The 144,179-nt window shown below is 38.1% G+C and overlaps 1 pseudogene; it reads right to left on the bottom strand.

The window, feature by feature from the left end:
- Nucleotides 1-7,791: 7,791 nt before the first annotated feature.
- On the bottom strand, nt 7,792-7,942 carry LOC132674145 (U2 spliceosomal RNA; annotated as a pseudogene).
- Between the last annotated feature and the right edge of the window lie 136,237 nt (nt 7,943-144,179).

The raw sequence follows: 144,179 nt of genomic DNA, 5'->3' as shown, positions 1-144,179 counted from the left end.
AGAAATAGGAGAAAGAGGGAAATGTATAATTGAAATCTCTTTGTAGGACTATGTGGATGAGTTTTATTCTTTCTCCATTTCTGTAGTTTCTGAAATTTCTATAGTGAACATATGACAGTTTTATAATTGAAAGTTGTAAAATTGTAGGGAAGAATGTGAATTTGAATGACAAAAAGAGCAAAAAAAAAAAGGCAAAACAAACAAAACAGACCCTAGGAAAAAACATCTGTTTTTATTAGGGAAACTCCAAAGGAGCTAAGTAAGATACAGGACCATACAGTACATATGTTACAATAGACTTAAAATATTAAAACTTTTTAGTTTTCTCTCTCAAAATTACTACCAAACATCTTCTAGTCTAAGAGGCACATTTTAGCCTTCACAGGAAAACATTCTGAAATTAGAATGTTCTAAATTTTTCTTTATTTTATCCAAAAGCTGTTAATAAGCCTTACAATACCCTCTTACAAGAGATGTTCTATAAATCTGAGTTGCCAGATATAGTTCTAAGTTCTTTCTTTGCCCACCTGACGGCCTTCCTTCCTTCTTCCCTCCCTCCTTGCCTTCCTTCCTTCTGTGTAACATAACTGAATATCTACTATGCACTAGATACTGTGCTTAGGGCACGTGATATAGTATAAATGTGACATGGTCCCTTTCCTCAAGTTGCTAATGGTCTAGTGCAGAGCACACATTCTGAGGAAGAGGCTGTTTCAATAAAGTGTGAGGAACACTGTGATGGGGTAGATGGACACAGGGTCCCGTGGGGCACAGAGGAGGGCACCACCCCTGTGACATTTGAGCAGAGACCTGGTATATCCAGGTGAGCGGTAGTGAGGTGAAGAGCATTCTGAGTGAGCAGTGAGACAGAGGTCAAACACACAGAGAGAGAGAGGGGATACGAAATAGAAAGATGGCCAGTGAGTGACAGAGATACAGTGAAGAGAGACACAGAGAGCAAGGGCTGAGGGAACTGGTAGTAGTTCAGTCTGGCTGGGGTATAGATTTGAAGCTAAAGAAACTCAAGAGCTGGGGCCTACAAGGGAGGCAAGGATCAGGTGATGCTTGTGGCCGTAGGCCTTGTGTACGACATTAAGGATTTTGAACTGACCCCTGAAGGATTGAAGTACAGAGTGAAAGTTTTAAGCATGATGTGGTTTCGTCTCAGAGAGATTGCGATGAATCCTATATGAAAAATGAATTACGTCTCTAATTATTATGCATATTCTTCGATTTGTCATTTTTGTGTCGCTTTTATTCCAACCTGGAGGGATCCTGACTCAGTTTTCCAGGTCACCCCAATCATCAGTCTTCTACGTAGAATTAGTCACGTCTTCTTCTGTGTCTCTCATCACTTTACCTGTGCATGGAATATGGCCTATGTCATGGTTGTCTGTCTGCCCTGGTGATGGCACAGTGCTCTATGGGAGAAAGGGCACGGGCTTTGGGCTTGGGCAGAATAGGCTGCAATCCTGCTCCACCATCTACTTCTGATGTGGCCTTGAACAAATTTAATCACACGCAGAAAGTCTCAGTTTCCTCAACAGAATCAATACCGACCTCATATGGGTTTTGCAAGAATTGGATGAAAAATCTATATAAAATGTTTGGTCCACGGTGCCTAGGTGGCTCAGTCAGTTGAGCGTCTGACCCCAGTTCAGGTCATGATCTCTCAGGTCCATGAGTTCAAGTCCCTCATCGGGCTCTGTGCTAACAGCTCAGAGCCTGGAGCCTGCTTCAGATTCTGTCTCCCTCTCCCTTCTCTCTCTCTCTCTCTCTCAAAAATAAATACACATTAAAAAAAATTCTTAAAATGTTTGGCCTGTGCTAGATGCTCAGTGCTCACAGTGTCCTGTTCCTCCTATGATTGACTTATCTCCACAGTGTTTCCACAACATCTGGTAAAATGTTTAGTAAAACATAGTAAGTACTAAAGGCATTGGTTGCTAAATGAATGAAGATAATGTCTAATGGACTAACACCTCCCAAGTCAGAGATTTGTCCTTCATTAATTTTGGACAAACATTTGGATGATTTTATTCAAATCTTTTTAATAGCGGATCCTTTGACATACCTCCCAAATCTATCTTCAGGATCCAAAGACTTATTTCCTCGATGCTGGGGGTCCTACCAGCCCTGCCTGCAGACAGCCCTCGGCAGCAGCCCTCCTCTGAAATTGTCTTGATGCAGAGATCTACCTCACCCGGGGGTTATGCCCCCTCCCAAGGCCAGTCTGTGTCCATGACTAGTCCACCCTGAGGGAAAAGGGTGCTTCCCTCACCCAACTCTAACCCTCTGCCCAGTTTAGAGCTCCCAGGGGCTTGACTGAGGCCTTATTTGAAACTGTGTTACAGCCCGATCTCTCCCTCTACTTCAGTCCTACTTCCTTCCTTCCTCTCCCTTCCAAAGAGCGGATCCCATACCAACTGTTGACGTCTGCTCATCTCAGAGTGTGCTCGATCTCAGTGCAGATATATCTGTGACACCTCTGAAGTCAGATTTTCAAAATCAACCTTTTTCCTTAGGAAAATTCCTTTCAGGAGCCTTTGAATGCCCTCGTGTTATTTTTCGGTGATTGGCTATGTTTATTAAGCCTCCTGTAATGCAGAACTATGTCTATGAATGTTTCATGGTACGCTCCTGGGAAACCGCAGTTTTTCAGTGAATCCCCCTACTTCCCAGTTCCCCAGGGACAAATAAAACTTTCCTAGCCAGAGTTGGAGGTAAGCAGACTCCAAGGGAACAGTTTCCTCCTATATTTTAAAATCGTATAATTTATAACATGAAATTAAAAACAACATAAATTAGTAATTCAATCCCAGCATTCCAATTTAATGAACTGGAGTTTTCATTGCATTATTGTTTTGTTCCACTGGACCAATCTTTTGGTGTATGAATAGAAAGTTCTTCTTTATTAATAAATAAGTATATAAAAAAATTAAAGGTGCCCTTTGTGCAATTATGTTGATGTCTCAAAGGAGTGTAAATTCAATAATTTAAAATATTATTTTCTTAGCATATTCACAACTACAGTAGATAAGAAAGTGAAATTTGTGTCTTTTTAGTTTAAACTCTTTTTAAGTGCAGTGCAGCAAAGCAATTGCTCCCTAGTGGCACGTGAGAAGCACTTACCGGGAAAATTGTTATTGGATTACGGTTCTGGCAGCACAAAATGTGAAAAAAGGACATCTCTGACATCCAAAAAGTGGTCAAGGATCAGAGATGTGTAACACCTACATACGATTCAAGGTCAATGCAAGACTTCTTGTCTACCTAAAACAAAAGTGACACCTGGGATCTTAGCTACAGTTCACTCATTACTATTTCACAGTACTTTATTGACTGTAATTTGGGATGCACAACAGATGCAAAAATCCTATTACAAACATTTTAAAATTCTGCAGACCTGGTAAAGACATTTCCATAAATGCTCATCCTTATTTAGACATCATGGTCTCTTTAAGAGATTTTATTTGCCCCTGAAGAATGTAGGTCTACACATGGAAAGTCACTGCCCTCTGCAAGACTGATATTTTCTAGATTAGTTTCTTAACCTTCTTTTGCTTGAACAGCCACTCCTCTCATGGTTTATGGCTTTCCTGTTTGCTCTCACCAGCTCTTGTTCATACTTTGGCTTTTCCCCATTCAGACCACTTCAGCTTGTTGTATGCATCTTCAGACTACTTCCACACAGACAGTAAACTCTGTGAGGGTAAGAATCCTATGTGTTTTATTGCCAACTACACCCTTGGCATGTAGCCTAGTTTTTTACCTACAGCAAGTACAGAATGCCCATCTGCTGAATGGATGAATACATAGGTGAATATCAGGTTTCTACCTTCATTTTTCAGGTTGACGGATGTTTCTCACTTCTAACACTATATATGCAGGCTAATACACTCACAACATAATCTTTTAATCTCATAATCTATAGACCCCCCCCCCCCCCCACGTAACCTCTTTGAGGTAGTTCTGTCATGAATTAGAACTAAAATTGTATGATATGATGAACTTTATATCTGTTCAATATTCAAAAACAATATGAATGTTTCAGACAAGGATGAAAGAGAACTTCCATATGTAGAATATGAGAGAGTAGATATTCTAAGCAATTATCCAGCTATAAAAATTCTATATAAACATATGCTAAGTTTTTAAAATGTTTAATGGAGTTAAGCAAGAAGGTAGAGGAAATCCTCAGGGACAAAATATAAGTGAATCCAGAGCAGTAAGGGCTTTGAAACCCCCAAATAAAAACAAGGTAAACCAAAGTAACTTGAAAGGGGGATTCTTTGGATATGTGAAACTCAGCCTTGATGAATCTGAGACAGGAGGCAAATCCTAGGCCAACATTACATGAAGCCAAGACCACAAAGGTCTTCACCCATAGGGAACTGGGTGAAGGAGCATAAACTTGTTTTACTGGGAAGCAGCAGAGAAACTTCTATCTGGGGAGAGGGAAAAGTTTCTCCTGTTAATTCATAAGCCAGCCCTTGCTCAAGGTTGTAGCACATATATTCACATTACCTATCTTACCAAAAACAAAAAATTCAGATCCAAAAATTATGTTAAAAGATATTCTGATTTATAAGTTCCAAATTGGTAGTAACTATCCTCTATAGAGGAAAGCTCCTTGAAACTAAGTCTCATGTCATTTCCCAGATAAAAATTCTATCACACATAAAACTAGACAAAAGTACAAAATGAAATAGAGAAATCAATCTGAATATACTGGTAGCCACAATACAGTGAAATGAATAAGAAACTTCAATTAGAAGACAAATGTTGGGAATAAAAGGCAAATATTGGATGATGGAATTTTTTAAAAATCCAAATATATGCAATTTACAAGAAAAATATCTAAAATATGACTAAAAATGCTTAAAGTACAAGGATAAAAAAGAAAAAAAATACAAAAAAGAATTAGTATATTGCAATAATAAAATAATTCAAATAATTCAAAATAGGTTTCAATATCAAGAGCATTACTAGGTATTAAAATGATCATTTGGTAATTTGAAAAGATTTAATATACCTGGAAGATATCAGGTTTTAAATGTGTTTATTATTATTCACACAGTCTAAGAAAAAAAATAGAGAGAACTACATAAAGAAAATGATAAATATGCTTTCATTGGGGGATATTTTAATAGAAGTTTTTCAATAATTGCTAGAATGAGCAGACAAAAATGAATGAGAATATAAATTTGAAAACTACATATTGCAAACTAAAATACTTGTATAAAACAACATCTAACAATTGAATTTGAAAATTGATCACCCACTAGACCGTAAAGCAAGTCTCAACAAAATTCGAAATATTTCTAAATAAATGAATCAAGGCATAAGTCATAATAGAAATTAGAAAATACTTAGTACAGAATAATAATAAAAATACTAAACATAATGGATATCAAAACTTGAGAAATGCAGCTAATGTGGTCATTAGAGGAAAAATTGTAGCTTTAGAATACTAACAATCAGAAAAATAGAAAGTTTCAAAATTAATGAGCTATATACCTAAGTTTTGGATTTAGAGAAAAGTACAAAACAAAACCTAAGAGAATTGAATAAAGGAAAGACGGTAGATAAAAGCAGAAAATGATGAAATAGAAAACAAACATAGAGAAATTCAACAAAATCTAAGATTTGTGGTTCAAAAGATTAATAAAATTTATAAAAGTCAGACAAGATTGACCAGATAATTGTAAAACTTTTTAATATTTTAAAATTTAGGGAGTCATTACAACAAAAGCTATACAGATTTAAAAGAATAAAAGATTAATATGAACCACTTTCTGCCAATAAATTTGAAAATATCCACAAAAGGGATATATTCCTAGGAGGATACAACCAAATTTGAATCAAGGAAAAGAAAAACAAAAGGGAAAACATATATAGTTCTTTAACTATTCAAGAAATTAAAACATATTAAAAATTTCCCACCCAAATAATGTAAAGCCCAAGTAGTTTTACAAAGTAGTATACTGAACATTCAAAGAACACGTTATTTCTGTACATAAAATCTGGCAGAGAAAGAAGAAAGAACACGTCCCAAATAATTTTATGAGACTTTTAGTGTAAACTGAAAACCAACACTATACAAGAACTTTGTGAGAGGCAAATCGCTACCCTCTGTCATCCATCACTTGAGCATAGATGTAAAAATTTCCAAACAAAACGAACAAATGGAATCCCATCATGTATAAAAAAGTATATCAAGAGTCTCTTATGGGTTTGCCTCCCTCTCTGTTTGAAACTACTTCTTCCCCTTCCCTTCCCCCATGGTCTTCTGTTAAGTTTCTCAAGTTTCACATATGAGTGAAAACATATATCTATCTTTCTCTGACTTATTTCACTTAGCATAATACCCTCCAGTTCCATCCATCCTGCAAATGGCAGGATTTCATTCTTTCTCATTGCCAAGTAGTATTTCATTCATCCCCCAAACCAAGAGCACACTGTATACACTGAATATTAGCTAACTTGATAATAAATTATATTGTAATTATATAATTATATTTATATAATTATAATTACATATTTATATAATATAATTATATATTTATTTAATATATAATTATAACATACGATATAATATAATTATGTAATCATAATATAATCAAATTATATTAAAATTCAATAATAACAAAATTTAAAAAGTATATCAAATCTATTATAGGTTTATTACAGAAATACTAGTGTGACTCAAATGAGAAATTCCATCAATGCATATTTTATCATATTTAGCAGCTTAAAGGGGGAAAAACATAAATCTTCTAAAGATGCAGAAGCATTTGATAATATTCAAATTTTATTCATGAAAAAGTTCTTAGTATAAAAATGAATGACTTTTCTTAAACTGATAAAGGGTATCTGCAAAAATAAAATCTTTTTACAATCATGGTACTTAATGGTAAAACTTTAAAATATTTTCTTTAAAATAAGTTACCTGACGGGGCGCCTGGGTGGCGCAGTCGGTTAAGCGTCCGACTTCAGCCAGGTCACGATCTCGCGGTCCGTGAGTTCGAGCCCCGCGTCGGGCTCTGGGCTGATGGCCCAGAGCCTGGAGCCTGTTTCCGATTCTGTGTCTCCCTCTCTCTGCCCCTCCCCCGTTCATGCTCTGTCTGTCTCTCTCTGTCCCAAAAAAAAAAAAAAAAAAAAAAAAAAAAAAAAAAGTTACCTGACAATATGCCAGCCATCAATACTTCTGTTCATCACTATATTTGATTCTCTTGCCAGTCCAATAAGGCAAAAAAAATTATATAAGAATTAGAAAGAAGAAATAAAATTAATATATGCTGAGAACATAGCTATACACAAAGATCTACAAAGAATATTCCCAGGAAGCTACTGACAAATTATTATTATTAAGAAGAAGATTTACTAAAATGTCACATAAAAAAGAACTAGTTACATTTCTATATTCCAGTAATAATTAAAAATATAAAAAATTAAAAGGATTTTATTTATAATAACAGTAGTAAAAAATATAAGGGATCCAGTAATCTGACAGAAGTCATATAAGAACTTTATGGGACAAAATTTTATATTTATTCAAAGGATATTAATGAAGACCAAGAAAAAATTTAGAGGAATACTATATTCAAGGATAGAAAAACTCAATTTTATAAAGATGTCAGTCCTTCCCAATTTTATCCATAGACTTAGTGTAACACCAACTAAATTTCCAAGTTTTTTCCCCTATGTATTGTAATGAATATGTAATTCTGAAATTTATATGGAACATAAGAGAATAAAAACAGTCCAAGATGTTCCTAACAAAGTTGGGAGTGGTCAGCACTATTCTATGTCAAGACTAATTAGACCTAGAGTAATAAAGATATTATAGTATTGGTCAGAAATAGAAAAATAGCCAAGTAGAGTCAACTGATAAGAACAGATACTACACTTGATCTTAGCCAAAAGGCCGAGAAGCGATAGCCAAGTAGATTCAATAGAGAGTCAAGATATAAACCCAACCATAAATGAGATTTGATGTATAAAAAACTGGTGATTAATGCAGGAGAGAAGCATGGGCAATTTAGTAAGTTAATATGGCACTAATGGTTATAGATACACAACAATCCAACCTCACAACATACACAATTCTTGGTGGCCTGACAGCTTAAATGTGGAAAGCAAAAAGCTTTTGAAAGGAAGTTTAGAGGAACATTTTTATGATTGGGGGATAGGAAAACCTTTTTTAAACTAGGTTGTCAAAGAACAGATTATAAAATTAAATGTTGATAAAATTCCCTTCATTAAAATTTATAACCTTTAATTAAAACTTAGCATAAAGAAAACAAAAAGGCAAGTTACAAAATGGGAGAAGGGATTTGCAGTATTCAGATGTCCAAGGAACAATATCCAGAATATAAAAAGAACAAATCAAGAAAAAAGATAAATAACTCAACATTCAAATGGCCAAAAGATTTGATTTGTGTTATAATAAAAAGAAACATGCATAGCCCTAAGATGTTCAATTTGTTACTCATCACATAAATGAAAATTAAAGCCATTATATGCCATCATTTGCTATCAAATGGTTATTAAACAGAGATTTTAAATGATATAAAAACCTGACAACATTAAATATCTTCAAGGGCATAAACAAGAACTTGTATACACTGCTAGTAAAACCACTTTAAAAACCACTTTAAAAAATAATTTAACATTATTTTGGAAAGCAATTCAACTCCTGGGCAGTGGTTCTCAAAGTGTGATCTAAGAAAATTTTCAGCATGTTTGCAAAGTCCCCTCATTTCAAACTGCGTATTTGTGTGAGACCCGATGTTTTTCAAATACTTCAACCAAAACTACAAACCCAATAGACTGAATGAAGAGAGCAGATATGAAAATTTGGTTGTTTTCCTTTAAGCCAGACATTGAAAAATTTGTAAAAATAAAGAGAATATCACTTTTTTCATTAATTTATTTTCATTTTTTAAAAATAGTTGTTTTTGTAAAAATGTTATTGGCATGAACTCGTAATGGGACTACTGTTATTTTAATTTTATTTTTTTATTGAAGCATAATTGAGATACATTATATTAGTTTCAGGATTACAGCATAATGATTCGCTATTTGTATACATTGCAAAATGAACAACACATTAAGTTTATTTACCATCTGTCACCATACAAAGTTACATTTTTTTCCTTGTGATGAGCGCTTTTAAGATTTACTTTATTAGCAACTTTTAAGTTAGCAATACAATATTATTGGCCATAGTTCCCATGCTGTTCATCACATCCAGATGACTTATTTATTTTGTTACTGGAAATTTGTACCCATTGCTCTTTTTCACTACTTTTGCCCAGCCCTCAAGATCCTCCCCTCTGGCGACCACCCATCTGTTCCCTGTATCTATGAGATTTATTTTGTTTTTGTTTATTTTTTAGATTCTGGATATAAGTGAGAATTTATACAGTATTTGGCTTTATCTGAGTTATTTCACTTAGCAAAATAGTCTCAAGATCCATCCAGTTGTTGCAAATGGCAAGATTTCATTCTTTTTTTATAGCTAAATAGTATTCCATTATATATATGTATATATATATATATGTGTGTGTGTGTGTGTATGTATTATATAAACATATAAATATAAACATATAAATATAAACATAAATATAAACATATAAACACACACACACACATATATCTCACATCTTCTTTATCCATCCCTCCATTGATGGTCATTTAGATAGTTTCCATGTTTTGGTTATGTAAATAATGATGCAGTGAACATAGGGGAGCATGTATCTTTTCCAATTAGTGTCAATTTTCTTGGAATTAATACCAGTTGTGGAATTACTAGGTCATATAATATTTCTATTTTTAAGATTTTGAGGATCTTCCATACTGTTTTCCATAGTGGCTGTACTAATTTATATTCCCACCAACAGTGCACGAAGGTTCCTTTCTCTCCACACCTTTGCTAACACTTGTTATGTTTTCGTCTTTTTGATAATTGCCATTCTGAGAAGTTGAGGTGATATGTCATTGTGGTTTTTAATTTTTATTTTAGAAAAAGAGAGAGAGCATGTGCAAGCAGGGGAGAAGGGCAGAGGGAGAGAGAGAGAGAGAGAGAGAGAGAGAGAGAGAGAGAGAGAGAGAATCTTAAGCAGGCTCCATGCTCAGCATGGAGCCTGATGTGGGGCTCAATCCCATGACCCTGGGACCATGAGCTGAGATGAAATCAAGAGTCTGACACTCAACCCACTGAACCACCCAGGTGCCCCTCATTTTGGTTTTGATTTGCATTTCCCTGATGACTAGTGATGTTGAGCATCTTGTCACGTGCTTGTTGGCCATCTGTATGTCTTCTTTGGAAAAACTGTTTATTCATATCCTCTGCCAATTGTTAAAGTTGGATTGTTTTTGTTGTCATTGTTATTGAATTATATGAGTTCTTTATATATTTTACATATTAACCTCTTCTCATGTATATGATTTGCAAATACTTTCTCATTCAACAGGTTGTCTTTTTATTTTGTTGATGCTTTCCTTAGCTATACAGACACATTTTAATTTGATGGAGTCCCATGTGTTATTTTTGCTTTTGTTGCCATTGTTTCTGGAGTCAGATTCAAAAAGATATCTCTAAGACAAATGTCAAGGAACTTACCACCTATATTTACTTCTATGAGTATTATGGTTTCTGGTCTTCCAGTCAAGTCTTTAATTTATCTTGAGTTAATTTTTGATGGTACACGAAAGTGGTTCAGTTTCTATTTTTTTGCAGCTAGCTGCCTAGTTTTTCCAGCACCAATGTATTAAAGAGACTGTCCTTTCCTCAGTATATATTCTTGCTTCCTTTGTTGTAGTTAACTGTCCATATATGGGTGGGTATTTCTAGGCTCTCTGTTTGCTTCACTGACCTATGTATCTGTTTTGATTACTATAGCTTTGTATAGTATGATTACCATACTGTTTTGATTACTATAGCTTTGTAATGTAGTTTGAAGTCAGGGAGTAGGTCCTCCAGCACATAAATAGAAGCTCTTAGGAGTCCTCAACAGTTTTCAAGAGTGAAAAGGAGTCATGAGACCAGAATATTTATAAACTGTTGCACTAAAAACTTTTTCAAGTATAAATTAGTAGACATGCACAAAGATGATCATAGTCACTTGTTTGCAATAGAAAATAAAACACAAACAAAAACATTCAACAAACTTGTAATGCCCATTGACAAATCAACACAAAATTATAAAATTATAATATACTTACCCAGTGGAATACTATATATTCTGAAATAATATGCTATGCATCTAGCATATGTATCTATATCTATATCTGTATCCATCTATCTATGTAGACATCAACATGGGAAAGGCTTCAGAAACATGTTAAATGAGAAAAGCAAATCATACACATAGTATGAATTACTGGACTTAAACAACATGTATGACAAAGCCATGAAGAGAAAGAGGGAAATACAGAACATAAAATGTAGGATAGTGATTATCTCCAGGGAAACAGGAGCATGTGTTCTATTCATCCAGCTATGTGGTAGGTTACATGCACATTGGTTTTATTTTTATTTTTTAAGCCTTGCCCAAATACTACAAATATTCTTCTGTTTGTAATGTTTAATTATAACATTTTTTAATTAAAAAGTCATTTGAATGAAGAAGGGGAAAAGGAGGAGAAAAGAAGGGAGGATGAAGGACCAAGGAAGGAAGGCAGTATTTCCGGATCTTTAATGAGAGTTAAACAAATCTATTAAATGTACTTCCTCGGATGTTAACCAGCTTTCCTATGCTGAGAGGAGATAATCCATTGGGAAAGATACCACCTGTTCAGCCCTACACATTCTAAAATGCTATTAAAACACCTATTTTATGACACTTGAGAGGCTCAGTGGGTTAAGCGTCAGACTCTTGATTTCAGTTCAGGTCATGATCTCATAGCTCATGAGTTTGAACCTCATGGCTGGCTCCACACTGACTGTGGAGCCTGCTTGGGATTCTCTCTCTTCCCCTCTCTCTGCTCCTTCCCTGCACGTGCACTCACTCACTCCCTCTCTCTCTCTCTCAAATAAATAAATAAACTTAAAAAAAACCCACCTATTTAAAACTCTTTCAGATAAAAAGACACGTTTGTGATGAAAGTGACATGGAGCAGATTTCTCTGTAGGATTGGTCCAATCCCATATACAATTTAAAGAGCTGTACAAGTGACCAGGATCAGAGGAGACAGTCTCAAAAAACGTTGAGAATGTTGGCTTGCAACCATGGTGTTCCTTCCTCAGGACAATCTACTGCTTGCCACCTGCCATTCACTCAGTTCCTTAGGGAGAGCAACACATCAGCCCTTCACACCGAGCCCAGTGACCTTGCTGCCATCTCCTGGAAATACAGCAATGGGTGATGATGCCGTGAAAGGGGGATGTGGGACAGAGACGAGCACAGAGCCCGCTGCAGGACTTTTCATTATTTCCTAATTGGAACAAGTGCAATTTACACCACTCTTTACATGGCTGTTTTGTACTCTTATAATTATAGAGTTAGCAACTTTGGCACCCTTTTTTCCACTTTTTAATTGTGTGGCTGAATATGATTGGAAAAACAAAGACGTACACCTAGGGAAAGGGAAATGGAAAAATAAGGAGGAAAAAGTTTTTTAAAAACGGCATTACTTAGACTCCTGCTTGAGCCAGCAACTGCTCCAACAGTGACTCCAGGGACTGGCAGTGCTTCAGACAAACACCTCCTGTTACAATGTCATTGTTTTGTATATTAGGAATCAAAGATTTAGTGAAATGCTAGGCCCCTTCAGAGTTTGTGAAATATCAGCAGTGTCGACCCACTCTCTCTAATCTGCTTTTTCGAATACCCAACATGCCCGTAGCACAGCGATTTATTGAAAATTTAATGTGGCAGAATAACCACACTGAAAATGAATTGTGCCTTATGGGTTTACCATGAATTATCGGGAATCCTTTTTCCAACACTTTTTCAAAGAGGACGGCGAAGGCTTTAGATTTTGGTGATTTTAGCCCCTCTTTCCTGAGGGGAGAGTTGACAGGTCTGTGGTTTGGAAAAGTTAGACTCTCTGAGGGTCGGTCTGAAAAGATAAAGAGGAGAAGAGGAGTGCTCAGCCACAGAGATTCCAACACGCTCAAGATCTGTAGACTGAAGATGGGACAGGAACACTAAGGGTGGAGGCTTTGGGAATCATGTGGAAATCTCTAGGGACAGGTTGTGGAAAAGAAAAGGTGGATGCCATGAGGAAAGGGTTTGCTAGGCTGGCCTAGCAAGTAGTATGGATTGGCATGGATGTTATACGTCTCAACGGTGACTGTGGTGGACTGAAAACAAGAGGATAAAATACTCGTCCACAATTTCTTAAATTCTTGGATGGCATAAGTTCCAGGATTCTTACACAATTCAAGGACAACATAGAAGGACCCCAGAAAATTAACCGAGGTTGAATTTCTCACCAACTCTATTAAGTGAACAAGGTAGGTAAAGGAAGAGAAGCCAGAGTCAGATTTAATCTGATTTTAGAAATCATATTTCACAGACCAAATATGTCACACAGAGTCTAAGCAAGCTGGGAGTCAGGTAGGTTGGGCTTGTTCCTTATCGTAGAGCACAGAACATTAGAGTCAAATGGATAAGATTATGGCCTTGGAGGCAGACAGCTTGGTCCTGCTTTTGCCCCTTAGCTACTCAATCTGAACAAATCAGTTTCTTCATCTGTAAAAAGAGGAGTCTATAAATATGGGCTACCATTAATAGGGTTATTGGGAATATTGCATGTAATAGCTACATAAAATGCTCATCCTAATGCTTCACATATTAGTGAATGCTCAATAAATATTAGCTTTCATTTTTAATTATTGTTCTGAAATTCAGTTCTTCTAACTGATGAAAGGAGGGCTATTTAAGTGGCCATATTCCTGCCTGGGCTTCTGGAAAGCCTTATACATTTGAAGAATCAAGTTGCAAAAAAAGAAAGTGTCAAAGAAAACTTCCAAAAATATTTTCATGGCTACCATTTACTAAGCATCTAAAGTGGGCCAGATCTCTGCTCATTTCTTTCACCCATATGATCCCACCAATTCTTCTAGCAACCCTGAAAGATAAATTAGGCAAATTAGGAAATTGAAGGCTTAAACAAGCTAAGTTTCTGCTGTGTCCACAGTGAGAAAATGTTTAAACCTGGTTCGAAGCATGCTTACTTTGTGCTCTGAGAATTTTAGAAGAATTATCATCTTAAATTCTTCTTTCCCGATTATAATGTTTCATTGATAGTAGTTACCAAATACGGAGTAACTTCAATGTGCTTGGGTTTAGACTGGGAATTTAACTTATATTTTACCATTTGCATATCATGATAGCCACATGTGATAGATACTGGATCTCTACTGTACAAAGGAAATAAAATTAAGACTCACAGAGATACAGTGTAATGTAAGAGTTGTAGCTGAAACTGAGATCTGCCTTAATTCAGATGTTGTTCTCCCCCACTCCCATTATAATTCCCTGTCTTATAGGACCCATGTATTCCACTCTTAGATATCTATCTAAGAGAAATGAAAATATACATACAGCCAGACTTTGACATTACTCACAATCTTAAGAGCAACATTCCTCACATTACTCAAAAACTAGAAACCATCTAAATGTTCATCAGCTGGTGAAGGAATACACAAAAGCTGGTGTATCTGTACAATGGACTACCACGTGGCCATAAAAAGGAACAAACTACTGACACACACTCTGACAGGGACAACCTCAAAAGCATTATGCAAAGTGAAAGAAGCCAACACTGGAAGCCACATTCTTTATGATTCCATTTATAACAAGTGTCTAGAAAAGGCAAATAGATAGAGATAGAAATTGCATTATGGTTGTTTGGGGCAGGGGTTGGGAATGGGGATTAATAGTAAACAGGCATGTAAGATCTCATTGGGGTGATGAAAAAGTTCTCAGACAGATTTATGCTAATGATTATACAATTTGGTTAACTGAAAAAAATGTTAATTTAACACTTGAAACAGGTGAATTATATGATATGTAAATATGCCTCACTGAAGTTGTTAAAAAAAAAAGCATTGTGAAAAACACAGTATTTAATAACCCTTAAAATACTTTGCACTTTGGTTCATTGTGTGTTTTGTCTTGTTATTCTAGTCTGTTAAGGTCTTAAATATGGTGCAATATTATTTTTAATGCGTTATGAGTCATTTCAACTAATAAATTAAAATGCTTTTGAAGTTATATGTGTTCCTATTATAATAATTCTTGTCTACTTTATTAAAAATAACTTTATTAATAATGTCTTGTGTTGCAATAATTCTAGGCTACTTCTATTCATTGTCACTTGTAGAAAATATCATTCTCAAAAAAGGAGAACAATATTCTAAAGATGTAGTCTAAAGAAGATACTGAGGACCTTCTCCTCATGTCTAACTATGTTCTACTCCACTATCAGGTTGTTGATAATTTTCAAAGACCTCACTGACAATGAAGGGGAAAACTACAACTTTCTGTTCCCAACCCCACACTTGTGCCTTATCCTAAAATTTCTTCTTATTATCTTGATCCACATTTTATTAATGAGGAAAGGAGAGACAGGAGAGTGGAGAGGAGAGAGCAAGCAAAGAATAAACAAAAATTTAGAAAGAAGATTTTGTGTCTTTGTTGGGGGGTGCATGTTTCTTCTAATCCTAATATTGCCTTTGGTATTGCAAAAAAACCTATTCACAGATCTTCAGCTCATTTGCTTAACTGTATAGTAATTGTAATATTCCATAGGAATTCTGTAAAATCTGCTGGTGATAGCTTAGGATGGCCCTTCAACACGGACAACCAGGCTTTGTCAGGAAGAGAAGAGAGCCCATAGTAGCTGTGTGGAGGAGGAAAGAAGGGAACAACATTGCACGTAAGTTGTATTTTTCTTTATTATTGCAAGATTTTGGATATCCTTTCAAGCAAATAGATTAGAACTTTTGTTTTCACAGTTCCCCAATCGGGAAGTAGGAACAGGGCTGGTAATTCAGGCTTTATGTACCAATATTGTTAGTATCTGTTCTGACCAGGCAGGGCCTCTACAGTTTGCTAAATATTTTGAACATAATGTCTAATATAAGCATCCCAGAGATATTAGTCCTGAAGTTTTATGAGGTGGCCTGGTCTTCATTTTATCTCTATAGCAAATGCCTAGTACACATGGTATGCACTCCACAAATGTGTGTAAAAAATTGAATGAATGACCTAGGGAGTCTGAAGAATGCTCCATGAGAAAGTGGATACACAATTCAAGGTCGCAGGGATGACCTTCTGCAGAGGCCCATTGTTGTTATGCCATAAACAGTCATGAGAGTATTTTAACTTATGGAGATAGAAATTTAGCTACTGCTTCTGAAGCAAAAGTCACAGATTGAGACAGACCTTTCTTATCCCACCAGAAAGTGACGGTGTGCTATGCGCACCCTGTGGTCAGATTGTTCAGTTTGAAAGCATGAAAACTCTGCCTTGGTTTCTTTTCTCTGAAAGACGTGATTCAGTCACTGATCAACTGGAGTTAAAGTTCAGGGAACAAGAGAATAAAATTTAATTTACCTTTGGACAAAATATTATACTTACAGTTCAAATTCTTTATCTGTAGTAAGTGTAAAAGGAGCTAAAAGAATCCTATTTCAACAGCTGACTAGAATAAAGTCATGTTTCCTTTTGCTTCTTCCAGCAAGTTCCCTCCATTCTTTCTGTTCCAGAAATAGTGGAGAAAATAAAGTGTAGCAAGCAAAGGTACAGATTTGTGTGTCTCTGGTAGGTATGCTTATGCATGTGTGTGTGTGTGACTGTGTGTGCATCAGGAAGGGTAAGGAACTACCAAAGTTGGAAAGAGATTCTTGATATTAGTCCAAAAAGAAGCATAAATTAAATTCCATACCAACTAAGACATTAACATCCTTAGGACCAACTGGGTAAAATTAAAGCTGGAACTCAATAGATATTAAATAACAATAATAAAATAATTGGAGGCTTTAGATTTTAATGAGGGGTCATTAGTTGCTCTTTCTATCAATATAATGGGCTATAAAGATGAGCTCTTGCCCAGTTATAGTTATTAAGGACCACTTTTTTTTCTAAAAATACAATGCCTGAAGACACTCAATTGAGACTCCAATTTGGTTCATGACATCCTGACACCTTGGTTGAGAAAGCCAACAGGGAGATTCTGCATTTTGTCTTTTAAGAACTGACCCTGACCTGGCCTAACCAGGTCACATCTCAAAGATTTATCTCCATATCACTTTTATATAAACCTCAAAGAAAACATACCTGGATGTATGCCACTTTTTTTTTTTTTTTTTTGTCTTGATATTTAACATGTAGTGAGTGGACAAAAGATTCTGGTTGGAGAAGCAGGGGACATACAAGTAGAAGTTTAAGTCACAAACTAGCATTTTAGGGCAAGACACATGACTTCTACATTGGTTGAAACACATCTGGAGAAGCACAAGAACAGACTAAAGTGTTTTCGGGAGGGTGAGAACAACGGTAAGAGGTTTGGCAAACATGTTATACCAAAAAAAAAAAAAGAAAGAAAGAAAGAAAAAAAGAAAGAAAGAAAGAAAGAAAGAAAGAAAGAAAGAAAGAAAGAAACTAAAGTGCAGGTCATGAACTCAGAAGCATATAAGAGCCAAGCAAATAATACATATGAGCAAAGCAAGCCAGGTAGAAAGAACAATTTTTACCTCCTTAAAGAATTATTTCCACTCCTGTTTTTCTGAACATGCAGACTTCTCAGTCCTTCTTTTTCCATCCATCCTTTGAGAGTGAAATGGGTCCAAGAAATAGTTTTTGTCTCAAGAAAAATATAAGTGTAAGTGGGATATGAATCATGGAGAGGGCCTAGAGCAGAGGAGACTGCCCATGCAATGGAGCAGTGGCTACTTGGCTGATGGATGCTACCCAGAGATACAGGTAATGTACTTTAGAGAGTATCATTATCAAGAGAAGATTTTTAAATATTAGCTATACTTGAATTAAAAAGAAAAGCCCTTCTGTGAAGGCCAATATTGTTCAGGCAAAGTAAATCCCATCTGTGGGACAAATTTCACCCCGGGCATCCTTGACATCTTTGAAAAATGGACTATAAAAAACAAAATTCAGAGCTAGAGACATGAAAGAAGGCCTACCAAAATAGAGTAGACTTATTCTGGATCACTCTAGAAGAGAGGGGTAGCCCCAGTGGGTGGAAGTTACCAAAAGGAGTATTTCAGGAATGGAACTGACTTTGTAGACCGTTTTTCTTCTTTCAGGAAGAAGAATGGTCTACAAAGTCAGTTCCATGAGTGAAACGGGTTGGCTCAGGAAGTGACGAGCATCCTTTGATGGTTAATTTTATGTATCAACTTGACTGGGTGAAGAGATGCCCAGATAGCTTGTATATCATTATTCCTGGGCGTGTCTATGAGGTTGTCTCTGGAAAAGATTAGCATTTCGATCAGTAGTAAATAAAGAAGATCAGCCTCACCAATGTGGATGGGCATCATCCAATCCTTTCAGGGCCTGAATGAATGAATAAATGAATAAAACAAAAAGGAGGAGGAAGGGCAAAATGTTCTCTCTGTTTGAGCAGAGACGTCCATCTTATCCTGTTCCCCAACATCAACCTCCTGGTTCTTGGTTTTTCTGACTCACACAAGGGGTTACACCATTGGCCTCGGCTTGTCAAGCCTTTGGAATTTGAACATAACTAGATCATGTGGTTTTCTGATTCTCCAGCTTGCAGAGAGTAGATTATCGGATTTCTCCACCTCTGTAATTGTGTAAACGAATTCCTATAATAAATATTTCTCTCTCTCTCTCTGTGTATATATATTCATATTATATACTCATATATATATTCATATATCAAATATATTCAATATATATATTCATATATATATTGTATTGATTCTGTGTCTCCGGAGAGCCCTGAACAATACACACTCAATTGTTGTCCTCAAGTGTGATGACCCTCAGAGATACTGCTGAAGAAACTTTTTCTTGGTTCCCCTCTGAGAGCTCTAAGATCCCTTTTAACCAGGAAAGTCAGTGACTCTAGCCCTGACTCTGCAGTAAAACAAGAGAAACCACGTAGCACATATCAAGTTCAGTTCCTTAAAATTTAAAATGTATTGACTCAACATTGACTTCGTTTGGGTGATAATCATATCTTTGCCAGTTCTGAAGTGAGACTGCCTGAATCTGAAAGGGGCTTTATCATTATTGACTTTGTAACCTTGAGCAAGTTACTTAAGTTCTGTGGAAGCAAATTTACCAATCTGCAAAATGGGTTTGGTAAGAGTACCCGTTTCACACTGTGGTTGGGTAGATTAAATGATTCATATACAATGCTTAACATAATGCCTATAATACAGTAATTGCTTGATAAATCTGGAGAAGCCCATGGACAGATTAAAGTGTTTCTGAGAAGGTGAGAACAAAAAGAAGGAGTCTGGCAAACGTGAGTCCTGAGAGAAGTGAAGTACCAGCAGTGGTAGTCATGAGACGTTTTGTGGTGGTGAGAGATGTATGTTATAAATTTAGGTAATAGAGACCATGACTGTCTTCTTCATGGTACTTCTAGTGCTTTACAGTTTTTAAATAAAGGGAGGGCCAACAGAGTTTCTTTCTAAACCTGAGTTTGGGGGAGAGTACATGGAAAATAATCATGGTGTGCTCAGGTTTCAGAATATGTAAACACTTGTGTTTGCCTGATTTGAACTACAATTTAGCAGATTCTTCACATTCCTAATAATCTGACAGTGTTAAAAACCCTTATTTTTGTGGATATCAATAAAGCATATTGTCCTGTGAAGTCTAGTTGAAAAATGTAGACATCCCCTTCAGACCTGATGAGTGTAATCCAGTTGGGCCCATTCACTCAGAATAAATGGGACTCAAGAATGCATCTTCATAAAATCACAAATCACAGGGATGATACTAAAAATTTGTAAAGCCTAGGAGGGCCCATCAACCAATCAAAATGGGCACCCAGCCTATCAGAAAAGATGTCATCCATGAACGACCAGTAGAGATAAACCAATGGGTACTAGCTGAGTATCAGCCCTGCACATCAGATGCCTCACCCTTTGGGTCATCCGCTCATAAAAAGCTATAATCTTAACTGTTAGGTTCTCAAATGTCAAAGCTCTCTTGTTTAGTCATACATACTTATGTGATTATAGAGTTCTACAGTAATACTTTAAAAATAATATCCCATGAATACACTACCACTATTATATTTTTATCTGAGCTGGTTATAGGGCTGAACTGATACCCTGACCAAATGGCTGTTCCAAGATCTGGAAATGTAGACTGTGTTTTGCTTATGGCACGCTCACAACCCTGTCCTGGGTTTCTCCATGTTCAGTCCAAGAGACATTCATTTCGAAGAGCAGAGTCTTTTATTTTCCCTCAGCAAGTCCAGAGTGTCCTGTACCTTTTTAAGTACTTTGTTAGGACTTAAATCAACACTCTAATTACAGGCAAGAGGAAAGAACATTAGAAACCAATGCCAAGACTGAATGGAGAAAGCTGCTTCTTCTCATGAGCAGAGTTATATAAACTGCTCAGATCTGCTGCCTTCACTAATGTTGAGGCACTTAAGGCAAATGAGAGCATCACTCCTCCCTCTGTCCCCAGCATTTAGTTTATCACTATTTTTAAACATTTTGCAAAACTATTAGGATATTTATGGGTAACATAAAGAGGAAGAGATCTGTGGTACCAGGAGAGCAGAGCCGGACAATTCTCGTGAGCAAATGATTGATTTGGGGTCATTAAAGAAATTGAGATGTTGTCAACATACGCTCTTTGTTTACCAAAACCTTCACCAACTGGGCTCAAGATCCTTGTTGCAGACAGGACTAGACATCAGAATTAAAGGGCATTTAACATTCTCTACTTTCATGTATTTGAAAATAAAGTTAGGTTTTAGAAAATTGAACCATTGCTAACCAGAGTTTTCTGAAACTTGATCCTCAGACTACGTACATCAGAATTCCCTGATTGTTAAAAATGCAGATTCAAAATTCTCAACTGAGATCTGTTGATCTACCAGTGACTGTATCTTATACATTTTTGTATCCTTATCTCCTGGCATATTATTTAACCTATGGAAAGTGCTCAATAAGTTTGTTGAATAACATGGCTTATTAATTAACGCTATCTTGGGATTGATGAGTTGGATGCGATTAAATTAACCAGAGATTTCCTTTTATCTTCTTTCCCACTGATCTTCAGTTGGCAGAACTAAAATAGTTGGAAAAATACAAGTCAAAACATTTTCCACGGTTCCCTTTAGGCTTCCAAATTTCCATCAAGTCAGTAATCTTTAAGAGTTGAAGTTAGTCTTGGAGCAGTTCTATGTTGGCTAAAACTCAAAAGAACCTAAATGGTCTAGAGTTAAAGCTTAAAGCTCAGACAAATAAGAAACTGTTCAGTATCTGATGAAGAGTGGGGGTGAGGGGATTGAGTCTGTGGAGGAAATGCAGAAGTAAAATTGTGAGATGAGGAGGAAAGCAACCAACAAGTGTGCCTGTCACAGCCCTCAGCTGTCCTGGGTAACCAGCTAGGGCTGACATGATCTGGAATGAGTAGATGGCATCTACATGGCATGGTTCAGGTGTCAAAAACCCCTCAGAAACTCCAAAGCTTCTCTGCCACTAGCCTTTCTTACTTAAGCATGAAGAATCAGAATATTATCAGAATATCTAGCCAGAGATTTCTATCCATGGTCCCACAAAACTGGAGCTTACTACATGAAATGCTGGGTGAAATCCAAGTTTTGAGTGCATGCTATCCTCAGAATCTTTACTACTCCAATGGCCAGGTTAACCCACCCCTAAGGGCCCGCAAGTGATGCTTGCTGTATGTGTGGACAAACAGAGGTTGGTTTGCTCAGTTAAGAAGCACAAGAGGGGTATGAGAAGAAAGTTGTTAAGGGAGTAAAGTGAGGGTGCATCAAGAAACATAAAACACAAATGAGCCTGTAGTTGTTTTCATGAAGGCTACTTTACAATTTCACATTTTATACAAGCGCTTCTTACAAATGGCATTGCTGACACCCTAGGGAGGTGGCACACAGCACTGGACCCTAATTAAGCAAACCAATACCTGTTTGAGAAAGAAGGAAGGAAGGGAGGAAGGAAGGAAGGAAGGAAGGAAGGAAGGAAGGAAGGAAGGAAGGAAGGAAAGAAAGGAAAGGAAGGGAGAAAGAGAGAGAGATGGGGGAAGGAGGGAGGAAGGGAGGGAGGGGGAGAAAAGAAAGAAAGAGAGAGACAGAGATAGAAAGAGAGAGAGGGAGGGAGGGAGGGAGGGAGGGAGAGAGGGAGGGAAGAGGAGGGAAGGGAAGAAAGGGGAATTTTTAGCTCTTGGGTGGTGTTGACAACAAATCCCACTAAAGACAACAGAGGACTAAAAAGAAACCAATCATGTGTTATCTGGAAAAAAGATTATTTAATAATAGGTCCCTTCCCCTGTGGAGCTGCCTGTGCTGGTTTTTCTCTTGCTGCATTTCCTTTCTCTTGCAGAGCTCCACAGTTTGACTCCTACAGGTCATTATATACATGAAGAGAGCCAAGAAACTTTGACATTTGCTGTGGGCGATAATGTATTTGAAGGGATTGGAACACACCCTTGGTGGGTCCTATCCCCCACACATGCACAGAATAGCACGCCAAATACAAAAAGACCCAAGGCGGGTCATGTTTGGGAGCATTGACTTAAAAGCTCTTCAGTTTTTTGAAACAGAAAAGCCAAAATTTATCTGTTTTCGCTCTGTGTCCCATCTGATCAAAGTCCAAGAACATGAACTGGATCATAAAATAAGTAACACACACCAGCACCAGGGGATGAGAGGGCAAGAGAGAACAGTATCGGGAAACATGTGCTCTGATATGGCCACAGAACCATTTTCCAGTCCCTAATTCTGCTCCTTCCCTCCACTCACTGCAGGGCAGCAGGTAGGAGGTTGTCCCTGCACCCCTGAAGTCTTCCATACAGCACAGGAGCATTTTTATTTCCTCCTCAGCATCCCCCTGGTCCGGCCTGGACCTGCCTTCAGTCTCAGCGAACCCACCGTGCCCTGCTGTTCTTTCTACCTTCACCTTGTACTACATATATCTCTTGTGTAAGGAGAGCCTGATCTAGATGGTTTCAAACTAGGTTTGAAGAGGAAGAAGTAGGACCTTGTCTATTTGAATAGATGCTGCCATCATCTGAAGTCTCATATGAAGACTCTTCTTTCAGTAGGGCTCCTAATAACTCCTCTCCCAAAGCCTTCTTTCTCCTTTTAAGTATTCATTACACTGACCTATTTTGACTGCAGTACATATGATAAGTGGACTATAAAAGATTTAGCTGCTGTTTGGGAACCATTTAAGTTCATTAGAAAATCTGGAATTGAACTTCTGTTTATTTTTCCCTTAAAACTCTTACTGAATGGGCTAGCACCCTGCCTTATGAGAAAATAACATACATTTTTAAAACTGAAGTTCTTGGAAGCTAATTTCTATTGAACCAGGAGTTACACAAACAACTGAAGGTAACATTTATTGAGTACCTACCACATGCTAGGTGCTTTCGTTGTCTCTTCACTGAAACTTTTTTATTTTAATTTTTTTTAACCGTTTATTTATTTTTGAGACAGAGAGAGACAGAACATGAATGGGGGAGGGTCAGAGAGAGGGAGACACAGAATCCGAAACAGGCTCCAGGCTCTGAGCGGTCAGCACAGAGCCCGACGCGGGGCTTGAACTCACGGACCGCGAGATCATGACCTGAGCCGAAGTCGGCCGCTTAACCAACTGAGCCACCCAGGCACCCCTTCACTGAAACTGTTGGGGAGGTATTATTCCCTCCTTATGAACAAGAAGACTGAGGCTTGGAGTGAGTGGTAAGCAGAGTTATAATTATTCAGGCACAGGCCCATGTCATTCATGCTGCCACAATTTGGGCATCTAGGGAAGGGTGAATCTATTATCCAGAGTCTTTCTAACCCCACGGTTTGTACCCTTAACCCCCACACTCCAATGACTTATTTAAAAATTTATTTTATTAAATTTTTTAAAAGTTTATTTATTTATTTAGAGAGAGAATACAAGTGGGAGAGGGGCAGAGAGAGAGGGAGACACAGAATCTGAAGCAAGATCCAGGGTCTGAGCTATCAGCGTGGAGCCTGATGCAGGGCTCGAACCCATGAACTGTGAGATCATGACCTGAACCGAAACCAAGAGTTGGATACTTAACTGACCAAGACACCCGGGCACCCCTCCAATGACTCCTTATATAAGCTCCGTTAGTGGATTCCCATCATACGACAAAGTTCCTTTGGGATTTGGCCTCCACCTTCCTCTCAAGCTTCACTGTGCATCATTCATCAGATGCAAACCCATGCCAAACTACACAGTTTTCTGAACAGGAAAGGGTGCTTTGTAGCCCCATAGCTTTGAGCAGGCATTCTTTCACCCAAACAACTTTTCTCCATATATACCCAGAAAATTCCTTGTCTTTGATGAGTCAGCTCATGTGCTTCTCACCCTGTCAAGATCTACCCTGACCTCTTAACTACCTGCCAATTCAATCATTCCGTTATTGTATCTCTATATCCACCTTTGTACCTGTATCATTCTTGAGATTATGACTCTTCCAGGTCCTCTTGCCAGTAATAGCATCCCCAAGGCTCGGTACAGTATGAAGCATAGTAAGATCTCAATAAAATTTGTTGAATGAGTATATGATTCTATATCACAGAGCCCAAAGAACTTTAATCAACCTTTACTATTCAAGGAGGGTATTATATCATCCTTCATAAATGTTGATTACTTCACTTATTTTTTTAATTTTTCCCACCCCTGTTTGTTTTTATTTTGTCAATTCTGTCATCAGCCAGCAATCCCAGTTAATGCTGACCTCATTATTTTTGTTTCTGTGGCCTGAGTACACTTTCTGCCATGATTCTATCATACTCTGGGCTCCCCTTTCAGCCTCCCTGACATCTGCCATTTCAGTTCCTCATCCTTCCTTTCCTGGCAGATGTGAACTCCCAACACTGGTGTGGCAACAATTTAAATTCTCTCCCTAACTCCCTAGTTTAACAGTGCCAGCAAAAACCAATCCAACAGAAAGAAAGGAGGGGGGAAGATTGTTCATGCAGATGATTTGCAGCAAGAGATATAAGAAAAGCCACTCCCAGATGGAAACAAGTGTTCCCAGCTTTGGGTCCATCACCTCCTGGCCCCAGGTTAACAGAGACTCTTGGTGAGCAATCGGGTTCTCTAGCCCCAAAGTGCAGCAGGGTATCACAGTCCATCTCATCTCCTTCCCGGCAGATAAAAAATTCTTTTGCCTCTAATTAAAAAGATTAATAAAGGAATAGGACACATCAGGTTCACATCAATCATTGCCCATGTGGTTCTTATTACTGTAATTAAAAGTTATCTTCCCCAAATTTCGGGACGAAAGCTCCATGATCTACAATTGAAAACACATTGGAAGTTTTCCATTTTCTAACTCCATTCATTTTACTTCTTAAGAAAAAAGTGGCAAAGCAATATTCTTATGGCTGATAGGTTTAGAGGTGTCCCTAACAGCAATCTGTCAGCAAAAACACACTTTCTCAAAAAATTTCTTGAAACACCCTCAGAAAGGTGCATTTCCCTTTTGTATTCAAAATGAATGATTGCTTATTTGTATAATTCCTATGCTTGCCTTTTCTTCCTGTTCAGCTATCAGTGCCCTTGAAAATTCTCATATGAAAGGCACTTTTAATGACAAGTTAAAAATTTACTAAAGTCTCCACTATCATGCTTGGGCTAGAACAAGACAAACTTAATGCTTGAAAATCTATATCTCCCAGAAGGCATCAGCTTTCCCCAAAGGACACACAGCACCAACATGCACTGGCCCCTGGGTCCATGTGGAAATGTGTGTGATTCCTTTTACACAATCTGAAGGAGTGGAGTCAACCCTGGGTCAATATCTGGGGAATTAGAACTTCAGTTTCAGTGCGATTGAATTTTATTAAGAACCAGTCTGGTCATCCAGACACAGTGGGTTTATGAGTTTGTTACAGCTAGGGTGGAAATGGCCAGAGACATAGAAGGTGATTCAGAGTCCATTGTCTGCATGGGTATGAGGTCTTCAGGCATAAATGCTGCTTCTAGAAGGCCAGGAGAATCATCAGATGCTTGGCTTTTGCTATACCACTACATATTCCCACCTACAGTTCTTCCTGGCATTCTTCCTGTCCCCGACTCTCCTGTATCCTGGTTGCTAGAAGCCTTCACTGGTTGAAATGCAGTAGCACTGCCTTTTCTCAAGGCTCCCAGCCTTCCGACCCAGGGCTCTATCTTCTCTCTGCTTCTCTTATCTGTGTCAAAGCAGGGGGCTTGTAACATTCTTTGCACATCTCACATCTGCACAGTTCAAAGCAGGAGCCTGCAGCCTCAGTGTTTTTTCTTATCTATCAAGCCTTTCCTGTGCAAACAAGGGCCTCAGCAGCTTCATCTACATGGCTCCCTAGCAGCTCAACCGAGCACACTTTGGGACAGGGCTGACCACCTCTATATTCTAGTTTCTTACTTCCATGAAAAGTGTATACAACTTTAACTTGCAGACAATCTCCTATTTCAAAACCTTCTTGTTTTTAGCTTATGGATACTTAACCCCACGAGAGTCCATTGCATTGCACCAAAGCCCTTGTCTGCAAGAACTTAAGGACCTATTCTAAGACATTCAAATCTGTGTAGAGCCACACTCCAGATTGAAGTATTTTCTTTCCTAAAATCTTGTGGTCTGTATTATTCCCAACATTCACATGGCACTAAACACAGTGCCCCTTGTATCTCAGCTTTTTTTTTTTTTTTTTTTTTTTTTTTTTCAATTCTTTCTCACCTAGACTACGAGTTTCTAGAGGATGGGAAATCTGTCTTTTCTCTTTTTGGTTCCCAGAACCTCTCATAATGTTCTCACATTGCAAGTGCTCAAAGAATGTTCATAAGGATGATACCTTTTAAAGATTCCCACGGTGGGTAAAGTCAGACTGTCACAGAGTTAGGCCCAGCAGGTAGAAAGTGTGCACATGGATATGCTTGTAGTTATGGATAATTAATGCCCTTCTGCCATGCCTGCCTGTGTCAGAGGCTGTCATCTCGGCCCCCCTCGGATTTCTCAAAAGCTGATCATCTGTGCTCTGAGCCTTTCTTGCCTGTGCCATTGTACTCAGGCAATGGGGCAAAGGATGGGGTCAGAATTTCTTTGCCAGAGAAAGCACTTCCATTTACCTAAATGGAGTAGGAAAAACTGCAGTGCAGACAGCGCAAACAGCTGCACTTCCAGGACCTTAAAGGACCAAACTAAAAGTGTGCATGAAGGCAATCAACCTCCACAGCTTTCTAAGCAAGTGTCTGAGGGTGGAGCCTTTCCTGGGTGCTTGTCTCTCTGCAAAACACACAGGATATGGCCCAAACCTCAGGCTGGAGAGCCAAACAATCGGGATGGATGAGAACATCTTTTCCTAGAACTGGGGGTTCCTAGTTGAGGTCCAGAGCTATACGAAAGGACTTACCCACATATTGAATGCAGAGGCAGAGGCCAAATATGCAGAAAGAGACAAAAAACACACAAGAGACTCTATAGTGTCAAAAAACATGGAAGAGACTCAATAGTGCAAAATATCGAAAATGTTCAAAGTGCATTCTCAGAAACAGTCAGTTTGTGTTAACTTGTCACCCACTGATACCTCTATAGTTTTTTACCGAGGAACTTGCTTATATTGAAAGTTAAATTATCCAAGAGAGAGCCATACATTTCAAATATTGTAGATCTGCAAACATTTTCAATGAAATCAAATGAAAACATATCATTTGAGACCACAGATGTTTTCCACATTTTCCTTTGTTCCTCTTGGATACTTTTCTAACTTATGTTTGGTTTCATCACTTTTTAAGACCAGAAAACATTATCAGTGGGACAGCTAGAGCACCAGCCCAACAGAACACTCAGAAACAAGCAACAGAAGCACATTGTTTGGGCTGCAGATCCTTTTTTTACTTTTCCATATGTTGGTCTACATGGAGCTAGTGATAAGGCAGAGTGTCTGTCACCCCGACAGCTAGTCTGGAGGTTCTTGTAGGGAAAAAAATACAGCACAACACATTGGTTGGAAATGGAAATGGACGTTTGGATGAAATGTTTTGTAGGTAAGGGGCTTGCTTTCCAACTAGTCTGCAAAATCCTTGAGACGGAGCCATGTACCTATCATCCATAATGCATGGTTTATTTTTAGTACGCATTTACATACAAAGTTGATGCTAAGTCCTCGATGAACACTTCTTTCCAAAAAAAAAGTTTACTGGCTGTTGCAGAGATACAATCTCCTTTTAAACGGCATCCGTCGTGCTTTGCCTTGGTGGCTGGCCATGCATTTTAAAGACAGCTTCTTCTACCCTGCTTGAAAAAGGAGTCCCACCCTCACAAACCAAGAGCAACCTAACAATGCTTCATCCTGTCATGTCTGGCCAAAGCTACACTTCTTTTTATCCCTTTCACTCTTTGATCATCAGATAAGTGACATCTACAGCTATGTGTAACTTTCAATGTTATATATTAAAAGCAGATACATATTGAAGACAGATACATACTGAAGACATGCCATAATTCAAGATTCATAGATGGTAATACAGACGGAAGAAGCAAAAGAGATGGGAACTTTAAATGAAACCTGTAAGAAATCCCTCCTCCCTAAGTAATAGTGATAGTAAATGAGGAGATGGGTAATTATTGGCCTATTGTCACACCCTACTACATGATGAAATGAGTTTAGTTCTAAAGTAGTCCTAGGTAGTAAAACAGGCCCAGATATTTTACTCCAATTTGCACAAGACCTATAAAATCTGGGCTTACGATGGACCGAAGCAAAAGATGCCTAGTGGATCCACATCAGAAATTCAACACTAAGCCAAAACTACTCATGGAGAGTTCAGAGAATTCTGGGCCAGCTTCAGTACACACAGTCCCTAGGGGGGCGAGAGCGTTCTACCTGGAAGACTTCCCATGCCTGCTCTGATCTCCTTGAGACTGGTTTTCCAGAGCTGAGCCAGAAGACACCAGCCTCCAGGGTTTGAGAAAAATAGGGAGAAATGTTTCCTATAATCATACTTTGTCTTGGCCATTGAAAATAACCTCTGAGTGGTGGAGCCAGTGTTTAGAGAAATGGATGGGACGGGCTGCCTATGGTTTAGTACTTGAAGAAATGTTAAAAAATCTATGTGGTGAGTAAGCTAAGTATTCAGATGTTTGAGGTAGCTTTTCTAAACTTTACAATAGCCCAGAATTTGGTCTTAAGTTAGAACAAGAAAGCCACATAGGAACAATATTTCTTTTAAATTACTCCATGCTATGAGATTACATGGGAAGCAGATGAAGGTGGAATAATAGAGTTCAAAATATTGTATTTCAAGAACGAGAAATAGTGTTTAGCAGGCTGTTTGAACATTTTGAGAATGTCTAAAAGCCAGAAAACAAGAGCCTAGCCTAAGGATTAAACATGAGGGGAAGATTATTTGTTCAGACCCCTATTTCATGTTGCACAAAGAAATAATAAACAAGGGTGCTGGGTTTGCTACATAGAATACATTCTGCTGTATGAATATAGATGCAAATATGGGTGGTAATCATCAGTGTTTATCATTTTACCAACATGATATAGTCTGTAGCTTGGGGGGGGGAGGCAAACTGCCTTAGAAAAATGGGCCTCTCCAGCTTCTCCATTCTTTCCGAGAGGAACCAGGGGACCAAAGCTGGCCTTTTCCTTGAGCTTTCTAGTCAGAGCATCAATAACCGAGTGTCCAATAGTGAAGGGCCCCCAAAGCAAACTCATCATGGCCTGGGCAATGGAGACCTCATAATTGTGGTGATGCTGTTTTGAGGGAGAATTGCTGTGTGCCCACGTTTCATATCCAGCTGATATGCTGTGACTCACTCATTTGCACTGGCCAGGGACAATAGTCAGCTCCTGGAATGGAAGCATTTCATTTCATTCATTGAAATGAGGCCTTCAGGAACTAGAAATTCTACTGGTTTCATCGCTTCCTGGCTGGTAATGGTGGCTGGATAGTATGGAAGGTAGAGTAATGCCAAAGAAACTAGAGACTGGTCTACTACTGTTTTTCCCCTCTTGCTCTTCTCTCTTCTTTTATAATTCCCGAACGAAGGTTTTTCTTATGGTTTAAACAAACCATAACTCTAACCACTGCTATTTATTGAGCACTATATCATGCATCAACAAACTTAAACAGTATAGAGACCCTGTATAGTATTTTACAAATAAACAGCAGCAGATAGGGGCTGGTGTAATTTGCCTGAGGTCACACAGCTAATAAATGAAACCCATGCCTTCATAAATCAAAAGCTGTTGATCAGTATGGTATAGATTTTCATGAGCCCTACTGATGTTAGCTCCCAAATTCTTGACTCTCAAATTTATTGTCTCATTCCTACTTCTGCTTATCTATCCTCACAGCCCCTTTTACCTGTATACCATGTTTATCTTCTAATTCTGTTCAATGAGTCTTTAAATTTGTTTTGCTTTCAGAATCATTCTCAGAGTCTTGGTTACACAATATCATGTGACACTTCTAAGAGAAACTGACAGAAGAGTGGGCAGAGGGAGGTTGACTTTCCAACCTAGATGCTCATCTATAATTTTGCATTATAAATTAGAATTGTTGTCCTCAAAGTGGCACCCCTAATTCTGTTCCAGGCTCCCGAAGACCTGGAAAGTGGTAGATAATGGTAGAGGGACATACATGATGATGATGATGATGATGACTCTGAAGTTGAAAGTCAACAAAAAATGAAAAAGTTTGTAAAAGATAAGACTGAGATGGAGGTCGGAAAGCGTTGCAACTCTGAGAATAAAGAGAAGAGGAAATGAGTTAGAACAAGAGAAATAAAAAACAGAAAATGCCCATATTGAAGATCAACAACAGTGAAAAGAATAAAGTGAGGTCAACTCATTACTTCTTCAAAAAGCATGCCCTGAGCACCTACTATCTTCTACAATAGGAATACAATGGTAAACAGCAGATAAACTCCCTGTCCTCCAGTGGAGTCCATAGTTTTAGGGGAAAGATAGATATGGACCCCATACTATAAAGTCTAAAGAGTGTCTTAAAGCTCTGCAAAGCACTTTAGAATCTGGAAACTGAAGGGCTAGAAGTTGTTTAGGCAAAGATTAGGGAGATAAATGATAAAAAGCACTGCATGAAAAATGCCCCCAAAAGATCTTAACAACGCCCTTTATCTCCTTATGTTCAGGCTAGCCTAGTTCATCGAGAAGTTCATTGAGTTTCTACTGTATTCAATTGTTCAACTTAATAACTATCTTCTGCAGAGGACTCTGGAGTTTGTTTAGGGATCACAACCTATAATAACTTAGAAAAGAAGATGATGGTGTGTCTGTGTATTTTTTTCTTCTGTCATTGAAATGTCTGGCATATTTGGGTGGGCAATAAGCAAACACAGATGTGAATGAAGCAAAATAACAGAAGGAAGTAATGATGGGAAACTGAAAGTGAAAAGGCCATGCAGCAGATTTCACAAACGATTTGAACACCAAAGGTCAGAGCATATCAACCCTACAGTTATGCTCCCACACAAATATCACATTACAGGAAATATATGCTGGAGACAAATAAAAAAGGTGCACAAGAGGGTAACCGAGATCAAAAAGTCTTGGTATGCAGCTGGGTTAGTGACTGAGCTCTATGGAAGAAAAAGCTGAATGTAGGACATCAAGTGGTGTTCCTCATCCAGAGCCTTAGAAGACCTACGGTTACATGGATGGAAGAAAAAAAAAGAAGAAGAAGAAGATAAATGGAAGACCAAAACTCAACAAACTACAGAGGCACTGGAACCCATGTTGCTACACGTGGAGCAATTTGGGAAGTGATTACTAGAGTCAGCAGGAGACACTGTATGTGTGCATTCGCTGAGCGAGAGCACTGGACTGGTGCAAAGAACTGGACGTGCATGGCCACAATGAGCACCAATGGTGCGGGGGGGCACAGCTCGTTTGCCTTGACTCCTGTGGAATGCCTTTTTCTGTTTTGGAGAGTGAAGTAGAGGATGTGTACGGGGCTGTTAGCGACATCACTGACTCTTCAGGGCTGATGCGATGGGTCACTAGTGGACAAATAGGTATGAAAGCTGGAAAGTGAAATGGGGCACAGAAAGTGAACCAGGGCAGTTCTTACAAGATCCACAAGAATTTTATCGAGAAACCAACAGAAATATCTGGTGACTTCGCACAAAAAGAAGAATTTTGCTATGGTATGGCTAAGAGAACTGCATCAAAGTCCCAGAAGCTCCTGCTCATTTACCAACTGACCCTGTTACTTCCCTTCTGCTTGTTTTCTGTCCTACTTCTTGGACAATGGTTAGGTAGCACTTTCCAGCCACTGTCTACTAGGGAATCCCCCTTCAAATGTTCTCCCCGGACCACAGGACTAGGTGCTTCAGCATCACTGCTCTGGATGATACTCTTTAACATAAAACACTGCCTTGCCATTCATTCCTTCCTTCACTCACCAAATATGATTCATGGGCTATCTGCATGCCACACACTGTGTTTAGAGCTGGTCATAAAATAATAAGTGATAATAACAAGCAGAAACTGTTTCGGTGAACACTGATTCAGGAGTGACACAATTCTGAAAAAGAAGACACCCACCCCCCCATTCCAGTACCATGGGCTTTCTGATTATCTCAAGGTCCATTTAATGACTCCAAACAAAAGCATTTTCTGGTTTTAAACATGTGCTCAAACCTGACTGCCCCTTAATGGAGGCAGTAAGTGAGGTCCTAAATGAATGGTGTAAGGTGTTCTAAACCTGCACGCAGCTTAAGTAGAGGTCAGTTCTTACACAGCCTTGGTGACTGTTTTTAACTACGCCAAGCTGGCTGGTTACCATAATTTTGGTCCTGATAGATGGATACAGGATAAACCCCAGGGCCAGAAGTCTGAACAGAGAATATAACTAAAAAACGTAGAGAAAAAAAGCACCATTAATGTGTGTCACGCAATTAATAAAAAAAAATGCTGTGATTTATTTCTCATGCTGAAGAAATATTTACCTTCTAGTTTTGTATTCGTAATGCTGCCTTCCTTTTTTGAAGATGCTCTCCCTAACCGTATATGCCATAGGCTCCACAAAACATGGACCTGCCCCTGGTGGACACATGTGGATTCTTCTTTCTCAGTTCTGCTGCTGTCTAGCCATGAAAATAGGGCTCGTCACTTAATTTACCTATTTATTGTTGCTGGTGTTGTCATTTTATCTCATGTGTCTTTAAAGCATGCACAAGAATACTTTCAAGACATAGTAGTGGTGAGTTTTAAAGAAGGTTATCTGTGGCAAAGTATATGGCAACTTAAAAATACTATATTATTTAAGGCATTATTTAAAGCACCACTAGGCCCTCCTTCAGTTTGGAGTTGCATTTGAAGCTTTGGCCTCAAAAGCCACCTGCCGGGCTTACATTATTGTTAGACTCTGGAATTCCTATTTATGTATGTATGTATGTATGTATGTATGTATGTATGTAGTAAAGCCCCACCTCACTATCCAATCCCAAATTTCTTCAAGTAGACATTGAATTATTTAATGCTTTCTAGATCTCAATGGACCTAGCTGTATATGTAACTGCCTAATAAATATTTGTGGATTTGTCAAATTGGCTTGAATTCTAAGATTTTGTGCCCTAATTACCCATCCATCCATCCATCCATCCATCCATTTGTCCATCCATCCATTTAATATATATCTAATAAGAGCCTCACTTGTGCTGTTGCTGAAGCCCAGAATGTGAACAGATAAAAGCCAGGCTGCTCTGGTTGACGTAGGCTGTGGACCGGCAGCCTAGCCTGACTGGCTCCTCTTGGCGGCATTTGAGGATGTGTGCAGATCGCTATCTCCAGAAGGTCACTCTGCCAGGTACAATGCAATGTGCTGCAGATAGAATAATTAATGCTATACAGTGCCTCCCGCCAAAAGCTGACATTGTCATGGGGAAGACCATGAGGTAGAAAGACAGATCAGAATAAACTTGCCTGAAGGAGTTAAGGGAAGCTACACAGAGACATCTTTTGAGGTAGGCCTTGAATGCCAGAAAAGTCTAGCAGGCATAAAAAGCGGGAGAGCGCTCCTAAGACAGGTGTCAGCATCCACAAAGGCACAGAGATCTGCGAACATATGCACTATAGAAGAGGGGGGTCTTCTATGGCTTTGATGCGGCACACATAGAGATGGAACAGAGACAGTGAGACATGCTGTAGACCTAAACTGGCTTCTTAATCCTGAATCTTGTTCTTTATTCTGGACGCAGTGAGCAGCCTCTGAAGGCTTTAAACGGAGTGACATGATCAGCCTTGCATTCAAAAACAACACAGAAACAGTCCATTGATTCTGAGCACCCCAAACTGGAATCCTATACCCTCATTCCAAAATGATTCGCCGCTTGGTATATAATGATTGCGTATTTCTTCAGGATGATTTATAGAAGCCACTATCACAGATTCATCCCCTCTGATATTAATTGAATTTAACCTGAAATGGGAAGCTTCAACAGTGTTGAGGAGAAAGAAAATATATTTGAAATAGAACTCCCTTATTTTAAAAGTCTTCAAGAAGTGAGAAATATGGGACTATAACATTTGCTCTCTTTCTCTAACTGTGCATTTCTTCTAAACAATTTTCTGAGATTTCTCCATTGATTAAAGTTAGGACTTCACTGTGGGAACCCTTGAGTTTAGCCAAACATAGATTACTCTTTGGATAATACTGTGCACAGTAAAATGGAATATGCCTACTTTTGTGTATCTAAAAATGATTAAGAAGTCTGTCCTGAATGTGAAAACCAGAATAAAATGATACACATTAGGTGCAAAGCAAAGAAGTAAAGTACCACCCGGAAGGCAAAAAATATGGGTTTCAACATGGGCATATCTGTAGGTCTATCAAAAATATGATAAGGCAGAAAAAAACTGCTTCTTGCATTAAGATCCACATCTCTGAATTCTCCAGAAGGCAGGCACCAGTCAGGTGTTTGGAGGTGGAGTACTTCCCCCCGCAGGTCCTCTGGGTAGAAAGAGGTCCCAAAAGGGCAGAAATGTTAATTATTAACCTCAACGTGGAGCCCTGCATTAAGAGTTCATATTTGTAAATGCTTTTGATGCTCAGATAAGCTGTTTTCTGTACCGGCACCCTCTCAGTAACTCCAAACTTTTTTCTTTCTTTCTTTCTTTCTTTTTTTTTCAGTGGAGACCTGGGGTGGGGATGGTGGGGGTTGTGTTTGGGGAGAAAGAGAATTAGAGCCCCTCCACACCTGGGAAAATGCTAATTCCTGTTTTTAAGAAAATAGGCTAAGAAAAAGCTCAAGGGAGTCTAGGACATCAAAGAACTCTTCTAAAACAACTTTTTGACGATTTAAATGAAAATGAGGCAGACATATATGGATTAAATTTTCCCCTTAAAGCAGCCTGAGGTTTAAAGATTAAGGGGGAGAGAGATGGACGTAAAATGTATTGGGGGGGTTATTATCAGAGCTTCAACGAACCTAAAACCGAGCGCATTAACCATGAGGTGCCCGTGCGCACTCCGACAGGCACGTCCGCGCACGCGCGTGCGCGCACGCACATGCGCCGCGCGCACACGTGTGCCACGTGCCGTGAAACAGTCCCCGCACAGCTGATGATTTATGCATCTTGCCAGGAGAGAAGTCGGCCACGCCAGCCTTGAAAGCACTTTAGTTTAGTTGTTTTCACTCATGAAGGACATGTTGTCCTGTAATTATTCTGTCATTTCGTAAAAGGTGAAATCCTTAACAGGTTTGTGCTTTATGTGTTGCAGTGAGTGTTCTTGTCAGAGCACGCCTAACCGAGTCAGAATCCCCATCCCACATCTCTCTCGTGAGAAACAAAGAGGAAGCGGACATTTGAAAAAATGTGTTAAAGAATCTAGGAGAAAGAATATTAGGGAGGACGTAGATAAGATACAGAAACATCGTAAACAACATTCCTGTTTCCTCTCTGGGCTCTCAAAACACCTACAAAATGCTTTCTGTCATTAACTTTTTTTTTTTTTTTTCTTTTTCTCTCTCTGTCAACAAACAAGTATAATTTTGTATCTGTATGTGATAACAGAATAGGGTAGGGTAAAAATAGCTAATGTTTAACTCTGAGACAAAATGAAAAGCATACAACTCCAACCAATGTAAATGTTAAAGTTATGTTTTAATACAGAGGAGAAAGGAGATGTTGGCATTGATCAGGTTAGTTATTTGTTCTCTGTACTCCTGATAAAAATTGCAAGGTTAGTGAATTTAAAAAAAAAGTGTTAGCACCTCAAATAAGAATTTTACTGTCTCAAAAATCAAATGCAATAGGAATGCAACTTATTTTTTTTTTTTCCACATCAAAATTAATCTTTCAGTTTGAAAGGTCTAGCACTTCAAAATGTTACAGGGCATTTCCGGGCCAAGTCAGAATGAACAGTTAGCAGGCTTATCATCAACTTTAGAACGATGTTCTAATTTCATGAATTGTAAAAAGTCTTGTCTTCTCTAACTCCACAGGAAAATAAGATCAATAGGTGAGATGTCTGTGCACTATACGGTTTTGTATGCTTTGGAAAACTCTGTATATGATATTTGCAGTTACTTTCTGGCAAATTCTCAAGGGTAGTTCTCTGGAGGGTCTTAAGCTGTGATCATTAAAAACAGCTACCAACTCATTTAGACCCAGTTCATAGCAACACAACCACTGATCATTCCGTCAACTACCTGCCCTCTGCCAGGGGACTTTAATAATCCAACTTTTCTTTTGTCCTCTAACCTCCACGCTATTGCTCAGAAATCTCTGTTAACTTGAACTTTTGAAAACATAATCCAAAACAATGATGGAAATTAAAGCTGAGATTCAGCCAGTGTGCAATGGCTCACAGATACAGGGTTGTTTATGTCTGGAGTCCTTTCTGATTATTTTTGGCACCAACTGTGTTGGTCACTGTTCTTTCCAAACTGGTTGTTGCATGTTTTGAAGGTTATCCTTGAATGGATGCACAGTGTCTGAAATTCCCCACGTTAATGTTGCTACATCTCAATGAACATGCCATTGACTTGTTTCAGGCCCTTGTCATATCTTGCCAAGAATGTTGCCAAAGGCCGTGATAATGGCATGAGATCAACTGTGTTCACCATAGGATACAGGCATGTTGATATAGATCTAGATAGGAAAGGATGCTTATAGGGCTCTATTAGGTTTGGTTTAGTACTTTCAAAAAACAATAAAGATTCAAGGAAGATAGAAACAAAGAAGAGAGTTTTGGTTCATGAAAGATGGATTAATGTCATAGGAAAGAGATGATTATGAAGATGACAGCATTTCTGCAGTCATTGTCCTATTGGCCAGCCTCACAGACTTTTGTCTGAATCTCAGGTGGATCTAAGGTGAAAAACAAAAGTTAATTTCACCTCAATTTCAACAGCCCATTGGAAGGGTAGCCCTTGGCAACATTGATTTCAACACCTTCTGCAGCCAGGGGAAGAATGTCCTTAGTAGGGACCTCAGTTCCATCAGTGACCTTGGTGTAGTTGCCAGTGGGCGGCCGCAGAAACAACAGCCTTTGCCTCTTGACTGTGCATTAGCAACCAAACAGCTCCTTTGGACATTGACAACCACAGGGAACATGACCACAGAAAGCCAGTGTTCTCATGCATCCATTCACTGATCCCAACCAATATTTATGAGTTCCTGCTATATTCCAAGAACTAAGGGTTATGGAAAAAGCAGTAAAAATAACACATGTGCTTTTCTGATCATTAAGTAGAGTGAGATATGTGTTTTCTATCCCAACTGAGTACATACACATGCATATGTACACACACATCCATGTATTCTGAAACAAAGTTTCATGAAAGGATGCTGACCCTTGCCATGCAGTGTGCTCTACTATTTTCTATATTCAACTGAAATTTTCTATTATATTGTATTCTATATGCTTTCATTTAAAAAAAAATGCTGGTTAGTCCTACCAAATTGATTTATGGACCAATAATGTATTCTGACTCACAGTATGAAAAATACTTTTCTAATTGGAATTATAACTGTTATGCAAGCATTTAATGTGTCCTAGGCACTGTTCTAAGTACTTTCCATATACTAACTTATTTATTCCTTGTAACCTGACTGCATTCACTTAGCTAGTGAGTGGAGGAGGCAGAACTTAGTTACAGGCAGTCTTGCTCCAGGTCCTACACACTTAAACAGGGAAGAAGGAAATTGTGAATATCTCAAAATAACCAAAGGGACTTGGCCTTGTAGGAGACACCTTTAAGGACTCTCAGATCTATTTAGGGGAAAAAAAAATTAGTGGGAGGGGTCTGTGAATAGTCAGGAAAATAACGCTTTGTGATTGTTACTGCAAACCTAGTTTTACCCTCAGGCTTTTAGGACCTGGAAGATACAAGTGGTACTTCACTCCATCTCTGCTTCTGCTAGAGTTGAATGTTTTCAATGCAAGTCTGATGTTGCATCTTCTGACTTTAGAACTTTTAGTGCACATCCAGGGCCCGCTTAATAAAATCACTTGCCTTAGTATGGAATGTGCTTTTCTTCTACCCTGCCACTGGCTGACAAACTGGAGGTCGGCCACAGTCCCCTCGCCATCCCCCTTTCCCTCCCCGCCCCCCACAACCAGGCTTTAGTATTTGACAATCACCAGATATACCCTGGCCTCTCCTGCCTCTCTACTTGTATACACGCTCTTAATCTTTGCATATCCTTTTCCTCCTGTCCTGCCTAGAATTCCCTTCTCAACTTCATGCATTGTGAAATTAGTTTTTTGATCAGAAGCACTGTTGTGTGGAATACCACGACAGTGGGTCAAGCATTCTATACATCCATAGATGGTAGTTTTGACGGAACCATTGTGTACAGGGAAAGTAATTCCATTCTCAGGATAAGTGTCCACTCCAGTAAGAACAAAGCATTGTCTGTCCCATGATAAAATCAGTCCAATGCAATCAACCAGGTATCTAGCTAAACACTCTAGGGAATGTTGCCATATCAGGGACTCTGTGCTGGCCTCTGATGCTGGCATATTGGGCATTCAGCAATACCTGACACCAGGTAAGTGTCATTGTCAATGATAATGACAATGTCAATACCTGACATTGGTGTTGGTAAGTGGAAGTCTATGTTGCTGAGCTCTCCATCCCTTCCACCATGGCCACATGGTCCATGAGCCTCTTGGGCAATAACAGGGGTGGCTGGGGAAAGAAGCTGCTGATATCCATAGGAGAGCTCATCCTAGCCTCTTGATTACTGAAAACCTCCTCTTCTAAAGTAACCCATTGGTGATCATTCACATGAGACACAAATATCTTCACTTTTTTTTTTTTGCTCATTCAGAGAAGTTTATCCACATACCTCTTCTCCAAATTTCCTTGTTGCCACTTTTCCAATCATGTTCCTTCCAAGTCCCTAACCATCCAGGCAACCCATTGGCTACCACCTGTGAATCTACACAAACTCCTACCTCTTCTCATTTACTGTCTAGTGCATCTGGGTGTCCTGCTTGAAGTTCTGTTCTCTGGTAGGATTTCCCCTTACTACTATCCCTCAAGGATGTCCCAGAAAGGGGAGTATGTCTGTTGCAGCTGTCCACTTTTGGATGGTGCATCAATTATCGTGCAGAAACATCCGCAAACTAAGCTTGAGTTTTCTCTTCCTCAGTCACTTGTCATACAAAATACACATACATATATGTTTGTGTATAAATTTGTGTGTCATCTTCAATCTGATTTGCAAATAAATTGATGCAAAATAAAACAAAAGTCATTTTGGTCAAGATGGATCATATGAGGTAGCTAAGCTAAAGCTAGTGCATAAATTAAAAATTGTGTATCATCAAAACCCTTAAATTTCAAAAAGTATAATAAGAATAGTATAATTTATCAGTAAGTGCCACGTAACTAATTTTCCTCTACCATTGGACTAGATGGCTTCCTTGGTTGAGCATCAGATAATATAGTCAGCTCACCAGACAAGTAGCTAGAGACCATTGCTACAAGCCTTACATGCTATCACTTTAAACACCAGAGAAACAACAGTAGAGCAAATGCTTACCACATGAGAGGTATGTGAGAACTGAGACCTTAAGACAGAATCGAAAACTCACACTTCTCCTTTCGTACTTAAATAAAGAAATAAGAAGCCAACCAGCCAGTCAACCCAGGGTAGGGTTGATCTTCAAAGTTGATATTAAACGCTACGATAACAAAAACAATGGTTTATTGGACACCTATTCTCCTCTAGAAACCCACTAAGTTCTGGGGATATATAGCTGTACATCTCTTGTCATTGTTGATATTCTACACTAAAGACAAAACACATATCTTCTCTCTTAAGGGGCCTGCATTCTGAGAGAGATAAAAGATAATTACCAACAGTGTTTACTGAAATTCATAGAAACAGAACTCTCTCTCTCTCTTTCTCTTTCTTGCCACTTAAAAGTTACAGAAAAATCTATGGTTATTATTATAACTATTAAACAGGCCATTGTGACTTAAACAGATCACTTAACCAATGTCCCCAAACTAGTATAAGGTAAAGGTGGGATTTCTGTTTGGGTCTAAATCTCATATTCTCAGCCACCAAATGAAGCTCTTACAGCAAGACTGCAAATGAATAGTTCAATTCCTCCTCAGTGAGAACTTTATGAGTTGACCCCTTTACCTTAGTTATCCACCCACAGCTTATGTGATATAAACAGTAAAAAGTGCTGCATTCAAATTCCAACTTCTGCATTGCCAGACTGTGTGATCTTGGCAAATTCATTTAACCTTGTTCATCCTCATTTGGTTACATAGTAAGTAGCTTATATTGTTGGCAAGTCTTAGACATTCAAGTGTTTTGTAATTTGAAAAGTTGAATCCAAATGTAAAACACTGTCTGCATTTCTTTTGTAATGTCACAAGAGGCTAAATGGAAGTTAAAAATAGTAAGTAACAATTTTGAAAATAAACCTCTGTATAAGTATTTTACCCGAGTTATCATCTGCATTACAAAACACAAAAGCAAAAGGAATCAACATAAAATTCAAGAAAATCGTTAATTCCTAAAAGAATTTGATGGGAGAGTTAAAAGATCTCTATCTGAAAGGCAAGACAGTTAGTACCTATACAGACCCACTGAGTGGTGTTAGCCATGTCATTTAATTTCTTCAAGCCTCAATTTCCTCCTTTATAAAACTATGGGCTTGTGCTAAATAATCTTCAAGTGCCCTTACAGGCCTCATATTTTAACAGTTGAGACCTTGAGGATCCTCTAGCTGTGACCACCTCCTTCCACTTCATTCTGACCAGACTAGAGAATCTTACAAAATCTTTCACCCAATTGATCTGAGTGCATTTCAACCACAGAAACTCTAAAGATAGTATGCCTTTGGTCTGCTTTTCTGAACTGAATGACCTCTCTGCTTTGTAAAGTGTATCTTTCGTTGACTTCAATAGCAACCACTTAATCCCTGGAAATTAATCGAGGGAGTTTGAGTTTGCATTTCCTTGGTGTTATTGGTGTATGGAAAATCTTGTTACTTAAATCTCACTGTTGTGTGTTACATGGTAATTTTTAAGAGATCATCATAGCAATCTCCTATTTCTGTTAAGTCTCTCTGAAAATCCAAATGGGTTTATTTCTTAAATTGCTAATAACCTTACCCAGTCAGACAAATTATCAAGTATATGGACTACAGTTGAACACAAACTCATTTCATTTGATGAAGGCAAGAAAAATATAAAGATTTCCATTTTGAGAGTAAAACTGCCAGGGTGAATTACTTGGAATGCAGTTCAACGTGATGAAATGCCATAAATTACACTGAAAATTTCTTTGTGTAGGTATTCAGCTCTGTATGCTTTTATTGATAAAACAGCAATCCTTCCCCCCCTCCCCCTTTTTACAAGGAGTAACAATTACATTTCCCTGGAAAAGAATTTGACTTTTATTAGCTGACTACAGCACTAGTACAAAAACTCTTATTGTCTTGCACTAATTTTAGCAGAAAAAATATCCCCCCCCAATAAGGTCAGCCTGGTACCCTCCGCATAATGTCACCTGCCTTGTGTGCTTTTGGTCTCTCCTGTAAGAGCAGTTCAAGAGAGCAAGTCAGCGCCCTTAACTTAAAAGCAGGAACCAAGGTGAAGGAAAAGTATTCTCAGATACAACGTAACAAATGTACTGCTTCATCAAGATGCTTTTTCAAACAAAAGTCTGGCAGAGCTCAGGAATCAGAACAGAAGGTAATACAGAGTTCTACCAGGCTGCACTTGTAGCTCTTGAAGTATGCTGGATGATTCCCCACACACTTTTCCCCAACTGGGCATGCGTTTTGGCAGTCAGTCTTCTGCTTAGATTCTGCCATTTGATTTTCAAGAACTTGCTAGAATATACAAAAGTTTAAAAAAAAAAGCAAGGTTTTTACATTCCATATCTTTGAGCAGAGTTTTCAATAGCGACCAGCTGCATTCCAAAGAGACCTGTTTGAAAGCTTGGACCAAACCTCTGCAAGTCGGAGAGGAAAGGGCCTCATTCCCTGTGCATTAGTCACTCTGTAAAAGATTAATCCTAATAAGCTACTTTCTACAGGCAGGCACACCCAGGCTTTGCATTACATACCTATGATTTCTCAATATTTAGGCCAAAGTGTGTACACTCAGATGCTGATAGATATCGTCTTTCCAGAAACCATTAACCACAGTATTAACTGTAATAACTTAGTGAGGTTACGGAATGAGGCCAAGCAGGGGGTTGTTTCGAGTTGCCGGGGAAGTGCTTGCTCAACGCAGTGTAAAAGAACACACGGATGGAACTTATGTTTCTAAAAACACAGCCTGAAGAAAACCTAGTCCAGTATCTCTTTGTTTCATCGCTTCCACACCGCCATCCCTTCCTCTGTGTCTTTGCTAGGTCAGTTTTCAGCAGGTAGTGCTGCTTGCTTAATTGATTTCATCAGTTAATGGCAGCCACCGTGATGGAGTTGGGAGTTTTATACTCCAGAAATCAGCATGGAGACAGAACTTCCCGATACCTTTGCCAGACCCTGGGAGGACAACCACACACAGGGCTGCTAAGCTGACCTGAGCCATTGCTGCAGTTCCCTACCTTTGCGCCATGACACCGCCCCACACTGGCCCGCTGCTGGGGAGCTGGTGGACAGGCCTGTGGCTGTGACTACATTGCTAGGAGTTCAGGGTTGATGCCTAGCCATCCTTATTCCAGTGCAATTCTTAAATTAAATTTCATTTATATTCCATGACTGCTTTGCCTTACGAAAAGGGTTTTCTTAATCTTATTTTTCTCACCTATCTCTTGGGACTTTCATGACTACTGAGATTGAGAAGACAAAAAGGTAAAGAAACCGAAAGAGATTAAAAAAAATCGAGATAAAACAAAGAGGGATGTGAAGCAGAGAGAAGCATAAAGCTAGTGGAGGATTAGATAGGAAATTGAGCTTAATGAATTTAAGAATAAATGTTAATTTTACTGAGCCGTGTGTGTGTGTGTGTGTGTGTGTGTGTGTGTGTGTGTGTGTACACGACTCTATGTATGTCACAATGCTCGGTGATGCGTATTTATCAAGCAGATTGTGACGCAGTCTCTCACCTTCAAAGGCTTACCTTTCAGTGGGGGAAACAGGTCAATAATATTTGCTAACATTATTTTTTGTCATTTGTGCCAAGTTTTTTTTTTTTTTTTTTTTTTTTAATTTTTTTTTCAACGTTTTTTATTTATTTTTGGGACAGAGAGAGACAGAGCATGAACGGGGGAGGGGCAGAGAGAGAGGGAGACACAGAATCAGAAACAGGCTCCAGGCTCCGAGCCATCAGCCCAGAGCCTGACGCGGGGCTCGAACTCACGGACCGCGAGATCGTGACCTGGCTGAAGTCGGACGCTTAACCGACTGCGCCACCCAGGCGCCCCTTGTGCCAAGTTTTAAGCAAAACACACGGTAGGCTGTATCACTTTCGATCCTCCGTATACTATACGATTAGGTACTGTTAATATTCTCATTGTGTAGATTAGGAATCTAAGGCTCAGAAAAATTAAGAAACCTTGCCTAAAATTATACAACTGATAAAGAGGCAATCTGGGAATCAAGCACAGATCTCCTAAACTCAGGGATCATGTTCTCTAGCATTATGATATAGTGGCTCACCAAGGATACAATGAAGAATAATAGAAGCAGACTGGAATAAAGGCTAAAAAAGAGCTAGGAAAGAGCTGTTTGAGAGAACAAAGGAAGAAATACTTAATTTTAAATGGCTTCATTAGAAAGGTACTGTTGATCTGTGACTGTGTCAGTGGCTTCAAGATCTGTGACTGAATGTCAGTTTAAGGTGTTTGGGTATTGTTTCAGGACCTGAGGTGCCCTCTCCCCTTTCCGATTCAGGGTAAAAACTTCAGGCTCTGTGACCATAATACCCAGCACACTTTCTTTTGTGGAAAGTAGCAGAGCAATAGATGTGTACTTGCACCTGAGGTGAACAGCCTGTAAAATCAAAGAACAGAAACCAACAGAATGTGGCGTTGGGACCACAAGAATTTGCAGAGGCAGCAGGAGCAGCCAGTTTCTGTGCACACAGCCTTCCTTTCTCCGTGAGAATGTAAATTCTATGAGGTCTGGGATGTTCCTTACCCTGCACGTTGCCACCATGTCAGCCACTAACATGGTGCCCTGCGAATGTAACCAGATAAGTTAATGAGTTTAAGCAACGTTAGCATGGGCCTCATCACGGGTTCTACCAGGTAACATTACCCTATCTTTGCTCACCACTCCATCTTACATCTCTGACCTTCCTGCTGAGTTTATGTTTCTTTGATTGGAAATATGTTCTCCAGTAGTCAGCATTTCACTGAGATTCTACTTGTGATAAACTCAGGTTTTTTATAGACAATATTCTACTTTACCCCCATTCTTGAATAATAGTTAATTAATCATATATGTAACAGACTGGTTCTATATTTCATGTTTGACTGCTGGTCCTTTTCGAGTCTCATCACTTGCCCATCTCCTTCTGCCACTCATCTGGGAAAACTGATAATAAGAAAGCCTGGGGGACGGGGCGCCTGGGTGGCTCAGTCAGTTGAGCGTCCAACTTTGACTCAGGTCACGATCTCACAGTTTGTGGGCTTGGGCCCCTGGTCAGGTTCTGTGGTGACAGCTCAGAGCCTAGAGCCTACTTCGGATTCTGTGTCTCCCTCTCTCTCTCTCTGCCCCTCCCTCACTTGCACTCTGTCTCTCTCTGTCTCTCAAAAATGAATAAACATTATTATTTTTTTTAAAGAAAACCTGAGTGAAGGGTTCCTGGGTTGCTCAATCGGTTAAGCGTCCAACTTCACTTAGCTCAGGTCATGACCTCGCAGTTTGTGAGTTCAAGCCCCACATCAGGCTCTGTGCTGACAGCTCAGGGCCTGGAGCCTGCTTCAGGATTCTGTGTCTCCCTCTCTTGTTGCCCCTTCCCCAAACATGCTCTGTCTCTCTCTCTCTCAAAAAAGAATAAACATTAAAAAAAAATTTTTTTAAAAGAAACCCTGGGTGCTCCCTCTTTCAGAGTTAATAGGAAATTCAAATCATACAAAAATGGTCCACATGAGAAATTCTTATCCCCTATACAGCTCCTAACTTCACCATCAACCTCAAGCCATTTGCCCCTCTCTGCTGTCAAACCATACATCGGACCTACTTGGGAACCTGCTCTGTTCTCCCCAGAAAGCTTCATCGTGAATGTGAAAAACCTTTCCATATCCTCATCCACACAGATGTGTGGCATTATTAGTTTCGACATCTGAACCATGTTTTGGGCAAGGGTGGATCCATTCTGTCTTTGAGGGGTGACCACAGCAATTGATACAGTGAGCAAGGTATCTAGGCAGTGACTTCGTGTCTTGCTTTGCCTCACTAAATGACACTGCTGCCTGCTGACTGGTATGTTCCTTTAGCTGTGTTGGTACCTCCTGGAAAGTTTGTGCCTAGAACTGTGCTTCTTCATACTGCATTTGCTGAGTCCCAGTAAACCCAAGTGGAAAGCTTTGATAATTGGCATTTAAGGACAGGGTCTTAAGGATTGAGGCCCTCTTTAAAGGGGACCTGGGTTGTGTGCCCATCTGTATGTCTCAAGATTGAACGTTTTTTCTTGATTCCAGCCATGGAATCAAGCCATAAGCTGTGACTGATGCTAGTACAATGGCAACAACTCTTACTTTGTGACCCGTGGTTTTGACTCTGGTATTGGTTCTCATCCTGCAGAGCTCTCAGGAGAAAGACAGATACCCTGTACACCATATAGATCCATTGGGTGGTCAGTCATACGGAGGCAGAACACTTACCATATGGCATGCTGATGTCCATGCACCTACAAGCAGATTTCTCACTGGGACCCAACAAAATGCCTTTGCTGCTGCTGCTAACTATGCCTCTGTCACCTAAAAAATATCTTGGTACTCAGGATTATAGGGCAAATGACCACAGCAGGCCTGTGGCACAGCTAAGTCATTAATTCAACCATTGCTATGAGGTAGGACCTTAACCCTGATGATACTAACATGAAACTCAAAGAGGAAGAAGTATAAATATAAGCAAGGTGGAGAGGACCTCCTTTAATTAAGTAACTGCAAAAGTAAGCAAGCAAACAAACAAACAAACAAAACCCTGAATTTTAAAAACCCTGAATATAGGGTAAGAGAAACAAAAAATGAACACAAGGTCCATAAATTGACCCCATTGGAAACCCAAATTTACTAAGATAAATTACACTACAAAACAGACACCATTGATTGGTTTTTGTGCCTCTATAACATAGGTTCTGATTTTAACATCCACTGAGATATATCAATGGGGAAACTTCATGGCCTTAATCAATATTGGGGCTCAAATTACAGTTATACTTGGACATTCCACTAAATTCAAACAGATATCACCTGTAATCTTAGGGGAGTTGTTGAACTTAATGTAAAGCACAGAGATATAAAATGCATCTTAACCACTGGAACTATTGTCTTGCTTAAATTTCCCATAGCCATATTACCCAATGGCCTAAAATACCCCATAATGGGCACAAATAATCTGCCCCAATGATAGGTAAATTAAAATTAAATTCTTTGGGACGTACAATTGACTTAGGAAAAAGATCTGACAGACATTTTCACCTCCCTGTCCAAAGTTAGAATAGTCAATATGCCCGTTATAAAGTAAAATGAGGCTTTTAAGGATTGAACCCTATTTTAGAAAGGGCAATTATCTCTACTGTTACTTTATTTCAAAATCCAAACTGGTCTGTTTTTAACCTGGAAGGAATGAATGGCATCTCATGATGGATTACTACAACCATAACACTGTGGTCCTCATATACAAAAAGTTTAAACCATGAAAACTCTGGATCATGCAAGGAAATCCTCACCTCAGCCCCTGACTGTGTAACCATCACAAGAGGGTCTCCATTCCATATGCTCTCAAGCTATTTTCAGAACTGCTTTGGAATCTGTTCTCTCCATAAAGCCTCATTCTGTGATTAATGAAACTTTTCATATCTTATTAGTGTGTGTGGCACCATCAGTCATGATATTTGAGCTGAATTTTGACTGGAGACTGCATCCTTATCTGCAGGGTGATCACACAGCATGGTTTCAGTTGATGACTATGTGGGTTCAACATACTGACATCACTCTTTTGATTGCTAGTATTGTCATTAATAACGTTGCTGACAGTATATTTTTATTCTTTCAAAAGTGTTCTTTCTTTTCTTTGGATACTTTTAGAAACTTTTTAAAAATTTGAGGTTCTGGAGTTTCAGTATGATATGTCTAGGTGCAGATTTCAGATTATGTGTACTGCTTGAATCTGATAATTCATGATTATATAAATTTGGAACAAGTCATATAAATTTGGAACAATTTCTCAATTATCATTTCAATATTGTCTCTTCTCCATTCTTCCTGTTCTCTTCTTTTTTGGCTTCTTCAGAATATGTATTTGACTTTTTTTTTTTTAATTTGATCCTCTATGTCTCTTAAACTTTCTTCCATTGTATCCTTCTCTTTATCTTTCTATGCTATATCATAAGAATATTTCCAGAGATCTGTCTTCTTGTTTCCTAATTCTCTCTTTAGCTAGATCTAATCTTATGTTTAAATAGATCATTAGTTTTATATGGCTGTATTTAAAAATTTTACATGTTCTATTTCCACTATTTCAATAGTTGACTAGTCTTTTTTATAGTATCATATTCCTATATCATGGTCTCATTGTCTTTCAAAGTAGTTATTTTAAAAGTAATTCTTTTAGAATATTTAAACTTATGTGAGAGGAGGTGTGAGTTGATTTTGAATAAAGGTTTATCTGTGAGAATTATATTCAGACTCTTAGGGGGTGTCTATCCCTTCATTCTGTGTGTGTGTGTGTGTGTGTGTGTGTGTGTGTGTGTGTTTGCTTGTACACATCATCCCAGCTTGGGCCCATGATATGTAATTTCTTAGTTTAAGGGGGTTCTTGCTCATACTGATTGGAAATTATACCTGCCTAGAGGAAAGCACAAGATTATAAAGATTATAAATTCTCAAGTATGCAATTCCCTCCCCGCTACTTAGAGCTCATGTTTATACAGAAAAGCATCCTTTTTTCCTACATAAGTGGGCAGTTTTCTTAAATTTATGCTTTTGTTTCAGATTTAGAAATAGGGTCTCAGTTGCTACTCTCTCCCTTACTATGGCTTCTATACCTTGCCTCTTATTCCTTGGTTCCTGAACCTGGTAACCTCTTCCTACAAGCACTGAAGTATCAGTGCCTACTCATGGCACTGCTTGTCAACCAATTTCCTATATATTTTTGAACCATGGGGTTTTCCCTGATATTCCTGTGATCTGGCCTATGCATTTAAAAGGATGTATGTTATATATCTGTTTCTCTAAAATTTCTAGGTGTTTCACTGCTGGGAGAGTTTTCAAGCTATCTGGTTTGTCATTGCTTAGAAATGGAAGTCATCAAAAAACATTCCTTTCTTCCATTCTCTAGTATGTACCTGGTGTACTTTGAAACTGGAAGGCACTAGAATGTGGAACATGTCAAATTTCACAGGTGTAGGTGTCTGGATGCTTTTGGAGTAAAGGAGTGGTATTTCTACACATTATCCTAGACTCTTTACGGAACAAGTTTCTCTGATGCAAGATGGAAAGTAGCTATGTTGTGTTGGTATATGTGCATACTTATCATAAATGCATATTTATTTGTGTACTTCAATGGATACATATATAGCCATAGATATTTTACTTTGGAAATCACTGCTTGTCAGCTTCTGATTCTGTCTTACCCAGCTGTGTTTCTTAATTACTTCTCCTGAGGGGTGACACTCACCAGAGTTCCCAAAGCCATCAATATTTTTTTTTCTCACAACCCACGTGCAGTGGAATCTAATCACCTCAGCCCTAACCACTGTGCTCTTACATTCTGTGTGCTACTAATTATACCAAAGGCCCAGTGCACCTGCAATGACCATTGAGCTCCTGAGTCTTATCCTCATGTGCCCAAAGTTCCTTGACTCAGATTTTGTTTCATTTCATTTTCTTTTCTGCCACTGTCTTGAAAATTCCTATTCTGGGAAACCCTATGTCTGAATCTGATTCTGTTCCACTTTATTCTGGCAAGCGTCTTGCCTTGAGAACAAAATACCTGCCCTCAGTTGCTGTTATGATGATGGAGGTACTACAACCATCATCATCATCAAACCTCTTGAAGGATTCTTCCAAGTATAGTTCACCTTGGATTCTCTACCCACTTTAGTTTCTAATTGACCTGAAGCCATGGGGTCTTCTCTTGGGAAACAGAGTATGTAATGTTTTCTAAGTTTCTAAGTTGTCTAGCCATGTTCCTTGGACACCACATCTTGCAAATCTTTTCCCTATTCATGAGAGGTATCATTAATCTTTATAACCAAGTTTCCAGAGAAGTTATCCAGTGCTTGTATAAAGCAAATAAAAATGTAATCCCTGAGAGTGATTAAATATATATTTATACATATTCTTTTCATTTTATAAACAGAACATATAAACAGAAGATGCACTGCCAAAGTATTCATCTGGGCTAATAATTTTGATATTTATTTGCAGGTTTGCCTTCGCTATCAATCCTCAAAGTAGAAATAAGACCTCTTTCTCTCTGAATTTTTATTTTTATAAGATGATTGTGCCTTCAATGGCTGCTCTTATTATGAGCATTCAATTCTTATTCTCCCAACAACTTAAAGTCATGATACAAACTGTACCATAAAAACTGGCCACTTGAAACGTAGAACCTCAATGCAGATATTTTCAATATTTTAGTAATGAAACAAAACTCTTATTTTAGTTCTCAATGAATGTGGGGGAGAAAGAGAACTCATAAAATTAGTGGGTGAGGGAATAGAACCAATTAGAACAAGAACATGGTGCCAACAAGGGTTTTCAGAGAATGAGGGATGAGCTTTGAGAGAACACAGGGACGAGGACAAAATGGCAAGGAAATGCAGAAGGAGCTATTCAAAGAAAGAGAAGAAACAGTCTACAGAGAAGGCCGGAAAAGATTGGGAGACGTTTTCAATTACCAAGACAAAGGAACCAGACAAACACTTCTCAAAGGGTAGAAAAGAACAAAGACCCTACTGCAGAGAAAGAGTGGTTCCCCCCATTTTTTTTCCAGGGTGGGGGGTGGTGTTTGGAGGTAGAATTTGGTGGAGTCTTCTGGCAGACATTTATTCAACTGAATCTTGTAAAATTTATTTCTGGAATTTAGAATTGGAAAGTTGGATGTAACAGAATATTTAAGTAAAAAAAAAAAACTATGTAAAATATACCAATAGCAAAAATATGAAGTCTTATATAACTTTTAAAACATTAATCTTATTTTTCCCCAGGAAATGATTATAATTCCATCCATAACCATACGAAAGATTAATTTGAAATTTAAAAAACCTTCACATGCTCAAATTATTCTTAATAATCAGGAGGTAGAATGTGTTTTGTGGGAGTCAGAATTAAAAATAAAGTATATAAAAGGATGCCATGAAGTAAAAAAGCAGCTGAGGTCTATTTTTTTTTAAGTCTTAATATCTACTAAGCAGCCCACATAAAAGAACCATGTATCTTAACATATTTGTCATATTCAAACATAGTAGTCATATTCAATGCATTTTAAAATACCACCATATATATACTTCATAAATGTAATTCAGAAAAACTTTGCTAATTTTCACTTCCCTAATCTGCAAACCCCCAGTTCTCACAAAGAACCCCCCAGTCTCCCCTCACTTCTCAGCAAAGATTTAATAGCTGAGAGCTCTATCGTGTTCTCATATTACTGAGACTTCATTATTTTTATATGCCACACGACGGGACACTTACTAATATACTATTAAGTATTATCATAAATAATTAAAATGCAACTACACTTGACAAAATGAAAGAACAGAGTGTATTCTGTGTTGCAGTCAACTTGCGTGTGTGTTGGCCAGAGCGAGCTAAGCACATATTTTAAAAATAGAAAATCAATTACTAAGAGCTGCCTCCATTGGACTGCAATGGGCCTACCTCTCATTAGTGTGAGTTAGTGAGGTCTCGTTCTGGCTCCTACCTGTCAATTAAATCACAGAGTCATTATAGCATTATCACTGTTAAACTGAAAAAAATTAAAGTACCAATAAAACTTTGTCTTTGTGCCAGCATTTTCCACATGGCCGTTGCTTTCCATTCCTTGTTGATTTGGTATGTACAGGTCTTTTGCCGTTCCTCCCTTGCCTCTCACACTCCGAGGCAAGAATTTACTGTCCTATTAATTGGTCAACATAGATTTAGAAGCACACACCATGTGGTCAGCACGACACGGACAATGCTCAGGATATAGAAGTGTAAGTAATAGTCTGCCTTCAAGGAGTTTACAATACAATTTTGGAAATAAGATTAGCATATTAAAAAAAAAAAAAAGAAAAAGAGTGGCCTGTATCAGAACATGTACAATTAAGTTTTAAACTGTGTGGTCTTCACCACTGGAGCTACATGTTAGAGGACACTGAATCCAGAAAAACTTCCCTGATTCTATGAGCCTGGATTAAGTGTTGGTAATTTGTTCTCTGTTAACAGCCTGCATTTGCTGTGTCAGAAGTTGCCCATTTACGTGGCAATAATGGAATCCATGTAACGTCATGTAACATCTCTCACCAGCCCACAAGCGCCTTGAGGACAGAGGCTGGATCTTGTTTGCAGCATTGTTTCTGCCCACAGGAAGTTGTGGGGAGCACAGGGCCAGATGGAATTGGAGACATAGGTGCGGCTGCCCGCAGGACCGCTAGGGGCCTTGCTGCTGTTTGGCCTACAGCCCCCAGTAACTGGGAAGCCAGCTAAGGCTTTGCAGCCGCCAAAATGGCACGAGCGAATTCAGGTTTTGAAAAGAGTCCTCCATCCACAGTGTATGGAAGAGGGGATACAAATGAACGCGGGGAGCTCAGATAATTTGAAATAAACATTTAGTTAAGTAAGGAGGGGCGGCCAAAATTAACATGTGTTTGTGGTGTGATTTACCCAAATTTGGGTAATAGCCAGGTTTTCTTGGCCAGTAACGTGGAAGTGCGGTTATTGCTCTGTTATTATAAATCAGCTCATTATTTCTGAAGGTAAACAACTTACATTACATTACTATCACTTTCGATAATCTTTGATAGTCTGGAATACGTGGTGTGTTAGAAGTTGGTTATGGATATTGAAGTAAATTCAAGGTGATCCAGAAACAGTCTCAGCACGTTTTACTTGATCTCCTAGCAGGTGGCTTGCTGAGATCCTCCAAATGGAATATTTTGTCTTCTAAGTCTACCATTAGTTGCTAATCTTACTGGGTGTGCAGTCCAAATGGCCACATCTTAAGTAAAAGTTTGCTGTCCCCTTTGTTGGGGAATATGAAAATTTCCAGTCAATGTGCAAGAAAAGAAAATTAGCGTGAGCCTTTAAAACTCCCTTGGTAAACTGGGATTACTTTGGGTTTCCAGATGTGGCTCTGGTCTGGGAGTAGAGTTCGGGGGTGGGGAGCATGAAGTTTTCACAGGCTGTAGCTAATTCCACCTGATCCAAAGGACAATTGTTTTCTCCTCATGTTACTCTCCTTCCTTTAAGCCTTTCAATAGCTCTCCATTGCTCTTTGGATCACTTCCAAAGCTTTAATAGGGTCTGCCAAGCCCTGCATGGACCGGCTGCCTCCTACTAACCATGCCAGCTTCATTTCACACCTTTCCCTCCAGGTGTTCAGGTACACAGGTCTTCAAGCTCCTTCAATGGGCCCTTCTTCCTTCCACAAAGGACGCGTGATCTCTTTCCATACGCTGCCTGGAAAGTTCTCTACCCCATTCCAATCCCCACCTCCAACTTTCGCTGTATAATTGATTCCCAAAGTTTCTTTAAATCTTTGCTCATTGGTTACTTTTTCAGGCAAGGCTCCTCTGACGTCCTCCTCCCACTCCCTCCACCTCAGACTAGGCAAAACTGGCTCATTTTATGCCCGCAAAACACTTCACATTGTTTGCAGCACTTACACTTGTATTTTTAATTCATTTGTATCATGATTTGATGGATGCCTCCCTGTCATCAAACCGTGAGCTCTGTGAGGATAGTAGGCATGTCAGTATTTGTACAACATCATATCCATGGAGGTTAACACAGTCCCCGACACAGACTAGAAGCTCAATAAATAAATATTTTTGAGTAAACAACTAAGTGATTGAGTACCTAATTCTAATAATATGTTCCTGTACTTTTTCTCCTTCTCTGTGATCTCATAACCATCTGCTGGAACTTGGGTTTTCTCTGTATCTCACCTTGGGTCACCCACTCTATATGTGCAATGGTACCTGCTCCCATTGTCTTAGACAGTGGACATGAGAGCATGGTACCCACCCCGGCAGAGGCTTACTTCCAGGAAGTCCAGTATAAATCCACAGCAGGAACATTAAGGTCCCCCATTGTGTTCACTTGCAGCTGAGAAGAGACAATAAAACAAAAATGTAAAAGGGCCAAGAGGCCTTAAAGAGATCTGTATGTACTAGACCTTTTGGCTTATCCTCTGCCATTTAAAAGGGGTGCTCTGGACATTATGAGCCTATATATTTTATTTTTCTAGATAAGGTAAGATTTAAAGAGAGTTGGCCTCAAGTAAAAAAATAGGAACTGCATTAAAAACCATGGATAATTAGACTATCATAAATTCACTTAAAAGTTCATCTTTCAGGCTCTACCAGTGGGATTTCTAGAAACATAAATAGCCTGCTGCACATCCCTTGTAACTTTGAAGAAACACGATTTGTTTCCCTCCTTTCCTGTAGTGCATATATGGTAATCCTACCATCCCCATAAAGAGAAATTACTGAAGGGCAATTATAACCTGTGCCTAATTTTGTATTCCTTTAATTTCATTCTTGCTATTCTTTGCATGGAAGCGACTATTGTGGCAGGGGAGACAGAAGGATGTGGGGCAGACGGTCACTGGGAAATAGAGAAAGGCAAGAGGTCATGATGAAGTAGGAACAGTGTAAGTCACGATTTGTCTCACTGTTGGTTCTGTGGGCCAGAGTTCCCGCAATTTGCTCTGGCTTCTGGTTGTCACAGGCACAGCCCTGGAAGGCGCAACCGAGGGGTCCCTGTGGGAATGGACAGGGATTGACTCCAGCAGCATCAGCTGTAGGAATGCACACATGCTCTCAGGGGTGGAAGCAGGAAAGCCAGCCAGGGGCCTTCTGGGAGACTTGTTTTTAGACCTCTTTAAAGTTGCAGTAAAACGGCAGAAAGTAGTTTTGAATCCTCTTTTGAACAATTTTATTGTCTGCTCCCTTTGCCACAAGGGGGGTAATGTTGATAAACTGCTAAATAATCAACTTTTGTATATTTCATTTGAAAACTTTAAAATTTTAAATACTCACTTTATGGGCTTGGTAAAGCATGACAGGGACTCAGTGCAGGCCTCCCCGCACTCTTCTGGTGGGTGGATTAGAGATGCTTGGTTTAATAGCACGCTAAGGGATTGCCACTGGCCCGAATCCCACCCCCAGTCCATGACTCACTGATTGGAGAGGGTTACTATGTCTGGGAAGCAAGTTTCACATATTTCCAGGGAAGAGGCTAGGCCCAAGATAGAAGTGGAATCTAGTCTTCCAGCGTTGATTGGGGGAATACATCATATTTATTGGGAAAGAACCACATAGATGGAAGCGGATCCCAGATTGGGGTGGGAGGAACCCAACAACATCACTATTTAATGCTTTGGAATATTCATGTATATTTTGAAGAGAGGGATCGGGTCTTATTCATCTTTGTATCTCCGAGGTTTTGTGCAGTGCTTGGCATGTAGTAGGTGTTCAATAAATATGTGAATGAAAAGCAAACTGAGTAAGCCTAAAATACAATTGGCTTCTATATTAGTTTCCTAGGATTACTGTGAGGAATTGTCAGAAAGTATGTGACTCGAACAACAGAAATTTATTGCCTCACCATTCTGGAGGCTAGAAGTCTGAAATCAAGGTGTCCGCAGTTTTCACGCTCTCTCTGAAGGCAAGAGGTAAGATCTGTTCCAAGCGTCTCCTCTGGCTTCCTGGTAGTTCCCTGATTTGTGACAGCGTAATACCAATTTTTACATGGCGTCTTCCCAGTGTACATGTCAGTTTCCAAGTTTCTCCTTTTGACAATGACCCCAGCCATATTAGATGAGATGTCCACCCTATGCCAGTATGACTTCATCTTAATTTAGCGAATTACATCAGCAATGACTCTGTTTCCAAACAAGATCACATTCTAACATATTGGAGGGTGGAATTTCAACATTTGAATTTGGGGGGTGGTGACACAATTCAACCCACTACATTTCATTGTGCAATGACTACACTTGAATTTGAATTTATCATTCAAATATTCAAAGAGCACTGGTTGGTTAGGTGCTTTCCTGGATGTCAAGAGATGTGTGTTATGGACTCAACTCAGTCATCAACCACTGTGTTAACACAAACAAGAATTTCATTTGGGTTAATAATGAGGCTGGGATATAAGATCTTTCAGGTGCTTTTTAGCTCAAACACTCTATGATTTTCTTAGCCATCTATTTGAAACACATCTCTTTTGTTTGTTTGTTTTTTGTTTTGTTTCGTTTTTTAGAGAGAGAGAAAGAGAGAGAGAGAGAGAGAGAGGCACGCTCCCAAGCAGGCTCCACATCCTGCATGGAGCCCAATGTGGGGCTCGATCCCATGACTCTGGGTTCATTACCTGAGCTGAAATCAAGAGTTGGACGCTCAACTTACCACCCAGGTGCCCTGAAACATACCTCTTATATGGCTTTTTCTTAGTTCTTTTTACATATTGCTGAACATTTATTATTTTTTAAAATTTTAATGTTTATTTTTGAAGGAGAGAGAGACAGAGCACAAGTGGGGCAGGGGCAGAGAGAGAGGGAGACACAGAATCTGAGGCAGGTTCCAGGCTCTGAGCCATCAGCACAGAGCCTGATGTGGGGCTCAAACCCATAAACTGTGAGATCATGACCTAAGCCAAAGTCAGACACTTAACCGACTGAGCCACCCAGGCACCCCTATTGCTGCACATTTAAATTGAACTTTCAGAATTCTATTGCAATTGAGTCCAGCAACGTTTCTCTAAAGAATCCAAGAGTTTGGTCCTCCTGTTTCAAAGAACCCAATGTCCAGAGTTCATGAAGTCAGGGACCATATCTGTTTCTCTTACTTCTGAATTATAATAGCTAACATACGGCCTGGCATTCAATAATAGTAAATACTCAATAAATATGTGTTGGATAAACATTGAATGAATGAATGTACTTATTGCAAAATTATTTCCATAAAATTTGGTAGTCATGTTCATATATGTTGAAACCTTTCTTCCTCATTGTTCATATTTACCTATAACTACCAATCCCAGTGTATCTTAGAACTTAAAAATCTCATGTTGAGTGTCCAGAAATCAATGGCTGTCTAGAGATAAAATCATTTCAAGGTATCTAAGGGATTATATGAAATATTTGGAGCATTTTGAAGAAATTAAGATATGAGAAATAGTCATTGTATGAAAAACAGCAGGAAATGGCATTTGTAAATATCCTACAGTGCAATCTGGCAGAGGAAATCAGCACCTCTCCATGGACTTTTCTTAATAAATCTTACAGTCTATATTTCTGTATATATTTTAGGTTATTTTAGGTGATGGGAGACCCAGGTATATATGAAAGACAGAGCATAGTAGGAAGCTGAGAATATAGGAAGCATTAGTTTCTGCGTTACCTCGATGTTTGCGTACAATGGATCACATATGGTACTCAACGGGGGGTACATGGAAAGAGTCAAGAAGAGTTTACTCTGTGCATAGTAAAAACTATAAGAATTTTGTTGAGTTATTATTATCTAAATCCCCAAAAGAGTTGGTCTCTTATACCATTTTCAGGGCTTTAACACTATTTCTTTATTTTCAAGGCCTCAGATTTAAACTCGTCCGAGAAACATGGAAGAAGCATTATTTCCGAAGTCGCTGTGTGGCTAAGCCAAGAGTCCTCTGTACTACCCAGTCAATCCCACCAACAACAAGATTTACAAAGGAGGACATAACCTGCTAAGAGCAATAAATAGCAAAATTTATGATGTAACTAAATTCTAAAAACATTTTAATAATTGGAGGGAGAATTTTAAGTTAGAGGAATCGACTAAGGAGTACTTCATTCCTCCATTTCCACCTAACTCAAGCAACCCCCTGCTAGTCAAACTACAACACGCCATTAACCTGGAATGGGGAAACTATTTCAAAAATCATACAGGGTACAGAGGTGCCTTCGTCTTCCTGAACAGTAAATGGAACAGGACTCTTCCAATGACAACGCTAGAAAATTATATCTAGTTTAATTTTTCTCCGACATCCTGGTTTCATTTATGAGACTGTTCAGTTCTCCAGGGCTGCAGTCAAAACCAGGAAAGCCTTTCTGCCAAAGAAGAAAAGGTTTCCATTTGACAGAAATACTGTTCAGAGTGATTGATTTAAAAGTGCTGAACTCATATTCAGAGTCTGAAATCCAGGAACCGCCAGCTGGGCTGGGATTCAGAATTACAAGGATGGAGTGAGTTTCTGAGTTGTGATGCATTAAGCAGTGGGGGCAATTGCTTTCCTCACCTATCTCACAAGGGATGGAGGAAGGGAAACCTTTAAGAATTAAGAAAGAAATCTTAGAACTGTTGAGTTACTGTGTCTTGCTCTGCTAGAGGCAGAATCACGGTTTGCATTTAGTAGGCAAACTTTGGTAAGGAATTTAATACATCTTTGGGTAACTATGAATTGTCTGAAAGGAGAGTTGGAGAAGACAACATAAATAATAGAGGAAAACCAGATAACTAGTTTTACTAAAGCTGGACTTTAGTAAATATGTGGGTGTTGGAGAGCATAATGGACCTGTTTAAAACAAGCAAAGCATTTCCAGGGTGTGAACTAAAAGGAGTTGGTCTACTGGAAAAAATATCTTTTGAAAATCTGCAAGAAATAGTAAGCACGAACAATGGCGCTAGGGGATTAAGACATATAACGTTAACTTACTCTTTTAATTTGTGTACTGTGGTTTTTAACAGATGGATTTATCAGTGGTTTGCTGTTTCTTCTTCTTTTTTCCCTAACGCATGCTGAGCTATTTCCTTGCATGCCATTTTAAAATAAAAATATTTTTAAAGGGGACACCATGTTAAGGAAGATGTATAAATAAGACAAGTGCTAATTACAGTGTCTAAAAAGAATGCCTTTGCCCTGTAAATCGTGGCACAACTGCTTACACAGAGAATGAGGGAGCTCCATGCTGGGGCTGCACTTTCTTTCCATCAAGTCACGGAGCATAAATCTGGGCAATAAATGATCAGAGGGTACTGTACTGTGTAACTTGTACAATGTTCATAAAAGAAATTAATGAACAAATAAATATTCTCTGATGGACGAGCTGGCAAAAATATATCTCACAAAAATGCCTTCCCCTCTGGTTGGGGGAGAAAGGCATGGAAGTGACATCTCTTTGAACAGTGTGCCTGGTCTCAAAGAGATTAATGCTCAGAAAGTAATCTTAATGGCAGCATCTGAGAGCCCAGACATAGGCCAAACCCCTGTGGCTGTCAGTAGGGGATCTGCCTGTGGCAAGGAGGCAGGATCAAGCTATTCTCGCACCTTCTGCTCACCAAACCACCAACCTACGTGGAATTCTCAGAGACCTAAATATTGATTTGCAACCACACAGAAAAGTTTGTGTGTCTTCATTCTTGAGTAGAAGGAACCCTACAAGCTTGGAAATCTGCAAATAAACAAACAACTTTTCTTGAACAAGTACTCAAAGAATTATAATGTCAATTTCTGTCCTCTGAGTTTTGGTTGGATAGTATAGAAGTGCTCTGAGTCAGTTTCGCTGAGCTGCCTGAACAGTGACTACCACCAAAAATGCCACTCTCATGATCACCATTGCTTGGGCAGGCACACATGATGGCTCCATATTGCCTGTGACAGTGAGCCTAAATTCTGTGGTGTGGCCTTTAAGGTCCTGATCAATAGGGCTCTGTTTCCTGTTCACGAACATGGGCCACGACTTCCAAAGAGAAGTATTCTACTTTTTCCTTGCTTTCTGTGTCACCACTGGCTTCTCCTACCCTCATTCTTGGTTTCTTGCCCAAAGTTTCGTGCATATCACTTCTTCCTTGGCCTTATATTCACCTGCCTCTCCAAGAATGCATTCCCAGCCCACTCTGCAAGGCACACATTAGGCCCCCATTTCTCTGAGAAACTTTCTCAATGGCTCCATCGCATGACTTCTCTATTCTTTAAATTTTTGGTTTTAGAACTTGATAGCACACTGAATAAATTTTCTTGTAATTGCTTCACATCTGTTCATATTACCTTCCAAAGTAGGCCTAAGCCTTTTGAGGTCAGAGACACTTTTATACAAGGCCGTGGCATTTCATATGAATATTGAAAGTGGTCGACTGGAAATAGTGCAACTGAAAATATTGACACTCCTCACTTGATGCACAAAACTCAAAATAGTTTAAAAATGAATTTATGATTTAGAAAATTGCCAAGAATTTTTATAATTTCAAAGCTTTATGCTTTCGCCCTTTATGCTTTTTGCCCCTCTCTTCAGCTGCTAAACAGAAATACTCTCCTTCTGTTAGTGTCATTTGAGCCATGCTTCTGTTGATCCAAACTAAAATTTTAACTATTCTGTGGTTATCTTAATTTTGATATAATTATAATTTTTAAATTACATTCTATTAAAAGTGAATCCAATCATTTGTCAGCATTAATGCTTAATAATTTGTACTAAAGACTGTGTGCCAAATAACCTAAATGGAAATTAGATTGTTAAGAAAATACTAAGAAAGCCAAATTGCCACCACGATATGCTGTGAATCATTTAGGACAAAGTCCCCTGTGAAATTCTAGAGGTAGTATGGTACCTCCCCCCACCCCCAAATCAACATTAAAGCAAATACATTTTAGAATTCTCAAAAACTGTGAAATAATATAGTCAAATATGATTTAAAATGAAATAAAAGAGGGGCGCCTGGGTGGCTCAGTCGGTTGAGCGTCTGACTTCCACTCAGGTCATGGTCTCCCGGTTCGTGAGTTCGAGCCCCGCATCTGGCTCTGTGCTGATGGCTCAGAGACTGGAGCCTGCTTCTGATTCTGTGTCTCCCTCTCTCTGCCCCTCCCCTACTCATGCTCTGTCTCAGAAATAAATAAACATTAAAATGAAATAAAAGAGATAAAAATCTCTCCTGATAGTATGGCTTTAAGACCAATACCCCCAAATCTGTGCCAAAACTATAATGTCCATAGATGTTTGAATAAATCCTGGCATGCAACCCCCCCCGCTTTATATTTATTACATTAATTATGAAAATTCTGAATTCTGAAGACTTACATGCCTTTGTTTTGTTATATTGTTCCGTAAAGCATAAGACTGCCACATAAAATATAGGATGTCCAGTTAAATTTGAGTTTCAGATAAACAACAAAGGAAATACTGATACAAGTTTCCTCTTAATATTGCATAAGACCTGCTTATAATTAAAAAATACAATTCATTGCTTATCTGAACTTCAACTTTAACTGGGTATCCTCTATTTTAGAAACTAGCTAGATGATCTGTAGTTAAAACCCAATGATTATGTGTATGTGTGCGTGCACATGTGTAGAAAACTAGTTTGAAAGAGACTTAACGATGAGTCATCAGGTACAACTTCTTATCTAAAACAGGAGTCTAGTTTACAATGGCCTTCTCAGATTATTTCTGATTTAATACATTGATGGATTTTATTCCACTTTGGGACAGCTCTAATGATTAGAATTTTAAAATTACCATATCTTCCTAAAATTTTCTGTCATAACAATAGAAAATAAGTCTACTCACTATTTCAGAGGATATCTCCGGAATATTTAAAGACAGCTATATTGTTCCATTCTCTGACTCCTACTCCTATCTCCTCTGTGCTTTGTTTTCTTTAGGCTGAGAAAATTACCATTTCCTTAAGTCATCTTTCATAATGACTTTAGTTTTCAAAGCCTTTACTATTTCTAGTAATTATTCTCAAATATCATTATGATTTGACATTGTAGAACCTTTGAAGAATATTACTGGATAAGAATCTCTCTTTCTCTCTCTCTCTCTTTCTCTCTCTTCCTCTCCCTCTCTCTGTCCCTTTTCCTTTCCCTCTCCTCTCCACTACCACCAGTGACCTGGGTACATAGTAGATACACATCAATCATCTTTCCTAAGACCTTCATGACACTTCCATCTAGAATCACTCTATATTTTGTCTGTGTCCAAGTGCATTTTGTGCTTTTCCTTGGACACTAATTCCTATATTGAACAAATGTGTATTGAATACCTACTATAAGCCAGCTGCTATTCTAGTTTTATGAGACTAGTAAGAAATAAAGACAAAGGGCCTGCTTTCATGGAGTTTACATTCAAGTGGCAAAAAGCAAGAAATAACCCCCAAATTATATAGTTTATGTGATGATAAATAATCTGAACACAAATAAAGCAGGATAAAGGGGATGGAGGTAGTGGTGAGTAAGTAGAGCTATTCTACAGAAGACGGTCAAGGAAGGCCACTTTGATCAAGTCCCATTTTGCAGAAGCCATGCAGATATCTAGGGTAATAACATTCAGATTAAAAAAAAAAATCACAAAGATAGCAACCTGAGTTGGGAGTATGCTTAGTGTGAGTGGCAAGAAAGCCAGTATACCTAGAATGGAGAGAGCAAGGTGGGGAGGAAGAGAGAGAAGGAGGAGGGGTCCTGGGATTGCATTCAGGTTATTTCTGAGCAAGTGATACTTGGAATACCAAACAATAAACTCTTAGGGAGAGGACTATCGGGGGAATGTGGGCAATACTATTTGAATATGAGAGTGATACGCCCGGGGCACTTCCCTCTCTGTGGATTACAGCTCTGATTGATAGGAGAAAGAGACAGGAATTGTTTTTCTTTCCCTCACTGTCCTACTTGCTTTCCTCCTAACGATGAAAGCTTGAATGATTACAGTGGGCTTCCTTCAGCTAAGGGAGATGTCCTTTGGTTGAAACCGTATCAGCAGGTGCATCTTCTGGCTGGAGCAGCCAAGGGAATTCTTACTTCAGTGTTACTGGCAATCTTTGTTTCAAGAGTACTCAGAATTCTGCCTAACACATAGTAAGGGAGAAACAAATGTTTCCTAAACTAGGCTGTCAAACCACTCAATCTGTGTTTCTTTACCTCTGTTCATTAGGTTGATAAAAGTCTCATCAATTTGATAAGACTGGCCCTATTTCACTTGATTCATTTGTTGACCACTCTTCTCCCGGGTGTAACACTTTCCCAGAGACTCTTCCAAATTTTTAATTCAAATTGCATCAAGTGGTCTTCATGAATGGCCACGAGTGATGCTTTCTTTAATCTAATTCCGTTCTTGCGCCCGGTTATCACTGCACGTGACACTGCTATTTATAGATACCCCCACTATGTTCATTTGTTCTGGTGACTTCTGCCCATTTCCATAAGGTACACATTGACTTCAGAAACGAATAGTATTTTGACCCCATCTGGTATTTATTACATGCTTGCTTGCAAAATTCAAAGTTCCGAATGCCTATACCAGGTAACTGCCCTTGTCCCATTGGTGATCTTCCTTTTCTCTCCTCAAGATACCTATCAATTCCTCTCAATTCCAATCCCCTTAATCTCTGAACTGGAAGTCTCCAGAATACCCTGTAACTTTCCACTGTTGCCCCATCTACTCTTAATTAGTGAAACTTTTAAATTTCTCCCTTCTACAGGATTCCATTTCTTCTTTGTATATTGTTGGAATGCAGTAAATAAAGATTGAGTGACTAGTTTCTATGTGTCATACTGCCTTGCTTTATTTAAAATTTTGTCAAGCACCACTTCCTGGCAGACATCTATTTTGATGAACTATCTCTCCAAAACTATCATCATTAACACACTTACTCTTATGTGGCAAGTATGCTTAAAGTTACAGAGAGATGGGATGGGGTAGAGAGATGAGAGAGTTAATTATCAGAAAATGCTCCATTAAGTGAGGCCAATGAATGTCCCATTTAAATTTGAATTCACATTGTGAGTCACAAAATCTGCACTTCCTAAAAGGTTCCTGGTCTGTCCCACACGACAGATGTTCGGCAGATACATTTTAAAAAGCTACCAATGTCTATAATCCACAAAGCTCTTTCCCTTTTGGTAACATTAGTAAAAGAAAAACACATTTATTCTCCTTGCTAAGCTTAAAACAACAACAGGCGAAGCGGGCTAAGGTTTCTTCCTGCCCTGTCCTGACTGTCTTTCTCTTTCAGCCACATTATAGTCTTACTCATGCTCTGAATCAAAATTAGGATGAACAGACAGTTACCTTCGAGTACAAACGAAGAGGGCTAAGTTGAGACTTGGGGAGGGGTGCTCACAATTGTCCCCCAGTGGCCAGTTCTTTCATTTTTGGAGACACGGTCTTCGTATGTATTTATTCTTCTGCCCCATATGGATGTTCGCGAAAACCATTCTGTGGTTCTCCTCCTTTCTGTGTTTCTCCCTGAATTCTACTATGGCAGTCTGGGCACGTATCCAACATCAGTAAATGAAAATCTCTTCATGCAGCCCAGCTTCAGCATTGCATACCAGCAGTTAAATGCTGTCTTTCCTGTCCCACATCCAAACGTTAGCATATACAATATCAATAAGCTATTCCTTTCATCTTCCCAACACTGTAGAGGTGTTTATATTTGTGTGGGACATTTAAGCAATTCTAGCCAATGGGCTTGTACATGAGGCTAGGCCCCAGGCAGGGAGCAGCCTCAATTGGAAACAGGAACTGAAAGTGTTCTTGGTGAAACCTGGCCTCTGCCTGAATGTAGCTGTCTCACTCAATGCCTGACCTTCTTTAAAGAGGTCACCCTCAGAATTATGGGGCAGTTTGATAAGCTGGAATATACTAATTTATTGGCCATTAAAAAAAGAGGAAACTTTATTTGGATTACTCTGCTTTCTTGAAAACTTTTTTTTTCATAATTAAAAACATCTGGAAGGCATTTTAATATATCATAAACAAGAGGAAATCCAAAGCACGTGACTTCGAAGAAAATGATGCAAATAGAACTCCTTGCCAAAATTTACTGTAATCTGTTTTTCTTTTTTCCGGGGTGGGAGTTTGGAGGTGGGGGATTCAAGAAAGGAGGGCAAATGAGAATAACATTGAAAATTCTACAGAGAAAACAGTTATTTCAAAATTAGTGTACTGCTATTTTTGGCCAGCGTTAGAAGACATTACACATTGGCAGAGCCTCTGAAATATATTTGGTTTCTTTTTAAAAATTAGTCATTTTACTGGTAAATTTCTTTCTGAAATGGATAAATAATTAAATAAACACAAACTAAATTAGGAGGTTAAAATAAGAAGGAGAACCAGAGAGGAGACATCTTCTAGGGTGAACTTGGGTAAAGAACAAGCTATTTGCTCAGTATTTTATTCTTCCTTTTTATATCCATCTTTTATTTGGATAACAGCAACATAAGGGTACATGTAGGTCTACTACAGATCACCTCAAACTGATGCCTGCCTATGATATTTCAAATGTTTTCCAGCTTGTCTTTCATCAGATAGGGCATAAGCTACCTCATGATATAAATGATGTGTTTTGAGGACTTTCCTCCTGTGTTGACCCTGGAGGTAAATGAGAAATAATCACCCATCGCCAGAATTGAATTCTCTTAGTATTGTGGCTAACACCACACACACACGCGCGCGCACACACACACACACACACACACACCCCTACCCCTCCGTAAAACAGACCTAAAAATATCAGTGTGGCCAGTGTTTACCTTATTTGGCTTCCAATTCTTGGATGTATGCTTAATAATTTCATGAAATAACAATATACTTGGTGCAGAGTCTATTTTTAAATATATAGTTTATAGAAACTCATTGAACTGCTGTAAGTCTATAATTACACAAAGTATGTGAAACAATCAGTTGTATTTTATAAGATGTAGGAACCTCTATTTTCCTGGACAAATTCCAGACTCGGTACCATGGAAAAGCATGAACTAAAGGAAGACAAACCTATCTTGAGATTGTGGCTTGGTACTTCATAGCAGTGACTTCTCTGAATTTCAAATTCCTCACCTCTAAAACAGAAAGTTGTTATCTATTTTTTCCTAAGAAATAAATGAGATAATACTTATATGTAAAGAATCTGGCACAGTTTCTGGCAGTGAGAGCTCTAATTATTATTATTGGTATTAATTTATCATTATCCAAAATACCCCATAAAAAATAGTTGGTGGCAAGACATTTTGCCAATTTGTTTACAATGCTCCTTCTATTTTGGGGAGGGGGGCTGTGATTCTGCTACGCAGTTCAGTTGATTGAGTGATTAACTCACTCCATTACATTTTTCCACCTGGGTTTGGGCTCTGGCCTCTAGGCCCTAGGGCAGACACATTCAAACCCTTAGATGTGGTCCTGATATTCCAGGAGCTCTAGGTCTATGTAGGGAAACAATTAGCTACAAAACACCCATTCATCTAGTGCCAGGCATTGTGAGAGATGGTACAGATAAGAATGAGTGAGACAAGCTTCCAGCTTGGCCAGAGGAGCTCAGGGCTGGATTTGCCTCTCCAAACCCAGGTAGAGATATAAACAGCTGGCCAGCTGAGGAAAAGGTCATCAGTATTCACTATGAAATTTGAGGGGTGGGTCAGAGGTCAAGGTATACTTTGATGCAACATGGGAGACTGAAATAAAGCCCATAAAAATGGGTACTTGGGGTCCTGTTTATAAATATCTGTAAGAAAAAGACTTATTTATCAGTCAGCCACGGAGCCTATAAACTCATTAAGAAGTTTACATTTTCCAAATTGTGGGAGATGGCTATATGGATAGGGATTAGAGGTGGGGGGCAAGATATTCAAAGAGGATGGACACTGAAACCAGAAAGACAGGGCTCAATGTTCCAACTCTGTAATTATCCAACATGAGGCATTGAGCAAGTTACATAGCCTTTCTTCCCTTTGACTTCCTCACCTGCAATATAGGAATAAGATATATTCAGGGTCATTGTGAGGATTAGTGTTAATTTATGTTAAGAATTTAGCAGATGGGTAGCACTCAATAAATGGTGTCTATTATTATTGGCTATTATTATTAATCATCATTAAGAAGGCCAAAGGACTTATTTAATTTATAATCATTTTCCTTGCAATGAAAATACAATTCATATTACTTATAGATTTACATGTTTTTCCTATATTGATAGTATGAACATTAGCTAGTGTTTGGTCATTGGCCATGGTTCTACTATAACTAAAAAAGTACCTTTCCTACCATGATATGTGTTGGAAGTTTCAATTACTTACTATTTTCCAAGAAATTTGTTAAAGTAAATGTAGAGTGTAGCTATTTTAAAGATGACAGCCAACATCTTATAAAATTTATGTTAAACTAAAAAAAAATAATTTAAAACTCATATCTGAAGTAGATGATAATGGATTATATTTACCATTCTTCTAACTCCTCTGTCTTTAACAGAAACACAAAGCAACAGTGTGAATACTAAACTACAGATTAGGTAAGCGAGAGACTTTTATTACAAAGGAAATTACAAGGCTAATTTGCATTGACTGGTTTAAACAACAGTCTACCAACCAAACTAATCTGGGAAAATATTACCCAGAGACAGAAATGGAAGGGACTAGGCTAAGATAATGCTCTTTCTTTTTAAATTCATATTTCAGAATCATGATATCTTGAAATAGGTTGTCAGATGGGTTAATGGGCCTTACTATTTCATTTTAACACTAAATACAAAAAAAATGTTTATGGAATCTACACTTTGAAACAAGCTTCCATAAGCCATAATCCAATAATTGTTAGCTACACAAGAGGCATAAAAAACATTAAAACTTTCCATGGGGGAGGTATGTTTAGTAGACTAGAGCTTTCATCATAAATATTGCTATGGGGCTGTAATATAACAAAAATTAAAACAATGAACTGCAGGTAATATATTAATATTATAAAATCATAGGCTGTATTGAGAGAAGGATATAGGTAAGCCAAATAATATGTACTAGTATATATGGAGAGAATATTAATAGCTGGTTCACCAATTCTGGTTAGGCCTGGCAAGTTATCTATTACCTTCAACAGTTTCAGAAATTCCTTTTTGTCATTTTGGATCTTGGCCTATGGTGATATTCTTTAGATGGCAATATCTACTCATATGGTTTACCAATTTGTATTGTCAACTAGTCTGTGTACACACATTTTGAAGAGCTATTTCGCTTTTGCTAGTGGAGCCACTTCCAGATCAGAGAGGAAAACAAAGGGGAAACCTCACCGTCTACTGTTAAGAAATAAACAAACAAAACAAAAGCAAACAAACAAAACCTAAACTCCAGAATTAGAGCAAGGTAAATGTATTTAGAACAAGATAAATATGCTCAATGATCATTAACTAGAACCTTATGAACTTAAGGATGTCAGCCATCAACTAATAGATAAGTAAGGGTAAAAAATTTTTAGAGATGTTATTCACACTGCCTATGTTAAAGTATTACTGCTGTAGGAGGTCATCAGTAAATTTTAAAACAGTGCCCGATTACTCTTCCTCTGTGCTCAGTTACTGATGCTATCTGCCAAGCTATAGTCAAACTCTGTAAATAAATAAACCAATAAAACCCTTGGGGGGAAAGTCCTTAATCTACAACACAGTGATTTTGTAGCTTGAAAAAAAAAGACTTTGCAAAATAAACTTTTGCGAGATAATACTAGGAGTGGTATTCATCCTTCTACTTATAGTGTTGAAACAACACAGGCAGTGGGGTTCATTAATTTAACAGAATAATGTTGAGCCAAACTGGGTACTGGTGTTATTCTGGAGAATAAAACAGACTGGGTCTCTGTCGCCACAGAGCTTAGAGTCCAGTATAATATTTCCTTAAAGTCCTTAATATCCTTCCTTTCACCTCCAAGGAAGATGGTATGAACCAAGCCATCATCCAAACATATCAGCTCTGCCTAGAATTTAAAGGGTGTGCGTGGTAAGAAATAATGTTGGAGAGGTAAGAAATCTGCAGTCTTGGGCATAAATCCATCTTAGTGGTAGCCCTCAATTTCCAAATGAGTAATATTACTAATGAGATCAATTTCTAATTTCTTCCTGCATTATAATTTTGTAAAAAATGAGAAAGTATGAGATAATTTTTGAGAGAAAATATGTTACATAAGTCCTAGGTGTGCTCAGTCATAACAATGTATTCAAAACATTTTGGTTATATGCTATTAGAGTTAAGAAAAAGCTCACCATGGTCATGCCCACTTAAAAAAATAGAATGTAGTATATTCACTTAATAAAAGGTGAAGAATGTTAATGATAATGTGATTACAAAAGTAAAATGCTCAGAGGTTGGGTCCTCAGATAATGGAAAAAGATAATTTCTAATGAAAAAGCGAGCATTGGGATGAACCTTGACATATAGGTAAGATTTAGGTGTGTGGAAATGGCAAAGGGGGAATTCAGGAGGAACAAAATAGGCACAGAGTCAACAAGTCTCCCTCATTTGGTCAGTTAGACAATTTCATCATCCAGGGCTTCCCAAATACTTAAGATCTAGGCACAAACTAGGAGTCAGAATCCTGAGATGTGACAGGCTGGAGAGGGACTGAGGGCCAGATTGTGGCTGAGCTTGACTGAAAATTAATGACTCAACTTTGGTATGCAAAGAACATCACTGGCAAATTTTAACTATGATCACAGCTGTTCCTTCATAAGATTAACTTAGCAGCATTTTGCTAAGTTGGTTAGAGATAAGGGAGAAAAGTCTGGCAAGAAATTGGTCAGGAGACATAAAAAATAATAAAGTCTGGAGTGACCTAAGCATTAGAGGACTTGATAGTTGAATGGCTTCAGGGTATGAGGAAAAGAAACGAGGAAAAGAATATACTCCAACATTACCCCCAAGTGTCAAGCTTGGGTGACTGAGAGAGTGGTATGACAATAATGAGTGGTGTGCCAGAAAATGTTCTCAGAAAGAGAGAGTGAGAGAGAAAGAGAGGAAGAAAGAAAGAAAAATGGAAGGAAGGAAGGAAGAAGGAAGAGAGAGAAGAGGAAAATAAAACGAATCTGCAATTTGTAGCATTTGCCATTCTGTGGTGTAAATGCTCCCACCATGGCCAACATGGAGTTGAGAACAGGTGCACACAGTGAGTCCTCATAAGCTGGTAAGAGCCAGCTCTAGCATGTGACTTCCAGTGATGGATACCGAGTAAAGAGGAGGAGACCCGAGAAGGGAGCTAGGAGTTTTGGCTTTGGACACGCTGAATTTAAAGTGATATTTGCAGGACTATTTAAATGGCAATTTCAGCAAGCATTGGAAATGCTGGATTATAGTCCCTTTGGATAAGTCAGGTGGAAATATCTATCGATCTATATCTATTTGTAGATATCTCTATTTTTTATAACTATACCATTTAAATATATAAATATGAATATGTAAACATATGACATATACATATTTACTATGTAATACATATTAATTTAAATTATATATGAATATATGATATATATTTAAGGGTTGTCTGCACAGAAACAGCATTAAAGGTAAATAAGGTTATCTAGGTATAGAATTCAAAGTGAGAAAAAGAGATAATGATAGAATCTTCAAAAATAATCGTATTGGGAAGCAAGAGAAGGCAGAAGAATAGTCAGGGGAGGTAGGAGGCAAGTCAGAAGAGTGTTTCATACTAGAAACCAAGAAAAATCATTTTAAGAGGGCTTGGCTAAAGTGCCAACGGTGGTGGCAAGGGCAAAGGTAAGTAAATGAAAATACAAATCTTTGCGATGGGTCTCTTTAGGCCCCTGGGACTACGGAGGAGGTAGTTTCAGCAGAGTTGTGGGTGGGGAGAGAGTTTTAGCAGTGTATGTCTTCTCATTTTTCCCAACATATTTGGCAGTCAAAGGAATGAGAAAAGATGAAAAGGTAGGATATTTTCTTTTTTTGTTTTTTGAGCTATTATTATTTCAGTGGAAATTTAGCTGCAACGTAAGGAGAAAAACAAACTCTCCTAAGTCTCACTAGTAGCAAAAATGGCTTTAGTCCAAAGGTAAAAGCTTTCAAGCCCCATTGGGGCTGACCCTGGGGCTGCCCATTATTTGCTACGAGCCTCGCTTAGACCACTTGGGAGAAGAAAGATTCTCGCGGACAGCTGTGACCAAGCAAACAGGAGCAATGGAATGAGCAACATGAATCCCATGAAGAGGAAGAATATGTATGACAAAGCATTTGCTCTGTGAAAAATATGGAGGCGGAGAAAACAAGGGAGGCAATGCCAAGAACAAATATCTGAAAAAGTACATGCTTCTAGAATGACTTGTGTTGTTCAGCCAATTTAAAGCTTAACATAATAGAACTGTCCTCCGAACCCACAATTCTTTCCCAAGTTGCTCCTCAAGTTGTTTTCCTCTTGCCTGGAACAGATGATTTCCTCATTTCCACATTTCTAGACTCTAAAATGTGAGGTCTAGCCATCTCACTTCCTCCTTAATGTCCTAACTTGCATTATTTTCGAGTTGCCCAGATAGCCTACATTGTGTTCTCTATAGGACACATAATAAAGAACAATATCTGTCATCAATCATGAACAGTACGTGTGTGTTGACACAACTATTCCTAGTCTTGTGTTATATTCTGATTATTTCATGTAGGTAACTGGTTCCTTACATTTGAGGACTTATAAACCTTGTCTTTTCCTTTGATAACCCTCTTTTCCCTATATGATGCATAATTATAGGCTGATTAAAAATGGTAGCTGATGCTTGTTGAATTGGATTGCGATTTGTTTAAAAAACATATTTTCATTGAAATATGTATGGGTACTACTACATGGAAGCGGTTGTGTAGCTGAAGATAAACTATAGTATATCTTTGTTTAAAAACACTTTGTTTTTAAAAGTAGGTTCTAGAGAAAAGGAATGGTTCCTCTAAAATGAATTTGGAAACAGCTGGAAGATAAAAGTAATTTATCAATATCATCAGTTTCAACTATAACAGGGATAAGACTTTTTGAAATAAATTAATTGACCCTCCCCCTATTCAGCCAGAGACATCCATTATCTCAGGCAGGATTTGGATTATTAAAGCAGGAATACAAAGAGGAACACAGTCATTGTTCAAAGAAGGTTGCTGTTTATTTTTTATCAGTGTGTAGTGAAACAAAGGTCTTGTGAATCAGGATTTGTGGCAAAAGAAAGGAGTTTCTAAATTTCAAGAGGTACCCACATATACAAATTAAACCATGGCGGTATGAAAATATGCTTCAGTATAGAAAGGAAAAAGAATTTAATGTAGGGAAAGCTCAGTTTCCACCAAAAGAAAGCAAAAGTTGTAGTCCTGACAGTGGCTCTGAAAAGAATTTGAGGGAAGGAGGCAGGAATCAAAGTTCAGTGTCCTGGATTTCCCCTCAGGAAGATGCAAGAGAAAAGACAGAAGGTTTGAAAAACTTCTCAGTACTTGATGTTTCAGGCAAGTGTAGCTCAGGAAAATTACAGACCTCTGGAGAAAATACCTCAGTTCAGCATGATGATAGCCACAGGATGCCACCTAAGATGTTTCTAGGATGTCATTTAGAAATTGCTGACCTGGAAGTATTCAATCAGAGGGAAGTTCTGAGAAGAACTTTCACAGGACGGTTCATATCAACATCAGGCTAACCTCTATAGAGGAGAAAGGGCTGTCTGACCTACTGAAACAGAAGGTGGGAGTGAGGAGGAGATCTAGAAGTCGCCTTATGAATCTAAGAGGCACAAGAAGATAGCTGAACTGAGAAACAATGGACTTACAAAAAGACCACCAGAATGAGATTAGGAGCAGTTGAAAGGAAGCTGACCAGAGATTCTGCAGAATCAGTAAGAGCCGAGGTAGGGCTGAAAGAGCAGTGAAAGCTGAGCTGGATATTTTTTTTTTTTTTTGAAATTGACCAGCCATAAATGTCAATGGCATTATGCCAACAACCCCCCCACCCCCCTCCCAAAGCAGTATTAACAATTCAGTGGGCACTAGTGCTACATGCTTGGTGACTAAAAAGACCTGAATGGCTTTGTCACATAACAGACCAGCAAAGATGTGAAGGACAGCATGCAGGCTTCCTTCTTCTTTGAAAGGAGGGAGGACACAGAAGCTTTTCTATGAACCCAGACACCATTTTGAGGAACAGAGAAGGAATGAGAGAAATATCATTAAGAAGAATCTACACTTTGAATTAACCCAATATTTATCCGAAAGACTGGTGCAAGTCTGGAATTCCTTTAATTACCAAGTTTAAGTTTGTATTCTCTAATATGCAATGGGAGGGAAGGCTTGAACATTTAGATTAGTCATGGCAAATGAATAGCAACATTTCTTTCTTGCACATTTTGAACCACAGACTATACATTTTGATATGCAAACTAATAGGAGAGTAACAACAATGTTGGAAAATGTGGTTTGGGGGAAACCATTTTTAAATTGCCGTCATATTTTTGGCCATTTCTAATCTTAAGTGAAAAGGAGAGAAAGAAAATAATCAAAGAGAAGGCAATTTTTCCTTTGTACAAGAAGGTAGAGAGACTAAGAAGTGAGATCTGAATACCAATAGTAAAGCAAGGCAAAATCTCATAACCCAGGATTCAAGCTATTAAGGCTAATGCCACTGCTAGGAACCTGAGCACAATCCATATTTTCAACATCTGAAGAATCAAAAATGAAATGAAAAATTTTGCTTTCTAAAACAAAGTAGGATTAAATAAAGTTGATTAGGGTAAAGTTTATTGACAAAGGCAAAATATCTATAAAGTTGTGTTCATTTAAATATTGCTCTAAAAGTGCGTCCCTTTAATAGACTGTGAAGGTGTTACAATTTAGTGATGTATTTATATTATTTATTTTAGCAAATGTTTTGTTTTATAGGAAAAAGCTTAATTGAGAATAAAACATATGTAAGTTTATGACTGTACAGTATCTTGTAGAATGGGCTTATTTTCACATGTAAGACATCACCAAACACCTGTGGGCAGTTACCCAGACAGGAGATGTTGATAATCTTGATTATTGTACAAATTGAAGAAACTTTGTCAATTTGAGGGGTTTTTTTTAATATAAAAATAAAATCTTCCCGAAACTATCTTTTTCTTTTTTAATGTTTATTTGTTTTTGACAGAGAGAGAGAGAGAGACAGAGACAGAGACAGAGTGTGAGGGGAGGAGGGGCAGAGGGAGAGGCAGACACAGAATCTGAAGCAAGCTGCAGGCTCTCAGCTGTCAGCACAGAGCCCGATGCGGGGCTCTAACTCATGACCTGTGAGATCATGGCCTGAGCTGAAGTTGGATGCTTAACCGACTGAGCCACCCAGGGTTTCCTGAAACTATCTTTTCCTGACTGAAACTTTCAGTTTATTAAAAACAAAATTTGGGGGTACCTGGGTGGCTCAGTCAGTTGAGCGACCAGCTCTTGGTTTTGGCTTAAGTCATGATCTTGTGATTCATGAGTTCAAGCCCTGAGTCAGGCTCTGTGCTGATGGCACAGGGCCGGCTTGCAGTTCTCTCTCTCCCCCTCTATGCCCTTCCCGACCCCAGATAAATAAATAAACTTAAGAAAATAAAAACAAAATTTTGGTACAGTTACTGGAAAATGTATATTTTTTATTGCATAGTGCCTTTCAATGCTGTTGAAAAAGTCATTCATATTTATTGTCATATTATTCTCCTTAAGAAAAAAATTTCCATTTCATAGCTCTATAGGTATCAAGTAATGCCACAATTTTTTAAATTTTAATAAGATAAATATTAAAATAACTTGGTAAGTGCATCCTCTTTAAAATATTCTCCCTCCCTATCTACATTGTGCCCCCACTCCAAAAAAAAAAAAAAACTATGAAGAATTTTGAAGATTAAACTTCTCCACAGTTGGGCCTATGGTGAAGAAATGTTATAAAAGTAAACTGGAACATTAAAAGAAGATACGAATGAGTCGCATGGATTTGCAAATATATTCAACTTAACTGGTAATCACAGGAGAATAAGTAAAAACATGATTCAAATTTTTTCCCATTAAATATGATGGACAAGTTTTCTGTTTTGTTTTTATTACTAGTAGTCATTCTTGCCACTGTATAGTAAGAGATGAACTCTCATCCGTGGTTGGTAGAAGCAGAATTTGGTGCAATCTTTCTGTAAAGTACTTTAAAGGTATGTATAGAATGTCTACAAATTGATAGGATTTGAACTATAATCTTCATACATGACAATCTAACCTAAAGATATAGAGGTAAGTCAATGAACCATGTGCATGCATTTTTATCAAATACTTGTTATTAGAAAAAATAGAAATCATCTAAATGTCCAGAGATAAGAAACACATTAAATAAAAAACAGAATTCTTTTTTCTTGCCTCAGTTTGGAGATGGCCATATAGGCTGTTGAGTTCAGTTCTCTACTAGTCAATACCACATTTGACCCAAGGACCATTTCATGCTGGCATTAATCCATTTGCTAATAGTATAGTAGGCTATTGATTAAGAATATGTTTTCAAAGCCTATGTAAAGCAATAGTAAAATTCTCACCATAAAATTTTCTGTTAGTGTATGTGTATTTAGAAGGGAGGGGAAGAAAAATAGTTCAAAATGCTAACAGAGATTATCTCTTAGTGGTGAAATACCATGTGGTTTTATCCTATTTTCTTCTTTAACTTTTTAACTTTTATAAATTTTCTACTGTGAAAATTCACTAGTTTAAAAATCACAAAAAAGTAAAAATTATTAAAACTGAAGATAAAATAAGTCCTGAAAACATCATGTCTGTTATATTTTATAAATAAAATTCAAGTTCCCCAAATTCATCCATTTGTATACAAAATTCTATTAAATATTTCCATAAAAACAGAAATGAAGTACAGAAACTTTCAAAAAATGAGGTTAGATTACTGTCCCAGATCATGAATATTTGGAAAATATTTCATATTTTTATAGGAATCCACAGTTTTCAAAGCAGTTGCATATATATGAATCATGTACCTCTACTCCTCCCTCAATCTCTTTTCATTATAGAATCAGAGAAATTGAGTGGAAAGAAACCCTAGTAACCAGCCAATGGAAATCCTGCTTAGTGCAAAGGAACATATCATAACGCCCCTGAGAGAGACTTTTCAACCGTGTGACTATTTCTAAAGCTCAAGACATCAGAAGGCATTTTCATTTTCTGAATAGTTTCGGTAGTTATAAAGTTATTCTTTTAGTGAATGAAAACAAAAGAATGTAGTGGCTACTTATTCCCTACTTCCTTAAAAAGACATTGACCATTCCCAGCCCTGATCTTCTATTTGTTTTTTTAAAAGTGTGGTCCACAGACTATCTGCATGAAAACCAGAGAACCTCTTTTGAAATATTGGTTTCTGGCCTCCACCTGAGACCTCCTGAGCCAGAATATTGGAACCTAGGATTATTTTTTCACTAACTTCTTAATTGATTCTTGGACACCCTGGGGGGTAGAAGGCTCAGCTGGGAAGGAACGAGCCATTCTTAGTTGTTTGCTTTGGTTTGAAGACTGCAACAGGGGCTTACACATTCAGTCCTCCACTGGCCAACATGACACATGATGTGAGGGCCACTTCATTTCATCACTATTCTCCTTGTTGAGCTATAATTCATTCAACATTCACCATTTATTGTGTCAGGCACTATGTCAGGTTCTGAGAACACAAAGATGAAGTACATGTGGTCTCTGCTGGTGAGGAGCTCATTGCTAGGCACAGTATTTTGTGATCTACATAACTGAGAGCGGTTGACCTTTTCTGTTATCAGAATTTGATTTCTTTTCTTCTGTTACCTTGTTCTGGGAGGTAATACCAATTGGAAAATTCCTCTCATAAGAGTAGATACGAGGATTTATTTTTCTAAGAATTAGGCACTAGTGATTAGAACCAATCCTTGTCCTTCTTTATTTTGGGACTTGATCCCAACTAAGCATCTCCACATCCTTGACCTGGATAACTTGCAGTGTCTTTACACATGTTTGTTTTATTTTCATCCAATGAATATGCGTGTGTGTGTGTGTGTGTGTGTGTGCGTATTCATATACATACACATATATGTTTCTTTACTAAAATGAAGCTCACATAACATAAAATTAACCATTTTAAAGTGAACAATTTAGTGATATTTAGTGCATTCTTAATGTGCAACTATCACCTCTATTAAGTTCCAAAACATTTTCATAACCCCAAAAGGAATCTCCATACCCATTAAGCAGTCACTCCCCATCCATCCTCCACTCTGTGTGTTTTTGATAGTTTCTTTTCCGTTTAATTTTTTACACCTCCTCACTCTTTGCCTATTAAGTCTTTTTAATACTGAGAGATTGTTTCTGGTTACATCAGCATTATTCTGTTCAAGGTTTTATATTATAGGCAGTTGATACGATCTCATTTTTTTTATTTCTCTAATGAACACTTAAATTCCAGACTCATGTTATAGCTATAACATAAATTATTTTAATTATATATGTATTTATTGTGAATGGTTAAATAATATATAAATAAAATAAAAAGCGAGTCTCTCACAAGTCCCCCACATTTACCAGGGCAACTACTAGTAATAATTTACTGTGTAGCATTCCAGATTATTTCTTGATTCAGTTACATTCATATACTCTTCCCCCAAATTATATATTACTTATATTATTATATCAATAATCAGAGTTTTACCACTTGTTCATTAATTTTATATTTAATTTATTTATTCTTCCAAATAATATCTACTTGATATTTTTTAGATGACAAGAATTCTAGGAGATGAGGATACAAGGGTGAATAAATATCCACCTCAGCCTCTTTCAGGTCATTATTTGAAATAAGTATACATCATTCCATTATCTAGATGTGCTATAATTTAACGCGATTAATATAACTATTCTTCTACTAGTGGACAGCAAAAATTCTTTCTACCAACATTTATTGACTATCTACCAGTTACCACAGATTAGTGCAGACTGAGATAGGGAATACATTTGTTTCTTGTTTTTGTAAATACAAATTAAGTAATATTTAGCTTCACTTTTACAATATAAAGATAACCTGTCTTTTTAATTTGAAGTAAAGTTAGGTTTTTGAGGGAGCTGCGGGTAAAGTAGACTCAATGATTCCAACTATGTGCTCAAGAGTATAGGGAATAAATTTATCCAGCCCTAAAAGACTGTACAGCAGAAGAAATAATCAAAATAATGAAAACATTTCTGGCAAGGGTACCAACCATTCAAATGGACACCTGACCAATGAGATATACCATAAAAATTGGATGCCTATCAGCTTTGTCAGTATATACTTTGGTATATACTGTTGGACTATCCAATCCTCAGTTTGATTGGGTCCTTCTGTCCCTCATTTATGTAGTTTTCTTGTTTGTTTTGTGGGAAATGGGCAATATTTGTGCTTTTTCATTTACATATTTGGCTATGTGGAAACCCCAGGGAATGAATCATTCTGGATAGCTGAAAATTTTAATCATTTTTGATGGAAATCTTTCTAAAATGGATTTCACACTTCCCTGCCTTCTTAAACAGAGTGGATGGAATGTAATTAATCTTTTTTTGATGACTTGGTTTTATCATTATGAACATTAATGACTGTGCTGTGCTATCCAGAGATGACATCCTCAACACTGATTGTGGTATACAGGACAGCCTGTGGTCCTCTTAGTCTTTTTGAATATTTGTGTCTAGGTTACATTCTTCCCTTACTGTGAAGCAGCACAGTGTAGGTGCAAAGAGGTGGGCTTAGGAGGAACAAAAGCTGTGTTCAAATCCCAGTTCCTGGTCTGATGGCCAGTTACTCTTTGACCGCTGATTCTTCATCTGTAAAATGCTCATGGTAACGAACCTAATAGACACGTAACAAGGATTAGATAACGGGTCTTATGTATAGTGGAAAATAAACCAATGTTAGTTTCTGTCCCCTATTAGGGTACTTACTAATTAAAAAGCATTCTTCCTGATTATTTTGCAGTTTCCATTCTGCTGCGGGACTGAAAGCTGGATGGTAGAGTTGAAAGTTGTAACATCAATGTTGCGTGCTTACACTAGTTCCTTTTTAAAAAAATTTTTTTAATGTTTATTTTATTATTGAGAGACAGAGAGACAGAGCATGAGCAGGGGAGGGGCAGAGAGAGAGGGAGACACAGAATCTGAAGCAGGCTCCAGGATCTGAGCTGTCAGCACAAAGCCCGACACGGGGCTCGAACTCACGAACTATGAGAACATGACCTGAGCTGAAGTTGGACACTTAACCAACTGAGCCACCCAGGCACCCCTACACTAGTTATTTCTTAACTACTAACTGTGTAAGAACATTTCTGCCTGCATAAAATAGAGTTTTGGAGGGGAAAATGCAAAATTCATGGATTTTGAAATCCATACCTAATGGAGAAAATTTGTCAAATCAGTCTGCATATCCTCTTCTAGGTTATGAACTTGGTCATTTCCAGAAAACTTGTCATTAAAAAAATTAATCAGCTATATTTACTATGGACCTAACATATACTGGTTACATGTCTAGGTTCTGGAGATAAAGCAGAGGAACAAGGAAGGAAGGAAGGAAGGAAAGAAGGAAGGAAGGAAGGAAGGAAGGAAGGAAGGAAGGAAGGGAGGTATCCATGTGTACCCACTATTTTAGTGAGAGAGTAGAAAATAAAACACAGATAATAAAATGTATACTGCCTCATTTTATAAGTCTTCCACAGAAAAAAATATGGAAAGGTGATATATAAAGCCAGGGAGTCAGTGGGGAGATTTAACTTTAACTACAATAATTAATGACAACCCATGGAGATGATGACATCTGAAGAAAGACTTAAAGGAGACAACTATAGATATATTTTGCTGGCAGACTCTGTTAAGAAGAGGGAATAGTAAATACAAAAGGAAGCTAGAAAATACCTGTTGTATTCATGGACTATTACGGCATCCCAGAGATTAGAACAGAATAATTATATCAGATGGTGATGAGAGCTAGGACAAAAATCAAGCACAAAAGGATATTAGGAGTGTCTGGACTAGGGTGATAGGTGGTATTAAGATGCAGCTTTATATAAGGTAAGATGACACAAGTGAGAAAAGACTGAAGTTGGCAAGGAAGCAAGCCATACAGGTTTTTGAGGTAATAGCCTTCCAGGCAGAAGGAATACCAAGTGGAAAGGCCCCTAGGCATTGTGTGTCTGAGTGGTTCAAAGAACAGCAAGGAGACCTGTTAACTAAAAAGAAGCAGCCCACAGGGAAAGTAGTTGGAGATGATGTTAAAGGCATAGCAAAATATAAGATTATACAGTACCTTAGGCCATTATGTGTGTGTGTGTGTGTGTGTGTGTGTGTGTGTGTGTAACTTTCACTATGGGTAAAATGGGGAGCCACTGCATGGTTCTTAGCAGAAGGGTGGCTTTTTTTTGCCACAGCTATTAAAGGGATCATTGTTGTTACTGGATTGAGAATAGACTGTTGGTGGATAACGAAAAGATCAGGGAGAACAATTAAAAAGCAACTGTAATAACCAGGAAAGACATGATGATGGCTTTCATGGTGTTACTTATGAAAAAGATGCAAAGATGTTGTTGTTTTCTGAATATATTAGAAGTATAGTCCATAGCCCACTACCCATGGAATATCAGAGAAAGGAGATAAAAATGAGCAACAGAAAGTATGCAGCTGTGGAAATAAAAAAAATATATGTACTGTTACTTCAGCCTAGAATGAGTAACAGGAACCAGAGTTACCCTTCTATGTGAAACAACTGAAAAATGGGATGGAATACTTAAAATAAAAGCTTTCAAGATATTTCACATCAATAATGAGAAACTGATTCTTGACAGAAAAGAAATAAACAAAATGAATTATACATTTTCCCTGACTTAAAGTCTTGAGAGTTTCCAGGTTGTACCACAGATGGGGGAAACCTAGACAAAGCCTGATAGTTTCCAAGAGTTGAGGAAACAAAACTGGGATTCTAGAGAAGCCAAGGAAGCAAGAGTTTCCAGGGAAGAGTAATAGAGAGGAGAGATCTACATAGAGAGGAAGATCCCTAGATCGCTAGAGGGTCTTCCCCTGTGGTCAGTACTGATTGATACAAATGTGTGAAGAAATTATCTGCAACTGGGAAAAGGAACTTCCAGAAGAAATTAGAGGGAAGAGAGACTAAAGCTCATATGGATACGAATAGTTTCTGTTCTCACCAAGCAGAGTAGAAAAACCTCATAATTCATGGGACATCAGAGAGAATACTCACAAGGATTTTGCCTCAGTATTAGGCCAAAATTAATTCTACACTGAACATTTCTCTGGCTCCACCTAAGAAAGCTTAAAAGCAAGACGCAAAAAGATTGAACTTTTTCCAAGTAACTTTACTGCACTATAGGTCATAACTCAGGAATATTTACAGGGATACAAGAAAATCCAGTACTCAGGAAGGCAAATTTTTCATTGCCTACCATACAATCAAGCATTAGGAGGCATGCTAAGAAGCAGGGAAACACAATTCTTAATTAGGAGAAAAATAAATTAATCAAGAAATGACATAGATAATGCAATTAATAGAACAAAGGCATTAAAACAGTTATTGTAGTCATATTCTATTTGTTCAAGAAGCTTAGGGAGAAATTGAGCTTGTTAACTAGAAAGAAGATTTAAGAAAGATCCAAATAGAATTTATCAGGCAGAAAGTGTAATGCTGGAATGAAAAACAACACTCAATTGGATTAATAGCAGATCAGACATTTTAGAAGAAAAAAATAATGAACTTGAAAATATAGAAACAGAAACTATTCAAAATAAAACTCAGAGAGAAAAGTGACTAAAAAGTAAAATAAATAAATAAATAAATAAATAGCCAAGTTTTAAGGAGACATAGGACTACTTAAAATAATGTAAACTACATGTAATTGGATTACCCAAAGAAGGTGAGGAGGGAAGGCAGGAGGTATAAGACAAAAAAATTGAAAAAATAATTGCTGAAACATTTTCAAGTTTAGTTAAATCTTTAAAACTATAAATCGAAGAAACTCAATGAACCCCAAGCTTAGAAAACTTGAAGGAAACTACACCAACCTTCATAATAAAATGGCTTAAAACTGATGACCTATAGAAAAATTTAAAAGCAGTCAGAGAACAAATGACACATTTTATTCAAAGGAACAAATATAGGAGGATTTATCCAGACTTCTTTCTAGGGAATAAAAATGCAAACCAGAAGACAATGGAGGTACATCTTTAAAGCATTACAGGAAAAAAAAAGTAACCTAAAATTTTATACCCAGATGAAATATCTTTCCAAAATGAAGCAAACGTAAGACTTTAAGACATACAAAAGTAGAAAGAAATTATTAGCTCATCAGCATTATAAGACATGCTAAAGGAAGTTCTTCAAGCAAAAGGAAAATTATACCAGAACGAAATCTGCATCCAGAACTGAAGAAATTCTAAAACAGTAACTATACAGGTACATAAAAATATATTTTCTTATTATTTAAATTCCTTTAAATGATAATTCACGAAAGAAAAAAATTAAAAAATGTATTTTGGGGTCTGTAACATATGTAGAAGTAAAATGTATGAAAATAATAGCACATATGCTGGGTGGGGATAAACTGAAGTATACTGTTAAAAGTTTCTTATGCATGAAGTGGCACAATAGCACTTAAAAATAGAGTGTGATAAGTAAACAATGATTACTATAAACTACTGAAATCACACAAAAAAGAGTTATAGATGATAAGCCAAAATATTCAATTACTAGAACAGAAAGATTTTTTTTTAAATTTTTTTTTTAACGTTTTTATTTATTTTTGAGACAGAGAGAGACAGAGCATGAACAGGGGAGGGTCAGAGAGAGGGAGACACAGAATCTGAAACAGGCCCCAGGCTCTGAGCTGTCAGCACAGAGCCCGACGCGGGGCTCGAACTCACGGACCGCGAGATCATGACCTGAGCCGAAGTCGGCCGCTTAACCGACTGAGCCACCCAGGCGCCCCGAAAAGAAAGATTTTTAAAAAGGGAAATAAACAAATGGAATAATTAGAAATCAGTAAAACGATGGTAGATTTTAACCCAACTACATCAACAATTACATTAATGGTAAATAGTCCAAATGCCTCAATTAAAAGGCAAAGATTTTCAGATTGGATAAAAGAGCAAGACCTTGCTTGTGCCTGCAAAAAATACACTTTACATGTATAGACATAAACAAATTACAAGTAAAGGATGGAAAGAGACATGTGTACTATGCTAATACCAATCAAGAACAAATTTGGAGTGGCCATATTAATGAGACAAAGCAGATTTCAGAGCAAATAATACTACCATGGATAACTAAGTATATTTCATAATGAGATATGGTTGAAATTATCAAGAGGATATAATAGTTTTTTTAGTCTTTATTTAAATTCCAATTAGTTAACATACAGCATAATATTAATTTCAGGTGTACAATTTAGTGATTCAATACTTACAACACCTGGTGCTCATCACAACAAATGCACTCCTTAATCTCCATTACCTATTTAATCCATTCCCCTACCTACCTCCCCTCTGGTAACTATCAGTTTGTTCTTTATAGTTGAGAGTCCATGTTTTGGTTTGCTTCTCTCTTTTTTCTACTATGATTGTTTTGTTTCTTAAAATCCACATATGAGTGAAATTAAATGTCTCTCTGACTGACTTATTTCACTTAGTGTAATACTCTCCAGCTCCATCCACATAGTTGCAAATGGCAAGATTTCATTCTTTTTTACGGCTGAGTAGTATTCCATTATGTGTGTGTGTGTGTGTGTGTGTGTGTGTGTGTGTGTGTATTTATATATATATACTTATAAATATATATATATATATATATATCCATAAACACACACTAACTCTTCTTTATCCATTCATCAGTAGATGTATATAATAATCTTAAATGCTTATGCATTTAACAACAGAACTTCAAAATACATAACACAAAATCCATAGAAGGATGGCAGGAACTAGAGTCAACATGGCAGAGAAACAGGGGGACCTGAAGTTCCCTTGTCCATCAAACACAGCAGTATTGGGGCCAGAATACTTGGAATTCCAGGAATCTGGACTACAGAGTGACAGAAACATCTCCAGGGACCCAAAGGGACAACTTGGCAGGTCATAGGTGCATGATAGCGAACTGGGAGAGATAAAATGGGCAGCATAGGCATGGAGGAGAGGGATCCCTTTTTGTGGAGGGACAAAAGGAAGAGGAAGAGGGGTTATGGAAGTGTAGGATGGTATTTGGACAAGAGAAAAACCATGGACCAGGAAAACATGCTGAAAGAACTAATTTCTAACTCGATCCTTGGTTGCAGAGCTTTTTCTGGACCAGGACTGCCACCCTGTACACACACCTGTGGGGGGAGGGGAGCCAGCCCTGGGCTCAGTAGGGAGGTCAGAGGCACAGTCAGAGAGAGCAATCCCCTCCCTTGAGTGCTGTGGGAAGAAGGTATATAGCTGCTCCAAGGACAAAGACCCTGCAGGTGCCCGCCAGCCAGAGGCCCTTTGTTGGCTGACTGGGCAGATTGGTACTACCCTGGAACTGGGGCATACAGAGTGGTATCCTTTAAGACATCGCGGTTTAAATCTGAGCTAAGTGCCTGGGAGGCACAGGAGACTGAGGAGTGGGACAAGCCAGCCCACTTGTGCCTGTGCAGCACTGTGAGGATGGCCTGAACAGAGTGGTCTGGGACACGTGGTCCGGGGAGGAGAGACTGGGATGTCTCCATTTTTCTCCCCATCACCAACAAGGTGGGTCTTCAGGGAACAGAGAGCGGGCCCACAGTGGAGGTGCGACCACAGACACCAAACCCTGCTCCTCTGTGTCTGGTAACTGCATATTTAATGGAGCAAGATTGACATTGACCAAAATAGATGGCCCCTCCTCCAGACCAGTGAAGCCATCAGTTCCAAGGTACCATCAGATATTGGTCCAGTGGTTTTGTGTTTTCTGATTTGATTCTTGGTCAATTCTTACCATATACACATATGTTATGTGTATATATGTATATATACATATATATATATATATGTATATATATATATATATATTTGTTTTCTTCCTTTTCTTCCTCTCGTTTCTTCCTTTCTCTATTCTGGTTGTTGGTTTGTTTAAGCAGACATTTTTAATCTACTCTTTTTATAACTCTTCTGTATCTCCTTTATTTTCTTCTCTCTCTCTCTCTCTCTCTCTCTCTCTCTCTGGATTAAGCTGTATAGTTTCTCTGATTTTCTGCCTGGTCAATTTTTTTTTCTCTTCTTTTTTCCCCTGCCCCTATCACTTCTCTCTTTGTATGGGATAAGGCTTCTTCCACCACCATCACCCCTGCTTTTAAATTTTTTTCCAGGGTAACTTCAATGAACAACTCAAAGCACACCTAGTAGAAGGTCCAAACCACCATTACAAGTAGGGAGATAAAGCAACCAGAGTCACAACACAAGAGAGAACACAACACACTCCAAAAAAACCTCCTGAAGGGCCAGGCCCTGGAAAGTGTATGACCCCTCATGTTATGGCAGGACACACAGCAAGCCATCAAAACACACAAAGGTCAGAAAACTAGCCAAAATGATGAAACAGAAGAATTCTCCTCAAAAGAATTCCAGGAAGAAACTATAGCAAGAGAATTGTTCAAAATGCATATAAACAATATATCTGATCAAGAAGTTAGAATAATAGTCAGAAGATTAACAGCTGGGCTTGAAAAAAAGTAGAGAAGACAGAAGATAAGCTATTGCTGCAGAGATTCAGGAAGTAAGAAATAGCCACAGTGAATTAAGAAATGTAAATAAGGTGCAAAATAAACTAGATGCAGTGTTGCAAGGATGGAGGAAGCAGAGGGGAGAATGAGTGAAATGGAGGATAAAATTATGGAAAATGATGAAGCCAAGAAAAAGAGAGATAAGAAAATACTAGACCAGAAGGAGAGAATTAGAGAACTAAGTGATTCAATGAGACATAATAATATCTGTATCATAGGAGTTCCAGAAGAAGAAGAGAGAAAGGGACAGGTTTACTTGAACAAATTATAGCTGAGAACTTCCCTAATCTGGGGAAGGAAGCATACATTCAAATCCAGGAGGCACAGAGAACTCCATTTAGATTCAACAAGAATACGTGTTCACCCTGGCATATCACAGTGAAACTGGAAAAATACAAAGATAGAATTCTGAAAGCAGCTAGGGACAAATGGGCCTTGATCTACAAGTGTAGAGACATAAGGGCAGTAGCATACCTGTCCACTGAAACTTAGCAGGCCAGACAGGAGTGGCAGGGAATGTTCAATGTGCTGAATAGGAAAAATATGCACCCAAGAATCCTTTATCCAGCAAGGCTGTCTTTCAGAATAGGAGGAGAGATAAAGGTTTTCCCAGACAAACAAAAACTGAAGGTTTTTAAACCAGGCCTACAAGAGATCCCAAGGGGGACTTTGTGAGTGGAATGTTGCAAAGACTACAAAGGACCAGAAACATCACCACAAGCATGAAACCTACAGATAGCAAAATGACACTAAATCCATATCTTTCATTAATAACTCTGAATGTAAATGGACTACAAACTCCAATCAAAAGACATAGGGTATCAGAATGGACAAAAAAACAAGATCAATCTATATGCTGTCTACAAGAGACTCATTTTAGAACTGAGGACACTTTCAGATTGAAAGTGAGGGGATGGAGAACCATCTATCATGCTACTGGAAGTCAAAAGAAAGCTGGAGTAGCCATACTTATATGAGACAAACTATTTTAAACTAAAGGCTGTAACAGGAGATGAAGAAGGGTATCATATCATAATTCAGGGGTCTATCAATCAAGAAGACCTAACAATTATAAATGTTTATGCACCCAATTTGGAAGAACCCAAATATATAAAACAATCACAAACATAAGCAATCTTATTGGTAAGAATGTGGTAATTGCAGGGGACTTTAATACTCCACTTACAACAATGGACAAACTAGGCAGAAAATCAAAAAATAAACAATGGCCCTGAATGATACACTGGACCAGATGGACTTGACAGATATGTTCAGAACTTTTCATCCTAAAGCAGCAGAATGCACATTCTTCTCAAGTGCACATGGAACATTCTCCAAGACAGATCACATACTGGTCATAAAACAGCCCTCAATATATATAAAAGAATTGAGATCATACCATGCATATTTGCAGATCACAATGCTGTGAAACTTGATATCAACCACAAGGAAAATTTTGGAAAGTCTCCAAATGGATGGAGGTTAAAGAACATCCTGCTAAAGAATGAATGGGTCAACCAGGAAATTAAGGAAGAAATTAAAAAATATATGGAAGCAAGTGAAAATGAAAATATGACAATCCAAACCCTTTGGGATGCAGCAAAGGCAGTCCTAAGAGGAAAATACATTGCATCTAGGTCTACCTCAGGAAACAAGAAAAATCCCAAATACAAAACCTAACAGCACACCTAAAGGAACCAGAAGCAGAACAGCAAAGAAACCCCAAAACCAGCAGAAGAAGAGAAATAATAAAGATCAAAGCAGAAATAAACAATATAGAATCCAAAAAATCAGTAGAACAGATCAATGAATCTAAGGCTGATTTTTTTGAAAAAATAAACAAAATTAATAAACCCCTACCCAGACTTCTCAAAAAGAAGAGAGGACCCAAATAGATAAAATCATGAATGAAAGAGGAGAGATCATAACCAATACCACAGAAATACAAACTATTATTAGAGAATACTATATGCCAACAAACTGGACAATCTGGAAGAAATGGACAGATTCCTAGACACCCACACACTATCAAAACTCAAATGGGAAGAAATACAAAACTTGAACAGACTCAAACAGTGAAGAAATTGAATCAGTTATCAAAAAAATCTCCCAACGAATTAAGAACCCTAGGCCAGATGGTTTTCCAGGGGAATTCTACCAGACACTTAAGACAGAGTTAATACTTATCTTTCTCAAGCTGTTCCAAAAAATAGAACTGCAAGGAAAGCTTCTGATCTCATTCTATGAAGCCAGCATTACCTTGATTCCCAAACCAGAAATAGATCCCACAAAAAAGGAGAATTACAGGCCAATATCCCCAATGAACATGGATACAAAAATTCTCAACAAGATACTAGCAAATCGAATTTAACACTATATTAAAAGAATTTTTCAGGGGCTCCTGGGTGGCTCAGTCGGTTAAGCGTCCGACTTCGGCTCAGGGCATGATCTCACGGTTTGTGAGTTCGAGCCCCACGTTGGGCTCTGTGCTGACAGCTCAGAGCCTGAAGCCTGCTTCGGATTCTGTGTCTCCTTCTCTCTCTGCCCCTCAGATGCTCACGCTCTGTCTCTCTCAGTCTTTCAAAATAAATAAACATTAAAAAATGTTTAAAAATACTTTAAAAAAAAGAATTATTCACCATGATCAAGTGGGAATCATTCCTGGGCTGCAGGGCTGGTTCGATGTTCACTAATCAATCAATGTGATACATCACATTAATAGAAGAAAGGATTAGAACCATATGATCCTGTCAATAGATGCAGAAAAAGCGTTTGACAAAATACATCCTTTCTTAATAATAACCCTCAAGAAAGTTGGGATAGAAGGAACACGCCTTAACATAATAAAAGCCATATTTGAAAAGCTCACAGCTAATATTACCCTCAATGTGGAAAAACTGAGAGCTCTCCCCCTAAGATCAGGAACACAACAGGTATGTCCCACTCTCACCACTGTTGTTTAACATAATGTTGGAAGTCCTAGCCTCAGCAATCAGACAAAATGAAATGCATGGCATCCATATTGGAAAAGAAGAAGTCAAACTTCACCTTTTGCAGATGACATGATACTCTACACAGAAAACCCAAAAGACTCCACCAAAAAACTGCTAGAACTGATACATGAATTCAGCAAAGTCATAGGATACAAAATCAATGTACAGAAATTGGTTGCATTTCTATACACCAATAATTAAGCAACAGAAAGAGAAATCAATAAATTGATCCCATTTACAATTACATCAAGAACCATAAAATACCTAGAAATAAACCTAACTAAAGCTGTAAAATATCTGTATGCTAAAAGCTATAGAAAACTTATGAAAGAAATTGAAGAAGACACAAAAAAATAGAAAAAAAATTCCATGCTCATGGATTGGAAGAATAAATATTGTTAATATGTCAATACCACCCAATACTACACATTTAATGCAATCCAATCAAAACTGGACCAGTGTTCTTCTCAGAGCTAGAACAAACAAACTTAAAATTTGTATGCAATCACAAAAGACCCCAAATAGCCAAAGTAATGTTGAAAAAGAAAACCAAAGTGGGAGGCATCACAATCCCAGACTTTAGCCTCTACTACAAAGCTGTAATCATCAAGACAGTATGGCATTGGCACAAAAACAGACACATGGACCAATGGAATAGAAGAGAGAACCCAGAATTGGATCCACGAATGCATGGCCAACTAATCTTTGACAAAGCAGGAAAGAGTATCCAGTGGAAAAAGGACAGTTTTTTTAGCAAATGGTACTGGGAGAACTGGACAGCAACATGCAAAAGATTGAAACTTGACCATTTTCCTACATCATACACAAAAATAAACTCAAAATGGATGAAAGACCTACATGTGAGACAGGAAACAATCAAAACCCTAATGGAGAAAACAAGCAACAACCTCTTTGACATCAACCACAGCAACTTCTTACTTGACACATCTCTAAAGGCAAGGGAAATAAAAACAAAAATGAACTATTGGGACATCAAGATAAAAAAAGCTTCTGCACTGAAAAGGAAACAATTAACAAAACTAAAAGGCAACCGATGGATTGGGAGAAGATACTTCCAGATGACATATTGGATAAAGGGTTAGTATCCAAAATCTATAAAGAACTTACCAAACTCAGCACACGAAAAACAACCCAATGAAGAAATGGGCAGAAGACATGAATACACAATTTCCCAAAGAAGACATCCAGATGGCCAACAGACACATGAAAAGATGCTCAACATCACTCATCACCAGGGAAATACGAATTAAAACCACAATGAGATACCACCTCATACCTGTCAGAATGGCTAAAATTAACAGCTCAGGAAACAACAGATGTTGGCGAGGATGTGGAGAAATGGGAACTCTCTTGCACTGTTGGTGGGAATGCAAACTGATGCAGCCACTCTGGAAAACAGTATGAAGGTTCCTCAAAAAATTAAAAATAGAATTACCCTACAACCCACAATAGCACTTCTAGGAATTTATCCAAAGGATGCAGGAGTACTGATTCATAAGGGCACATGTACCCCAATGCTTACAGCAGCACTTTCAACAATAGCCAAATTATGAAAAGAGCCCAAATGTCCACTGACTGGTGAATAGATAAAGATTTACATATACAGTCGAATATTACTTGGCAATGAGAAAGAATGAAATATTGTCATTTGCAACAACATGGATGGAACTGGAAGGTATTATGCTAAGTGAAACAAGTCAGTCAGAGAAAGACAGATACATATTTTCACTCATATGTAGAATTTAAGAAGCTTAAAAAAAGACCATGGTGGAAGGGAAGGGGAAAATTAGTTTCAAACAGACACGGAGGCAAACCATAAGAGACTCTTAAATACAGAGAACAAACAGGGTTGATGGAGGGCAGGAGACAGGGGAAAATGGGTGATGGGCATTGAGGAGGGCACTTGTTGGGATGAGCACTAGGTGTTGTATGGAAGCACTGAATCATGGGAATCTACTCCTGAAGCCAAAAGCACATTGTATACACTGTATGCTAGCTATCTTGACAATAAATTATATTTAAAAAAAAACTCCAAGGATAAACAGACAACAACATAATTATAAATTGGGATTTTAACACTCCTCATTCAATAATTGATAAGAAAATAAGAACGCATCAACCATCTAGATCTAGTTGATATTTAAAAAACCCACTCACCCAAGAGAGAAGAATATTTTTTCTAGTCTACATATGGCATATACCAAGATACGTCATGTTTTAGGCAATGAAACAAGTCTCAATAAGCTTGAAAAATTCAAGACATACAAGGAATATTTTCTAACTACAATGTAATTGCAATGTAATGTAAATAGAAGTCAAAAGCAGAAGGATATCTGAGAAATCCCCAAACATTTGAAACCAATTAACAGAATTCAAAAGAACCAATGGGTCAGGTAAGAAATAAAAATGGAAATTAGAAAACGTTTTAAAATCAATGAACATGAAAACAAAACATATCCAAATTTGTGGGATGCAGGGAAAGTCACATTTGAGGGGGAAAATATCACTAAACATCTAGATTAGAAATAAATATATGTCTAAATTAGTAGCCTCAGTTTAATAGATTTTTTTAAAAGGCTAATTAAACCAAAGTAAGCAGAATAAAAGAAATAACATAAAAATCAGAGCAGAAATCAGTAAAAGTTTTTTTTAATAGAGAAAATTGGGGTGACCATATGGCTCAGTTGGTTGTGTCCAACTTTTGATTTTACCTCAGGTCATGGTCCCAGGGTCATGGGATCAATCCCTGTGTGGAGCTCTGTGATGAGTGTGGAGCTTGCTTCAGATTCCCTCTCTCTCTCCTTCTGCTACTCTACCATGCTCATGCTCGCTCTCTCTCTCTCTCTCTCTCTCTCAAAAAAAAAAAAAAAAAAAAAAAAATTAAGTAGAGAAAACCCATGAAGCCAAAATCTGGTTGTTTCAACAGATCATTAAAACTGACGGATCTTTAGGTGATCAGAGAAAAAAGTAGAGGGAGGAGATACAAATTAGTGTTATCACGAATGAAAGAGGTGACATCACTACAGATACCACATATACTAAAAGGATTATAAGAGGATATGACAGCTTAGTATCAATAAATCTGACAGATGGAGTTGATAAATCTTTTCCAAGAAATCACAAACTACTGAAAGTTCACTCCAACAGGAATAGATAACCCTAATCATCCCATATATAGTAAATAAATTGTTATATAGTTAAAAACCTTCCCACAAAGAAAACTACAAGCACAGAAGGCTTCACTGCCACTTTTAGGGAAGAAATAACACAAATTCAACACAAACTCTTTCAGAAAACTGAAGAGAATACTTCCTACTCATTTTGTGAAGCCAGCATTACTCCAATACTAACAGCAGATACCAGGAAAACAAAAGAAAACAAATAAACTGGGGCACCTGAGTGGCTCAGTCAGTTGAACATACCACTTCAGCTCAGGTCATGGTCTCGGAGTTCATGAGTTCGAGTCCCATAGTGGGCTCACAGCTGTGGGCCTGTCAGTGCAGAGCCCACTTTAGATCCTTTGTCCCCCTCTCTCTGGCCCTCCCCTGCTTGCACACTCCCCAAAATAAATATTTTTAAAAGAAGAAAACTAAAAATCAATTATAGACCAATACCTTCATAAACATAGATACAAAAATTCTTTAAAAATTTTAGCTTTTCAATCCAACAATATGTAAAAAGCAAATACATCATAACCAAGTGAGGTTCATGCCATGGATACAAGATGGGTTTAACATCTGCAAATCAATCAATATAATTCACCATATTAGCAGACTAAAAATAAGCAAAATCATATCATCATCTCAGGAGAGGAAAGAAAGCATTAAACAAAATCCAATATCCATTTCTAATAAACCAGGGGTGCCTGGTTGGCTCAGTTGGTTAAGCGTCTGACTCTTGATTTCCGCTCAGGTCACGATCTCATGGTTCCTGAGTTCAAGCCCCACATCGGGGTCAGTGCTGACAGTGCAGAACCTTCTTGGGATTCTCTCTCTCTCCCTCTCTCTCTCTCTCTCTCTCTCTCTCTCTCTCTGCCACTCCACCACTTGCTCTCTATTTCTCTCTCTCAAAATACATAAAAATAAACTTTAAATATATCTGCAAACAGGAATATATGGGAACTTACTTAAATTGTTAAATGGCATCTATTAAAAAACCTACATCATTATAATCATTGATAATGGTGGAAGATTGAATGCTTTCCCCATAAGATGAGGAAGAAGGACAGAATTTATACTACCCTTACTTCTATTCAAAATTGTACTGGAAGCTCTAGATGGCAAAATAAGACAAGAAGAAAGAAGTATCTAGATTGAATAGAAAACAGTAAAACTGTCTTTATTTACATATAATCACAAATGTCTATCATAAAATTTTATGGAAGCATGAGTTAAGTTAGCAAAGTTGCAGGACAGACAATCAATATACAAAATCAGTGTATTTTTACACTGATTCACAAACAACTGAAATTGAAATTAAAAAATCAGTTTCATTTATAAGAGCATAAAAATATGAAATATTTATATATAGTATATATATTATATATAACCTACAAATTGAAAATACTGCCATAGAAGACTACAAAATAAATGGAGAAATAGGAATTCATAGATCAGAATACTCAGTATTAAGATATTCATTATGTTCATTAAGATATATCATTAACTTGACCTAGAGATACAATACAACCCTAATCAGAATTGTAAAATTATTTTTTAATGTTGAAATTAACAGGTTGATTCTAAAATTCATGTAGAAGTTCAATTAAGCTAGAAAAGGTAGAACAATTTTGAAGATGAATAAAATTGGAGGATTTATGTGTTATCAAGAATTTTTTATAAAGATATAAAAATCAAGATATAGATAAACATATCAATGAAACAGAATAGAATTCAGAAATAGACCCACACATATATGGTCAAATGATTTTTGACAAAGGTACAAGGTAATTCAGTGGTGAGAAGATAGTCTTTTCAACAAATAGAACTGAAATAATTGGCATCTATATGTCAAAAAATAAACTTCAATCTATACCTCATATTATGAGCCTAACTGAAAATGGGCCATAGATTTAGAAATTTTGTAGTTCTAAAAACAAAAGGAGAAAATCTTTCTGCTCCTGGGTTATGTAAAAATTTCTTAGATATATTAAATTAACAATCCACAAAAAAATGATAAATCAAATTTAATCAAAATTAAAAACTTATCTTACTTGAAAGAGATAAAAAATTAGACACAGACTGAGAAAATGAAACTCAATAATAAGGAAAAAAACAATACACCAACAGATTTAGATATTTCACCAAAGAAATTATATGTTTGTAAAAAAGAACATGAAACTATGTTCAACATTATTAATCACTGGGGTAAATAAACTTACAATTAAGATAATATAATTCTAAACACCTTTTAGAGTGTCTAACATTAAAACATTGATCTACCCAGTGTTGATGAGCATGTGAGAAAACAGGACACTGCTGGTAGGAATGTAAAACCTACTGTTCATTGGAGAATAGTTTGGTGGTTTCTTAAAAAGTTCAACAAAGTTATAAATGACCCAGCCATTCTATCTCTATGTATTTACCCAAGACAAGAGAAAGCACATGTGGCCATCCATATAAAACACATATAAATGTTCATAGCAGGTTTATTTATATTTATTTCCAGACAAAAACTGGAAACAAACCAAATGTCTATCAAGAGGTGAATGAATATCCAAATTGTGGTATATCCATACAAGTTGTATTGCTGAAGAATATTACTTGGCAGTAAAAATGAATAAGCTAGTAATGCATGCAGAAAATGTGGACTAATATCAACACAATTATGCTGTATTGAAGAAGCCAGACCACTGCCCTAAACAAAAGAGTAGAAATTGTACGATTCCATTCATATAGAACTGTAGAAAATGCAAAGTAATGTACAATGAGGAAAGCTTTTAAGTGTTTGCCAGAGGACAGAGGGGTAGAAAAGAGAAATGGATGTGAGGGACTGGAACAGGAAGACATTTTTGAGGGTGTTATATATGTTCGTGATTTTGACTGTGTAGATTATTTTGGAGTTTGTGTGTGTGTGTGTGTGTGTATGTGTTTGCATGTGTGAAAACTGGTCACATTTTACACTTTAAATATATGCACTTTATTGTCAGTTATGAGTCAGTTTTACCTCAATACAACTATTTAAAAAAGTAAATTAATTTAAAGATGCTAATAAGGAAGTTAATTCTTAAATTTACTTGGTGAGAGACATTTTGGAGCATTAAAATATTAGGCAAATAATTTTTAAAATTTAAATTTTAAATTTAATAACCACTGATAAAATGCTTACATTGCGCCAGGTATTAGTCTAAGTGCTTTATAAACATTAACTTTAGTCCCTGTGATAATTCTATTCCTTAGGTATGGCATTATCCATACCCATCTTATATATGAAGAAACTGAGCCATTAAGAGTGACATAATTTGTAAATGTGAAGCTCAGATTTACTCGGTGGTCTGGCTTCAGGGATATAATATAGCCCTGTTTAATCTTGCTTATAAGGACAGAGTTTATTTTGACTACTTTACAAAGTCAGGAACTGTATAGGATTTTACTTTCATTTTCTTACCGCTCACATTTCTTGAATAGCTTTTATGCATACAGGTTGGACTATTTACTGCCTTTTTATAAGATAACACTTTAACACTAAGTACTGCTTTCATTAACATGTACTGTACTGCCCACCAGACCTCTACCTTAAAACCTTCCTGTCTCCCTATTCCTCACTTCTTTTCCAAACTGCTTCCATTCTATAAAGCACAGTCTTTCAGATTTTGAGATAAATATAGCAATACATCACCTATCTTCATTCCCACCCAAATCCATTTGCCCCATTGTAAAATTTCTATGGCATTTATTATCCATATGAAACCACTGAACACTTGATTCATTTTGCTTCTAATGATTCATGTTTTAAGAATATAAATTTGGGGAGGGCAGTGCCTGGGTGGCTCAGTCGATTAAGTGTCAGACTCTTGATTTGGGCTCAGGACATGATCTTGCAGTCATGAGATCAAGCCCCGCCTTGGGCTCAGTGTGGAGCACGGAGCTTGCTTGGGATTCTCTCTCTGTCCATCTCCTTCAGCCCCTCCCCATCTCATGCTCTCTTTCTCAAAATAAATAAATAAACTTAAAAAAAAAAAGAATGTTGGGGCACCTAGGTGGGTCAGTCAGTTAGTTAAGCGTCTTTGTCTCAGGGCATGATCTCATGGTTTGTGAGTTTGAGCTCCACATCAGGCTCTGTGCTGACAGTGGGGAGCCTGCTTGGCATTCTCTCTCTCTCTCTCTCTCTCTCTCTCTCAAAATAAATAAATTAATTTAAAAAATGAAAAAGAATGTAAATGTTTTTGACAATTATATCCTGTGTCTTTCACATCAGAAACCAAGTCCTTATTTTGTCATGAATATGCAGAAATACATATATTTGACACAGAATTGCCAGCCCCTCTGGACTTACAGAACCATACATGCTCCACTTGAAAATATCACATTGTCTGTTTAAAGCCCTCATAGAGAATAAGCAGCAAGGAATATGAGAGTTGGCAATACATCTCTCCCCCCATCACTATCTCCAAGTTTCGTCTTGGGTTTGTAACGAGAAACGTCCACTCAGGCATGAAGAATAGAGGCTAAATGAATTGCGTTTGGATTGTGAAAATGGTGCGCTTTATGTGGTTAGGGCACATTCCACATTTTTTTTTCTCCCTTAATGAACGTGACATTTGTGTCAACCGGTGAAGAGTGGGGGGTCCTCTTGGTATGGATAAAAATTCATTAAGCTAGTTCAGCAGGGAACACCAGGATCCACATCTTACCCAGTCCTTCCCTCTCAAATAGTTTTCATTAACTCTCCGAGTTCTAAAACAAGTCACTCTCATTTTTTCATTACATGTTTCATATAATTTATTGTACATAATAAATAGTTTGCAAGAGTTGGGTTTATGAATAGCTTGAAACAGGTTTTCCGTGTCCAAATCAAGCTGCCATAGTAACCATTTTTCATTTCTGCCAAACGTATGGTCTTTTCCTTTTTTTTTTCTTTCTGCCTTGAAATATGTTGTTTAAAAAAATCCCAAATTATTCAGGAAAGTTGATCAGGTTTCATTAAAATAATGACTTCATTGTTAGCAAATGCTTATTTCAATCTCTTATTAAATGACTCCTTCTTGCATTATGAGCATCAAACTGAAAATAAAAATATATAGCTTTAAATTTTGATTTAATGATATTTATCATAAAAGTAAATTAAAATACATTTCTCTTCTCCTCCCATTTCCCCATAAAAGAATCTCTGCCCTTTTCAAACAATAGAACAGGAGCAAGGCCATGTTAAATTTCTGCCAGATAGTTCCATGTAGAAAGTCTAGGAGGACAGAAGTCTGCTGGGTATTTTTACCCAGACACCCTCCCAAGGCTTCTAATTTCTTGGGCAAGAAGAATTTTTAGAAAAGTTGTTTCTACAGGTGTTTTTCCAACTTCTCATCATTCTAATATTTTGACTTTTCAAGTAACTAGCATCCAAAGTCAGAACTTTCGTCAAGTAACCAGTACCTCCTGGCTAAGTCTATAAATTCTAGAAGCCAACTCAACTCAAAAGCTTTCAAAAGCTGTGCACAACAGCCTTTACCTCAAATTCTCAAACAAAAGACTATATCATCAGAAGTCACGGTGAGATAGGACCCTTATAATAGCTAGTGTTATGGAGGCTGAAGGGAATAGCTGTGTTACGGCAAACAGAGAAAGATCTGCTTTTATGAAGATTCTTTTTACATTAATGACTTTTAGGGGTGTTTTTAAAGGATAACTTTAAAATTTTACCTTTCCTAATGATTAGTATATTGCTTAAAGAAAGAAAATGATTTATTTATTAGTCTAGGTTCAGTCTGTAGCTCGGCACCATGAGATGCACATGTTTTGACCACTGCCCATGAAAATGTCTGCTTTAAAGTACTTATTTTTCACTATACACTTTAGATTCTTATACAGCTAATCAAGCTTTACGTCCTTCACAAGTACCTCCATTTGTTCAACATATATTTAATGAATGACTTCTCTCTGCAATATCATATAGGTTCCATGAAGCTATATATTTGGGAACCTGAACTGCAAAAATATTTGAACCTTGTCTCTTGATTGCTGCCACTAAAGTGAAATCACTTCCAGCTCCCATTCTTAAAGCTCTTGAACCCAAAATTTTTGGAAAGCAAATCTTACTCGCTTGAGTCACTACCCATTACAACTAGCTATGATTAAGTTGACATAGTCAAATATTATTGGCATTGCTGTTGAGACCCAGTCCTGGTGTTGGGGGGTATGGGGCAATTTCTGGAGAAGGGGAAATCTCAATAGGGTAGTTAGCAAAAGGTATCTTCTGCAACCACAACTAGCATTCTCTGGGTTAGGCATTGTACAAAGCACTTTTCACGCATCATCTCAAATAATTTCCAAGAAAGTCTATTGTAATAGATACTACTATTATTCTCATTTTAACTATAAACATTTGAGATTTCAAAGGGAAAAAATCAATAAGTGATGGAGACAAGATCTAGAGTCTGCTTTTTCTGGCTACAACAGCTATACTCTGTCTTTAATCTTGATGACATCAATCCAACAGGTTTACGTGTAGACTAAGCCTAGTGCCTCTGTCCCCATAAACTTTCTGTCCTCAATTCTTCAGTTTGAGTAGGTGAAGAGTTGATTGCATTTAAGGAGCTAATAAATGTCAACTCATACCCCCAAAGTACCTACTTTTTCCTGTCATGTTCTAACATGAAAAGGAAGGGGAAATACGTTCCAGATATACACATGTGTTTTCTCGTGGACTCTGTGTGATACACGGTATTTAGACATAGGTGAACTGATACCACCAGTATTATAGTCCAGAGTAAATATGTTCCAGAGCACAGTAGTTGTGTGTGTGTTGGGGGGTGGGAAGGTGGAGGAACAAATCACCAGTTGTCACGATATTTCTACAGGAAATTCTAAACATATGACTTAGAAATGAAGTGTGAGCACATATTAGAACTACTGACAAGTCAGATACTGTCTATAGAATATTTCTTTTGGACATAGTCAACATGGTAGAAATGTAATACACATTTCCCTAGTGAATGAACTTTAACTTCAACAAAGGGAAATAATCTCTCTCTTCCAATCAGAGGAGGAGAAACACTCTGGGATCTTTTGGTGGAAGGAGAACTCTGAAGTTGGGTGAGATAAATCCAGACCAGTAATAACTTATCTGTGTATGTTTGCATGAGGAGAGGTAATTCTCTAGGCCTGGTACTCTGACTTTTGAAACAAAGTCTAGTTCATTATCCCCACAGGGGTAGAGTGGGTGGTGGGGTGGCAAGGGACAGGAGGAAGGTGAAGGGGAAGCAGAGTTGCGGCTACCACTGCTTATTCATATTCTCAGGTTATTACTAAGTCCTAGATTCACAAGTTTGGGACTTGCTGTGCGGAAAGTCACACGACACTTAAATACCACAATAAAATGGGTGGAAATCACCATCAGGGTTAGTATATAAAAACTTTAATAAGCAATCATGAGCTTTTCATGTGCAGTGGCCCTGTTCTTGATAATAAACCCTTCACAAAAGTGCTGCAATTTATTGACTCTCTTTTGGGCTGACTAGAGGAAAACGAACTCTTTGACAAAATGAGAAAGTTTGGTCCTAGATGGGTGCTAGGTCCCCACTTTTGCAGTAGAGTTCTGAGCAATGAGAAGATGAACGGGACCCCTGGGGTGAATAAATCAGGGGTACCCTAACAAACCTGATTGCCAGTGGCAGTTGTGATGTCTTTATAAACACTGCAAAAAAGTTAAGGAAGAGCTAAGAATGCAAAAACATCCAAATTTACATTGATGAATGAATTAATTAGGACACAACTAATTTAAAAATCCTGCTAACAGAAATAGGAGCCAGTGGGAAAATAAATTACCTCTCCTCTATCAGAGAGGGAAACACACGCAGACCTTATCATTTTAAATTCAGTTTAAATATAGCCCAAACACAGTCCAGATTACTTTTTGTGATCACAGAGAATATGCTTTTGAATAACTCATCTGGCTTAGGTTTCCCAGAAGATTCTGGCACAATAAGGAAGACATTGTCTGAGGGGGCGCACAGAATGTACCTAAATGGCTTAGTGCTAAATGGCTCAGGCAGAAGGGTGAGGCACCCCCACCTGCCACAGCAGAGCTGGAAGGCACTGTGCGGAACTGCTGACATTCTCTCATTTTCTGCCCTGACACAGGCATCCTGCTAAGGGTAGCAGAGGAGAGGAAAGGTGCAGGGAGAGCGGATGGGAAAAATGAAAGGAGAGAGCAAGGAAATAGAGGGATAGAAACCAAGACAAAATTTTCTATGGACAGTGGATATTAAAGCAAGGTGACGTGATATGGGAATATTCCTCCCCTCCTCCTCAAGGTTTAGGATGTTTAGAAAATGATTTCCATTTCAGAGAGAAGCTTTCTGAAAAGCTAAAAACATTTCCAAAAAAATTGGCTACAACTTCCTTCACACAAAGACAAGTTTGAGAGATACGAATAGTCATGGGAGGAATATTTTATGGAACAAAATATTTATTCTTGTTTCGCTTATGAGGATATCAAGACAGAAAATAGTCTCTGGAGGAAATCATGCCCGTGAAAGATATTTTAAGATCAAAGTTTACCTGACACATAAACCAACTCACTAACAATGAAAAGCATGAAATTCTGTTTTGAAAGGCACTGATTTTTCTTTTTTCCTTTACCAATTCGGCCCTTTTGTCTTTTACAAAATGTATGTGCAACTATAACAATGTGATCTTTTTTACCTGTTAAAACTTGAAACTTGTAATATGATCAGAGAATTCAAGTCCCACATAGAATGTGAGGTACTTAGTTTCCTTGACAGACTTGTGATAATTTTTTGAAACAATGAAATTTATCTCATAGTAAATGCCATCAATCTTCCCATTTATATATACAATGCATTCTAAATTTTTGAAAAAAAATTGTTCAATAGTATAATACCTTTTTTGTGGCTCAGTTTCTCTTCAGCTGATGATGAGAAAATCAGAAATACATTATTCTTACTAACTCGAGCTGAATGAAAGTCTTTATTTTAAGTAACTTAATTATATACAGAAAGTATGTAATAAAATAATGACCTCTATTATAAATCATAAGTAGCAATCAAAATAATGATCAAATCAGATAATAAGTTTGATTATGTGTAGAATTTCACTTTCCTTAGGTATGTTATTACTCCCAGAACAAGATGGAAACAAAAGGACTTGGCTGGAAATAGGCTCTCTCTTGATCACATGCCTAGTACAGTTCTCTGTGCCCAGTGGGTTCTCAATAAATATTCAGTGATGATTATAATGAGTCTTCTGGAAACACTGCAATTCGCAGGTATGCACAGATCTGAGATTAGAAAAAAATTGTCAGTGTAATTGATTGTGTCTAAAGAGAAAGAATTCTACATCTGATATCAATCACATGAACTGTGGACCCAGGCAAACACAATTGCTGTATGGCTTTTTTCTTCCCATTTCATTTTTTCCTGGCTACCCCACATACTAAATGGAGACCCACTGGACACATTTGTCACTTGATTAAATTATCCAGGGGCAAGGCAGTACAGCCATACTGTTGCCAAATGTTTCTGAAAGCTTTACCTTGCTTCCGGAATCAGGTCCCTGATTTCTGACTGTTCTCTTCAAGGGAATAGTTCTATATAGCGCAGTACTTTGGAAGGTCCTGGGATTACTGTCATTGTGGCAGACTTTAGGTCATTTGGAAGTCAGAGAACAAAGTTGCAAGTGCCATAAGTATTTATGTTATGGAAAAAATGCTGATTTAAAACAAAAAAAAATCAGATGTGAAACATGGCTCTGGTTATTTGCAGGCTGTGATGGTGTCTGGGGCAAGTTAATAGTAGACCAGTGGAAAAGTAGGCCAATTATTTTGTTCCATTCCCACCACCGAACACTTCACCTTTAGGGAATGTGAGCCTTAGGTCCCCAGAGGGAAAAGGGAAGAACAGATGGTAAGATTGCTCAGGCCAGCAAGCTGGAAGTCCATCTTGATTCTTTAGTCTTCTTTACCTCTCCTCTTGTCCCTGTCATGCCTGGCCATATTCTCTCTACCCTCCAAAAATACTTGAAATATTTCCACTTCTCTAGTCTGCGATCACATTCATTTCTTACGTAGGATGTGCAGTAAACATGTAATTTGCTTTCTATGCATATTTAATCTTTTCAATCCATTCGCCTCTCTGTGGTCTGAGTCATTTTTTAAGTTTCTAGACATGGTATATTTCTTTTGGGTAAGGCACTGTGCAAGGCACTGTGGTAAGCACTTTATATTCCTCATTTGACCTTCTTAAAAACTGTATTTGATTAATATAATTGTATTAATTTCCTATTGTATCGGTAAAAACAAGATGAGTTTAGTGGCTTAAAACAATAGTGTTAGGGAAATATCCAGAGTGCTACCTATTGCCAGGCCCTGGGATTACCTAATCAGTGCCCTGGATCTGGAACATTCCCTTATTTGGAGGCTAGTGTCAAGCAATAGTTCAGATTCTCTTTCCTTATTAGGATAAATCTTTCCTTATTCTGGGTACACAGTGAACTTCCTCGTACTGGTTCAGTATGTATCACATGCACCTGGCCAGTGCACTGGTGTCTCTGCCTTTTGAGAGGGTGGAAACAGAGTTTTCACCTGCAGGACAAGTGGGGTCTGTGTGGTCCATCACCCCATGTGGGCTATCAGGAAGGTCCTGCTGACATGGGAGACAGGCACACAATGCAGACCCTTATCTTGCTGTGCCTTTTCTCCATCCTGTGATTAACTGTTCTTCCAACCACACACCTCGTGAGCTGAGTTCTCCTTGGTGATTCTGAGCTCACTGGGGATGCAGCAGCCAATATCTGCGGGCTCCAACTTCTGGTGGTTGGCAGTGTAATTCTCTTTGCCAATGCCTACACGGTGGGAAACCTCACCTGGGATTGGTAGCTGGATCTTCCCCCTCAACACACAAAAATTGATTCTCTTTCGGTTCTGGAGGCCAGAAGTCAGAAATGAGTCTATGGAGTTAAAACAAGGTGTCGGTCATAGGGCTCTTTCCTTTTAGAGGCTCTAAAGGGTGATCAGTTCCTTACCTCTTCCAGCCTTTGGTGGATGTCAGCATTCTTTGGTTTGTAGTCGTATGTGTTCATCCTTTGCTACATTGTCATTGCTTTCTCTGCTTCTGTAGTCAAGTCTCTTCCTTCACCTCTCTCTAACAAGAACACTTGTGATTACAGTTAGGGTCTGCCTAGATAATCTAGAATAATCTCTTCATCTTAATTTAATTGCATCTTTTTCCATAGGAAGTAATGTTCACAGTTTTCAGGAACGAGGACCTGAATGAATATCCTTGGGGTTACTATTCAGCATAGCACAATAGTTCTCTTTCTTTTCACTTGTGACAAAAAAGCTTTAATGGGTTAAGTAATGTGCCCAAATTTATACACGCAGGAAGTAGCAAGGCTGGTACTCAAACCCAAGTCTTTCTGACTCCAAAATAAATGTTTATGTATAATGGAGAAACTAGGTGTGGTAAACTTGACAGAGAAAAATAAAAAACAGGCAGAGAGAGATATCAGGATTATTTCCAAATATCTGAAAGAGCCATCACGTGAGAAAATGACTAATAATGATAGCTAACACATATTTAGAGCTTGTATGTGCCAAGAGGTGTTCTAAGCTTCTTTACAAGTATTAACTCATTTAATTTTTTTAGCAACTCCATGAGAAATTTTCATGATTATTGGTGGTTAAGTTAATTGTTAAAAATTACACAGCTAGTAAGTTATAGAGCTGATATTTGAAGCTTCAGAGACTGTGGTCCTAAGTCGTCCCTAGATAGACTGATCTCATCCTATAAATTCTGGCAGAAGGAACTTGAACCAATGGAAGAAAAGAGATGAAGACAAACCTTTAGTTAAATATTGGAAATACTGAGGCAAAATTATTTCTTCACAGACTGGGAGAAAATATTTGCAAAAGGCAGAGGTGATAGGGGATTGTTAGGCAAACTGTACAAAGAACCCTTAAAATTCAACAATATGGAAACAACCCAATAAAAAATGAGCAAAAGAACCAAAGACAGCTCATCAGGTGTCAGTGGGGAGGAAGGTAGGGATAGATAGAGCAGTGAAACTATTTTGTATGCTACTATGATGAATGGATGTCACTACACATTTATCAAAACTCACAGAATGTATACCACCAAGGGTGAGCTCTTGTGTAAGCTGTGGACTTCAGGTGATAACGATGTGTCAAGTATGTTCATTGATTGTAAACAAACAAACAAATAGTAAAAGAGATTTAAATGAGACAATGCAGAGGCAAGATTCTGAGTTTTAGTCTAGTCAAGAGACAGGACATATTGTGGCAATTTGGATGAATGCATCAGAGGTTTATGCCTGGACAGAGTGGTGGTGCCATTGGTAAAAATAGAGAAGTCTGAGAGGAAGAGGGAGAGGGAGAGGGAGAGGGAGAGGGAGAGGGAGAGGGAGAGACAGAGGAAAGCTCAGTTTAGATAAATGGAATTTAAGCAAAACAACTAAATAATCATTGTAAGTTATGAACTAGAACTTGATGCCTAGGGCTAGTGATACAGAGCTGACTGTTATTTATATATATGAGTAGCAATTTTCTGCAGCAATTAGCTTTCACTGGACACATTTCATCTTATAGGCACTATCTCATTTGATTCTTACACCACTTCTATAAAGTAGACATTCTTGTCCCATTTCATAGATGAGAAGACTTAGGCTAAGAGAAGTTAGATAACTTGGTCATGGTCACATATCTAAGAATGTGGTGGAACGTGAAGCCATACCCTTCTGATTTCAAAGCCCATACTCTTAATCACTTTGCTAAACTATCATAAGAGTAAATGTGATCATCCTGGGCAGATCACATCCTGTGACAGAGAGGAGTTCCAGCCTGTTCTACTTGTGCCTGAGTGAGAATGGTTGGATGTTAAGTGGACAACTGTCTCTCAAGTAACACACTGAACAAAGAAAATTCTTATCTTAAAAATCTATTTTAATATCGAATTAATATAAAAATAATGTTTTCTTCTCCCTAGTGTCAAGTAAAATCTACGAGGAGATATGCCCTATGTAACTGTTGCCTTTACTCAGCAGACTACCCTATGCTCTGGGGTTGGGGGAGGAAAGAGATCCCAGCTGAGAAACAGGCCAGAGTAGCACAGAGAGGGCTAGGGACACAGCCTACACACGTCAATATTTAGGACATAAAAAGGAGGAGGGCTTGACATAGGAATGGGACAGTTGTTCAACAAGTGAGGGCCAAACTGGCTTACCACGGCACATCAGAAAAAAAAGCAGAAGGCAATTTCCATACGGTCAAACACTGCAAGGAAATATCCAGAAGGTCAAGAAATTACAGAAACGTCTTTATATTCTGCAATAAGGTATTTTCAAAAGTGCGGTTTAAACGAGACGAGAGATTGTAAAAGGGCAAGAAACAAGTAGGTGCTCAGAAACTGAAGGGGCAATGGGTGGATACTATTGGTTTCTGGAGTTTTAGGAGATAATAAATATTCTGGTTCAAGAAAAACCAGAAACACTGTATCAGTTAAGGTGTTTCTGTTGCTTACAATGCAAATTAATTCTGCATAGCAAAAGCAAAAGAGGGATGTTGAACAATGACAGAGGGTAATCCTCAGAATCCAAAGAATCAGATGTTGGAAGGTATAGGGACCAGATCAGTTCTAATAGGAACTGGTAAATAAAAACGAGTGAACAATCCCTGCAGAACGACATCGGGCGACTATATTTCAGCACTTTTCAGTCTTTGGGTTGCTCTGGCTCGAGTTGTAAATTCTAGGGAGAACATCTGAGTGGCCTAGTTCTGGTCATGTCATCATCCTTAGCCAGAGAAGTTCAATGTCTTTAATTATAGTTTATCTACTAAGGGAAGGTTAGTTCCTCAAAGAAAATCTGGAGAATGAATTCCAATGGGCACAAAACTGCTGAAGAGTAGAAAAATGCAGGCAATCCTTGCTTTGCACTGTGCAGCATTAGCTGAAACACAGGCAAACTGGCAATGATTCTTGACTCTGCACAGTTTTGTACTACGTGGCTTTTGAGCTCAGACACCAAGGAATGTCACAGTGAGGAACAGGCACAGGCAGGTACCGGTTTCAGTTAAGATACCATGCAAAGCAAGGGCCGCCCATATATATGACCAAGAACAATTATAAAGAATATGAGACTTCAAAGATAAATTTGTAGAACCAAAATATAGGAAAAAGGGACTTTAGAGATCACCAAATCCAGCCCTTTCCTATTGTAACAAAGGAAACAGGTGCCAGGAGAAGCACATTGACTTATCCAAGTCTTCCTTCTTGGAGAAACAGAAATTGTATTAGCAAAAGAAGCACAAAGAAAAGGAGTGGTTTCCAGAACTGGCTCCAACTTAACAGGGGAAGTGATCTGTGGGAAGTAAGTTCTGAGCTAGGATTTGAAGGACTACTGAAATGTGTTTCCTCAGGTGTAAATTGAGGAGGGCTGGCCTAAATCTCTAAGAGCCTTTTCAACTCTGACATGCTATGATTCAGAGCAGTATGTACTAAAATTAGCAAGTCATATACAGAGAATAGTAAGCAGGGTGGCTTGATTAGAGCAAAGGAGCATGTTAGTGAATAATGACGGCCCCAGGAGGGTCAAGTGATGGATGTCTGGCTGGGAGTTCAGGGTTAATACTGCCCAACATGGGTTAAGGGAATATGCCACCACCCCTGAAGTCCTGCAGTATGCCCACCATTTGTGAAGCAATGAACCAACACACTTGTTAAAACAATAGCACCCGATATCTTCCCATGGAATGTGATTGACATATTATTGGGAACAGTGTTCCTACAGGGTTGTAATAGTTGGGATTCCCTATTGTCTTATTAGAAGAAGCAGCTATAATTTTTAATTCTGATTCTCATAGAATATATGTGACTTCCAGCAGATGTGTGGAGTCCCTATAAGGCCAGGGCCTGGGGACATACAGAATGAACATACAGACTGAAGATTGAATATAACTCACTTTAGTAACCATATGAAAAACCTGCTCATAGATGCTAAACAGGGTTTGCTGAGTGTTTTATTCCCTAGTGGAAACATTTACTTTTCATATGTATAGAAGTTAGATGATATAAAAAAAAAAAAGAAAATTACCCTAATTCTTTTTGCTCTGTTATCTATTATCTTTTCACAAACCCATATGCTTTTTGATAAGATTACCAAATTAATGGACAAGGAAATATATTCCATTCTTTCACTGAAGTCCAGTTGTATTTTGATATCTTAATACATCAAAAAACCAACATCCTATTCTGGTTTCTCTGCCTGGCCCCTTATTCTTTTTCTTTCTTTATTTCCTTCTTTCTTTCTTTTGTAAGTTTTACCATCCTTCTCTAATTTCATTCTTTCTTTGTTTCCTTGTGTATTTATCTCTGGCTCTCACTTTCCACCACTTACCCTCTGCACCACATTAGCATTGTATACTCTGAGCTAATTAAGATGCTTTGTCTTCCCCACCACCCCTCCATTTTGGGTCACTTACACTGAGCCTCCACTATATTTTTATAAATGGGGTGGGAATATTTACTTTGTCCAAAACTGCCAGATGGGCTCATTTCAAATCAAATGGACTCAGGAAGTTATACCTGAAAGCTGGGACAGACCTGGAGTGGGTGAAGGCAGAGAGGATTTCTTATCTCGCTTGTCCACCCTCTCTGTGATACTCTTGTATCGTGAACTGTGGAACACCTGCTCTCCTATTAGCGGCTCTCCGGTACTCACCATTTTCCACAAACATTCTATTTCCTGACTTTGACTGAAACCAAACTTTATTTTCCAGATGCTCATCAGAGTCCATCATTCTATTCATTACAAGTGTAGGGTGAAAAAATTTCCCTTCTTCGCTTCTAGGTTCTTTGTCTGGTCTAATAATTAAATTGATATAAGACAGATTAATGGGAGAAAAACAAACAAATTTTGTACATATGGAAGCCCTATAAAAATATAAGACCCAAAGGGCAACCAGGTAATTGAGGCTTATATAACATCCTGAGCTAAGGGGTTAGGAGTCTGGGGATACAAATGGAGAGAAAGGTCATTCACAGGAAGGCAGAGATGTTTGGAAAACAAAGCTTACCTTGTTATGCAGATAAGTTTCTTAGGTAAAAAGTTATCTCTGGTAATAGCTGTCTTCCTGATACAGGCCCTCTTTCCAATATAAATTTAGATAGTTGAGGGGGAGTTTTTCCTGAATCTGCTGGATTTTGATTGCCTTTAGCTGAAAATAATCCTTATGCCAGAGGCATATTTTGGCATGGCAAAAATGCTCCCCTTCACTAGCCCTTCACTAATTTGCTCAACTATTTTCCCATGGTCCTCACCCACCAGCCTCTCCTTCCTTTCTTCCTTCCTTCCTTCCTTCCTTCCTTCCTTCCTTCCTTCCTTCTCTTTCATGAGAGAGCAGGGAGAGGGTCAGAGGGAGAGAGAGGGAGAGAGAGGGAGAGAGAGGGAGAGAGAGGGAGAGAGAGGGAGAGAGAGGGAGGGAGGGAGAGAGAGCGAGAGTGAGAGAGAGAGAGAGAGAGAGAGAGAGAGAGAGAGAATCTTAAGCAGGTTTCACACCTAGCATGGAGCTCAATGCAGGACTTGATCCCATATCCATGGGATCATGACCTGAGCTGAAATCAAGAGTCAGACAGTTGGGGCGCCTGGGTGGCGCAGTCGGTTAAGCGTCCGACTTCAGCCAGGTCACGATCTCGCGGTCCGTGAGTTCGAGCCCCGCGTCAGGCTCCGGGCTGATGGCTCGGAGCCTGGAGCCTGTTTCCGATTCTGTGTCTCCCTCTCTCTCTGACCCTCCCCCGTTCATGCTCTGTCTCTCTCTGTCCCAAAAATAAATAAAAAACGTTGAAAAAAAAAAAATTAAAAAAAAAAAAAAAAAAAAAAAAAAGAGTCAGACGGTTAACCAACTGAGCCACCCAGGTGTCCCTTTCTTTTCTTTCTTAACAACCACATCATAGGCCTATGCAATTTTCTCCATTACGAAGTTTCTATCAAGATACTCCTTCCCTTTTTTTGGATGACATAGCACATCTCTCCGTCATCAACAGTTATCATTCTCAAAGATTTAAACATCTAAACAGATTATAGCCTAACCTCAAATTTCTTCTGTTCCTAAACTCCAATGATCCCCAAAGACAGCCATATCTTAGATTGTATTTTTACAGAATTATTCAACTCCATACCTCAAATACTAAGCTTCCCTTGTCTAATTTTCACTTCCTTCCTTTCCATTTTTCAAAGTTTCTTTTCAAATGTAAATTAGATCTTATCATCCTTCTCCACCCCACCCCCACTAAAACTCTCCACAGACTGTTCATTGCACTTGAAATAAAATGCAAATTTCTCACAAGACTGGTTCTAGGAATGGATCTGTCTTTATATCCCTCTCTGCTATTACACACACTGTCTTCTCCCTCCCTCACTATTCCTGCAACACAGGCTTTTCTTCTCTTCTTAGAGCAAGGCAATTTCAGACACCTGGGTGACCTCAGCTCAATGTTGCCTCCTCAGAGAGGACTCCTCCAACACACTTTTCAAAGAAACTCCTTAGCCTGTTTTACTTTACTTTACTTATTCATAGCACTCTCTAATTTTTTTTTTAAATCTACTTCTCTACTTGTTGATCCTCCAGGATAGTAACTTGCTTGTCTATCCAGATTTTGCAGTATCTCCTGGGGGATATTACAAAGATCAAGAATAGTCTTTACTTTCTAAGAGTTTCCAGTCAGGAAGAGAAATCGGACAAGTAAGCAAGTAATTATAATACTGAGCAGTCATCCCGAAGCAGTGCAATACCATTATTAAAAATATAGATTCCGCAGCCAGGCTGTAAGGGATTGTCTTCGTTTTCCCGCTTACTGGCTATGAAACGTAGGTTACTTAATTATGTGGTGTTCAGTTTCTGATCATTAAATTAGGATATCAAAAGCATCTACTTTATAGGGTTGTTATAAGGGTTATAAATGTGTTAATGCAGAATACTTAGAACAGGGCCTAGAATGCAGTAAACACTCAAAAAGTGGGAGGCATTATTATTTACCAAATCTTGTTTTTCTCCTCATTCCAGGGATCACAACTCCAGTTCAGCCAGTGTCTACTTCCTGGACCACTGAAATACCCCTGGCCTTGGTCTTGTAATTTATTCCCTCATCCACTGTATATATTGTTTACACACTGGTCCTTTTCCTAAAACACCCCAGTGTCTTTGCATAACCTTGGATAAAGCCCAACTCATTAATGTGGCTGACAAGGCCCTCTGTGACTAATCTCTACCTTCTTCTCTAGCCTCTGACTCTCACTGGCTACTCCCCTCTTATGCGCTAGGAATGCCAAATTTCTCTAGTCTCCTAACCACATCCTGCTATTTCTTTTCCTTATGCTTTTGCCCATGCTGTCTCTTCTGCATGGAACATCTTTTCCCTATATTAGATGTGATTTAAAATCATCCTTTTTAATCCTTTAGGATTCAGCTTTGACTTTCATACTACAAGTATACAGTGGTTCCCAAAGGTAAAGTTGAGAACTCCTAAATATCTGGAACATACTATTACTATGGTATCGGACACACTGCCTTATCATCTATGTCTGACTCCCTGAGTTCTTTGAGGGCAGGTACTGTTTCTTGTCCATTTTTATACCCTTAGTGACAAGCCTGGCACACAGAATTTTTTTTTGTATTATTCAATTATTGTCATAATAATTCCATGTGACAACCCAAATTTTAGTGGCTGCACATCTGCTTCTTGCCATGATGGAGAAACAAGGACCACACTTAAATTGCCATCATAATTATTAGAAGATTTGACAAAACATACGAAGTAACTGTTTTCAGATATTGGACAACAGGCAGTGCAGAACTGTAATCCCCGAGAAAAGGGACACAAAAGAGATGAGCCCTACAATTCCCCTAGATTTTTACCTGGAGTCAATTTCTGGCCCAAGGATACAGAGAAGGGAACTAAACACAGCCCAGAAAATCAGTCAATGGAAACATACCCGGAGATGATAGCACTAGCAGACAAAGATGTTGAAATGACTATTATACTATGTAAATTACGGTAACAAAGGAAGAGAAGTGAAAAATATGAGAGAAATAATTAAAACTTCTAAAAATAAAAAATAAAAATCAGAAATGGAAATTTTGCTTGGTGAGGTTAGTAATAAATCAGACACTGCAGATGAAACGGTATATTCAGTAACTTCTGAGTTATACCAATAGAATAAAGCAAAAAGTGAAAAAAAGACTAAAAAGAGAGAGAGAACAGAATGTCAGTAATCTACAGAACATGATAAAGTGGTTTCAAATATGTGTCATTAGGTCCTAGAGGGGGAGCAGAAAAATATTTGAAGAAATAATGGCCAAAACTTTCCCCAAATGGCTGAAAGCTATAAAGCTAGATTCTAAAAGATCTCAACATAAGTCCAAAGCAAGATAAATACATGCATGTACACGCAAAGCAAAGGAGAACTATATTGAGGAAAGTACTGCTAGGGATAAAATCTTAGAGGAAAAAGATACATTACATAGAGTACAAAGATATGAAACTAAAGACATTGTGAGAAATATGAAAGTCAGGAGAAAATGGAATGGCATCTTTAAAGTGCTGAAACCAGTTTCCACTTAGAATTCTATACATATGAAAATATCTTTGAAAAGAAGAGGGCAAAATAAAAGTTCTTGCAGAAAATAAAAACAGAGAGAAATTAAAACTCGACAAAGAAAACAAATGATTAAAAGATGGGCCAAGACCTTCAGAGACAGCTCACAAAAGAAGATATACCAATGGAAAATAAGCATATGAAAAGATGTCCACTGGATATGTCATTAGAAATATGCAAATTAAAACAATGCCAATACCTATAAGAAAGGCCCAAATCTAGAAGAGTAACAACACCAAATGTTGTCTAGGATGTGGAGCAAAAAGAAATCTCATTCATTGCTGCTGAGAATACAAAATGGTACAGCCACTTTGGAAGACAGTTTGGCAGCTTCTCACCAAACTAAACACCCTTTTACCATACAATACAGCGGCTGAACTCCTTGGTATTTATCCAAAGGAGTTGAAAAGTTATGTTCACACAAAAACCTGTACATGGATGATTACAGCTTTATTCATAATTGAAAAAACTTGGAAGCAACTAAGATATCCTTCAGTATGTGAATGGATAAACTATAGTACATCCTTAGTGCTAAAAGGAAATGAGCTATCAAACCATAAGGAGACATGAACTAACTCTAAATGTTATTAAGTGAAAGAAGCCAATCTGTAAAGACTATACAGTGTGTGATTACAACTATATGACATTCTGGAAAAGGAACAATTATGGAGACAGTAAAATATAAGTGGTTTCCAGGTATTGTCCAAACCTACACCAAGAGAAAATTCTACTGTAAAATATGGATTTAGGGTGATTATGATGTGTAAGTGCACGTTTGTCAATTATAAGCAACGTACCACTTTATTCGGGGATGTTGATAATGGGGGATGCTATGCATGCATAAGGGCTAGAGACTTTTAGGAAATCTTTGCACCTTCCTCTCAATTTTGTTGACTTAAACTGCCCTAAGAAAATAATGTCTTAGTAAAATTTAAATTTAAATTTAAAATAAATTGGAGAGTATTTGTTCCCCTCAGACATGAACTGTAACTAATGCTAAACAAAGTTCAACAAAAAAATTTTATCAAAGAAAATGATACCAAATGGAAACATGGATCTCACAAAGGAATAAACAATATGAAGAATTGTAAGTATGTGAATAAACATAACAAGCATTCTTACATTTTAAAATTCTTTAAAAGATAATTGACTGCTTAAAGAAAACATAAGTAGTAATGTGTTGTGGGGTTTATAACATACTATTATTATTAGTAGTAGTATTATGTTATTATATACATATTATCATGTATTTTTTTATTATTCATAAAAAGTAGGGTGATCCATCTTCTTCCTCAGTGCCTGGGACTTTTCTGGTTTAAGTACTATAAGAGTTATATCCTAGGAAACTCCTCAGACTTGGCAAATAGGCATGGTTAGCTATCCTAAATGGAAAAGCAATTGTGATAAGTAAAATTATATTTTGGAAGCCCTAGGGCAATCACGAAAATACCCCAAAGAAACTTAATAAGTCAATACCAGAGGTAAAATGGAATTCAAAAATACATAATTCACAAAAAGGCACGAAAAGAGTGTAGAAGAAACAAAGAACAGACATCATAAGTAGAAACAAAAAACAGCAATTTGATAATTTAAACTTGACCATATCAATAATTATATTAAATGTAAATGGTCTGAACCCTCCAGATAAAAGGCAGAAATTGTCAGACTAGATAGTGAAACACCCAATTCTATGTTGTTAACAAGAAACTCATTTTAAATATAAAAACACAGCTAGGTTAAAAGCAGAAAGAAGGAAAAGTTATACCATAATAACTCAAAGCATAAAACAACTGGAGTGGCTCTAAGTAATACCACATAAAATAGATTTTGGAACAAGGTCTAGTGCCTGGAGTTTCATGTTAGAGGAATCGATCCATCAAGGAGACAAAAAAATCCTAAGTACATATGCTCCTGATAAAAGGGTTTCAAAGTACATAGAGCAAAATATAAATAAATTGAAAAGACAAATATTCATAGAGCAACTGACAGAAAGTCAGTAAGAATATAGAAGAGTTGAGCTACACTAAACAACTTGATATAATTGACAGTTATGGAATGCTCCAACTAACACAAGCAGAATATACGTTTCTCCAAGTGTACACAAACATTTACCTAGACCATGTAGGAAGTCAAAAACAAATTTAAGTAAACTTAAAATAAAATAGAAATTATATAGTGTATGTTATCTAACCATAAAAATTAACTTAGAAACGAACAACAGAAATTTATCTCTAAACTCCTCAAATATTTGGCAAAAAAAAGCAAGATGCTTGTAAATAACCCATGGAAGATGGGTTCCTGGGTGGCTCAGTCAGTTAAGCATCTGACTTCAGCTTAGGTCATGATCTCATGGTTTGTGGGTTTGAGCCCTGCATTGGGCTCTGTGCTGACAGCCTGCTTTGGATTCTGTGTCTCCCCACCCCTCTCTCTGCCCCTCCCCTGCTTGCCCTCTTTTTCTCTCTCTCAAAAGTGAATAAACATAAAAAAAAAATTAAATAACCCATAGAAGAAAGAAGAAATCATGAGGAAAATTAGAAAATATATTGAAATGAACAAACATTAAAAAAAACAACATATCAAAAACATGGGTGCAGCTAAACTTGCTTGAAGCAAATTTTATAGCTTCAATTGCTTATATTGGAAAAGATAAAAATTCTGAACTCAAATGATCTAACCTCCTACATTAAGAAACTAAAGAAGGAAGAGAAAATTAAACTCAGAATAAGCAGAAGGAAGGAAATAATAAAGAAGAGAAGTTGATAAAATAGAAAGAGAATAGAGTGAGCCAATAAAACCAAATGATGTTCCACTGAAAAAGTCAACAAAATTGACACATGTCTAACTAGACTAATGAAGATATAAAGAGAGAGGAGACAAACTACCAACATCCAGGATGAAATAAAGGACATCGGTATAAATCCTATAGGGAATATGCTGGTAATTAGAAATTATGAAAATTTTGTATCAATAAACAACTTAGATTAAATGGATAAATTCTTTGAAGAATGTGAATTACCAAAACTGACTAAACAAATCCCATTGCAATTGGCTCTACAACAATTACTCCCATGAAATCACTTTTTGACAAAGACACTGATGTCTGCCCTACTACTGAATGCAATGAGCCTTTCAGTATCCACTTCTGTATTTGATAGTATTAAGCACTTCTTGATGTGTTTTCTTCCCCTTTTTGGTGACACGATGCTCTCTTTTGATTTATTCCTACCTCTATTCTTCTTCTTCTTCTTTTTTTTAAAAGTTTATTTATTATTTTGAGAGAAAGACAGAGAGCAAGTGGGAGAGGGGCAGAAGGAGAGGGAAAGAGAAAATCCCAAGCAGGCTCCATGCCACCAGCCTGAGACTGATGCGGGGCTCAAACTCACAAACTGTGAGGTCATGACCTAAGCTGAAACCAAGAGTCGGCGCTTAACAAACTGAGTCACCCAGACACCTCCCTCTATGGCCATTTTTTATCATTAATCTCCATGCTTAATTTTCTTTCATGTATATCTCAAATGTCACAGACTCCCTAATCTCACTCTAAAATATCTCTGGGGGTGGTCTCATTTATTCTTAAGACTTCACTACCCTTTCTAAACTGATGGATCCTGTAATTATGACTCAATCAGCCGGCTGTATATCTGTACCTGAGTGCACAACACACACCACAAATTCAACATGTGCCAAACGGAATCTATTTCCTATCCATCGTTGTATTTTCTTTCTCAATGAGTGAATCATCTCTATAATTCCCTTGTTTTCTCAAGCTTAAACACCAAGAGCCATCCTTCACTGCTTTACACTTACTCTCACCATCACTTAACAGGTCACCAAACTATGGATTCTACCTGGCTGGCTTTTTGCATTATTGCCACCTGCATTTGGGGCACTGTTTTCTGCTTCATTTTCTAAAATATCCTCCTATCACTCTTAACTTTTCTCCTACCTTAATCCATTTTGCACATGTTGCCAGAGTGATCTTTCAAAAACAGAAATCCAACTGTTCTCCTTCTTAAAATGCTTTATTACTTCTCTTTACCATTAGGATAAAGACCTAACCCTACTGAAGTAGGCAATGTCTTTACAATTTGATTCTTGCTTTTCTCTCATCTAATCACCTTTTGCTCAATCTTCACCATTTACCTTCTTTTCACAATGAACTCATAGCTTGAGGTTTTATTCATTTTTTCCCCTCTGCCCACTCCTCTTGAGTTCTCCACGCACAATGACTTCTCAGCCAAGAAAACTTTCCCCTACCCCTTCCTTGCACCTCAGCAATTTGAGATGGTGTCTCTTCTAAGTGCTCCTATATCACCCTCTTATGACAACTTGAATAGTGCTTCTTACACTATGGAAAAAATAGTTAAAACAAATAATGAAATTTGGAAAAGCAAAGTCACAACTCTACAGACTTAGGAAATAGACAAGTGTGAAAGGAAACATGAACAGAGCTCAACATGTCAAACTTGGTTAAATGGAGATGATAGAGGAAGATACTAGCTACAAAACTGTTTGATGGATTTTAACACACACACACACACACACACACACACGTGCGCGCGCGTGCACACATGAAAGGAAGAAAAAAGAAGGGAACACTTGTTTATATTAGCATCACTAGTAGCTGTAGAATGAAATTAAGCCAAATGCAATGCAGGCAGCTTCTCTAGGGGAAAAACAATCTCAATAATCAGATCCATTGGTCTGTGGTATGGTCTCCTTAGAGATAGAGTAATAAGCCCCAACATTTAGGCATTTGATACTGAAAATATCTAGCACTAAAAACATAAACTGAGCGAGAGGGGGAAAAAACCTCTTATGGACTGAGATTTCTAGGATTTTACAAATGTTTCCTCTTTCTAATTCTTGGAGGCATTAATTTCTGTGATGCATCCCCAGAAAGCCCATGTCTATTTGGGCCAAATACCTGAAATATGCCACAAATCTCATTCCCTGGGTCTAGAACTTTGATTCAGCTTTATGTCTGGAGAGGTTGTCATAGTCCATGAACACAGAGGAAGCATTGTCACACCAGCATATATTGTTGAAAGGACTGAAGACTTGTCACTCTCCAGACATGGTGAAGAGCACTTCATGTGATTGGAGGGAAGCCTTGTAGCCAAATTGAGCATGGCAACCTTTGGGAGCCACAGGGAGCAATAACTCAAAAAAGTTTGAGTGATTGATCACTAGAAACTTTCACTCTAAGAGTCTGTTATTTAAAAAAGAAATTAAATTAGTTCAAATATTGAATTTGCCTGCTTTTGACTTTACATAGGCAGCTGTTAGGAAGTATTTGATACTAAGTGCTGAGAATTATGGCATGTGCCAAAAGGATTTTAGAATCAGGATCTAAGTTGTGATCTAATTAAACAATAAGACCTGACAAAACAGTCACTACTGATGTGTTAATGACTTCCTGGGGCAGTTCAACTCCCAGGTCAAGGCAGAACAAGGGCACAGTCATCTGCCTTTGGCTGAGGCGTTTTTCTCCCCTTAAGAATAATGTTTCTACTGTTTTTCTCTTTCTCTCTCTCTTTCCCTCTCTATCTGCTATAAAATCATACCCTAAAACAGTGACCAGAAAGTCTGATTCAGGAGTCTCAAAACAGCAAGACTAAAATTAAAAAAAAAAAAAAAAAGAGTTCTTAACAATCATATAAAAATATGCAAGAAAGAAATAGCACACCACAGCCCACAGCCTTACCAAATAGAGGCATAAAGTAAGGCAAAGGAGCTCGACAGCATGAAAACACACATCCTCACCATGAATGATAGAAAAGAAAAGGCAGAGGCAGCAAATAGACTCAAACCCCAACTCCCACATGTGGAAACATCTGTTCCACTTGCGGCCACACCTGTTGCCCTGTTTAGAACACAGGGACAGATCAAAATGCTGGAGAGATGCTTATCATCATCGCCTACTTCGTATAGACTTCCTGAAGGTCTTGGTGGCTATGTACATTTTAGTATTGGTACCTTTTTTAAGTACAACTTTGAGTTTGGGAGACAGTTACGTTTCTTTCAGGCTATTTTTACTGAATAATAATTTTGTTCTTCAAAAACGACAACAACAATGCATTGAATTAAAAGTGAATTAAGAAAAGTCATGAAAAAGTTTACAACAGAGGCCACTACATTATCAAGGCCACTTTTGAATCCTTGTTTCCCAAAGGAACATTTGTAAGACTTAGACTAATTATGTTATTTGAGGTGACAAATGTAATTGTCTCTGCACCAGTTCACATGTGAGGTCATCTGCAAATGGTATTACTTACTAGCTGCCTTCGCGCTATAACTCCTGCCATTTTGTATAGAGTAGCCAGATAAAATTTAAGATGCCTAGTTAAATTTGAATTCGAGGTAAAGAATGAATCATTTTTTTTAGTATAAATATGTCTCCAGTAATGTCTGGGACATTTTTCCCTGCTGAATCCAAAGCCCCTATTTTCACACTATTTTGGTTTTTGATATTTTGCATCATTATATCTTCAAAAGGAAAGGAAATATAAAAGCACTATGCATGTGACACAAACTAAATTAACCAAAAAAATTAAAATGCATTTGAGGAAAATGAAGACTTTCTCTGCAAGGGTCTTTATCTGTCAGGAGTCTTCACATTGCTGATACAGCCATACAATCTCTCCAGAAGCCTGTTAGGGGCAGGGGCCTGAACCCATCCCTACAGATTGGACTGTCGGAGCCTGAGCCTTGGGCCTGAGATGGAGACCATCACTTGGGGGGATTCTAGTGCACAATTACTGTTGGTCGTGATCTTCAAAAAACTTTGTCTGCCTATCATGTGTACAGTGTTGTCAATTACTAAAAATTCCCTCTCAAACTTTTCCCATAATTATGATTACACCTTAGAATATGGCCATGGGAATCTAATTTAGACAGGTAAAACCGATTCAGTCATTTAATCATCCTGGTAAGCATTATTCACCTTCTTGTCCTCTAAAACACTGAGCTTTCTTTTTAAGTTTTTAATTCAGCAAACATTATCCTACCTGCCTGTTTCCTTTGGGATTTCTGCATGGTTTACTCTAATTACTCCTGATGCCAGACCTTGTGTGCTATGAACAACTTCAAAGAAAAAACTAGAAAAGGAACAGTGTGGTGTTTCTTTCTTTCTCTCATATATATATATATATATATATATATATATTTTAAGACATTGTATCAAGGAGACAAGATAGCATTTTGTTCTCATAACGTGATGGACAAATCATATGGATAATCTATTAGGATGATGGATGGTATAAATTTTAATGGGAAACACCAACCGTAGTGAATTTCTCCTAGAATGTCTTTGAAACTTAACTGCCTCTGTTTGGTCCAAATTTAATAGTCAAACCTCTTAAGTTTAAAATTTCTCTGAATATAAACACTTTGATTAATTTTAATTCTACTCATTGCAAGAATCAGTGAAATCTTAGTTTGGAACAATTGTTTCAGGAAGAAGTTCCTGAAAATGAATCCCATTTCCTGCCTCAAGGTTAAAAAGTATGTTACCTCCAATGTCTATTTATCCTCCTGCCCTGATAAAATATTACTTCCCTAGTCTCTGTATTTCTGTTTTTATTCCATAACGCTGAATTAACCCCCCCAAATTGTTTTTGTTCTGTTCTGCTTTATTTTGCCATAGACTCTGTATTTTCTTAAAATCTATTTTGTTAAAAAGATACTTCTTGGGCCTCCTGGGTGGCTCAGTCTGTTAAGCATCAGACTTCGGCTGAGGTCATGATCTCACAGTTCATGGGTTCAAGCCCCACATCCGGTTCTGTGCTGACAGCTCAGAGCCTGGAGCCTGCTTTGGATTCTGTGTCTCCCTCTCTCTCTGTCCTTCCTCTGCTCTTGCTGGTGGGTTCTCTCTCTTAATAAACATTTTAAAAAAAAGAAAGACATTTCTTATATGTCTACTATGTGCCAGGATCCATGTCCCTTGGCCTTTGAAACCATGATTCTTATCCTCAAAAAGCTCACTGGCTGCTGTTGGTCAGACAAGTGAAAAAACAAAGTAAAAGACATGATGAATGCTTTGCTGGTTAAATGTACAAAGTGCTTTGAGAGTGAAAAGATGGAACAACTAACTCATAAGTGCCATTCTGTAATTCTACTCCAAGTAGAATTTTTATAGAATTATAAAGCTAGAAAGTAGCCTTCCTATGGTTAGAATTAAACAGACCTGGTTTCAACATCAGGCTGTTACTTCCCAGCCACATGACATTTCCAAAATTGCTTAACCTCCCTGAACTTCAGTTACTTCTTCTATAAAATATGGATATTAATACTTACAAGGTTGCCGGCTGTAAGAATTAAATTAAGGAGCAAGCTCCTGGTCACCACCGCTATCCCATTGCTACCACTGGCTGACATTCATTCTTGAGCCGTGGCAAACATCTCACGCATATTATTCAATTAACCCTCACAACAGCCCTCTGAGGTTCATATTACTCCTGCTCCCATTTTACAGGTGAGGAAATTAAAGTGCCCAAGGTCACATTGTCAGTTCTTTGAACTCAGGCAAACTCCAGGGACTCACCTATAATCACAATACTGGATTAAGTCAGGGAGCTGCTATTCTTTTCATTTTTATAATTATTGTTATGACTGTCATAATTGAAGACAAATCCAGCGTTACCCAGTTGAAGCCCCTTCTTTTATAGATGAAAGATCAGAATAGAGAGGTTAAGACACTGAGGAAATCAGAGTCACTAAAAAGTCTAAAACTCTAAAACTTCTGTGGAAGTATGGTACATCGTATTACCACCTGTTTTATTATTGAACGTTGACCGTTCAATTGCAAAATATTGTGTTTTTATACACATATTGTGTAATATATGTAATATATAATACATATGTTATAAAATATCACAGGTGATCTCTGTGATCCTGAAATGATCCTAACTTAGGTATATGAACAAAGGGTCCTTTCCTGAGTTCAGGGAGCACAGGATCACATTTCCCTATTTGTATATCACAGAATCATACTGCCTTCACGAACTGAAGGGACCTTGGACCTTACCCTGACCTAACCCTTCATATTACAGAAACTGAACATGTGGTCCAACAATCCAAAGAGCTGATGGGTGTTCAGAATGTCCTTTAAACAAGAAAATTAAAATCAAATTACTTCATTTCTGAAACTGCCTATAAAGCAATTATTTTTTAGGCTTTTCAATTGGACTCACCTAACAATTTAATTCTCTTACTGTCCTACCCAATGTTTGCATCAAAGAAACTGAGAAATAAATGTAAATTTCTTTGTCATTTAGTAAAGGGAGAAAGTACCTGAAAACAAATTCTTCTTTTGCTGGACAAAGAGTATTTCCCCAGAAATGACATTGCATATACTGAAAAAAAGGCAAGACACCAGATCACAGTACCCTATATTTTCACTTATCTGTTTATGTTCCATTATTATTATAATTGGGTCCCTACAATGTAACGTATCCTGTGTTGGTCACTATGTTTATAACGGTTAATTAAATTCTCACAAACCACTCTGCAAGGTAGGCAATCCTATTTCCACTTTGCAGATAAGGAATCTGAATATTAATCAAAAGATTAAATAATTTGCCCAAGGTCCTACATGTTATTTGTGGCAGAGTCAGGACCACGGCTCAGGTTTCACGGACTCTAAAGCTGCTGTCGCTTCTATCATGTTAGGTAGCCTCTAAAAAGACCATGGACTGGAGTTCTAACTGAAGGAGCAAAAAGACCAAAAAACAAAACCAAAAACAAAATGTAACTAGAAAAGAGAACAAGGTGTGGCCGGGCCAGGGATAAATCCAGATCTATAAATCCTCTTGCTCAGTGACTGTGGACATTAGCCCCCATCATTTGGTTTGGGAAGAAAATGCAGCATACAAAACGGGAAGGCTAGAAAAAGTACTTGTCAAGGGCAATGACAGGTCCTTCAAATCCATATTCCTTTGGAAGAGACCTTCACTGTGGTCTGTACTATAGTACCTGCATCACATCTTCCACCTCCTAAGTCAGTAATGCAATATTCATATACACCTGACACCACCCACCATACCACATCTCCTACTTCTGCTGTTTGTCTTTGCCTTTCATTCGTGATGCAAATCACATTGTTCTTCTCTGTAATTTTTGAGAAACAAAGCCCATTCGGCATCATATATATGTCAAGCATATTCTCACTAAGAGACAGTATAAAATTTCACATTTGAGTCAACTGCAGGAAGAGTTTTTCAGGTCAACATAAAAACGTATGGGTCACATCAGGGATGGTGTCCTGGTTAGCCATGATGAAGCAGGCACATCCATGTTTATACAGTGTTTGTGAAAATGATGCAAATGCATTTCATGCTGTCTAAAAATATTTTTAAACTTTAAAGTGGAGAGAAAAAAAAATTCACCCTGAGTCACTGATTCTATATTTTGTGGAACAGAATTAAATTGTCTAAAATATCACATAAGGAAGATCACCTGGGGACTCCTGTTCACATGATGACTTTTTAAATTCTCCACCCAATGCCACAAATTTTTAAACTCCAGAAATTTGGTGGAGATGCCAAAGGGTCTTTAAGCAAAGAAGTAGTAGAAATCAATGCTAGAATTATGATTTTCAACAGGGTATTGACAGCTATAATAAAGTTATCGCAACTGGACCCGGAATGTAAAGTCAGTTAATGGACTTTATTTAGACAACATCAGATAAGGGCATTAGTAATAACTGTTATCTTGATGGATAACCTTAAATTCAAGAAAATGTTTCCCCAAACACGAGTTGTTGTGAATTCCTTTCCCTTTTATCTTATAGTAGGCAGAAGATTGCAACCTCCTATTATGAAACAGCATCATAAAATGCAGAGCACAGCCACCCTGACTAAAACTACCTTTCTCCTCTGCTGATACAGACAAACTAGCAGTAAATGCTTTTTGAGCTCCTGGCGTGCAGATAAATTCCTCCGGATGTCCCCAATTGGACTGGGAGATTGAGAGACTCAAGGGAGAGAATAGCTGAGGCCAGGAGAATTTAACATGGCAATTAGCAACCCTTTGGCTTTGCTAGACCCCACAGCACAGGACAGGATGCAAGCAACCAAAAATCTCTCCAGCAGAGTAGATGATAAATTGGTTGGGTCCCAGGGGTTGCTGGACACAGTTATTATCCAATGGCAGGCCTGGATGGTGTGGAAGTCTATGTGGTAAGGTCAGAAAATGAAGCACAGGGCTCTAAATTCCCAAGGAGAGTGCCTTTGCTTACATCTCAATTGGACTGCCCTTTCCCCTCATTTTGGAAGGCTCTGGATCACATCATATAATCCGTATTACCTTCTCTATCTTAGCAAATAACTTCCAAAACATCAAGTATATAAAGCACTGTAACCATTATCACCAGTGATGCCCTTCTTAAAAAGTTAGAAAAGTAAAAGATAAAATTTAAATTAAAAATATTTAAAGCCTTTTGGATTTGTGTTTTTTTTTTTTTTCTATAAGCAGAGGGAGGATATGTGGAGGAAGAGGAATCTTAATCCTCTTTTTCTATCGATGCCAATAGCTGCTCTGAGGCATCATTTTAACCGTCACATTATGATTCATACAACTTCAGCACTGTACTGAAATTCACTTTTTAGAGAACCTCATTTTCTGGAGCCTTTGTTTCCCCATGAAAAATAAATGATGCTAATATTATTATCTATTTCAAATGTTGCTATGAAGATTAAGTGAGTTAATATATGTAAAATGCTGTAAGGATGCCTGTCACTGAGTTATGTGTTAGTGATGATGGTGGTGATGATAATGATGATGGTTTTCAAATGTCATTCTGGCTAGATTTTATAATCTCTGGACCAAGGGCCATATGTGCTTTTTTTATAGTGAAAACCCCAGCATCTAAGAACACTGCCTGAAGTGCAATTAATATTTATTGATTGATGGAATGAACGACTACATGAGTTTTTTAATGCTGAATTCCACACTTGTGTTACTATTGATTTAACTTAATTATGAGGATTATTAGGGGTCATTAAAGAGAAAGTGGAAAATGGATTTAGTAAAATCAATATCATCAGGATACATTTATTGAAGGACTACTATGTGTAGGGCACAATGCTAGGAATATCAATTTTCAATGGATATAAAAAAGAATCAAAATACAGAGGTAGCTTATTATAAAGATAATTTTCTAACTGGCAAAATAAAGAAGGCATGTGAGAATCTCACAGACATTTTAATTCTATTTTTTTTTTTGCAAATTTCTAATATTCCTCAAAATGTCAGTATCAAGGGTCTCTCCTTCTTCCTCCTTTTCCTGACTTCTTTCTCTCTCTCTCTTCCCTTTTTCCCTTCCTCCTTTTCTCCTTCCCTCTCCCTTTACCCCTATTCTCTCTCTCTCTCTCTCTCTCTCTCTCTCCCTCCCTCCCTGCCCCCCCCCCCCCCCCGCCCCATCCCTCAGTGTCCTTAAAGGCTACATCCAAAGAAGAAGAAGGGGGGAAAATAAAGCCCTGGAAAGATTTTCCTGTTGAAATTGGCCCTTGAGATTTTCCCTTTAGATCTCATTTTATTTTTTTTTTTTTAATTTTTTTTTTTAACGTTTATTTATTTTTGAGACAGAGAGAGACAGAGCATGAACAGGGGAGGGTCAGAGAGAGAGGGAGACACAGAATCTGAAACAGGCTCCAGGCTCTGAGCAGTCAGCACAGAGCCCCACGCGGGGCTCAAACTCACATACTGCGAGATCGTGACCTGAGCTGAAGTCGGATGCTTAACCGACTGAGCCACCCAGGCGCCCCTAGATCTCATTTTAATTGAAACTGAGCCAATTCTATATGTGGGTTCTGCAGCTTTGGCCAAATAACATTCCTGACTGGCTTGGGTCTCAGGATTGAAGGAGGCATCTTTCCCTCTCCAGTTAGTTCCTCTGATCTTCAGAGGCCAAAAGTGACATTTGGTGGGTTGCTTAGCAATGCCAGTATTAAAATTGAAGAGTATTTCATTTCTTGAGCTTTTTGTCTTTTATAATACTTTGTCCTCACTCCTTTTGTCTTTCACTGACATTTCAAAATACACAGTCACCAATTTGGGAAACATTTAGGAAGGTGAAGGCCAGCCACGGATGGGCGAACACCGTTTGGTCCAAGTGTAATAGTCTGGTGTCTACATTTAGAGCTCTCTTGAACTTGTAAAATCTCAGCTGAGTGCAACAGTTCAGAAGGAAGTGCCTAAAAAAGAATCACATGTCCTGCCCTGATGCTACACATTGAAGTTTAATGACCAATTGTTTCTTCTGCCCTGACAAATGCCATTTGCCTAGCCTTGTGGTTCACAAAAACAACTAGCTTGCAATTGTCTTTTGCTGTTTTCTGTTTGGTTTTGTGCTTGCTTCGTTCTGTCACGAATATTGGATTCTATCACTGTCCAATTTACTCAACACAGTTATTAATTCACACTTTAGGCTAGGCACCAGGGACACAACCAAAAACTACAATGTCCCTCCTGTTAACCCCACAGATACAGTAGCTGTCCCCCTCCTATGCCCTCACCCTCTGTGTACCTTATCCTGCAGAGCACATCTCTGCCTAAAGTGTTACATCTTTATTTGCACATTGTTTGTATTTTCAGCTATACAGTAAGTATGCCTAGGACAGTGCTTGGCACATCAGGGACACAGAAAATATCCGAATTAATTAATGAATAGAAGGAACACTTTAACACCCAGTACATTTTTAGGCCTGGATGGTGGGCACAGAGGTGTTTGTCTTGTGATAAACCATTGAGCTGCACATTTTTGTGACTTGTGGGGTTTTCCTGGTTACTTTATCCTTCACGACAAAGAAAGTAAAAAAAAAAACCCCAGCTTCTTTTAAGCTTAAAATCACATTAAATTATTTATTTGCTGGCTACACCAACTGGTTCTTAATTGCCAATGTCAAAAAGCATTGAATAAAATCTCTACATTTTGTGCTGTCAAAGCTTAACCTAGGTAGCAAAATGTCTAACCGAAAGTATTATTGAGTGGCGACTCTGTTTAGGTTTTACCAAGTAAAAGGTTAAAGGGCATAACATTCTTTAGAATATGGCAATTCCCCACAGGCCAGCGGGTATCAAAAACATCAGACCAAGTAGCCTAACTTCTCAGGTCCTTCTCAGGTCAATTTGGGAAACACCCACTTGGGTGAGGGAATTGAAGCCTTAACTGTGGTTCACAGAGGAAGGTGGGTAGACCAAATACTTAGTAAGATAGAACTTGTTCCAGACTGGAAGTGGGTACAAAACTATATCCAGATTCATTGTAAAAAGTCACAGATGCAATGAAACATTCCAATTTGGCTTCAGTATTTAAAATAAATTCATTTGATGAGTGTGTTCTGCTTTTCAGAACCATAAATCTGTTTCATAGATAAAATGTGGCTGGCGAGGTTGGTGGGGATTCAGCATGGAGAATGAGATGGTACATGCTTCTGGCATTTTTATCACTGCGACCCCCCTCTCCAGTGTGTCCCAGCAAGAGACGACCTCCCCCTACAGCAGACATCACCCACACGTTGGTGAGCCGGTGCCAGGATAATGCCTGGGACTCTGGTTCTATTTGCTAAACAGGTTAGGGTCAGTAGCATTAAATAAATATTGTCATTGCTTATGAAAGCCAATATTTTAGAAACCAAAGAAAATAATTATGTCCTACTTAAGGGAGGTTTATTTCAAATCCTAGCTAGGGCCCCACTGCGGCCACTGCTTACATTTTTCAAAATTGATTTTCCACCACATAAACAGTTAGTCTGAAGTTACGTGTGACACTTCCTCCCGGTAACAATGATACAGTATCTTCTAAACATTTCCTGGTACTTCTCATTTTTCCTTCTTTCTGTAATGCTCATTTCTTTAACACATTCCTTCCAGGAGAATTTGTTCCTGGGTGTTACCACACTAAGGACTGGCCAGTGTGACCCAGGGAGGTAGGGAATCAGAAGCCTTTAGAAGGAGAATTTTAGTCATTCCTTGGAAATGAAGGTTCTGCTTGCATTTGCCTCCCCTCAATGAATGTTACTCACTTGCACATACAAAGCATTAAGGCCTTCACTAATCACTTTCCGATGTATTGCTCCCCAAGGCAAACTTGGGAACTAGAAGAAGTTGGTCTTTAGAGTTTATCCCAGCTCCCTTCCTGTCTCTATTAGGAACACTTACTGTTTCTTCCCTGAGGTCCCCATGCACCAACCCCCCCCCCCCCACACACACACACACAAATCTCCCTAGGGTTTCCCCCCATGGTGTGATGTCAGGGTACAAATCTATCCGGCCTCCTCCAAGTTCACCTGCCTCTTTCTTCAGCAGTAAGATCTCTGCTTCTTGTTTCCCTGTGGTAGCTATGAAAAGAACTAAGTAAGGGTATTAATATCTGACAAATGACCCAAAGCTGTTTTTGGAGGCAGAAATCAATAGACTTACAGAGGACTGCAATTCCCTTCAACACTCCCTATTAGGATCTGAGTGGCAAATCTCATAGTTTATAAACCTTGGTTTTCTCACCTATCAAATGGGGTGGACAATACATATCCTACACTGTCATGAGGCTCAAACTAGGTGAAGGAGGTGATTGCTTGCCTACTGTAAGTTTTGCAACTGTACAGTATTGTTTTAATTAATGATACGGGGGTGGGGATTTCATCCTTCTTGACTCTCAGTTGTGAAAGTTATCGCCTGCTCCACCAGTGAGCTGGGCTCTTCCTGGAGAGCAGAGGATACTTTGTTTTCCTGAGCTAAGAAACAAGTACTCCATTTCTCAATTTGAACCCCACACCCAACCCCCTGCCCTCAATCTTTCCGTTCATAAATGCTGGAGCCCCACCGAACCTTCAGTGAGAAACGCCTCTGAGAAACACAACCCTCCCCGGGCAGGTGGCTTACCGTGGAGAATCAGGGTACACACAATGATAGCATTTATAACCTGAGAGTAAGAACCTTGCCTCTGTTCCAGGCCTGTAGCCCCACTAACTAAATACAGGGCAAGTGGTACTTGAGAGGGATGGAATATACTTCTGACTCATTAGGAATCTCTGGCAAGAGAAGTCAACTGTAACTGAATATTGCCTGGCAAGGTGTGATGTCTAGGTGGAGCTAGTCGTCAAGGGATCCTCTTCATAGGAAGTTCTCGAGGGGGGGGCGGGGAGGGGAGGGGAGGGAGCCTACCCTTCAGTATCTGAGCCAAGTGTTTCCAAAATGTCTAAGCATACATTGTGCCATGCTGGAGAAGAGCAGAGAAAGGAGAAATATTCTAAAAGCTCATCCACTGAAAAACACACACATTGCCCAGTCTTTACATCAGTACTGCTAACTAGCACACCAAATACCACGTTAGGTTTCTGAAAAGGATAGAAATTGAGACAAGCTTTCGTTCTGAGGCTCAGGTCAGTGAAGAAGGTTATGTGGCCAAAGCTGTAGGATTCTAGTATTAGTGGGTTTGCTGGTTTCCCCTCATACAGAATTGACTCAGGGCTTCAATTAAAATGGAATCTCAAAGAAAAATCCTCAAAGGCCAAATTCAGTAGGAAAAATACTTTCAGTGATTTTTATTGGCTTGAGACATCGCTGCTGATACTCCCAGCCACGTCTTGATCTGATTTTGGTCTAAAAAGAAATCTAAATGCCTCATATCTCTAGGTTAAAACTCCTTTCTATGGGTTAAATTTAAATCACACTGAGATAACTGTACTATTTACACTTAGCACAAATGGAAATTCGCAGGAATAGAGGACCCCGCATGTCTCACATATCAATAAAATGATTGCTTACCATTGTATTTAACGAATCGGTTACAATCAGCCTAATATTGCATCAGTCTGTTGCTGTTTTGTGACAGTTAAGCATCAGAGAATGAAAATATCGTGGGCAAACCTCTCTCCTCAGTTCCAAGGATCGTCGGAAGACTCCCTAGCCAGCTCTTTGAATTGCTGTGGTTCCTAGAAAACTTTATTTGAGCGGTTTGTGAGCAGGACAGCTGCCTCTGTTTTTCCAGCATTACTGTGGCTTCAGAGCAAGAGCTCATGGGCTCATTTGAAAATTCTTTCAGTGTTTTCATCCTCGCTCGTGGCATCACATTATATTTTGGTGTACAGGAAGCGCAGTGTGTGAGGAGGATAATATCATATCAAAAAGAACCCTGGAGATAGCTGTAAAGTATACCAGTTAGCAACTCGGCAGAGAACCTTCCATCAAACAACCTGAAGTGAGGTTGCTTTGTTCATTAAACTGACCTACATGAACCATTATTGCTATTTGGCTCTGAATTATTAAAAATCAGTAGCAAGATTTAGCACACCTCTAACTCCGGGCTCTCCTGTTCTTCAAGATAAAAACAGTCTCTCTTTGTGCTGGTTAGAAAACATATGTGAACGTACTAGCACTCAGCTTCTCGTGATAACCTTGTTAGTGTCTATATAACTGCATGTAACCACTCAGCATGACATCCTTTTCCATTTCTCTTTATGAATAATTTTGTTATACCTCATCCATTTTCTAGTGCTCTTTATTACAGCATGCTACTACATTTATTAGAGTTCCCATCAGAGAATTCTTCTTGTTATCCTTAATAGTGCCATGTACTGCCCTCTCTTGACTGTAAACCTGGCACCGTTCAAAGCACATTTATTAGTTTATAACCCTTACATTTTAAATTCCTGCCAAGAACTTCCTAGGTGAAGACTAAGTTTGTAATAAATATTCACACACACACACACACACACACACACACACACACACACACTACCACCACTCATACTAGAATTATAGCACCCAGGACCTGCGTTTTAGCTCACGAACATCAGAAAACTCATGGGTTAATAACTTCTTCATTTATACCTGTTATGACCAGGCACTGTGGCAAACTCTAAGCAGCAGGTACTTCCATTTGCTTCTAGAATACACACTTGGATTTGAAGCTTTGAGTTAAATTGGGGGGCCTGTTGATTTTAGTGCAACAACACTGCTGTCCTGGGTTTTGTTGTGTGGTCTACCTCACCCTGACTAGAAACAGAAACAGGCTTGGAGTAAATAGAAGCCTCAGTTTTTTGATGATTTCTCAGCAGCGTAATCCAACATCCTTCTGAGGCTGGCCAGATTAGATATTAGTTGCTTGATGCTAGCAAACTGCCAATGTGGGGCTTCTTACAAGATCACCTTTGAAAATAGCTATCCATATGCAGAGATAATGGAAAATGAGTGGGTAGCACACCCCTTTTTGTTTCTGTAGTCGCCTTCTCCCAAGGAACTGAGCGGTCACTCTGTGTTTCTGTCCTATTCTCCAGAGGGAGGAGTGAAGAGTTTAGAAAAGGAAGGGCATCGCCAATCAGAGCAAGAAGAGCGAACATGAGAAGGACAGTTGGGGTGGAGGGGGAGCCGTTACTACCTACAGAAAAAAAAAAAACCTTTCAGAAAAGGAATGTGCCAAATGTATCTTCACATATAACCATAAAAATCACTAAAAGCTTTCGCCACTTTTGCTTCATATGGATTTACTTCTTTTACCAAACAATAAAATACATTGTTACAGGAAGATGTAGGTGTACACATGCCAAATACCTTAGACTTTTTGGAGCTCAAAAGGCCCTTATTATGCAGCTGGCCCCCCAAAGTCTTCATAGATTGCAAGAAGCAGCCATTGACAATAATAAGGGGACCTGGCATGTGGCAGAAATCCATGGGACTTCATTCAAAATTATATTCTGCTTTGATTCCCAGAGATGTGTGTTCTCTACCACCAAGTTCAGGAACGGCTATACATATCATCAAGAGCAGTCCTTGGACAGACAAGAGGCACGTCCTCTCTGGCTTCTGTTTGTATTAGCTGTTATTATTATTCCACAGTAAACTTTTCTTTTGCAGCCTTTGTCACCCCCTTGTTGCTGTTGGCATCAAGAATATGCTGGCCATTTGCTTTCTGGGAAGATTCATGCCTAGTAGCCCTTGTCACTGTTACTACCATTTCACACTCACAACAGAGGTGGCAGATTAAAAAAACTTTTTTTTAATGTTTTATTTATTTTTGAGACAGAGCAAGAGCAGGGGAGGGGCAGAGAGAGAGGGAGACACAGCATCCGAAGCAGGCTCTAGGCCCTGAGCTCTGAGCTGTCAGCACAGAGCCTGACGCGGGGCTCAAACTCACGAGCTATGAGAACTATGAGATCATGACCTGAGCCGAAGTTGGATGCTTAACCGACTGAGCCACCCAGGAGCCCCTAGAGGTGGCAGATTTAAAGACAAACTATCCAGAGGTGGGAGGAGCTTGCAATTGGATATATCCTAGTTGGTTATTTTTGTGCATTTATACAAGGACTGTTAGAATGGTGGCAGTTTTTTCTTTTCTTTTTTCCCCCTTGGTCATCCACAAAAGACAGCAACATTTCATTCCCTTTTCCCCATCCCCTACCCATCTGCTTCCTGATATTAACTTCTCCACAACTGCCTCTGTAAATACTAATTGCATGCTACGTTTCATTTTCAGCAAAATGGAGGCCCTTTCTTAAGTGTCTAGTTAAGAGAATTGCCTGCCAATCTCTGTAGTTCTTAACACGTGAATTCTGGAGTATGTTCAAAGATGAAGCTTCAGTGATGTCTTAGAAGAAAGTTTGATATTGGTATTTGAAGGGCAAGAAGAACTGGCTTATGAAATCTTAGTGTGAGGAGACCTCTTGATATCATCTAAAGGACAGACCAAGTGAAATGTGTCCAAGACATGCAAATATGAGCTGCAGAAGGAAGAAAGGTATAAGAGGGAGGAAAATCTAAGAAAACTGGAAAAATTCCAGAAGATCTCTTATGCTGGTGAGAACAGAAGGCAGAAGAAGAGGAAGCATAAATGTCAAGAAGATGAAAAGCTTAGCCTCAAGAAAGATGAGTAGCCAAGGGGGACCAGAGGCTTGGACTTAACACCTGGGATCAAAAGCCAGCAAAAGGAGAACTAGTCAGTGACTCAGCATGAAGTAAGGAGGCCAAGTGCAGGTGGTTTCGTTTTACTATATTTCACTGGGGTAGGGACTGTTGGTAGGGGTACAAACCAGTAACAAAGATGAGGGAAATAGTCCACTTTTAAGCCCAACGAAAATCTCAGCCAATTACCACTAAAAAATTGGTCAATATATATTGAAGATAAGATTGATTGCTATTTGATTACAATTGATTTGTACATAATACAAATTTTGCAATAGACTCACAAAACTGCCCCCAGATGTACATGAATTCCTGCTTAGATAAACACAAGATGCCAAAGCCATGTTCTATCTGGAATCTCTCCATGGGCAGTTTTTGCTGAGACTTTGGCACCTCTTCTCTTATTTTTGAAGTCCTCCTCTAATCAGAAGATTACAGTTTTAATACTCTTACTCTATTTTGCTCCCATATCACCTCCTTAGTTTCCCGAAAGTGTTTCTAATTCAGCAAACCATTTTTCTTCCCCTTGGTGAAAATAAGTGTTTGTAATGTGGACCCCATTTTTGGTTCAGTGGTTAAGATTCTTCCTGAACGATCATTTCTTTTGATCGTCATTGCTCAGTGTTGGATGTACCCAGAGAATTTGGATCCTAGGACAAATGTACAAACTGTAGGCTTACTATTTATCTTTGTGAGAGAGACTGTTTACCCCAACTTCTTGAGCCAACTTGGAAACAAGTTGGGAAATACTATGGTTAGATAAAATTCTGAATCCCTGTGATGACTGTAAAATTTTTTCTATAATTACTTGCATGTGTCACTGATGAAAGGTAATTAGAATGGGTCCATGAAGGTGGCTTAATATTCTTACACTACGCTTTTTATAAGCGTTATTCAGCTTCTTAATCTCTCCTATCACTACACTCCATCGCTGCCGTATTCTTCTTCACATTGGGATTTACCTGGCCTTTGCTCCAAGAATCTTAGACGCCAAATACTAATTCTTGTAATATTTTACCTACCCGACAAATGTTATTCATTTATATCTCCAGATTTGTAGAGTTTGTATTATTTTCCTCCCAAGTTATGAAAAATACTCATTTCCTTAAAAGAAACCTAAATTTATTATATTCAAAATTTTTGTTTTTAAATTTTGTCAATTTCATTTATCAACAATCATCTAATTCCTAGATATTAGTATATGTATGTAACCATCATTGAAAGTCTAATTTTTGGCTTTACTGAATGTACTGATATTATTTTCCTTTAGCTCTTAACATTCTGGGAATTGTAATGCATCAAAGCAATTCAAGTATTGACAGTAAATGGGGTTCACACAACACTTTCCATGTTGGATTTACTTCTATAAGCCTTTAACTAAGATTTCTAGTGAAGATTGTACTCTTTGATCACCCAGAACCAACAGTGGCTATGGAAAAATTCATGAGTCTTAAGGATGGCCAATATTCCAGTATCGATGCCACAGCTTGCAATATATAGCTATATTATTCACATGGAAGTTTGCATGATTAAATGGAAGCATATTGATAAGTAAACTTTTCTTCATGGATTTCTTGTTATGAAAGTCTTTTATGTTACCTGAATCAAATAAAATAGTCCAAACAGAAACAGGTTGTTTGCTTAATGGTCTGTGAAACTAGGACTGATGATTGCACTTGTAATTTCTGGCACTGAGGCTCTCAAACATTTAATAAAATCATCACATTGCTAAAATTTCTCCTCCTCTTGCCTCTGCACCTTGTTATGGCTCAGAGATTTAATTTCAATACAGTAATCAATAGTGTGATGAGGAGATTGTGGGTTTCTTTTCAGAAATGCATTACACAAAGAAACACAGAGAACCCCTTTCTCAGCCTGTACGAAAGAGGATGTAAGCAATGGACATCCATTTTGACTTTCCTGAACTCTGCTCAAATATCCCTCCACTCTGTAACTCACTGCTCCCCAGATCTTATTGCTTGTTTGTTCCCACCTTTAAAAAATTCAAGATACCAAACTAAACTTCTACATACATACTTTATTTATCAATTGTGTTACCTCGTATTCTCTCAATAGATGAAAATATATGCACAGAATATAAATTTATAAGAATAAAGTCAAATAAACACTATTTTTCAAGATCATTAGCTGATATCTCAGTGCATATGTTCCATTTGAGGTTTATTGTCATGATAGTGAATGATAAACCCATATGTTGAGTTTATTTTTTAATATTTTTTACTCATTTGGAAGGATGTTGGAAGATCCAAATAAATCTTAATTGCTTTTAGCTCACAGAAAGAGTTTATTCTGTGAATGGACTTGTCAGCTTTATACCTTCCCTATATTCATCTGTGCTTGCATTACGGGTACTATCTTCAATCAGTGTTATTTCTTTGCTGGAAAATTTGTGAACCACTTGTCCATTTTAGCAGGGTTTTTTTAGTTAAAATCCAATAACACAATCTATAAATTCACATGCCTGGCCCTACATAAACCAGAAGATAGCACAATATGGGTAAAATAAACAGATGAATTGAAGGTGACTCTATTTCACCATTTCACCTTATAGAACTGCTAGCCTTCTTCCAACGACCCTTAGATGACACGTGGTCCTCTCAAACATGGGGTGAGTGAGGACTATTTTAATCTGTTATTAAATCTTAGCAAAGGTTAATTTCATTATTATTTATATGGACAACAAACATACATGGAAGCCACAGTATTTTCTTTTCCTACTCCAATGGATCATCTTGCACAGAGGGTCATATCTACATATTCCAAGTCTGGAGATTCCTGTCTTAATTGATAAATCTGAAGTTCAGGCTCATACCTTTGTTTCTGCTTCTGCTTCTTTTTCATTCATTCTTTTTTTTTTTTTTTTTTTTTTTTTAAGTGATCTTGATGTTAAGGTCTCCTTTCACCTTTTTAGAATGACAGTATGAGAAGCTATTTGAGAGCTCAGGGCATATGGACAGGGTTTGTCCACTGAAGGCCTCTCCTTTAGGACAATTGCTCAGAGAACTCAAACTCTTTAGAGTCTCGTACTTTTTCTCTTCTATTTTTAAATAATTTCTCTGGATGATTTTATAAACCCTGAAGACACCAGATATATTACCACCTAAACTTCTCTTCTGAGCTAAACCCATATATGTAATAACTACCTCCTAGACATCTCCACAAGAAAATCGAACTTTTTTAAAACTGAATTTACATTTTTGATTACTGGCTTTACCATCCGCCCTTTACCCAAGTAAGAAACCTTGACCTTTCCTTCTTTGCTTGCCTCATTCATGTCAGTAGATTCCTTTTATTTTAGCCTTACAATCTCTCCAAGTTGCCACCCTACTACCCTGCTTTAATTAATATTTTCATTATTTCTACTTAAATTATGAGACATTTCCTATTTCCTCCAGTCTTTTACCTTCCAGCAAATTCTCATACTATTGCTAGATTGATCTTTTTAAGAGACAAAAACTATGTTACTCCATTTTGATAACTCTATATTAATGGATCCCCTTTGCTCATAGCATAAAAGAGTTTGCCTTTTAAGGGCACGAAGACTTCCCATGACGGGGCAGTACTGCCTCATCTCCTTGCTTACTCCTTGTGACTATTCTTTCACACCATGGGCTCTGATCATTTCAAACTGTTTGAAAATACTGACAAGTGCTTTGGTTTTCCATAAAGCCAATCATTCCTAGACTGTCCCTCTGTCTGAACATCCTCCAACTTCAATTTATGCTGATCTGGAACACTCCTACTGACTTGAAAACTTAAATTTTTCATCCCCAAATTCTGCAGGCAGAATTGCCATTATTCTACACCAAGCATGTACCTTTCACTTCATTTCAATTGATTTACATATTTTCTCTTCCAGTGTGTGGTAAGTGCGATCTTAGCAGGAGCCATTTCTTACCTATGTTAATAGAATCTGGCACAAAATCCAGTATGTAGCAGCAAAAGATTTCATTATCAATGTGTATCAGGAGCTGGTCTAGGTGCTAAGGGTTCAGGAGTGTACAAAAAGGGTTCTTGCAGCACACATTAAGCTACAAAGAATGTTACCATATTTTATAATCTAGGTAACAATACTGTATAGTTCACATTACACGGATTTAAGAGAATTGTCCCAAGTGGTAAAAATCACTTTGGAATCACCAAGCTGACCACAGACTGAAAATTAACTCTGCATCCAACAAGAAAATTTCTATCTTATAATCAGATCACAAGCTCTTATTCCCTGAATGCAATTTTTATGGCATTACATTTTTAAAGTAAAAATGGAAAGATTTATATAAAATGAAGTGCATTACCTTTTAAATGTCTGTTTTTGATAATGTCTACTAAGCTACATCTTTTGAGCATAATTTATCTGGTAAATAATACCTGCTAAGTAGTCAGTATTCAATAGTTATTTGTGAATATAACTAAATAATGATAACTAATTAATTTGGGTCAAGAATCAACATGATTTTTATAAGTTCCCTTTAAGGAATAAAACTAGATTAAAAGTTGAATGAGCTGGAGCTAATGTTAATTTCACCATATGCAATTCATATGATGCTCAATGTTCTACTCTAATCTTTACAAATCACTGATCCATAGGCCTGATGCTTCTGTCTTTGAACCAACTTCAAAATTTTGCCACATATAATAATGATAAATTACTATGGGCCAGATCCTATATGAAGTATTTTCTTCCCAGTTTTATTGCTATATAATTGACATAATGTATGAAGTGCTTTGCATAAACTGTCTTGTTGAGTCTTTACAACAACCCCACGAACTAGATTCTATTATTCTTTCCATTTTACAGATAAGGAAGCTGAGATTCAGTGATGCTGAACGATCCGCCTATTCTCACAATGTTAAATAACAGAGCAAGATTTTGAACTCAGGGATTTTGGCCTTCACATGCCCTGGCTTTAACCTCTGCCTCCCTGCAACTCCTGCAGGGCACTGATCCTGAAGGACAGGACTCATTGGTTAATGAAATCACCAAACCCTGTCTGCAAACATATCTGTTATCTCCTGGGATTGAGGGATATGCACAAAGTACACACAGTAAAGGGGGGAAATGGGGAAGAGAAGAGGGGAAAGATGTGACCTGAACACGGAGGCTACTGGTCTTCAACCTCAAAGATTTTCAAACAAGAACATGTCATTGGCTCAGAAAGAATCAAGAGGAAGTAGTACCACACCAATGTGAAAACTGTTTATGAGAAAAATACATGAGAGCTACTTTCTGCCTCTGCTTCACATCAGTTTTAAATCTGTGCTGGTGTGCTCAATGTTACGGTGTCCTGAAGGTATCTGGAAGCAGCAGAGTAGGCTGGACGGAAGGACCAGAAATGCATCACTGCAAGTTGAGATGAGTAGATTCAGGATAAACTGGTCTATTGGGTTAGCTCTAGTTACCAAGCATGATCCTGGTAACTGGGACTTAGGCAATCAGCTTTTGAAAGAGTATTGGATTTGGATTTGGTGAGTTGAGGACAGAATGAGAAAAAACAGATATCACAGTGAAAGATCGGGAAGGATGACGACAGGGAGATGGATGAAGGGAGAGCCAGGAACAAACTTCACCTATGTATTCTATTCTGTGTGGCTATTTCCACGATGTAGCAACTTATGAATTCCTAAAGGTAGGTCCACCTCACGAGTGGGTTCTGTATGATGAGCCAGAAAATGTGCCTTGGAGGCAGACCTATACTCAAATCTGGGTTCCATTTCTTACTATTCTGCAAGCTCATCTCATCTGAACCTTGGCTTTCTCTTCTTTCAAATGGGAATAAGAATATCTCCCAAAATCATTGTAAGGATCAAACGGCTCACGTATGATGTCCCCAGTGCATGGCTACGAGCTAGTAAAGTTTCAATTCTCCTTCTTCTCACTTGGTAATTTCACTACAAAAGTGAACGTGCCATCTATGAATAGTTAGATTCACACATGCACACTCACACACACCCCTCACTGGCTTAAAGGAGAAAAAATGGAAACAGCCACAATTCGAATGTGGAAAATAGAAAGATTATGCTCTGACCCTGTTTCTTCCCAAATGTCATGCTAAAATTTACAGCAACCTTTAAAAAAGAGATTGTTATTCAACAGTCAGAGCTCAAAAAGCAGCTTCTTACAAAAGTCAGACTACCAAGGGTCTGCTAGGAAAGTACCCCGTCTACCCACTAAGCTGATTCTTATCTTTGGGAAAAGTTGTTTAGAAGAACCTTCAGATTTTCTTTAGAGTCAACCATACATAATCTTAAATGATAAGACCTTTTGGGAAATAAGATCTGAGACTAATATCTGCTTGAGACTCAAGTTAACCAAGATCAAAACCATGACTTTTGCTGGACATGCTGCCCTCAGTCCAGCATACACCCTCTCTCCCACTTAAGGGTTCAGCTCTGTCTGCATCTATCTCCCTTTCTGTAAGTATGACAGCATTTCACAGAGTTCTGTTTCTTGTCCCTAGACTGTGTCTAAGCAAAAAGATAAACGTGGAATATCCTACTTACAGTTGCTCTCTGACTATGCATGATACATAATGACTATAATAATTATGTTTTATGTTAACCTCTAGATACCTCAAAACACTGCTTCATTATCAGTGAGTATGTCTGGATGAGAATTTAGAAGATTTAGCCAGCTCTCTAAGATAAGATTAAATAGAAACACACAGTTCTTTTATGTGTCTGGCACTATTCTAAACGTTTGTCATATATTAACTAATACAGCGCTCCTCCAAACCTTATAAGGTGGATACTATTATTATCCTCATTGTGCACATGAGGAATTTTCAGGGACGGAGAGGTTAAATAATTTGCCCAAAGTGAAGAAGCTGGTAACTTCAGAGGCTGCTCTGTGTTCTAATCTACTCTGACACAGGGTACTGTTCTTCAAGGCACTTGGAACACTTTGTTTCTGAAAAACAGAGTAGCTTCTTCCTCCCCATGACAAAATTTTCCTAGTACAATGAAATTCTTGTTCTGTTCCACCTTTTCCCCAACTCCTTGAAGATGGACAAACAAGTTTCTTACAATATGGAGAAGTATTACTGCAAAATTTACTGCCAGGTTGAGACCTTGCATGCCACACTAAATTTTTATGACAGTTATAAACACCTAAAAAATCTAAGTCTATCATGGGACTGCTTATAAATCCTAATAATAACTCAGACCAAGCAGCATCATAAAAGAGTAGAGTGGCTAAAGTGGAATAAGCAAGAACAAAGGTTTGGATGATTTCTTTAGTTTGATGTGTGGCTCTTCTTGTCTTTCTCTGTAAGATATTGAGAGAGGGGTGGGGGGGGGGGTTGGAGCATGGAAGAAAAAGGAAGCTTCCCATAGGAGCCCCACTAGATCTAATTTTCTGAGCTCCAGTTTTCTTTTAAGTAAAATGGTATTCAATACATTGTAACGCCCTTTGAAATTCCATCTTACTAAATCCGCTCAGGATTTAGGAGGCCAATTTAATAAGTGATTGTAGAATTCCCGCCATCTGAGTGCTGCCTCAGGAGTTATTCTCCTGTTGTGTGTTTCTTTTTAAGTATTGGAAGGCCTGGGGAAATACTAAACAGAATTATAAAAATGAATTATACAAGCTATGACTTTAAAGTAATGAGACTAATTCTACAGCCACACCTGAAAATCAATGCTATTGCCATAATCATACTTGCACTTTTAGTCAAAAAAGCACAACACACAATCAGAGGGATTAGGGAGCAAAAATAAAAGGATTAGAAGAATACACATCAAACTCAGAATAGTGGTTACCTCTGGGATTACAGAAACTCTAGCTTATGCTATAATGTTCTAATTTTTTAAGCACAGTATGTTCATACATTTAAAAAAAAATCATCTAACATATTCTAGTCTAAAAAGTATCTTGAATAACTCAAAAAATTTGTCGTTCAACATTTTTTTTTTCATGAATTTTCAAAGAATGAGATTTTCTGCATTCAAGTAGTAACCATTCCATTCTGAGGCAATACTGTATTCTCACATTACTTCCATTTTGGGGTTGGCATAATGATTGTTTCTAATAAGAAACAGAATAAGGTTGCCATGAGTGGGATCACACTGATTTCTTTGATGTAAGAATCAAACCCTGTCGCATTCCTAATTAGACTTTATGCATTAATATATCCAGTCAATCTCTTCAATATACTTAAGAATCTCACCATTTAAAAAAAAGCAGGAAGAAAGAAAGAATCTCACTATTCACTGCATTTCTTTTAGTTGACTTATGACATTATCACCCACTGCAGTAGGCCCAATGATTGGGTTCCATATACATTTCTCAGATCTCTAGAAGAAAATTCACTTTCTCTCCCCAGAGAAGAAGAAAAGTGAAGAGAAATCATGGAGACCTAAACCTGAATTTGTCATCATGAGCAAGTGCTAATGGATGATGGTGGGAGAACTGTACCTTCAGGCAAAAATGATCTGTTCGTTGGTCTGGCCCTTGGAAGAAGTTGCATATATACCTTAGAATACCCAACATTAATAAACATATATCTTGGTAAAGACTCAGGAAAAAGTATATTTTCATTTTACTCACAGTAAAAATATTGGTCAACGTGAAATTAAGTGAAAACAATACTCCTCCTTGTCCCCTTCCCCCCCACCCCAAATCTCAACCTCCTATAAAGCCTTTAAAAACAAAGTAACAAAAATTTATGTGTTTTTTTCTATTAACATTTGATTGGTATTTATAATGCAGTATAGAAAGATGAAGTTTGTTTTTTTTTTTAGAAAAACTTTTAAGAGGAGAAAATGGCAAGTTACAACAACATACCAATGTGCTTTGTGCTGACATTGCGTAGGGTACCCACTGACACCATGGTACTCTCTCCCACAAGCTGGGCAGAAACAGAGAACAGCAGGGGAACAAGATAGCTTCCTGCTCTTCAGAATGACTCCAATGTGGAAAAAATAGTTTTTCAGAAAAATCATGGAGGTGGGGGGAATAAACATGTAGCCCTTCTCATTTGGTGCAGGTGTGGATCCATGTATCTATTCACATATACAATTATTGACAGTAAAATACAAGTACAATAGATCATAATCATTGAGAAGTTATCAAGCCTTCTTGTAAAGGCTGTTGACAGTATGAAGTGGAAGACGAATCCCTGTGGAGGGACCTGGGATAAGATTCTTGACTCTTTCTTTATGAAATAGTGAAATTAACTGGGAACGTCTCCTATGACTGCACCCTGAGGCCTAGTGATATTCATACATTAACACTCCAACCCAGGGAATTAAGGTATAAATACTAGCTTCAATCCATCCCCCAACCTGCTCCTATTTGACCAGAAAGCCTTGCAATACTCTGTGCTTACAGGGATAGTATGTGTGCATTAGCAAATGAGACATCATGGGAAAATTAACTCCTTAGAAAATTCAAGTGGATGTATTTGTAAATATCAGCATTTATATTGAAAAGTTTCAACCAAGGAATTTTAAGAAAATTAAGAAATAAAAGTTTGTAATTAATAAACATCAGAGGCATAAGAAAATATGCCCAGACAATGCTAAGATGTCTCTCATAGTGAAGTGCTTTTGATGCTATATCCACTCTTACAATGATTTCTGTAAATGACTGATCAGCTTTTAATCATCACCTCCTGACTGATATGTGTGCATAGATAGAAAGGGTATGGGCTTTAGAATCAGGCCTAGAATCACATGCAGCTTCCCTTACTAGTTATATGTCCCTGATCGAGTCATCTAACCTCTCTGGGTCTTATTTTCTTTATATGCAAAATGGAAGTAATAAGGCTTCCTTCATGTAATTGTGCGATATAAACATAATATATTATTCATCTGGAACAAAGTTGGTCCTCAATAATTGGCAGATAACTTTTTAATTCTAGTATCAGTAAAATGAATGCCATTTTAACAACAGCTTTACCTTCTCCTGGGAGTAAATCACATACAGCACTAACAAGAACAGAAAGGACACGGCATCTATTCAGCTCCTAGTATATGCCAGGAATTTCATTTTGCACTTTATATACGTTATCTCATGAAATTGTCCCAGTAATCTTAAGAAGTAGGTATTCTTAGCTATGTCTGAAGATGAGATGACTGGGACTGAATTAGATTAGGCATCCTCCTTAAAGTCACACAGCTATAAATGTCAAAGTATCACAGAGTGAGGAATTCTGGAATGCTGCTTATTCGTCATTGCCTTGCTAATTGAGTCCCTGTATCTTTCCAAATTCATTTTTAACCATGATATAGCGTCAGGTGTAATATCTATGATCGTAAAATTCCAGTTCTCACTAAAGTTGTCTTCTGGCAAGCTTTGCAAAGAGCTGCAAATACTGCTTAGCAGTTTTGTGACGATGTCCAGAAATTTTAGTAATGCAGAGCTTGGGATTTCAACCTCGGTGTTCCATAGATCTTCTCTATAAGGGTTTATTTTTCTTCATCATGGCAAAAAGGAAGACCTTGCATTTTCAAGGTTCAAATAGACCCTTCTATTTCTCGCATTTCCTTCAAATCGCCTTGGGTGACAGTTGATCAAGTATTCTATACTACGTCAAAACTGTTTGTGGAAAAGCTCCAGGAAGCTGTAAATTTCAAAATGTGTAGGCTTGTTGTCTTCAGAGTACAATAGCTAATAAAGTCATAAGGGCCTCAAGGTCTCGTTCTTACCTTGTAGGCCCCCAACTTGCAAAAACTGCAAAGATACACACAAACACTCCCTGACAGTCACACGCAATCTCCTGGATTTGCCAGATCACTGGAACATTTGTATTTGCAAAGTTTGAAGAGATTTTATTTAAGAAGACTAATCTTAGAATTGTCAGAGTAACTGTAAAACAATGCAGAATGCACAGTTGCTTTGTCTCTCACTGGATGTTTAAGAACTACTTTAGTGAGTCATCATAAAATATGTCTAGTATAGCACCTTGCATTAAAATACCTTAATACAGTTGCTAAATGAATGAATAAGTTACTTTAAGAGTAAAACATACCAAAATTGTCTTTCCTCTTTAAAGCGTATAAAAATAATTTTTGATTAAGGTAGACAGATAAATCATACTAAACGCATGCTTTCAGAATGGACAAGTTTATTCTCACTTAACTAATTCTTAAAGCATCTTTTAAAAAAGTTTTTATTTACTTGAGAGACAGAGAGAGAGAGAGAGAAAGAGAGAGCGCACGCACATAAGCAGAAGGAGGGGCAGAGAGAAAGACAGAATCCCAAGCAGGCTCTGCACCATCAGCACAGAGCCCAGTGAGGGGCTCCAACTCATGAACTGTGAGATCATGACCTGAGCTGAGATCAAGAGTCAGACACTTAACTGACTGTGCCACCCAGGCACCCCTTAAAGAATCTATTCTTAATATTTATGCTCAGAATGTACAAAAGTGTATGAAAATCACAAAGAAAACATATATATAATGCTACTCCTGTGTATTTATAAACAATCTAGGTAGCAATTATTATTTCATGATCTAAATACTAAAAAGAAGAAGTACAGAGAGTGCTATGAGCTCAATATTTATTCATTTATGAGCAAAATTAAGTAGTTTGAAAAGTTACATTTATTTTAAGAATAGGAATAATAATAAAATCTACCATGTTTTTGTTTTGTTCTGTTTTTTTGTTGTCTTAGTGGGAGCCACCTGTTTAACGTATTATCCTCTATGGAGAATTCCAGATCCTTATGAAGTTGGTCAGTTGGAGCAGCCAGACATTTTGGCAAATGATTTAACCATTTCATTCATGTTACTATATTTTTTTTCATAATTCTTCATTGCCTTCAAATAAAGTCCAAACTCCACAGCATGGAATTCAAGGCCTCTAATAATCAGACTTTGCTTTCTTCTAATATCAACTAGGACTCTTTGATTCCCATCAAATGACACCAACTATGACTTCCTTAATCAAAAATCAAATTTGTTAGAAGGCTCTGCAGTGTTTGCAGGTTGGAAAGGAACGCTGCAGAGATTTAGTGCAGGGAGAAACCATGCTGTTCCAAAAGGCCTCTAAGTTAGAAGCTGCTTGACTGTTCCATATGGAAATGCTCTGTAAACAAAAGGACCTCAGTGATTTCCAGCATTTTGTCACTCTTTTTTGCCTTCAGTCTAACAGAAAGGAGGGCATCCTCCTAGCCCTGCCCAACAGTAGCCAATGGGGAGAATCTAAATAAAATCAGGTTCATATTACCCAAGAAAAGGGGAACGAATGCTGGCAGAAAATAACAATAACTGTCCATCTCTCCTCTACAACTTTTTGCCCCTCTTTCTCTGTTTCTTCAACCATATGGAAGAACTTTCAGGTCCATGAATTTCCACACGATCTCACTCCTCTGTGCCTCTACACATCTTTCCCTCTACTAAAAAGCCCTTCGTTCCTCTTCTGCCCTCATAACATAATTTTAAGCCAGCCTCCACAGCTCAATTTCTTCTCTAAGAGCCTTGCCAACATCCCTCTTCCACTCTCATTCCCTAGCTGGGTTGGTGTCCTCCTTCAGTTTTTCCATAGCATTTTCTGTTCACTTCCATCGTACCACTTAATCATGGGTAGTGCTGGAATTGCTGATTTCCCTACTTCCCCTTCTCGGGCCTTTCCCTAATGTTTGTTTGTCTTGAGCTGTCCACTCTTCTCTTTTCATCCTTATCTGTACCTTGTGGGCCCTTGAGGCTGGAATCCTATTGGGTCTAGAGATGAGTGGTGTGCCCTCGGGAGGGTGAACCTGGGGAAGAGGCTATGCACAAGCCCAGAAAGTAGGGGTTCATCATTGGGCAAGGAATTCTGGGTCTCTGGTGTGTGGTCTAGAAGGAAGGGTGGCTCAAATTCTGGGTAAGCACATCTCCTTGGCCCCACGGAGAGAACAGTCAGAAGAGGGATTTAGGGTCCTCTAAAGCTTAGAGTC

This window comes from Panthera onca, chromosome C1 (genome assembly GCF_046562875.1).
Source record: "Panthera onca isolate mPanOnc1 chromosome C1, mPanOnc1 haplotype 2, whole genome shotgun sequence".
Lineage (NCBI taxonomy): Eukaryota > Metazoa > Chordata > Mammalia > Carnivora > Felidae > Panthera > Panthera onca.
This window is presented reverse-complemented; position numbering and strand designations above follow the sequence as displayed.